General features: G+C 40.0%; 2 protein-coding genes across 7 annotated transcripts; one reads left to right on the top strand and one right to left on the bottom strand.

Annotated features, from left to right (window-relative positions):
* Positions 1 to 25915: 25915 nt before the first annotated feature.
* Positions 25916 to 97016, top strand: IL12RB2 (interleukin 12 receptor subunit beta 2; the record flags this gene model as incomplete). 3 transcript variants are annotated; one of them, XM_079697580.1, is made up of 15 exons in its annotated part: positions 25916 to 25991; positions 27721 to 28008; positions 34938 to 35052; positions 35961 to 36145; positions 37358 to 37500; positions 38628 to 38778; positions 47734 to 47813; positions 61743 to 61962; positions 76300 to 76500; positions 82222 to 82320; positions 82411 to 82569; positions 86603 to 86740; positions 89518 to 89608; positions 91996 to 92095; positions 96477 to 97016. In XM_079697580.1, the coding sequence occupies 15 exons, from the start codon at positions 25916 to 25918 to the stop codon at positions 97014 to 97016; spliced, it is 2586 nt and encodes an 861-aa protein (XP_079553706.1). The 3 variants fall into 3 exon arrangements, with proteins under 3 accessions (XP_079553706.1, XP_079553707.1, XP_079553708.1); XM_079697581.1 differs by having other exon boundaries at positions 96480 to 97016; XM_079697582.1 differs by lacking the exons at positions 82222 to 82320; positions 82411 to 82569.
* A 12745-nt stretch (positions 97017 to 109761) lies between these two features.
* SERBP1 (SERPINE1 mRNA binding protein 1) lies at positions 109762 to 123896 on the bottom strand. 4 transcript variants are annotated; one of them, XM_079698345.1, is made up of 8 exons: positions 123503 to 123896; positions 119551 to 119701; positions 118920 to 119060; positions 118718 to 118789; positions 118008 to 118127; positions 115333 to 115510; positions 111785 to 111958; positions 109762 to 110158 (listed from the first exon to the last, which is right to left on the bottom strand). In XM_079698345.1, exons 1-8 carry the CDS (start codon positions 123813 to 123815, stop codon positions 110102 to 110104), a joined length of 1206 nt encoding a protein of 401 aa, XP_079554471.1. In that variant the 5' UTR covers positions 123816 to 123896; the 3' UTR covers positions 109762 to 110101. The 4 variants fall into 4 exon arrangements, with proteins under 4 accessions (XP_079554471.1, XP_079554470.1, XP_079554473.1 ...); XM_079698344.1 differs by having other exon boundaries at positions 118718 to 118807; XM_079698347.1 differs by having other exon boundaries at positions 118008 to 118082; positions 123503 to 123895.
* Positions 123897 to 144179: the final 20283 nt, after the last annotated feature.

A 144179-nucleotide genomic window follows, 5' to 3' on the forward strand; every position in this document is an offset into this window, starting at 1 on the left:
AAAAAGAATAAAATACTTGGGAATAAATTTAACCAAGGAGGTGAAAGACCTGTATACTGAAAACTATAAGACATTGATGAAAGAAGCTGAAGAAGTCACAAATTGAAATATAGTCCATGCTCATAGATTGGAAGAATTAATATTGTTAAAATGTCTATACTACCCAAAGAATCTACAGAGTCAATGCAATTGCTATCAAAATTCCAATGGCATTCTTTCACAAAAATAGAACATACAATACTAAAATTTGTATGGAACCACAAAAGACCCTTAATACCCAAACAATCTTGAGAAAGAATAAAAAGCTAGAGCCATCATGCATCCTGATTTCAAAGTATATTACAAAGCTATCATAATCAAAGAGTATGATATTGGCATAAAAACAGACACAGATCAACGGAACGGAATAGATAGCCCAGAAATAAGCCCACACATATGCAGGTTTATGACAAAGAAGCCGAGAATATACAAGGGGGAAAAAGCAGTCTCTCTGATAAATAGTGCAGGAAAAACTGAACAGACACAAGCAAAGAATGAAACTAGACCACTCTCTTACACCTTACACAAAAATTAACTTAAAACAGATTAAAGCTTGAACATCAGACCTGAAACCATAAAACTCCTAAAAGAAAATATAGGCAGTAAACTTTTGACATTGGTCTTGGCAATGATTTTTTAGCTTTGACACCAAAAGCAAAGGCAACAAAAGCAAAAGTAAACAGGTGGGACTATGTCAAACTAAAAAACTTCCGCACAGCAAAGGAAACTGTCAACAAAATGAAAAGGCAACCTACTGAATGGGAGAAAAAATGTGCAAGTCATATATCGGAAAGGGGTTAATATCCAAAATATATAAAGAACCCATACAACTCAATAGCAAAAAAGCAAACAACTCAATTAAAAAAATGGACAGAAGTTCTGAATAGGCATTTTTCCAGAGATAATATAGAGATGGCCAACAAGCACATGAAAAGGTGCTCCATATCACTAATTAAAAGGGAAATGCAAATCAAAACCATAATGAGATATCACCTCACATCTGTTACAGTACTATCATAACAAGTGTTGGAGAGGATGCGGAGAAAAGGGAACCCTTGTGCACTGTTGGCGAAAATGTAAATTGGTGCAGTAACTATGGAAAACAGTATGGAGCCTCTTCAAAAAAATTAAAACTAGAGCTACCATATGATCCAGCAATTCTACTTCAGGGAAGAAAACAAAGACAATGATTTGAAAAGGTATCCACACCCCCAAATTCATTGCAGCACTATTTATAATAGCCAAGATATGGAAACACACTAAATGTCCATTGATGGACAAATGGATCAGTTGTGAGATATATATGTATATATATGATGGAATACTATTCAGCCATAAAAATGAAGGAATTACTGCCATTTGCAGCAACATGTATGGACCTTGAGGGCATTATGCTAAGTAAAATAAGTCAGATAGGGAAAAACAATGCTGTATGATCTCACTTATACATGGAATCTAAAAAGCAAGCAAACAAACACCAAACTGATGAATACAGAGAACAGATGGGTGTTTGTTGAAGGCAGAGGATGGAGAGTGGGTGAAATTGGTGAAGGTGGTCAAAAGGTACAAACTTCCAGTTATAAAATAAAATAAATAAGTCCTGGGGATGTATACAGCATGGTGACTATAGTTAATAATACTGTATTACATATTCAAAAGTTGCTAAGAAAATCTTAATAGTTCTCATCACAAGGAATAAAATCGTAACTCTGTGGAATGATGGACATTAATTAGACACTGTGATGATTATTTCACAATATACACATATATCAAATAATTATGTTGTACACCTGAAACAAATATAATGTTATATGTCAATTATATCTCAATAAATATTGTAAACATGCACTTTTTCTGATGCTTAAATTCTACTTCCAAAATTTATCCCACGAAATAGCCACAAATGTTCAGAAATGAGTATATAAACTATGTAAAGTATGTTTCTTGCAATATCATGTGTGACAATGGAAAATTACAAATAAAAATGTCCATTAAAATGAAACTAGTTCATGAATTGTGGCCTATTTGTGTTATAGATGTGATGAAGTTGTTTAAGAAAAAAATGAGATAGGCTTACACACTTTGAAATGGAAAGAACTCAAAGATGAACAATGATAGAAAAGACCAATATGTATACCATGGTCCCAAATGTACCCACACAAAGAAAGGCATATGTTTGTGAATACAATGAATAGAAAGTGGGTGTAGAGGTTAGAAACTGTTAACACTAGACCCAGCTAAAAGTTGTGTTTGCTTGGGATTTTGCATAAATTCAAACAACAGAAAGTGTCACTATCAAAGTATGGTGTGGATGGACTGATACATATTATAAGAGGACCAAAATCTCTCTAAACTAAATTTGATAGTTGTTGAGTTTGTGATGAGGGTGGGGAACAAAGGGCATTGTTTATTTTGCTCTCCACTCTTATTTTCTCGACTGTTGCCTAATTTAAAAAAAAATGTACTGATGTATTAACTGCAAAAAAAGAAAGAAAGAAAGAAGAAAGGCAGGGGTGGGGTAGGATTTTAAAAGACAACTGCATGCTGTGTACTCCATGTACTCACAGTTATACTCAACACGATTCTATACATCTAGGGCAAGGTTAGCAAATTTATTTTCTGTATAGGACCAGGTAACAAATATTTTAGCCTCTATAGATCCTGTAACATTTACAATATCTAGGATTCAGTAAAAAATTACTACATGGGCAAAGAAGCACAATTAATGTGACTCATAAGCAGGCAATAGAAATAAAATCAGAAATAACAAAGATGAAATAAATAACAGACAAGGACTTTACTACAACTATTATAAATACACTCAAGGATTAAAAGGAAAAACTGGTAACAAGTGAAAAGGAAACTACTAAAAAATAAGCAAATGGAACTTCTAAAGATGATAAACATTTTAAAATCTTATGTAAAACTAACTGGATAGGGGGTTTCCCTAGTGGTGCAGCGGTTAAGAATCGACCTGCCAATGCAGGGGACATGGGTTCGAGACCTGACCCAGGGAGATCCCAGATGCCACAAAGCAACTAGGCCTGTGTGCCACAACTACTAAGCCTGCGCTCTAGAGCCTGCGAGCCACAACTACTGAGCCCGCACACCGCAACTATTGAAGCCTGCGTGCCTAGAGCCCATGCTCTGCAACAAGAGAACCCACGACGATGAGAAGCCCGTGCACCGCAACAAAGAGTAGCCCCTGCTCGCCGCAACTAGAGAAAGCCTGCACACAGCAATGAAGATCCAATGCAGCCAAAAATAAATAAATAAATAAATAAAACTGGATAGATTTGACACTGCAGCAGAAAGAGCAATAAACTTGAAGACACAGCAATAGAAACTATCCAAGCTGAAGCAAAAAGAGAAAAAAAAAAACTGAAAAAGAAAAGATTTACAAGAACAATGTCTGAATATTTTTCCAGTTTGGGCAAAAACAAAAAAACCCCACAGATCTACCAAGTTCAACAAACACTAAGCAGAATAAACACCAAGGAAATCACACCAAAGCACATCATAATATAATATGAGTATCAGTGATAAGGAGAAAAATCTTGAAGACATCAAGGGGGAAAACCGGACATTACATATAGGAGAACAAGATAAGAAATCCACTGACTCTCATCAGAAACAAGCAACCCCAAAGACCATGGAATAATATCTTTAATATGCTATGGAGAAAAAAACCTGTCACTTTATATACAACACGAAAAATACTCCAAAATGAAGGTGAAATAGACATTTTTAGACAAATAAAAGCTGAGAAAATTTGTCACTAGCACACCTGCACTATAGGAAATGTTAAAGGAATTTCTTTAGACAGAAGTGAAATGATACCCAGTGGAAACTTTGATCTCTACAAAGGAATAAAGGGTGCTGGCAATGAAAAATATGTGGGAAATACAGAAATTTTTGTCTTCTTTTTTAAAATTTCTTTAAAAGATAGTTAAAGCAAAAGTAGTAATAATGTATTGTGTGGCTTGTAATATGTATGAAGGTAAAATGTGCAATGGAATAGCACAGAAGATATGAAGATAGAAGCCTACTGTTGTAAAGTTCGTGCATTATACATTATTTGAAGGTAGGCTGAGATAAATTAATAATACTTATTTGTAAAAACTATCAGACATATGAAAAGATGATCGTAGTCAAGGATATATAGTTTAAAGCAATGAGATACCATTTCTCACCTGTTATATTGATAAAAATTACAGAAGATGGATAGCATTCATTGTTAGTGATGATGTGGTATGCTAGTAAGAGTGTGAATTACTACAGTTTGGATAATAATCCGGCATAATACATTAAAGTGAAAAAGCTCAAACCTTCTGATTCAACAAGCTACATGTGAGATTCTACTACACACTATACATTTGTATATGTTTATGTTTAAGAATATTTTTCTTTTGGTGAGTATGTTATATTTTTGTTTGGAGGAAAATAGGACAAAAACTGAAGACCTATAAGTAAGAGAAGGGTCAACTAAATCTTAGTGTATACATAGTATAGAATACTTGTAGCTATTGAAAAAATGAATTAGATCTATTTTGTATGTTGTGGAATGAAGTTTATGCCAAGTGGTAAAGAAAAACAAAAGATAGATAGATAGATAGAATGACTCAATTTTTGTTTAAAGCAGAAAAAATAAAACCCTATCATGCTTTTATACCTCTATAAAGGCATGAAGAAAAATGTGGAAAGATTCTCACAAAACTATTACTTTAGGGGCTTCCCTGGTGGCGCAGTGGTTGAGAGTCCACCTGCCGATGCAGGGGACACGGGTTCGTGCCCTGGTCCGGGAAGATCCCACATGCCACAGAGTGGCTAGGCCCGTGAGCCGTGGCCGCTGAGCCTGCGCGTCCGGAGCCTGTGCTCCGGAACGGGAGAGGCCACAACAGTGAGAGGCCCGCGTACCGCAAAACAAACAAACAAACAAAAACTATTACTTTGGAGGGAGGGACTAGAAAGAAAGGCCAAATTATTAATTTACCCTATTATTACTCTGTTGTGTTTGACTTGTAGCAAAGGATACTTAATTGAGATTCTTTCTGTCTCAGTTTTAACAGAGGTCCTGTAGACTAAAATCAAAAACACTAATACATCACCCAGCAGATAGCAGTGCTTCAGACCAATGACTTCTGGTGTCTCACATTTTTCTCCCTTCCGAAGGGGAGCATTCATTGTTCTTGTTCCACCACTTTACATCATGGGTGAGGGAGTGGGGTGCAGGTAATGTGTTTCTGGGGGTTATAGGCAGTGGACCAGAGGAGTCATAGCCCACTAGGCAGCCACTGCTGCTCACTACCCAGAAAGCTTGGCTCTAAGCTGGATACACTGACGGGACAGGATTAGAGGTTATCTCACTACAGAAATCAGAGAGTATTTTTTTTTAACATCTTTATTGGAGTATAATTGCTTTACAATGGTGTGTTAGTTTCTGCTGTATAACAAAGTGAATCAGCTATACATATACATACATCCCCATTTCTCCTCCCTCTTGCGTCTCCCTGCCACCCTCCCTACCCCACTCCTCTAGGTGGTCACAAAGCTCCAAGATGATCTCCCTGTGCTATGCAGCTGCTTCCCACTAGCTATCTATTTTACATTTGGTAGTGTATATATGTCCATGCCACTCTCTCACTTCGTCCCAGTTTACCCTTCCCCCTCCCTGTGTCCTCAAGTCCATTCCAGAGAATATTTTTTTATGTATGGAAAGCATGGAGCAAAGAGATATTTGGGGCCTAAAAGACTGATACATAGAAAAGAATGTTAATGCTCACCAAGCATCTATGTTCCAGAGTGCCCTTCATTAGATTTTCATTGAGCAAATCTATAACTAACTAATTAAATAAATAAATAAGAATCTACTGTGTGATTTTATGTAGGAATGTTTGTGAGGAATTTGTCTTTTATGTGAACCACTCTCCTCTTTAGAAGAACCTAAGAACTTTCTCTTGGGCCACCGCAAGTTCTGCTTCTGATGCCCAGGTTACAAGCCATTATATGATGGGATCTGTGAATCCTGTATGTCATATGTCTCTTAGATTTAGCTGTTGAGAAGAGCCAAGCAAGACTGCAAATCAAACTTATGTTGTGCGGGGCCTGTGGCTGTCAGTGTTTTAAATTTGCCTCCTGTCTCATTTTACTCTTTAAGCTTTACTTTCATTTAATAAGGCTTCTGGCAACCTAAAAACTCTTGTCAATGCATTGTTCCTATCTAAGACACGTCATTTTCCATGTGGTTTGTTCATCTATAAACAACATCTGCGCTTGCTGAATGTCAGTTGTGGAAAAGTTACAATTCTGCATTTTAAGAATCTTTGGGGATCACAAATAATCTAAGAGTCTTGCACTACAATATTTTATATTTTCAACATATGATACTACAAGTATATTTAGGAGTTACATTGGTGTCCTATCAGTGTAACACTTTGGACAGATGAGTAAAATTGATAATTAAGCAAAACCTTTCAGAAATGGAACTTTTGCAAAGTGAAGCAGTAAGAATGAATAATTAATCTTAGATTCTAATCTTATTAAAGTAAAAGGTTAAAATGTATGTCAAAACTTCTTACCAAGCTTAACTGGTGCCAGCATTTGTCTGATGCACTAAATCACTATGTTGGAAACCATCTCTTAATATTTATTCTGACAAATGACACTCAGTTGTTCATAGCACAGTATGATTAAGTATTTTCAGGACTTCTGGTATCAACAATGAACCAAAATAGACATTTAAAGGAATGGAAAAATACCAGAAATGGAAACTGAACTAGTATTTCCTAGAAAAGTCTTTGTCACTGTCACTGTGGTTATTCACTTAATTGAGCTTTTCATTTGCAGGTGCTATAGCTACACAGATGACCATCTCATATCCATAGACTTAAAAATAATCATCCTAACCATCATAGGTTGATAGTTTGGTTTGTGTGTTAGGCTCTTGCTTCACCAGCCTTTCTCAACTGTCTAGGGCTTGTTCTCAGAAAATACAGAAGCAAGATTTTTTTTCTCTAACTAGAGAGGTAACCACTGACAACCACCATGTATCTACTAGGGAAACTCCCCAGATATTCAAAGAAGAGGAGGAAGGAAAGGAAGAGAAAGGAAAAAAGAAAACAGAAAGACCTCTACAGATGGTTAAATTCCATATGGAAGGGTCATTGACATGCTAAGCAAAACTATATATAATTTTCCAACTATTCTTTTTTAACTCTGTTGAAAGTTTGAAGATTCAATACCACTTATAACTTTGGTTGACCAGAGAGAATGAGATCTCTCCAGAGCAAGTCAATTCAACTCAACAAGTATTTGTTGAGCCCCTGTTCTGTGCCACTCACTGTGCCAGGTGCTGGAGCTAAGGGGGCAAACAAGACAGGACTCCTTGCAATCCTGGAGCTTACAATAACAGGAAGGATGCAGGGAGGATGGGAGAACCCCTGTTATCAATAACTATTAGGACAAGCTTTCCCTCAATATTTAACCCTAAACTGAATGATCTACAGATGAACTTAGAAGAAGATAATTTCTCTAATAATGCTTATGGAAGATTAGTCATCTTCTGATTTATTTGCATGCAGGGAAAAGAAGAGAATAATGAAGGCTGTCATTGTTGCCTGCATCTTATAGCTTTCTCATAATTTGTTTTGCTTGCTTAACTGATTCAAGTCCTTTCTCCAATACCTCTCATCTGTTCCCCTACAGAAAATGGCTCAGATGTACTGGAATACCATCTTGTGTCTGATTTAGCAATTTTATAACATGCTGCAGTTAGAAGTTAACAGACTAGTGGTTTTTAAACATTTTAGATTGTGCATGCCTTAAGAAAAAAGGGACTTAAGAATACATCCCCAATATGTTGTCAGCTTTTTAAAAAATTTACTTAGAATTTTTATATATACATAAGTATATATTTTAAATATAAATTTCCAACAAATATATTGTGAAATGTACACAAAAATAGAAATTAATTTTAAAATGAGAGTAAAATTCATTTTTTGAATAATTTATTAACAAAATAAGAAGCCTTTCTTCTCACTAAAAATTATAGAAAAATAAACTAATCTATGAATTATATAAGCTTATTATTAACATTTGGTTACATAATTTTATTACTCCTGATATTGATTAGTCGTCCTTTCAAACTGAGCAGAAGCTGCTGCATTTTCATATTTTTTAATATATGGGTTGAAAATTCACTCAATTACTCAACTGAAAGACTGAAAAAGATAGTAAATTGTTTCCAAGTTTTTTAAGCATTTTTTGTAGGTGACAAAGTTACATATTTTAGGGGAAAAAAAAGCCCACAATAGTGGTAACGTTTTGAAATATTTGTTTTCAAATGTTCTCTTTATAGCACTTTCTCACTCAGTGTTGAAATGTTATCTTTACTTGAAGGGATAAACAAGCCTTGTTTTTTATTTTTTTCCAAAAAAACTATTAGGTAACATACTACTAAGAGACACATCATTACAGGAAAAGATCAGTGAGTTTAAAATATTTGCCTTCTTTGGTAAAAAAAAAAAAAATAGCTCACTTTTAACTAGATTCTTTTAACTTTGTTGCAAATAATTTTCACAGTCACTCACCAGCTCACTAGGCATGATGTTAAGATTCTATACTTTAAGGATTTGTTTTTATCAAATTATTCACGTAGATAAATTGCTGAAGTATGTAAACTACAACATGTCACAGACTCATAAAAGCAATCCACTGTACTTTGTCATGTCTAAGACATACATTTTTCATATTTAACATCTTCAAAACTGGGAGATGTCTCTATATAATGATCAAGGGATCAATCCAAGAAGAAGATATAACAATTATAAGTGTTTATGCACCCAGCATAGGAGCACCTCAATACATAAGGCAAATGCTAACAACCATGAAAGGAGAAACCGACAGTAACACAATAATAGTAAGGGACTTTAACACCCCACTTACACCAATGGACAGACATCCAAACAGAAAATAGATAAGTAAACAAAAGCTTTAAATGACACAATAGACCAGATAGATTTAATTGATATTTATAGAACCTTCCACCCAAAAGTGGAAGAATACCCTTTCTTCTCAAGTGTACACAGAACATTCTCCAGGATAGATCACATCTTGCATCACAAATCAAGCCTCAGAAAATTTAAGAAAACTGAAATCATATCAAGCATCTTTTCTGACCATAACGCTATGAGATTGGAAATCAATTACAGGAAAAAAAACTGTAAAAGGCACAAATACATGGAGGCTAAATAGTGTGCTACTAAATAACCAAGAGATCACTGAAGAAATCAAAAAAGAAAAAAATATATACACAGAAACAAATGACAACAAAAACACAATGACCCAAAACCTATGGGACACAGCAAAAGCAGTTCTAAAGAGGGAAGTTTATAGCAATTCAATCTCACCTCAAGAAACAAGAAAAATCTCAAATAAACAATCTAACCCTACACTTAAAACAACTAGAGAAAGAAAAAGAAAGAAAACCCAAAGTCAGTAGAAGGAAAGAAATCATAAGGATCAGAGCTGAAATAAATGAAATAGAAATGAAGAAAACAATAGCAAAGATCAATAAAACTAAAAGCTGGTTCTTTGAGAAGATAAGCAAAATTGATAAACCCTTAGCCAGACTCATCAAGAAAAAAAAAAGGGAGAGGACGCAAATCAATAAAATTTAAAATGAAAAAGGAGAAATCACAACTGACACCGCAGAAATACACAGGATTATAAGAGACTACTACAAACAACTATATGCCAATAAAATAGACAACCACAAAGAAATGGGCAAATTCTTGGGAAGGTACAATTTTCTAAGACTGAGCCAGGAAGAATTAGAAAATATAAACAGACCTATTAAAGTAATGAAATTGAAACTGTAATTAAAAATCTGCCAACAAACAACAGTCCAGGACCAGATGGTTTCACAGGCGAATTCTATCAAACATTTAGAGAAGAGCTAACATGGATCCATCTCAAACTCTTCCAAAAAATTGTAGAGGGAGAAACACTTCCAAATTCATTCTATGAAGCCACCATCACCCTGATACCAAAATCAGAAAAAGATATCACAAAAAAAGAAAATTATAGAATATCACTGATAAACATAGATGCAAAAATCCTGAACAAAATACTAGCGAACAGAATCCAACAGCATATTAAAAGGATCATACACCATGATCAAGTGGGATTTATCCCAGGGATGCCAGGATTCTTCAATATATGCAAATCAATCAATGTGATACATCACATTAACAAATTAAGGAATAAAAACCATATGATCATCTCAATAGATGCAGAAAAAGCTTTTGACAAAATTCAACACCGATTTATGATAAAACCCCTCCAGAAAATGGAGTGGCATAGAGGGGACCTACCTCAACATAATAAAGGCCATATATGACAAACCAACAGCAAGCATCATACTCAATGGTGAAAAACTGAAAGCATTTCCACTAAGATCAGGAACAAGACAAGGATATCCACTCTCGCCACTCTTATTCAACATAGTTTTGGAAGTCCTAGCCATGTCAATCAGAGAAGAAAAAGAAATAGAAGGAATACAAATTGGAAAACAAGAAGTGAACCTGTCACTGTTTGCAGATGACATGATACTATACATAGAGAATCCTAAAGATGCCACCAGAAAACTACTAGAACTAATCAATGAATTTGGTAAGGTTGCAGGATACAAAATTAATGCATAGAAATCTCTGGCATTCCTATACACCAACAACAAAAAATCAGAAAGAGAAATTAAGGAAACAATCCCATTTACCATCGCAACAAAAAGAATGAAATACCTAGGAATAAACCTGCCTAAGGAGGAGAAAGGCTTGTACTCAGAAAACTATAAAACACTCATGAAAGAAATCAAAGATGTCATAAACAGATGGAGAAATACACCATGTTCCTGGATTGGAAGAATCAATATTGTGAAAATGACTCTACTACCCAAAGCAATCTACAGATTCAATGCAATCCCTCTCAAACTACCAATGGCATTCTTCACTGAATTAGAACAAAAAATTGTGCAATTCGTTTGGAAACACAAAAGGCCCCGAAAGCCAAAGCAATCTTGAGAAAGAAAAATGGAGCTGGAAGAATCAGGCTCCCTGACTTCAAACTATACCACAAAGCTACAGTAATCAAGACAGTATGGTACTGGCACAAAAACAGAAATATAGATCAATGGTACAGGATAGAATGCCCAGAGATAAACCCATGCACATATGGTCACCTAATTTATGACAAAGGAGGCAAGAATATACAACAGAGAAAAGACACTTCTTCAATAAGTGGTGCTGGAAAAACTGGACAGCTACATGTAAAAGAATGAAATTAGAACACTACCTAACACCATACACAAAAATAAACTCAAAATGGATTAAAGACCTAAATGTAAGACTAGACACTATAAAACTCTTAGAGGAAAACACAGGAAAAACATCTTTGACATAAACCACAGCAAGATCTGTTTTGACCCACCTCCTAGAGTAACAGAAATAAAAACAAAAATAAACAAATGGGACTTAAAAGCTGTTGCATGGCAAAAACCATAAACAAGATGAAAAGAGAACGCTCACAATGGGAGAAACTATTTGCAAATGAAACAACGGACAAAGGATTAATCTCCAAAATATACAAACAGCTCATGGAGCTCAATATCAAAAAACAAACAATCCAATTAAAAAATGGGCAGAAAACCTAAATAGACACTTTACCAAGGAAGACATACAGATGGCCAAGAGGCACATGAAAAGATGCTCAACATGACTAATTATTAGGGAAATGCAAATCAAAACTACAATGAGGCATCACTTCACGCCAGTCAGAATGGCCATTATAAAAAAATCTAGAATCAATAAATGTTGGAAAGGGTGTTGTGAAAAGGGAACCCTCCTGCACTGTTGGTGCAAATGTAAATTGATACAACCACTATGGAAAACAGTATGGAGGTTCCTTAAAAAACAAAAAGTAGAACTACCATATGACCCAGTAATCCCACTACTGGGTATATACCCTGAGAAAACCACAATCCAAAAAGAGACATGTACCACAATGTTCACTGCAGCACTATTTACAATAGCCAGGATATGGAAGCAACCTAAGTGTCCATCGACAGATGAATGGATAAAGAAGATGTGGCACATACATACAATGGAATATTACTCAGCCATAAAAAGAAACAAAATTGAGTTATTTGTAGTGAGGTGGATGGACCTGGAGTCTGTCATGCAGAGTGAAGTAAGTCAGAAAGAGAAAAACAAATACCATTTGCTAACGCATATATATGGAATCTAAAAAAAAATTGTACTAATGAACCTAGTTGCAGGGGAGGAATAAAGATGTAGACACAGAGAATGGACTTGAGGACATGGGGTGGGAATGGGAAGCCTTGGCAAAATGAGAGTAGCATGGACATATATACACTACCAAATGTAAAATAGTTAGCTAGTGGGAAGCGGCAGCATAGCACAGGGAGATCAGCTCCGTGCTTTGAGATGACCTAGAAGGTGGGATAGGGAGGATGGGAGGGAGGCTCAAGAGGGAGGGGATATGGGGACATACGTATAGATATGGCTGATTCACTTTGGTGTACAATAGAAACTAACACAGTATTGTGAAGCAATTATACTCCAATAACGATCTATTAAAAAAAAATTGGGAGGTGTCTTATGCTTACTGCCCAAACAGTATGGTGATGGAGTTGGCTCTGCACATACTCAGCAAGCCTGGACTGGTTTCAGTGGAAGGGAAGAACATCCCAGAGGTAACAGTGGGACATTCTTTTAAGAAATGTGGCTTTATTAATACTCATATCACTGAAGATGATATTGAGTGAAACAAAAAAGTGATCAGGAATGTTGCAGAGTGAACGCGAATGTATCTAAAGAATATTTTAACCAAATTTATTTTGCTTCTATTTTCCTTTTTCTTTTCGAATAAACAAGACTGATAGTAAACACATATGTCTAATAAATCTAAAAGGGATATTTTTTAAAACATAAAAATTTTAGGGGCTTCCCTGGTGGTGCAGTGGTTAAGAATCTGCCTGCCAGTGCAGGGAACATGGGTTCGAGCCCTGGTCCGGGAAGATCCCACATGCCGTGGAGTAGCTGGGCCCATGCGCCACAACTACTGAGCCTGTGCTCTAGAGCCTGTGGGCCACAACTACTGAAGCTCATGTGCCACAACCACTGAAGCCCGCGTGCCTAGAGCCGGTGCTCCTCAACAAGAGAAGCTACCGCAATGTTAAGCCCACGCACCGCAACGAAGAGTAGCCCCCGCTCGCGGCAACCAGAGAAAAGCCTTCACGCAGCTACGAATACCCAACGCAGCCAAAATAAATAAATAAAATAAAATAATAAAATAAATAAATAAATTTTAGAAAAATAAATAAAAATTTCAATTAAAAATATTCTAAGTGACAAGAAAGCATTATGTCATAAGTTTATAAGACAGCTCTTTTTATTTCTCACTAGTGTATAAAAAATAGTACGGGGCTTCCCTGGTGGCGCAGTGGTTGAGAGTCCACCTGCCGATGCAGGGGATGCGGGTTCGTGCCCCGGTCCGGGAAGATCCCACATGCTGCGGAGTGGCTGGGCCCGTGAGCCATGGCCACTGGGCCTGCGCGTCCGGAGCCTGTGCTCTGCAACGGGAGACGCCACAACAGTGAGAGGCCCGCGTACCGCAAAAAAAAAAAAAAAAAAAAAAAAAAAAATAGTACGTCTTAGAGTTGAATTCCTAGCGTCAATGAAATATTGTCATAAGTAAAAGCACCGCTGTCATCCCCTCTGCATTTTGGACAGTTTTCCCTCTTCCCTCAGAATCCCACTTATAACACATGGAACATGGGACCATTTAGAGTCAGGGTCATGCCACCTATTAAATGTGAATTCTTTCTTACTTTTAGTTACAAACACAAATGAAAGTTCTAGTATTTTCTTCTCACACCCAGTCTTACACACAGCCCGCTTTGGTGACCGCAGCACTAGGGTGTGGTAAGTGCTGGGCAAGCACAGAGGAAGAACATCTCTGAGGAAATTTCTCTACAGAGTGTCAACGAAGTGCCGCTTCCCCGTGGCCGTGAAAGGCGAGAACATGATTCGGCCGTGCTTTTCATACCCTGGTGCTTAATTCACCTCACCACCCTGGCTGAGGAGCGAGGCTTTCCTACCCGCCTTGTATAGAAGGGGAACCCGACGGGTGCCGCGGTAATTACCTTGCTCCGGGCGGCACGGGCACAGCCCGCCAGCGGCGGAACCGGACCCTGGCCGGCCCGCTTCGACAGCTGACAGTGCAGCCGCTTTCCCTCCGCCGACGGCCACGGCCACGACTACCTCCTCGGCCCGGGCGCCGCCCGACGCACGTCCGCGCGCGCCCCGGCGCCGCCGGAGCGCCCACCACGGGGCCACCGGCGGGGCGGGCACGAGCACCGGGACGCCCGGAGCGCACACTGCCTGCGCGGCACGTGCGTCCCGCAGCGCCCGGTCCATCGGCTCCGCGCCGCCCCGCAGCGGGCCTGCGGGCTGGAGACGCGCGGTGAGTGGCCAGGGGATAGGTGGGGCGCGGACGCTTGGGACCCCCGGCTTTCGTGCCTTGCTTCTCCCGGGGAGGGGGGTTTAGGGGCGGCCTCTGCTCATCTGGGCCCTCACTGTGGGCGGGACGTTCGCTTGAGGCTGCCGGGTCGCGCTTGGCCAGATGGAGCGGAGGGGCGCTCGGACTGAGCTTCCAAGGCGCTCGCAGAACGGTGGGAACGTGAGGAGGGGAGGGCTGGCGTCTGGAAACGGCAGCGGGCACCCATCAGGGGCCAGCCTGGGTCCAGGCCCACGGGCGTGACTCGCGGCTCGGAAGTGGATCTTTTGTGAATAAGATATGGAGGAGTCTTACTTAGTCTTGCATGGGGGTGAATTGTCCCTTTCTCCGCAGCACTTTCCTGGGGCCTCTGTAAACGCAGAGTCCCCACCTATCTAGTCACTGGCAGAATGTTCTGGGGCGAGCCGCCTGGCCAGTCTCTCTTCTCATCTGTGAAATGTCTCTTTAGAGAGGCTCTTTTCATCTGGTTGAGGGGCAGTAAATACAAACATTGGAGGAGATTAAGTATCCCTGCGATTAGATCCAGGTTTTACGAATAGCAATCCAAATGCATACAAAAAGTTTTTTCCTGGTATCTCTAAAGAACAAGGCAAAACTCCGAATGTCTGTTACAATCCCCTACGAGTATATCCTGTGTGGATAAAAGTCTTCGTTGAGCACCTACTATGGACTTGGCCCTTGGGTATCACTGTTATCCTCTATAATTCTTTAAAAACCCAGTGAACTGGTTATAAGTATTCCCGTTTTACAGATGTGGAAACTTTCACACTTTCACAGAGATAGTGAGTTACAGGTTTTTGGCTCCAGACTCTGTGCTCCTTGCCTTTGCACCTCTGACTCAAAACATTATATCCACCTCCACTTGGGCAAACAAACATTAGATTCTGGTTCCCATTAACAAGGAATGGTACAGTGCCCTGTTTCTCTGTCCAGCATATAACTGAAAGGACCTTAGTGGCTGAGAGCTGATACTCTTTCCCTCCATTTTAATGTGAAATTCTCAATGCATTACTGTCACTTTCTTGGGCACAAAAGGCTCTAAAAGAGTTTGCAGCATTCTTTTATCATATTTCATGTTTCTTGACTGTCATGATGTTTACATAAATTCCCTAATTTTGGCAAGCTTTGAATCTTTCTTACATTAGAATGAGTTCTAGTGTGGAAAAAATTCTAAAGCAGATGTGAGATTTTTATGGGAGAAGAATCCTATAAGTACAGTAGATGTTGTACATCATTTTTTTTTAAATTATTTTTATTTATTTATTTATTTATTTATTGGCTGTGTTGGGTCTTCATTTCTGTGCGAGGGCTTTCTCCAGTTGCGGTGAGCGGGGCCCACTCTTCATCGCGGTGCGCGGGCCTCTCACTGTCACGGCCTCTCATGTTGCGGAGCACAGGCTCCAGATGCGCAGGCTCAGTAGTTGTGGCTCACGGGCTTAGTTGCTCCGCGGCATGTGGGATCTTCCCAGACCAGGGCTCGAACCCGTGTCCCCTGCATTGGCAGGCAGATTCTTAACCACTGCGCCACCAGGGAAGCCCCTGTACGTCATTTCTTAATTGTGGACTTTTTTTTTAAATTGTACCTGCTTTGTTCTTTGGCCAATTATTTGTCATCTTTGCAATTACACTCACAGCACTGCTCTCAACTTCTGCATGTACATTTGTGCAGGCTAATCTGGAAAGAAAGCCAAATCCCAAAGAAGCTTTGTCCAATTTCCTTTGTTCTTGGAACATTGTGGTGCTCTTTGCTAATGGTAACAATGTGTTTTTAAAGTATAAATATGTATTGAACATCTGTTATGTTCAAGACATTGTGCTGGTCATTGCAATATAAAGAAACGTAAGTCTCAGTTCCTGTCCTCAAAAAAGTTAAAACTGTTTAGGGAGACAATAATTATGAGAACACTTAGTATGTCATAAATTATAAGCGGCATGAAGTCACCTTTTATGAAGGAGGTATGGGATCTAGTTTTAATCAAATTAATTCTTCAATGATGAGTCAGATGAATGGGCCAAGAGAGAGGTCAAAAAGCAAGGCTGTCTAGCTTAATTCTAACAATGTCCTTGATAAGTAAATGATATTATCTTTTTTCTTTTAATAATAATAATGGATGATAGTATTTATTGAGCTCTTTCTATATACCAGGCACTTTGCTAAGAGCTTCTCATTTAACTCCCACAATAATCCCGTGAGTTTGGTGCTATTTTTATTTTTATTTTACAGTTGAGGAAACTCAAGCATGGAAGGTAGTTCTAATTTATCTAATTCTGAATTTGCTTCTGGTTTTTCTGTATTATCGTGATCAACTTGCAGATCTCTCCACCTGCAGAATAGAGATACCAATAGTTACTTTATTTAGTAGAAGACCAAATGTTAACAACTCAGTCAACATGCTCTGCATTGTGATAAATTGCTAAGTAAATGCCTATAAAAGATTATTAAGATTAGAATCTTAATTTACATCCCTTTTGCAGTAATATGCAGAAGAAAAGGAAAATATTAAGTAAAACATCAGGCAGAGGTGCTGAGACATGGGATTATTAGTGTCGAGATTTCAGTTGAATTTTTAGTTTATAGAAGAAACCTTGAGGAATATTGTAACATGGTGATCACTAGTCTTTGTCCGCCCCCCTAGACCAAGGGTGCCTCCATTTATATTAAGATAGCTGTGAAATTCCGAGAAAACTCTTAAAACAAAGTAATTGTAATGTGCTTTAATATTTTTAATGCCTTATAGCACTAAGAAAAGACTCAGGGGTTGAAGCTACAAAACTTGCCAGGATTTTACAATACTCAAGACTCAAGGATAAACCTGCCACTCCCATGCCATTGTCCACAAATAGAGACTTCAAGGTTAAATGTGTCAAAGGAGAGACCTTTCCAATAAACTAAGGAAGAAAAGTTAGTGAAAGAGATCTAATTTTCTCAATAAATCTGGATTGCCATTTTTTTTTTTTTTTTTTTTTTTTTTTTTTGCAGTACGCGGGCCTCTCATTGTTGTGGCCTCTCCCGTTGCGGAGCACAGGCTCCGGATGCGCAGGCTCAGCGGCCATGGCTCATGGGCCCAGCCGCTCCGCGGCATGTGGGATCTTCCCAGACCAGGGCATGAACCCGTGTCCCCTGCATCAGCAGGCGGACTCTCAACCACTGTGCCACCAGGGAAGCCCTGGGTTGCCATTTTTCAGAGTTACTTGTGATGATGACACAGGTAGAAGTGGAGAAACCAGGATGACACCTGGCCCCAGGATGATCCTCTGGCCCTAAATACCAGGCTCTTTCCAGTATATCATCCTTTTCAGTAAAAGATGGCTTATTTTATTTATAGCTATTGAAGGATACAGAGAGTGAAAATAGAGAAGATTGGATTGTTGAAACTTAATTGAACAAGTGCCATGAAAATTGTAGCCTTGCGAAGGTAATCGAAGAAAGAAAAGACATAGCAAATAACACCAACTGATCTGAAAGTACCTTGTTTCTTCAAGACTCCATCCACATCTTATTTCTTCTTTCTTTATTTCCTGTTTATTGCTCTATTGTAGGAATGCTTGTTCAATTTATAAGACAGTTCACAGTACACATGATTCTGGGGTTGGGGCCTGATAAGATTCCCTAATGCATTTTAAATGTAATTTGTTTACACACAACATTTCAGGAGCCCGTATATTATGTCCAGGGTGATATATCTGAATTGGAAATAGAGACGAATAGGTCTGACAGAACATTCCAGAAAAACAGGAAAGAAGGGGAAAAAGCATAAGGGGATCTTTGTTAAGAAAAATGATAAAGAAGTCATAAAGCGGGAAAGGAGAAAACACCCTAAAATTAAAAAAAAGAGAGAGAGGGACCCAAACTTCAGAAGTCTCCTGAATTCAAGCAAGAGAAGAAAGTTCCTGTAAATGGGTAAAATTAGGACTACAAATGCTAACCAGTGAGATGAGACAAGGTTCAAGAGAGCCTCAGCAGCTGCATAAGAAAGGAAAACAGGTGCGTCCAATTCAGCTTATGTAATGGGGGTTGGAACTGTTGGCTAGAAAGAAGAAAAAGCAGAAGGGGTTGATGTGATTACTTTCCTTCCCCTTTAAGCCATCTGACATGACATTATGAAGGGGGTGATTTAATGATCTGAGGCTGGCAGGCCAGGGTTTGTCCATGTTATGGCTTGTTAGATTTTTCAAAAAATGGTAGACTCAGAAGTAAAAAGGAGATGATGCTTTGGTCAGGAAACTCTTCTTTTTCATGACATAGCCCATGGAAAGGTATAGGGAAGAGAAGGTTGGCTCCAGTGGCTGAGTTGCAAGTTAGCTACTTGGTGGACTTGATTTTCCTCTTCCATCCTCAGAGTGGAATAGATCATTAGAGATGGTTACATATTGTATGTACACTGGGTTTTATTGTTTGACCTTCTTTTGAGGGAGGTGGGTGATTCAACCTTCTGAAAACTAAAGCATTAGTCATTGTAAGTGCTTTACTAGATGGGTATCATAAAGATTGTATGTAATGTACATCAAACATAATAAAAGATCAACAAACTGTAGCATTAGTATTAAGGTGTTAATATTAGCGTTATTTCTAGTTTTATGCTGCTACTGTTGCAACTGATCAGAAGCAATCCTACCTGCTAGAAGTAATCTTGGATTAGAAATTGGGACACCTCCATTCTGATCTGGATTCTGCTATTAATGTGACCTTTGGACCTTTGGCAAGTCCCTTGTTTTCTCTAGGGCTCAGTTTGTCTATAAAATGAGGAATGTAGAATACATGACCTCCAAAGTGTTGTGTCTATACTGATCTGCCACCAGTAAGATATGTCTGTCAGTAGCTTTGCTGGCAGAAGAGAATGATTTTGTACCCTGCCTCATTGAGTCAACTGGGTAATTAACAGCATGTATTTATAAGGCAGACAGCCTTAATGCACATTCAGAACAATCACTTGGTTGTTCTCTGGTGGCCCAGACTCAAATGTCAGCTTTTGGGAGGGGAAAGGAGCAATAGGGCATGGTAATTATTGGCTAACCTTTGAGGTTCCTTCCTCCTCTGAGTTATTAAATTCTTTGATAGCCAGGGTTAAGACTGCCTAACATATGACATTTTACCTAGTCTAACAAAACATACAATTCCAATATTTTGAAAGTCGTAAACGATTTAGAAAAGAGATACAAAAGCTGGACCCAGAAGGGAAAATGGGAGCTAGCCTCAGTGGAGTGCCTACCCTGTGCTAGGTATTCTCATGGGTCCATGACACTGGCATATTCATCCTCCCAGTAACTTTGTCTAGGTAGGTATTCCTGTACTCATTGCATGAATGAGGGAACGGCACCCTGACTGTTAACAGCACACAGTAGAACTGAGATTCACTAGCCTTTTTCTTTTCCACAATACCATGCTGCCCCTTGAGCTTACTATGGTGCTACAGAAGAAAAGTGATGTGGAAGTAGGAAGAGTTCTAGCCTACATGAAATTACCACCTGTGGTAAGGGTTTTTCCTAGCCTAGTCAAATATGATTTTAGCTGCTTATTTTGTGCTTCTTGGAGCAGTGGGGAAAGAGAGGCTCACTGAGGGGGAATTGTCTCTGCCCTCCTGCCAGTTGCTTTATTTCTGGCTGGTCCCCGCCCCCCTCATTGAGATGTTGTTTTCACTGCCTGGAAATTGTCACCACTTGAGTGATGAGTCAGTGACATAGCACACTCTTTGATTTTCTGATTCAAGACAGAGTTGTAGTTTTAATATTGACCCTCCAGGCAGGCTGTATGAAGGATGTTTACAGTTGATAGGAGGTTTCATTTTATTGGAAGATACCTCATTTACTTGAAGGTCTTTGGAGTTCTGAGTTTCTTATAAATGAAGCAGCTATTTTACCTGGTCATTCAGAGAAACTGAGCATGTTTGTGTTTGAATCAATGTACTATATAAACTCAAATTTATCCTCTATTTTGTCTATTTCATATATAGGTGTGTGTATATATATCTATCATATATACATATTTCACATATATACATTTTTTAATTCTTATAATAACCAAGTAATGTTTTACTATTGAATATGTTACTATTTGGAGAATGTTATCACTTCATAAGTTGCAAGGCACATTGAAAGGTACCCCGTAGATACCCTTTGCAGTTAAGAAGCAGAAACCTATTTAATCCCTATATATCTGTTCATTCAGTTATCTTCTAATTCAATCCATAATTTCCTTTATGCCAGAATATTCCAAGGCTTAATGAAAACTAATGAATTTTAAACTAAACTAAGATAGCTACAATTAAAAAAAGACTTATTAATGATGTGGAACACCATGTAGCAGAATGAGATTTAATGTACTTTTAATGTAGTGTAGTTATATTAAACTAAACCAGAAGTAAAAAACAGAAAAAACATTTAAGTTTCATTCAGTTCAGCACATGCCTTTTATGTGCCACAGATTGTGGCCTCTGCCTATGAGGTACTTGCAGGCTAATGGAGGAGACAAGCAGGTACCGAAAGAAATTAGTCCTATTTAATACAGCAGGTGCTAAGATAGGAGGATGCCAGGATGCTATGAAGATACTAGTAGGAGGCTTCAATCTACCTGAAGACATCAAATAGGCTAAGATCTGGCTACTTCTTTCCACCTCTACTGCTATCACTGTGGTCCACATCACCATCATTTCCTACCTGGGCCTCCCCAGTTGCTTCCTAACTGGTCTGCTTGCTTCTACTCCAGCCTCCGTACACAGAACCAAGACTAGTTTTTCTGTTTGTTTGCTTTTGTATTTGTGTGTGTGTTTAATGTAATTCATATCTTGTGATACCCTAGTTAAAACCCAGTTAAATAAATAAATAAAACCTCTAATGATATACCAATGGCTTCCCATAGATTGGAGAGTAAAATCCAGGCTCCCTTCCATGGCAAACAAGCCCATGGTAGATCTGGCTCCTACCTTCTTCTCAAATTTCATTTCATACCATTCTCCCCAGAGTGACTTTCCCCAGCTACCCTGACCTTATTTCTATGCCTCAACCACAGCAAGCTTTTTCCTTTGCCTCCAGGCTTTGCACTCAACATTTATTCTATCAAGAAAAGTCTTTTTGAGTCTTCGTCTGGCCTGTGCCAATCTCAGCTCAAGTTTCACCTCCTAGAAACACCTTTATTGACTGGCTTCTCTCCTCCCCGGGTTCTCTCTCCCCTTAGCCTCTCTTATTCTTTCGTCATTATCTGAAGGTATCTGTTTGTTATTTATTTGTCTTTTGTCTACCTTCTCCAGAATGTTGGTTCCATGAGACCTAAAACCTTGTCTGTCTTTTTCTCCACTCTCTCCCAAGTCCTTGGCACATAGCAATGGCTAAATACATATTTGTTGAATAAATGACTGAATAGAAGGTGCCTGAGCTGAGTTGGGATGGATGAGTAAGACTTAGCCAATCTGGGGCTTCCCTGGTGGCACAGTGGTTAAGAATCCACCTGCCAGTTCAGGGGACACGGGTTCAAGCCCTGGTCCGGGAAGATCCCACATGCCACGGAGCAACTAAGCCTGTGCGCCACAACTACTGAGCCTGCGCTCTAGAGCCCGCGTACCTAGAGCCCGTGCTCTGCAGAAGGAGAAGCCACCGCAGTGAGAAGCCCGCGCACCAGAGCAAAGAGTAGTCCCTGCTCGCCTCAACTAGAGAAAAGCCCAGGTGCAGCAACAAAGACCCAACACAGCCAAAAATAAATTAAAAAAAAAAAAATTCACTTAAAAAAAAAAAAAAAAGACTTAGCCTGTCTAAGAACAGTGGAAAGGTAAGAGAATAGCATGAACAAAGACACAGAAGCATGTACTGACATGGGATGTGCAGCTCAGTGTTACTAGACAATAGTGTCAACAGTGGTGGATGTGGCTGGTAATGAAGACAGGAATTAGCTCACAGAAGCCATTGTGTGCCATGACCTGGGCCTTCATGATTTAGAGAGAGCGAAACTGTCGGATTTCTATTTAGATCACTGTTTCTCAAGCATTTTAAACCAAGACCTAGAGAATACATTTTACAATATCTGTGAGCTGAGGATCATCTCCAGATTTCAGAGGCACCACATTTTTTAGCCCATAACCCCCTCCCTCCATCTTAAAAGGCAGCAGCACAGTCCTCGCTCTACAGCTGTCTGACCGACCCTTCTGCCTCCCTCACCCACTTTTAGGGACTCGCATAATTAGATCGGGCCCATCTGGGTGTCCAGGATAATCGCCTCTCCTCAAGGTCCCTAAATTTAGTCACATCTCCAAAGTCCCTTTGTCGTGCAACATAATATATTCACAGGTTCTGGGGATTAGGGCATGGACATCTTTGGTGGGCCATCATGCTGCCTACCACAGGGATGTTTATAGGGAATTTTCTATAGCCCCTCCATCCCTCCTTCCCTTCTCTCGTTCAATAAAGACTTATTGAGTACTCTTTCCCAATGCCAAGTGCTCGCATACGGCAGTGAGCAAGACAGTCAATGTTTCTGCTCTCATGGTGGCTTAAATTCTAGCACAAAGATAGATGACAAATAAGACAATCAAATAAGTAAACAAGATAGTTACAGATTGTATCGTGAAGTAAATAAGGTGATGAGTAGAAAGGAGATGGCCAAGACCACTTTGGCTGAGTGGTCAGGGAGGGGCTCTCTGAGGAAGTGACACATGATCTGAGGTCTGAAAGATGTAAGCTAGTCAGCCACTAAGAGCCAGGGGAAGAGGATTCTAGCAGAGGAAATGAAAAGCGCAGAGTCCCCGGAGCAGCAAGGGGCATGTCTTGTTCAAGGAACAGTCTGAAGGCCAGTGTGAATGAAGCAGAGCTGGCAAGGCAAAAACGTAGAGCAAATGATGGTGGCAAGATAGGAGACATGAAGCCATGCAGTGGCTGAGAGATTCATGTATGGTAAGGACTTGGGATTTTTTTTCTAACAGCAATGGGGACCTGTTGATGGGTTTTAAACAGAGGTGATATGAAGCAGGTAACATAATCCGATTTATGTTTTGTTTTTGGGTTTTTTTGTGGTACACGGGCCTCTCACTGTTGTGGCCTCTCCCGTTGTGGAGCACAGGCTCCGGACGCGCAGGCTCAGTGGCCATGGCTCATGGGCTCAGCCGCCCCACGGCATGTGGGATCTTCCCGGACCGGGGCATGAACCCGTGTCCCCTGCATCGGCAGGCGGACTCTCAACCACTGCGCCACCAGGGAAGCCCTGATTTATGTTTTTAAAAGGTAGTCAGCTATGTGAAAATGACTTAGAAAGGGGCAAAGATGGATGGAGAGGCACATTAAGGAGCTACTGCAGTCATCTAGGGGAGAGAGGACAGTGGTTTGGACTGGGGTGAGGATGGTAGAAATGGAGAGAAGGGGACTGATCTGTGATGTATTCAGGAGATAAAATTGACAGGACTTAGTGATGGTTTGGCTGTGGGGCATGAGAGAGAGGGTGGAATCGAGGATGACGTCTAGGTTTTTGAGCAATTTTTAGCAAAAATGTTATTCACAGAGGTAGAAAAGGCTGGAGGAAGAACCAGTTTGGAGAAGGGAGACCAAAAATTCAACTTGAACATGTTACTATTGAGCATCCTCTTAGATGTCCAAGAAGTGATGCCAAGGAGACATACGTAGGAGACTAGAGCTCAGAGCAATGTCTGAGTTGAAGATAAGCATCGGAGAGTCTTTAGCATACAGATGGCATCTAGAGCCAGGTGACCAGAGAAGATCCCTCGGGAGAGAGTAGAAATAGAGACAAAAACGTCTTGAGTACGCTGAGGTCCTCTAAGACTTAACAGTCAGGAGGAGGAGGAAGAGCCACCAGCAAAGACTATTGAAAAGATGCTGATATTATCTGGGGGCTTCCCTGAGTGATGATTGGGTTAGAGCAGAGGAGTCAAAAGAGCAAGTGGGGCTTCCCTGGTGGCGCAGTGGTTGAGCGTCCGCCTGCCGATGCAGGGGACACGGGTTCCTGCCCCGGTCCGGGAAGATCCCACATGCCATGGAGTGGCTGGGCCCGTGAGCCATGGCCGCTGAGCCTGCGCGTCCGGAGCCTGGGCTCCGCAACGGGAGAGGCCACAACAGTGAGAGGCCCGCGTACCGCAAAAAAAAAAAAAAAAAAGAGCAAGTGGACACTTTCTAGAAGCCCACTAGGGCAGGACTGTTGTATCTCTAGCACTTAACACGGTGCCTGGCAGATGAAAGGTAGCCATCACTGTTGAATGAATAAGTGATTTTTTCTGAGGCTCTCCAGCATGTTCTGGCCCATTTCTAGGTATGGGAATACGAGGTGAACATTTGCATTGGCTGGTTGCCAGTGGCCCAACATCACACAGCTTTTCAGCCTGCTTCATGAATTTCTGGCCCACCTTTAATAGAATTTAGGGATTTGCTAAAGCCATTCCTTAAGTTTAAACTTGGAAACAAACAGAAATCACCAGCTTGTATTTTTCAAATCATTCAAGATAAAAATACTCAGTAAAATAAATAAATAATGAATAAACAAGCAAACAAACCAAATTGAACTTCTATAGGAAACCCAAACAGCCCCTTAAGAACCCTTGGAATTCTTTTCTTACTGCCAAAGAGATCAATCTTTTACTAAATTCTTGGTGTGGGGGGGCGGGGTGTGTGTGGTTATGAGCCACTTCTTAATCTCCTGTTACTTCCAGAAGCACATAACTAGATCAGAAATTCTCACTACTGGCGCTTCCCTGGCGGCCCAGTGGCTAAGACTTCGCCTTCCAAAGCAGGGGGTGTGGGTTCCATCTCTGGTCAGGGAGCTAAGATCTCACATGCCTTGCGGCCAAGAAACCAAAACATAAAACAGAAGCAATATTGTAACAAATTCAGTAAAAGACTTTAAATTTTAAAAATTAAAAAGAAAGAAAGAAATTCTCACTACTCTTGGAATTTAATACTACTGCGTTTGACTATGATGATGCAGCCCTGTTTGGAAGAAAAAAGTTTTGTGTGAGACTGAAGCTCAGAAGGTTAAGTAACTTGCCCAATAGTCTCAAAGTATTTAAACCAGTTCTAAAGGACTCCAGAGGCCAGATCTCTTCCCCCACCCTTTGCTGACCCCAAGAAGCTTAAATGACACGGGGGTTAGAGGTGGCTAAGATTTTCAGTTTACTAGTTTTAAAGGTAAACTTCATTTAAAAAAAAAATCTTAACAATGTGAAGAAAATTAAAAGGGCATTTTAAGCCCTCTGAATAGTATTGGTTCTGGTATTTTCTGAATGTATTTAACATGAATGAATTTGTCTTCTTTTACAAGGAAAAATACAGAGGTGTATTCCAGAGTTGACTGTTCATGGCACATACAGTTAACGGGTGCTCATTGGCACTTATTTTTATGATCATGTGGCTGTTAGTTAAAGCAAAAATAGGTAAGATATTTCTGCAATCTAATCTGTGGAGGGATGTTTGGTTTAAATTCTCAGTTATAGATGAAATATGCCTTTGTGGTAAATGTTCTGGTAGTTGGTCTTTTGTAGTCAATCTTCTGTCAAGTTTAAGTGGATAAGTCTGGTTCTATGTCTGTTACTAATATGTATTTTATTTCATTAATACTAATGATTAAGGGTCCAATGATATCTTTTCCTCTTAACAAAATGACTAGGTATCAAGCTAGGCATCATGAATGAATGTTTTACATTATAGTGCATTTTAACAGAGGGTATTCATGGATGGATTCAGCTCTGCTAAAAAAATAATGGCTGGCATTTTCTTCTCTGTTTTTATTGGCATCTTATTTTTTACTTTATGGCCCATTAGGATCAAAGAAACAGAAAACAAAAATATAAGTAAGATAAGAGAGAGAAAGAGACTTAGTTCTGAAAATAAAAATGGAAACTTTTCAGAATTCAGTATTTCCTTTATTTGATTTGAATAACTTTTTTACCAATTTGTTTATGGTAGTTGATCCAAGCAATCTGATAATTACCAAAAAAGGCTTTCAGTGGAGGCTTTATATCACATCTAAAAATTCAAGGTGAGTCTATAATTCTGAGGTTTTTTTTTTTTCATCAGCAGTACTGAGTACTACCCAAAACTGCTAATTTCTGATTAGTTGTCGTATTTACATATACAAAACCTCCTGGAGAGTAAGAGTGACCTCTCTTTAAGAGTTTATTGTGGGACCTGGCATATAGAAAATAATATGGAGAACTCTTTTTAAAAGAAGAACACATTCATGTGATTTTGTATTAGCTGTATTGGACAATGGTTCATGCTACCTAGGGTCTTACATCTTGAAGGAATATCATGGTAAGACCTAATTTCCATCCTTGATGCAAACTACACATACAGAGCCTCTAAATATTTTCTCTTTGTTATAAAATAATAGATTACACATACTTTATACCTCTAATATAGCAAGAGAGGGAATTATTCCCAAATCTGCCCTTTAACATTTGTAATAGCCTTTTAAACATTTCTAATAGCTTGTTAATCATTTTGGTATGAGTATTGAAGTAAGTGTTATAAATCATAAATGGGGATGGAAACAAATGTGATTTATTCTGGGAAGTAATTTTTAGTAGTCTGGTGAATAATTTGCATATAAGAGAGATTGGTTTTTCCTAGAACTGTGGTCCTGAATGTTCTTCCAACACTATTTTCTCACCACTTTCCTATTTATAGTTCTGGTTATAGTATTACTGTTTTGAGAAGGATTTTTTTTTGTTTTTTATTTTTTGTTTTTGCAGTACGCGGGCCTCTCACTGTTGTGGCCTCTCCCGTTGCGGAGCACAGGCTCCGGATGCACAGGCTCAGCGGCCATGGTTCACGGGCCCAGCCGCTCCGCAGCATGTGAGATCCTCCCGGACCGGGGCATGAACCTGTGTCCCCTGCATCGGCAGGCAGACTCTCAACCACTGCGCCACCAGGGAAGCCCAAGGATGTATATTTTAATTCAAATACAGTTAGACTTTAATACGGTTGCCTTCTCTCCTCATTGTGCTTCACCAATACAGCCAGAGCAATGAAACTTAGGTATATTTCCATCATTTGACAGGGTTAGTTTTATCCAGCTTTGGGGAATTACACAAACCCTCCATCTTGCAGTGGGTTTCTTATATGCCATCTTATGTCTTTTGCATTTGTGTCTTATTGCAGATGTGTGCAAGAGAGGGGATGTGACTGTGCAGCCTTCCCATGTAATTTCACTTGGGTCAGCTGTCAACATTTCGTGCTCTTTGAAGACCAAACAAGGCTGCTTGCAATTCTCCAGTTTTAACAAGTTAATCCTCTACAAGTTTGACAGAAGAATCTATTTTCAGCATGGTCACTCCCTCAGCTCGCAAGTCACAGGTCTTCCCCTGGGTACAACCCTGTTTGTCTGCAAACTGGCCTGTAGCAGTAATGACGAGATTCGAATATGTGGGGCAGAGATCTCCGTTGGTGGTGAGCATTCCATCCTGAGTTCCTAAAAATTGGTGATCTTCTGGTATTTGTCATGATTAAGCAGAAATCCTAGTAGAAGACAGTGTTCTTTCTTCTCCCACCACAAGGATATATTTAATCTTTTTTTAATATAAATGTATTTATTTATGGCTGCATTGGGTCTTTGTTGCTGCGTGCAGGTTTTGTCTAGTTGTGGCGAGCGGGGGCTACTCTTTGTTGTGATGTGTGAGCTTCTCATTGCGGTGGCTACTCTTGTTGTGGAGCACAGGCTCTAGGCACGTGGGCTTCAGTAATTGTGGCACATGGGCTCAGTAGTTGTGGCACACGGGCTTAGTTGCTCCACGGCATGTGGGATCTTCCCGGACCAGGGCTCAAAACTGTGTCCCCTGCATTGGCAGGCAGATTCTTAACCACTGTGCCACCAGGGAAGTCCCAGATATGTTTAATCTTGATAGTAACATGAGCACCTCAATGTAAGAAGTCCAGAAATCAATAGAACTGGAATCACATTTAGTAAGTCTCCTCTTCCTTCTCCTCTTTTCCACCCCTCTCCTCCCCTCTCTCTTTCTCTCCTCTTTTTGGCCATTAAGACCATTTACCTATTGCCCTTGGGCTCCAATGGCAGGAAAATGGCTCTCCACAGCTGAGTCTTCATGCCTCCTTACTTATGAGAATTGTTCAAAGCCACTGCCCCCTAAAAAGAAGAGAGATGTCTCTTTTGACTTATGCAGCCCAGACTGATACCCAAGGCTGAGCACTTTTCCTCTCTCTGACTTAATGCACAAAAAATCGTTCTTCCATCCACCTCACTCCTGACCACTGGTTATCAGACTTAGCAGAAGTTAAGAGAGAACTATCATCATACTTAGTATCTTTTCCTGGGTTTTCTAGAAAACTGCCTGAGACAAAACTGACGTGCTAAGACTTCATGGGGGGAGAGGAGTTGTACAGTTCTAGAGAAGCAAGAGTGAGGGAGTGAACTAGGAAAGGAGCAGCGCAAACACGAGGTGGTTAAGTTACTGAGCTGGCCTTGGCATCAACAGAAGATACAGCTGGTTTCTTGGTCACTAGCGACATCCCCAGAAAGAACCTATAGAAATAGAGTGACACGTGAAAGAATTAGCAGTCTGCCATCGGTCAAAGTTCACCCACAGAGCACCAACTCCCCCCACCCCCACTGCTGGCTTGCACTGTGGGTCCCTCCACGCAGCCATGGGGAGTAAGAACTAAGTGTCAGAGTTGGCGTCTGCAGCCTGAGCCACAGTGCACAGGGTGAGCCAACAGCACACCTTCCTGCAGCCTGCAGCCTGCAGCCTTAAAGGCCCAGCCCAACAAGCCAGTGAGCATACATAGGCCCTGAGCGATCCCACGGCACTCTGTGCCTCTGTGGATGCAGGGAAGCTCCGAAGGGGTGGGTGGGAGGCATAAGAAGAGTGGGAGGAATTGCTGCAGTAGGCTGACTGACCAAGATGCAAGGACAGGGTCCCTCTCATAAAAAGAGTGATATAGAGCTCAATGAGACTCTTCAGGATAGAAAGAGTCTCTTTCCCTCTTCTAGGGAAGAGGCTTCCATCCTCTTCTCTGTGACCTATAAGGAGGTGGTCGGTACCAGGAGGTCTTCCTGGAGGTCAACCACAAGCATTGAGCAGGACACCAAGCAAACGTCAAAACAAATCAGCTGTGGGTACGGAGGCATAAACTAGGTCCTGTGCTCCTCTTCCAGATCAGGGGCTCCTGTTCACACCACTTATGGGTCATGTACTCTCAGCTCTGATAGCTTGTGGTGTAGGAAAAGATGCCTGGGCTTTGAGTCTCAACACTGCCACTAGCAGTGGACTCTTAGACATTTTCAATTCTCTGATCCTCAGTTTCTCCATCTGTGTGATGAAGATACTAACACCTACCTCATAAGATGGTTGTAGTGATTAGATGACACCTTGTATGCAAAGTGCTTAATCTAGTACCGGTCACATAGGAGGCACTTAAGTGATAAGCGCTAGGGTTGCAGTTCCATTGGTTTTACTCTTTTCTTCGTGTGTGCAGCATGCTGAGTGCTGAGCATGTTTCGCTTGAAAGGAAGTATAAGCATTGGTTATAGACAAAATGAAATTTTTTTCTTAAAACACCATTAGTCCTCACCTCCCTTGTCCTCAGAACACCTGAATATTTCATCCAGGTAATTCACCATCTTACAGACCAACATACCATATTGGTATCAGACATTCTCAGCCCTGTGATGTCAGTTCCAGGTGTCCACAGTGCTGCAGGTGTTTTCTTCTTTTTTAGGGGGCTAACAATGGCCTTGAAAGTCAGTATCTTTGCAGATGTCCTTAAGCCATTCCATTCCATTTCCTATCTTTGCTCAGGTGCATGAGAGTGATGCAACCCCTTTTCATCTGTTTACTTTTCCATCCAGAGGTTGTGGATGCATCTGTGACAGTTTGCAGCATCAGGAGATCTAGGGAGATGGTGAGGAGTATCTGCCCCAGTGCAGCTCAGTTGGGCAACGCTGCTGGAATGTTGCTTGTGCAACGTGCTCAGGTGGTAACCACACTATCAAATGGCTGCTCTTTGAACAAGTTTAGCACCTTTGAGGTGAAGAACTGACTGGAAGTAACACCTTTTTCTGAGTATGGCTAGTCATTCCAAGAAAAGATACAATGAATGTTGGTTACACCCAGTGTAGTAAGCTTAAACCTATCTAGTGAGGGAGTGAGCAGCCCATTTTCTTTTTTGTGATAAGCAGTAGCCCATAGTGCCATTACATACTCTGAGTGGGCCTGTCATAAAGTTGACTGGTTCTTCAGAACTGGGAATGGGTAAATGGCCTTTAAGCCTTCTCTTTCTGGCCCCTTCCTAGGCTTGTGCTGCTCTGCTGCCCGGAGCTCATCCAAATTGTGCGGCAACTAAACAACCAGTGCTCTACCTAACCTCAGAGGATTGGGCCACAAACTATTTGGACAATCAAGGAAATAAATGAAAGACAATAGATCCTTGCTTAGTTGTTTTCAATATATGTTTAGCTGTTGATATTTCTGAAAGCTGTTTTTCTAAGACCTTTTATTTCACATAGTAAGTAGGGCTTTTAAAAATAATAAGCATAATATGCATAACAATTCATTACATGGTAAACCATTTTAATTTTCAGAGACTTTGATTTCTGACCTTTCCTTAGCATCGGCTATTATATATTTGTATTGAAGAGAATCACTTCTGGTTTCTCCTGGGACAGACAGTCTCTGCCCAAACCAAGTCCTGGGCTGAAGTAGACACCTTGATTTCATGGTCCAGGGAACTCACACGGAGAAAGTTGACTTGATTTGTGGGTAAGAGCTGTGGTCTTTAAAGTGAGATGCTCTGCAAACTTTTAGGAGTAAAGGTGAGGGTGAGTAACTTTTTCATTAAGCAAAAGTGCCAGGTACTTTATCTCATTTGGTCATCAAAAGACTGTATGAAGGTTAGGGTAATGATGCTGGTTTGAACACATGCATTTACTTTCATTCCTTGTGAAATAAAGCCAAAATGCAGTAAAAAAAAAAAAAAAAAGTTTTCTAGAGGCACAAACCCTAAAGGACAAAAGAAATGGGAGGGGAGACACAGCAACAAAGTTTTGGAAGCTGGAAAACAGGTGGGCCAGTGATAACTGGCTTAGCCTACAGCTGGCAGTGAGAAACTTCAAGATGCAACCTGATTTAATGCAGAAGCTCCCACCCCAGACAGACAGAAATTGGTGATACCATATACTGCTGGGAGTGAGGGTAGCAGTGGGGATAAAAATGGGAGACTTTAATTGAAAAATCTATTTAAAAAACAGATTCTCAGATTCCCTTCCCAATTTCATGTACCCAGTTACTTGCTGCTTTTCTACACTGGCATAGCCCTGGAGGCCTGGTATCAGAGGGCCACTGAGCTAGTTTCAGCCCATTCAGTTGAGATTGGTAGTACACGCTGAAAAACAGAAGGATGAAAAGGACGTTGGCATATAGCTCCCTTCAGACCTGTACCCTCCTCCTGGCAGATTAGAAAATCCTTTTCTGGAAATCAGACCAGGCTAAGAGGAAATGTCTAAAATTATTTGCAATAGAGGTTCCTAAGAAACCCTAGTCAGATCACCCTGGAGTGACACCCAGAGTCAACAAATGTCCCTCAACTGACATACCCGCAGAGCTCCAATCTATAATGTAGCGTTCCCCCTCCTATATATGAGTAAAAATACAAGGATCTGGGAATTCCCTGGTGGCCCAGTGGTTAGGACTCAGCGCTTTCACTGCCAAGGGCCTGGGTTCAGTCCCTGGTTGGGGAACTAAGATCCCACAAGCCACACAGGGTGGCCAAAAAAAAAAAAAAAAAAAAAGTAAAACAAAACAAAACAAAAACAAGAATCTGAGGAAAATGCCTAACATGGAGAACAGAAACCAAAACAAACGTGGAACAAAGCATCGAAGCAAAGTGGAAGAAACAGATGTATTCAGGGAGAAGAAATGTTAAGAAACAAAATCTAACCTTGATACACTTAGGAATTAACAGCAAATATTGCATGTAGAACAAAAATAGGATGCTATAAAAAGGAAATATTCAGAGAATAAAAAACATCCCCCCCCAAAAAATAAGTGCAAATGAAAAACTCAATAGGAGGGAAGAAATGTAAACTGAGGAGGTTTTTTTCCTCATATTAGAGCAAAAGGATCAAGAGTTTTAAAATATAGGAGATAAAATACAAAATTAGAGAAGAAAGTCCAACCTATGAAACTAGGGATTTTTAGACAGAAAAAACGGATAAGAATTATCAGAGAAATAATTCTAAAATGTTTCCCAAAATAAAAACTACAAGTTCCCAGAAGTTATGAACTCTTTGAGAATCCATAAGAATGAAAGAAAAGAGACCCCATTAAGCACAGACTATACTCAGCCAAAGTATCAGTCAAGTGTGAGGGTAGAATAATGACATTTTTAGCCATGTTCAAAGTATTTCCTCTCCTGCAACCTTTCCCAGGGAACTACTGGAGGATATACTCCACCAACACAAGTAATTAAATCAAGAAAGAAGAAAGCATTGGATCTAAGAAACAGGAGATCCAACACAGGGAAAAAAAGAGAAGGAATTTCCAGGACACTGAGAGCTGGAAGTTCCACAAAGATAGCTGTGTACAGGCATAGAGGCAAACCCATCTTACTGGAAAGTTCACAAGGCTCCAGGAAACTGGTCTCCAAGCAGATGAAACTAGTAGAATTCTCAGTGCTTCTGAGTATGTTGAACAGTGATTCAGATAATTGACTTGAAAGTTTGGAATTATATTAATAATAAGGAAACTAAACAAATGGAAAAACAAGAAAATGACTACCTCCAAGATAAACAAGAAGTTGTACATAAAATGAAAAGTTAACACAGGGGCTTCCCTGATGGCGCAGTGGTTGAGAGTCCACCTGCCGATGCAGGGGACACGGGTTCGTGACCCGGTCCGGGAAGATCCCACATGCCGTGGAGCGGCTGGGCCCATGAGCCATGGCTGCTGAGCCTGCGCGTCCGGAGCCTGTGCTCTGCAACGGGAGAGGCCACAACAGTGAGAGGCCCGCGTACCGCAAAAAAAAAAAAAAAGAAAAGTTAACATAGCATTAGTCATAAGTGGTCGTATATACAGATGTATAAAGTATACATATAAATGTATACATGTATATATGTATATATATATACACATATGAGTCTATTATCCGAGGAAAAGAAAGAGTTTATTATTCCATTAAACAAAACTCTATGAGCTACATATTGTTATACTCACTTTATAGATGAAGAAACTGAAGCTCTGAGAAGCTCATCTGGGCAAGATCACACAGTGGGTAGTTACTGTCCCCAGATCTATGGTGTGTGCTAAGGACAAAAAAAGCTTTTATTCCATCAATTACAGCTTTTTTTTTTTCTGAGCAGACAGTGTCTAGGGCTTTGGTGGTACCCTTGTTTTATCTCACCCAAAGGAAGCCTCTGTCTACATCTGGGTCTCAGTATTAGGGTAGAATGAGATGACCCAGTAACAGAGTATTTTCTCTTATCTCCATTAAATCTGAGAAACTCCTAGCTTTGAGTTCTGTCTTTGACTATAAAATGGCTTCATTTAAAAATACACACCTTATGATAGAAGGGACCATGCCTGCCTTGTTCACCTTTGCATTTCCACAGCTAACACTGCCTAGCCCATGGAAGGTTCTCAATGTCTGTGTACATAAAGAATTAATTTATACATGTTCATTAAGTGCTCCAAATGATGCTGCAGAAATTAGATTTATGTGGTACAGCCCAGGAAGACATGACTAAGGGCCAGTGGGTAAAAGTGCCTTGGCAACAAATCTCAGGTCGATGGAGAAAGAAAGCCCCTCAGTTTTAAACGTTTCTAATATTTGAATGGGCTTCATTCTAAAAAAGTAAACTCATCATCACCTGGGGTAATGGAGCTAGCACTGGATGTTCACCTGTCAGGGTGAACAGTAAAATATGGTGGTGAAAGGCTTGGATTCAAGTCAGCCACTCCTGGGCTGGAGACCTGATTCTGCCACTTCATCGTTTTGTAATCTTGGGCAAGATACTTCATCTCTAAGTCTTAGTTTCTTCTTTGATAAAATGAGGATAATAATAGTAGGTACTTGATGTAGCTGCTATGATTTCCAATTGAGAAAAACCACACGTAAAACACTGAGCATAGGACTTGGCATATAATAATTGTTTGATCCATATTCACTATTATTGCCATTGTTATTAGAAGAAATTCATGCCTAGGAGGCAAATTTGAACTTCATGGGATCTGAAATAGCTCCCAGCTCCTCTGGGTATAGGAGACATAGGGGAAGTATTGTTATCTTGTTGGCAAATAATAACAATGTAACTGAAGTATCACCTGTGTGCTATTTAAAATAGGTTGTTTTGTTATTTATTTTTAAAGTTGTTCCAGAACAGCCTCAAAACTTATCTTGTATACAGAAGGGAGAACGTGGGACCGTCGGCTGCACCTGGGATAGAGGACAAGACACCCACCTGTATACTGCCTATACTTTACAGTGAGTGAGACTTTATTTTTGCAGCTTTTTTGGTAGGTCTTCGTTTAGATGACGTTTGGAAGTATCGAACAGTTCTAGTTTCACCAGAGAGAAGAAGCAATAAACACCTCTAGATAATCAGATACTTTAAAAAAAATTCTAATGTTCATCAAGTAAAACTGGTTTATTCATCTAAAGTGTGACTAACTCAGAATTCTCTTCAGGGCATCCAAGGCCCACGTTGTAGACGTTCTTCCCTGCTCTATAGGATTAAACTGGCTGCATTATATCCCTTCCCTTTTCTGCAGTTGTGGACTCTTAGGGTCATGGTATAGACTCTTAGAGTCTATAAATAGATGCTTTTTTTTGTGGTAGCTTTCCATTAGCCTTGGAGGAGTTTCTTTTTAAAGCACCTTTACCTGACCTGAGAGTTCACAAAAAGAAAGAGTCTGGGAGATTCTTTTCCTTGGAGTTGATTCTGTAATCCTCTCCAAAGATCCTGCTCATAGCACTATGCCTAAGTGAGTAGTAGATAAGGAAAAGGCAGTGGGGCTCAGGGTTCTGGTCTGTACTAGCATCTGGCATTTCTGTGCAGTAAATGCCAATGTGGCCATGGATCCTTTGGATGATTGGATCTGTCCTAAGGAGCTAAGGTGTCAGCCAGGGTTTTGGGAATTCAGAGAGTGTGGAGATGATTACTCATCCATACGAATGTCAAAAAGTCTCAGTCCTACCAAAAAAAGAGAGGGGTGAAGTATGTTCCTATTTATGACCACAGAATACAAATATTCCCATTGTGTATCCCCTAGTAGTAAAACTGACCTTAAAAATCTGAGGAATTTTAAATATATGAACATTTTGTTGCTTTGTGCTAAGAAGGCAACAGCACATAAAGTATCTTGCTAAACACAATCGTCTTTCATTTACAGGTTAAATGGACCAAAAAATTTAACTTGGCAGAAACAATGTAATGATCCCTATTGTGATCATTTGGACCTTGGAATTAACCTACCCCCTGAATCACCTGAATCTAGTTACACAGCCAAGGTTACTGCTATCAATAGTCTTGGGAGTGCTTCTTCATTTCCATCCTCATTCACATTGTTGGACATAGGTATATATTATTTCACTTTTTGTAGGTGTCGATCTTTAGCACGTGAATATTATTTTTAAAATCACTTGAATGTTCTATGTGTGATTGTTTCAAAAGGGACAGTGGTTCATCGAAAGTGGCCAGTAGGCATAGGCAAAGGATAGATGTTTCTTTGATGCAAGCAAAAGGATGTATGTCTCTAGAGCTATAGAGAGATGTTCAAAATGGGATGTTGAACATTATTCTCTCTGTTGGAGAAATAAGAGCCCCCTGGCCTCAAATCCCATGAAGGCACTGGCTGCCAGTGATATCATCTGACTGAGGCAAGGGTCATGTGAGGTTATTCAGGTGTCTTTTCACCCCCATGGCTACTCCATTGTTCTGAGATAGGCTGCATGTGGGCCTGCAGGGCTAGAGCAGCCAGGTGCCACCTATAAAGAAAGTGTATCATTGTACCAATCCATCTTCCTCAGAGAATACCTACCTCCACCCCTTTCATCAGCTTGGGAGCTGGAGTGAGCCAGTCCCAGCACATTTCTGAGCAAATGTAATTGGCTGGCCCAGTTGAATCAGAGGCCAATCCCAGGCATTCCCAAGGTCTGAACATCCCATGTAGGACTGGGCTTCAGGCCTGAAGTCCTATGTGTCTCTCTTCTCTCTTCCCAAAGCACCTCTTTGCACACATACTGCTAACTGTGAGTCTGAACTTCGGTATCTACTCTACATTTTCCTATCAAAGTTCTGCCCGTTCTACCTTCCATCTCTTTACATTGATCATCTCTAGCCACCTTCTTTCCCTCTTATTCTTCTCTTCTATTCCTCTGTTGCTCTCTTTCCTATGGCTTTTCCTACCAATATTTCTTCTCCTTCTGAGGTGATCACCACTAACCACACCTCTACCTTCTCAGCCACTGGAACTCCTGGGTTTTGGCACATTGGTTTTCTTTAAATCATTGAATTAAATGGAATCAAAATTATTACTGATGTTCATCATAGTTTATCTAGTAAAAATGAGGGTAGATTAAAGGGAATTACTTTAATGATTTAGAAATGAATCCAACTTTTTCTTCTTTCTAAAAGCCAGGGGCTACTCTCTTGTCTATTTCACCAAGTTTAGTGGCCATGCATCTTAGAAATGAGATTTGTTCAACTCTTTATAAGCCCATGTCAATACATAAGACAATTTCCAATTATGGAGCCTGAATCACACTTTTTTTTTGTCCTGGTTACCAGTGAGGCCTCTTCCTCCGTGGGACATCAGAATCAAATTTGTAAACGCTTCCGTGAGCAGGTGTACCCTTCAGTGGAGAGATGAGGGGCTGGTGCTGCTTAATCGACTCAGATATCGGCCCGTTAACAGCAGGTCCTGGAATATGGTAATGGTCTCTAGAGTGAAGGGGAAACCAGGGAGGGGTTCTTAGTAACAATGCCCAGATCTCTCTTTTCATACCAGCAAAATATGGAGTTTAAGAATATTTAGCCCAAAAGTACACATACTCATTTGAGACATGCCAGTCACTTACACTTCTGTTTATTAAGAAATATCTTAAAATTTGATCACTGATTCCGAAATTTTTTAAGCCACAGGCTTCTGTAAATCCACATTAATTTTCTACAATTTATTTCTAGTGAGTCATTTTCCTTGTTATTTTACCCCCTACCCCATTATTACTTCCATTATTACTTTTTAGTAATTTTTTTAACATATTGGAAAGAGAAATATTAGGGAATGTTCAAAGAGGGGCTTATCTGAATTGAATATTCCAAAGAAAAAGCTTCACACTTTGGTGTAATAGTAAACATTATTATTATTATTTATTTATTTATTTTTTGCCATGCCACATGGCTTGTGGGATCTTAGTTCCCCCACCAGGGATTAAGCCCAGGCCCTCAGCAGTGAAAGCACAGAGCCCTAACCACTGAACCACCAGGAATTTCCCTAAACATTAAATTTTTTACAATAAAAAATGTAAGATTATAATTCCTTCCAGTATTTTTGTAAAATATAATGGCTTATAATAATAACAAAGGATCAGTTCCACATGCAGAGAGGTATAATAATTAAATTTTTCACCTATAATTTTTCCTATATAATTTTCTTATATAATTAAATTTTTCTGTTTGGAACCAGTTTTATGTCTATGTTAAAACATTCATCACATCCTAGTTGTAACCAAATAAAGAATAATCTCTAGTGTAGAAACAAGCTTCTTCAAGGCCCTTTTGAAAACTGGTAGTTTTCAATCTTGTTTTTCAGCTGGTTTCAGGATCCCCCTTGGAATCCATATAGATGATTCTTCGACCCAGGAGTTTTTTGTTTTATTAATGAGAAGGTATTGTTTCAGATTAACATCACGTGTATTCAGTAACCCAGTCATTGATATTTCTTCTTATTGAATGACAGATTTGAAAAGTAAAAAGCGTTATCTGGTCTGATTTTCCTACCTTTATTTAAATTAATTTAATATTAACAGGCACTTTTAAAAATCTTGTTGGATTCAAGGTTAATGCCACAAATGCCAAAGGAAGACATGATTTGCTGGATCTGAAACCCTTTACAGAATATGAATTTCAGATTTCCTCTAAGTTACATCTTTATAAAGGTAGTTGGAGTGACTGGAGTGAATCATTGAGAGCACAAACACCAGAAGAAGGTATGTGTCTAAAAAAAAAATGGAGGGGAGGGAGGTGGATAGAGCAGAGGAAAGACAGGAGAGAGAGAGGAAGATATAATGATTTCCTTGGAATAGAATCTCTAAAGTACTGATACTGAATCAAAAAGTATGAGTGCATTAATTAACAAGCTCATTTTGACATTGACTTAAGTATTGAAGCTGTCCAGGGAGATATGTTTATATTGCTAAAAAATTTTTAACATTAGGTAAGTCCTACTCCTGTTTGCCACACGTTATCATGCTGGTTACAAGTTTATGCCTCAGTAATGTTTGATTATATCTCTTATTTCTATTTCACTTACTTTCTCAGTTACTTTCTCTTATTCCACAAAGCTGCAACCAGTAATTAATTTCATTCCTTTATCATTAAACCTTGATACATTTTACCCTTTGGATTCTGTGAAAATTAATATGGCTTTATAAGCCATACTAAAAGCTTGAAAAAAAGTAGACTCTGGAGACAACATTTTAAAATAAAGTTTAACATCTGGCAATCTTCTCTCCTCCAAATGTTCCAGCACTGCACTTCTTCAAACCTTTGATACTCACGGCTCACATGAGTACCACTAGACTGCCCATAGCTATAAAGAGGAGATCAAATATATTTTTAAGTCTGATGGACTTTTCTTTTTGGTAATTATTGGGAAGACAATTTTATTGAAGTATAATCGAAAAAGCAAAAATGCTTATATGAACTTTATGACAATACTAAATCTTTGGAGACATAAGAAATAGCCATCTGAATATTAGTTTTCAAAAGCACTCAGTTAGTGATACAGTATACAGCTTCATAATTTATGAAAATTTGTTTCAGAGGAAAAATAATTGACATATAATCCGTTGCTTTATTATCTGGAGATTTTGAAGCATTAATGTCAGAAAAGCTAAATCCTTATTTGTGAAACGTATAGATAAGTGTGCATGTAAACTAACCTAATGATTAAGTTACATTCATTTTCTGTGAGCTACTAGTTATTTTTGGTAGCTGATGACACTTATCAGTGATACTCCAGTGACTTTCAAGGATGTAAACTATTAATAAAATAAATAATATATAAATTGTAGAATAATTGTATACTCCTCCTTTCTTCTGACAATAATTGCATTTCACTATTTAAAAAAATATTTTTAAATGAATTCATTCAGCAAATTATAATTTATTCCTCTCATTTTATGATAAAAATCTCTTAAATTAATGTTGAACCACTTTTTCTCATTTAAATGTGTGTCATTTTTATAATCCGGAGCTTACTCTTATTATCCTTTTATTACAATGTCAAAGTAATGCATTTAAAAAATACCTCATGGATTTTTAGACTTTATTTATACATAGTACAGATAAAATTCTTGGAAATGGGCCATATTTTATGTCCAAGTCCAAGGTAGTAAATAGGCTGAAAATTTTTAAGTTATATCGCATTAAGCTAAAGTATAAACTAGGGAAACTCTGGGCTTGTAAATTCTTGTCATTTTTACTCACACTTGATAATGACCCATTTAGAGATGTGTGAAAAGGTTTTTCTTTCTTTCTTTTTTTTTTTCAAGTGTTTATCTGTTGCATTAAAAACCCATCAAGGCAGGATGGTAGCTTTCTCATATCCTATAAAATAAACCACTATCATAACAATGAGTGCAGCAACTTGTTACGGTTATGAACTTGTAGATGGTTATGAATTGAACCAAGGAAGCTGGCTTATTCAGAGTAATTGCAAACATTCATAAAGAGAGAAACCCATTCTCTGAGATACACCACGCTACCAAGCTCTGCTGGTTTCCTTTCAGTGTCTGAATCTCCCTTTTTTGTGTTTGATCTTTCTGCGGTTGTTGTAGGATCTCTTTTCTCTTACTCTAAGCTTCACGGTTTCACCTCTTACCGCTGTTCCTGTCATCAGTTTCTGTATGAAACACCAACTGATGTAAACCTAAAAGGTGTGAATTTTTTTTAACACTTCTTCCTTTTAACCCCTGAGATGTGTACGCATATATAACTTGGCATTTAAAAAAAAATACTAGTAAGCTTTTTTCTTTTTTTTTTTTAGTTACTGTCTAAAACTGAATGATCTTATGATAGAGCTTTTTCTTTGCAGCCTTGGCTACTCAAAACAGAGCAATATGTTATCTCCTGGTGGATTGGGCACAGTTATTTATAGCACTCCAGCAGAGAATGAGGGTATTATTCACTCCATATGGCCCTTTCCCATGTCATTAAATTCGACTCTTTTCATGGTCCTCCATGAAAAACATTTTTAAAATGACCACTAAGTAAGGGGTGGTAGGAAAGAGATAATTTTCTTATGTTTAGGAGGACAGTCCAGCAATCAGTAACCATCAGTGGGCCTGATACTGGGAAACAAGCAATCATATTTTACTTCTAGTGGGAAAACAGTCTGAATTTGGGCTGCATTGTGTCCAAACTTGCCTGAGAATATGCCCAGATGTTGGGGGAAAGGCACTCCCTCATCATTTTGAATGCCCAGGAGGAGACTCCAAAATAAAGATGAATGAGCCATTCCTTAGAGCTGCATTATCTATCAATTAGGTGTTTCTGTCTGTTCATTCACCATTTTTCAGTCTTATTTATATGTTTGGTCTTGCTAAATGTGACTGTGGACAATTAATAAAGGAAGTGTTAAATGCTCATACTAGTGCCAGAGCAGCAAAGGAGGAGCCCTCCCCCACTGTGGTGATGGCATAGGTGATTGGTGAGAGATCCCAAAGAGGGAGAAAATGCAAGGCTACCAGCTGCAGCCACCCATGTTCACGTTAAGAAGCTAGACAATTCATTCATTTGTGATTTTGAACTATTGCTAGGATAGATTAGGTGTGAACAATTAAATACTAGAGGTTATTTTACCATCTTAATTAGCAAACAAGATGATAAGTCTAGCTTAGGAGTCAGCAAACTTTTGCTATAAAGGTCCATATAGTAAATATTTTCAGCTTTGCAGACCATATGACTTTTGTCACAACTACTAAAATCTACTGTTATCACAGGCAAGCAGCCATTGACAGTATACAAATACATAGACAAAGCTGTGTCCAAAATTTTATTTCTGCACACTGAAAATTGAATTTTATAAAATTTTCATGTCACTAAAAATGATTCTTCTTTTGACTTATTTTCAACCATTTAAAAATGTGAAAACCATTATTATTAGTTCACTGGCTATACCAAAACAGGGAATAAGGAATCAGCCAGATTTAGTCCATGGGCCATAGTTTGCTGACTCCTAAACTAGCTAAACTTGAAACTATTATACTTGCATCTTTTTGCCTAAGGCTTCAGGAAATGAGAATGAATAATTCTTTACCTTCTTAAAGGGATTTACCTACAAACATTTTCATTAGAGGGAAAATGTTATGTTTTAGATCCAGTGAGTGTCCCTACCCTTTTTTCTTCTTCTTGTGGTCTCTTCTAAGCCCAACACGTATCCTGGAAGAAGTAAATGCCTGAGCTTAACTATTTGACAAGGTAGTGATCACCCAAATGGGAAGAAATGTTTTCCATGAAGCCCTCCAAAAGAAGCCACTGGGGAGAAAAAATACTTCTCTGGATGATCTGTGAGGAATGTATGTATATCAGGAACTATGCCAGGTGCTCAGACATAATGATAACCAGTCAGATCCTCAGACTCAAGAGCTTATAGTCTATCTTGGAACATCAGGGAAAGATTCCTGGAAGAGATGACACCAAGAAAAACCTGCAAAGTCCAAAGGGAATCTTGTGACCTTCCTCCATCTGGAACATGTGGTCTCCGAGGTTATTGCAGTAGAAGAAAAGAGCTATTTCCTCCTGGAAGTACTTGATTCTCTTGAATTCTGTGAAATCCCTTGTTCCTGGTTTTTACTCTACCATGTTGGTTAGTTCTTCTTTGTCTCTTTTGCTGGCCTTCTTTCTCTTTTTAATCTCAATCTGTAGGGCTTTATATTGGACCCCCTTCTTTTCCCAGCTGACCTCATTCAGTCTCATGGCTCTAAAACGAGATAGGTAGGTAAAGAGAGAGAGAGAAAGACAGAATATAGTTTCTGTCCTGGACTCTTTCCGGAACTTCAGGTGTGTGTTCCAATCACCTATTCCATATCTTCACTTAGATGTCAGCAGACATTCTAAACCTCACATAGCCTAAACAGACACTTTTATTTTTTTCTCCAAAGCAAAATGTTTCCAAAATGCCTCTGTTTCAATCTTTCCTGTCATGGTAATTGACACTACCATCTTCCTAGCTACTCAAGTCAAAAATGCAGAAATCATCCTTAACTTCTCCTTTTCTCCTATCCCCTCATACCAGCAGTCGACTCTTCTAAAACATATTCAAAATGCATTCATTCTTTCCATTGCTACTCTGACTATCCTAGTTTAAGCTACTTTCTCATTACAAAGCATAACAATAAAATGAACACTTAGAAACCCACCATTCAGCTTAAATGCTATAAAATTACCAATATATTCTTACCGTGTCATGCTTCACTATATGTAACCACTATTCTGGACTGTGTGTTTATATCATCCTCATACTTTTTCTCATAGCTTTCAGAACTGTATGTATTTCTAAACAGTGATTCGTTTTGCTTATTTTTGAGCTTAAAAAAAATTATATGTGTATGTAATCTTTTGCAACTCACTTATTTTCCCTTGGCACTCTAACATGAGGCCTCCATTGACTTTAGTATGGATGAAACATTTCTGCTTCTATTAAGAAACAAGCTCTTCACTTGTGATCTGGATGTTGAAAGGTTATGTTTCTTTTAAAAAAAAAAAAAAAGATGGTGGAGTATTCAGCTATGTCAAATGCTGCCAATAAATCCAATGAAATGAAAATAGAGAGGTGATCATTAGATTTGGCAAAATAGCATTCATTGCCGACCAGGAGCAGCATCAGTAGTGTGATGGGGACAGAATAAATTGGCATTTCTTGAGAGTGAATGTTAGGTGAGGGAATAAAGACAGTGACCATTCACAACTCTTCAAGAAGTTCTGTGAAGGAGAGCGGAGAAGTTGGGCAGTAGCTGGAGCAGGATGTGGTATTAAGAAATTCCCTATTTGTTTTTGCTTTTAGGATCAGAGATAATACAATACATTTGCAAGGTGATGATAAGGGCCCAGCAGAGAGGGAGAAATTAGTGATACAGGAAGTAGGATAATGGTGGGAGAGAGTTCCTTGATGAAGCAAGAGGATGGGATCCAGAACTCAAGATGTTGGTCTTTGATGGAAGTGGGGATGCTTCATCCACAGTAAAATCAGTAGGGGTGCTGTGTTAGGGAATTGATGGGGAAGTTCGAAAGTTTCCAGGGTGGAAAGATTAGGGAATCCCTGTCTGATTGCTTCCTTTTGCTCAGTGAAGAAGTTGAGAGAATCAAATCATTGGAAGTGAGCAGGTGGAGGGAGGGACAGTACCAGCCATTGGGAAGGAACACCAGGGTGGATGATGAACCAGCAAAACTAGTGACAGAAAGGAGTGGAAAGAGAGAGTGAACCAAGTGTTGAAAGTTATCAAAGAGGAGGAAGGGTGGGGGCATCTGTGTAGGGCTTCCCATGGAGACATAGCAGGTGGTAACGTAAAAAGGCAAGAGTATACCACTAAAAAATTGTTTAAGCAAATGGGTGTTTGTAAATCTGTTTGAGTTATTTGAAACTAGATTTTAGAGAAACGTATCACAGCCCAAAGAGTGGACATGGAGGAACCAAGATGGCAAATGACTTATCTCTATCTTGTCCTGCTTGGAGCATGGTTTGGACCAAAATATTCTCATGGGTTCAATTTAGCCCACTACTTGAACTCTCCCAAGATATTCCTTTTTCGTATTTACTTTGTGTTAAATTCTCCATTTTCACTGCTCTTAGAGATCTTTCTACTCCACTCCACTGCCTGCTAAAATCTCTGTGGAGGGATTGCTTTCCACTTGCAATTCAATTGCTCTTGTTCACACCCTTGCACTTGCCTTGGCTTCAGAGACGGATGCTAACCTCAGAAGCAGCACATGGCTTGGCCCTGATTTATTTACCACATGTACTGTTTCATAGAATCCTAGAATCTTGGGATTTAGAGTTGAAAGAACCCTCGAGGTCAGTTAGGTCAGTTAAGCTGATCTTCTGCTTAATTTAGGATGTCCTCTTTTTTCATATTGGTGATTCCCTCCTCTTTAACCCAATGGTTTTTTCCTTTACCTTGAAGGTACATTCATCTCAGGAGAACTGACTTCCATTTCTCAATATTCATATTTTTAATCATTTGTACCCATCTTTTTTTGTCATTTGGACATATGGGCCTTTGACTTTCCTTTTCTCATCTACCCATAATAGTTTTATCTGTCTTTTGTTAGATAACACTGAGGTTAGGACTTTAAGTGATTTTATGACAGTTGAATGTCAAAGATTGTCTCTAATATTATCCCTTAAGTTGCTCTAAGCAGCAATGGTTTGACATTCCTGGTCATGAAATTTTACACTTGACACTCATACAGAGTTGGCTAGTGATTTCTCTCCCATAGAGGCTTACGCTGCAAGTGGGCACCATTAAAATTTCAGCTTCACTTGCAATTTATCCTTTGAACAAAATATGACTCTAGAATTTGATTCTTAGCTCTGTAATAATCTGGTAGGTTGTAGAGGCAATGAGTGACAATGAGAGGCAATGAGTGTTCCCTTTAAATTTCTTACCAATATGTAATTTACTGAAGACATTTAGCACCATGGAACACGTCCACTGGCTTTGACACGGAGCACACCCAAGTTTCCAAATCCTGATTATGTAGTCAATGTCTGGATTATCTAGTTTGTGGAGTGTTCAGATCTTTTCTCAACACGGTGGACTGTAATGGACGAGCGGGGTCTTTGGAGACAGTGAGACCTGGGCTCGGCTCTTAGCTTTGCCATTACCAGCTCCACGGTTTTTGTAAATCACTTAGCATTTGTCAACTTCCTTGTCCTCAGCTGCAAAACAGGTATAATCACATGTACCCTCTGCCTTGTGTGAGGATTAAGTGAGATCGTGTATATAAAGTGTCCAAAGATTACCTGGCACACGGTAGGTGGTTAATAAATGTCAGGCCCCCTTTCCTTCTGTTGCCTGTGCTTTTTTCCTTTTATGCACCTGGACTAGCAAAAAAAATGTTCTGAGCTTGACTCCTGGGTCCCTGTAATCCTGAACGATTGAGAGCACTTTCAGAATGTCTTCTGTACTCATTTCTTACTTCTAATTCCTGGCTGCGAGGGTAAATACTAGCACTGGTGGGAAGAGAATGGGAAGAAAAGAAGTGAATGTTTAGAAATAAAAAAAGGAGACAGGAAGAGGAAGTGACAAAGGAAGAGAATAGAAAGGTGTACCTGATGGAGGATGTAAGTTTTATAGAGAAATCATAACCCTTCACAGAGCCAGGCAACCACATGATGCAGAGCAAAGAGCACAGGCTACGTGACAAAACAGAGCTGTGTTCAAAGCCTGGCTTCTCCGATGATTACTTCTGGAACCTTGATCAAGTTCCTTAACTTCTCAGTACTTCAGTTCTCAAAGGAAGAAAACACAGCAGCAAAATTTACTGAGTATTTACCATGTGTCAGCACTCTTCCGTTAATTTACATTCTCACAACAGCCCCATCTGATGTGTAGAATTAATGTCCTCATTTGACAGATGAGGAACTTGGCTTGAGGACATGGTAAACATTTGCTCAAGATCACAGAGCTGGGATTTGCCCATAGATGGTCTGGCTCTGGAGCTCACACTTTAACCACTGCACTGAAGCTAGTGCATCACAGGGCTGAGGAGGACGGGAGATGTAATTGAATGGGCCCACAAAGGGCCTGCCCATAGTATGTGCTGGGACATGTGCTCCCTCCCTGTCCTTCTTTCTCTTCTCCCCTCTCTGGCTGTTTGTCTTCTGCTTTCCAGATGGGACTTAGTTTCTGGAAATTTCCATCTGGTTAAATGGAACTTGCTGCTCCAAAAGGAACCCCAAGATAGCCTCACCCTAATATACTCTGAATGTCACTGTTACACAAGTAAGGTTGGTGCAATTGAAGCCTGTTTTCAGGGATTGCTTCTGCTGATTCCACCCCTGGCTGTAAATCAAAACAAATCTGACAGTGGGAGAAATAAAACTACTTCACCCATTCATACATGCACACACACACACACACACACACACACACACACACACACTCTTAGACACAGGAGTTGATTATTCAGTTTCTTTTCAAGTATGTTTGATTGACTTTCTCAAATTAAATAAGGTAATATTTGACCATCGTCTTATGGATTGGTGGTTATTTCTTCTATGAGTTCAGCCTGTGTTTCAGCATCAAGTAGATAATATTGCCTGGTTTGTTTATTTGCTTATTCATCATTTAACAAAGAGTAACTGGGAGTCTGTTACATTCTAAGCACTGTGCTAAGTATGAGGAGTATTAATATGAATGAGATAGGCTTCCTTACAAATAGATTATTGTCTAATGATCATAAAACCAAATAATTATACTCCAGCATAAGTTCAGGAACGGAGATGAACACAAAGTTCATCATTTGTATCTTGTATTTTTACAGGATCAAAAAAATGTTTCCCTTATGATTTATGTTTATTTTTCTGTTGAGACTTCTTTCTGCATTCCAATAAAAAAGAATTAACCACACGTACTTTCTTTGAGTTGTTTTACTAATACACATTTTAAGAGTAAGTTAAGAAGCTAATTTCCTCGTCATTTTTTAAAATTTGCCTTCAAGTTAACCTTGTTTTTTCTGACTTCTGTAGTCAAAGATATATACATGTTCATTGTGTAACAACAGAAAAAGGAAGATACTGGGACACAAAGAAAATTGAAATTATCCTATAATCCTACTCCCCCTGAATTATTTAATGAATAACCAATTGACTTCCAAAGTATTCATATTGTATAGATATATATGTATATATGAAACTGTTTTTTTCCCCTTCCAAACAGAGCCTACTGGAACATTAGATGTCTGGTACATGAGACAGCACATTGACTGCAATAGACAACAGATTTCTCTTTTCTGGAAGGTAAGTTTGCAGTGTCCACTTAAAATTCAGGAGAATTATAGATTTGGGTGTTTTGTTTTGTTTTTATTGAGATATAATTGACATATGAAGAGAATTACATATTTGAATGATAAGTTTCAAGGCCAGAAAAAGACTTTCTGTTTCCATAGTGGCTTTGGTATGAGCCTTCAGAGTCTGTATTGGAGCTCATTTTCTCAGCCACGTCCTCATGGTACTTGATTCTGTGTCATTTATTTTTCCCAAACAAGGGTGAAAACTCTGACTTCCTGCCTCCACACAATTACATCTTTCCCTCACCCACTTCCAGTCGGATCAGTGTTCCCTCCCATCCCCGAGCATGTCCACCCTTTGACCCCACTCACTACACCTTCTCTTCTGATTCATACAATATGCCCAACAGTGACCATGCAACCTCACTTATTCATTTGGGGGGAAATTAAAGCTGTGGATGTTTAAGAATATGGTTTCTTGCAAATCAAAACTACAATGAGGTATCACCTCACACCAGTCAGAATGGCCATCATCAAAAAATCTACAAACAATAAATGCTGGAGAGGGTGTGGAAAAAAGGGAACAATCTTGCACTGTTGGTGGGAATGTAAATTAATACAGCCACTATGGAGAACAGTATGGAGGTTCCTTAAAAAACTAAAAATAGAACTACCATATGACCCAGCAATCCCACTACTGTGCATATACCCTGAGAAAACCATAATTCAAAAGAGTCATGTACCATAATGTTCATTGCAGCTCTATTTACAATAGCCAGGACATGGAAGCAACCTAAGTGTCCATTGACAGATGAATGGATAAAGAAGATGTGGTACATATATATAATGGAATATTACTCAGCCATAAAAAGAAATGAAATTGAGTTATTTGTAGTGAGGTGGATGGACCTAGAGTCTGTCATACAGAGTGAAGTAAGTCAGAAAGAGAAAAACAAATACCGTATGCTAACACATATATATGGAATCTAAAAAAAAAGTTCTGAAGAACCTAGTGGCAGGACAGGAATAAAGACGCAGATGTAGAGAATGGACTTGAGGACACGAGGAGAGGGAAGGGTAAGCTGGGATGAAGTGAGAAAGTGGCATGGACATATATACACTACCAAATGTAAAACAGATAGCTAGTGGGAAGCAGCCGCATAGCACAAGGAGATCAGCTCGGTGCTTTGTGACCGCCTAGAGAGGTGGGATAGGGAGGGTGGGGGGGGAGATGCAAGAGGGAGGAGATATGGGGATATATGTATATGTATAGCTGATTCCCTTTGTTATGAAGCAGAAACTAACACACCATTGTAAAGAATTATACTCCAATAACGATGTTAAAAAAATATCAAATGGAAAACAGTATGTTTTCTATGGTCATTGAAAAGGGAAAGGATGGAAAAAAAGCTGCTCTACTTCAGGAATACTAATAATAGTAGAAAATAATAGGAATAGTCAAAGAAAGCAGCCCTTACGAATAGTAGTAAAACAGTAGTAAACTGAACAACCTTCCAGAAAACAATGAGGCCTAATGTTATTACAAAATGTAAAAGTTTTACAGAGTACTGAAAGCTGGCATTATCATTTCACTTAATCCTTACAAAAACTCTAAGAGGTACATACTAGTATCCCCACTAACACATGAAAAAACTGAGAGTCAAAGAAAGGAGGTTCTTCTCAAAGTCACCCACCTACTAAGTGCAGAGCTGGGACTGAAACCCATCCAGAGCCCTTTCTGCTACAGCATGACTCATCTTTGTCCAAAAAAATACTATTTGAATTGAGCTACTGATTGGCATGTTCGTAAGAAGAGGTTTTATTTCCCAAAACTTACATCCCTTTTACGACAGTTCTTCTAGTTAAGGGTAAATAAACAGTTTTGGAATTATGAAGCTGATGAGCAGGAAACCAGAAGTCAGAGTAATAAAGACTTCTGATGGGGTTAGCTTGATAGATTTTGATAATTGCAATCTTCTTCAGTTTTAAGAAATGAGCTCTTTCTCCCTCCTTCCCTTTCTTTCTCTCTCTCACACACACACACAAAATGTCTGGCATAAGAGGAGTCTACTATAAATAGCTTGGTGAGTCATAATCAAGTTCTTCACTTTGAAACTAAAACTGCAGCTTAAAATTTATCTTAAAATAAAGCATTGTTCAAATAAAGCAAGATTATTCCTAAAGCAAGGCATTTAGAGCAGCCATAATTTGTAAATAGTATAGAAGAACCCAGCTCAATTCCTGGCTATTGGTTTTCGTTTTCAGAAGTAAGCAACTGGTTAAAATGAATATTCTTCCTCCCATAAAGATCCCTCGTCCCAAAATGTACTTTACAGTTACCTGAAAAGATACTCTATTCTGGTCCCGTTTCACTCCTCTCTACTCTAGGGTTTCTCTCGGTAGAATGAGGGTAATGATCCTGGTACCTGCAGAGCTGACAAGGCCATCGTAGGGCCCAGTAAATGAGAAGACACAAACGCAGAAAAATCACGGGGGCCACCAAGGAAAAATTAAATGATACTGCATCATGATTTTTATCCTAACAGGGTAAGCAACATGCCTGGTGCTGTATCTGTGTGTACTGTCACAAAGAGAATTTAGAACAGGCATGAGCAGAGTGCCCTGAAACCAATGTCAGAGCAAAGTCAAAATAACTATTTGTTAGCCAACAGATAATGCTTAGCAAGCTTGCATATGCAAATTCCTCTCTGCTGCGCATCTTGATCCTGTCCCTATTCCTCACGAAGTTTAGATTCTAAAATGAAGTCTTGAAATTCAAAGAGGCTTTAAAGCTCTTCTAGCCCACCCTTTCTCTCATAAACATTGCTCCCAGCCCAGCCAGGACAGACAGATATCTGGGACCTTCTGGGACAGGGAGAATCGCTTTGGAGGAAGCCCATGCCTTGATGGCATCTCTTATAGATAAGTTAGAAAATCTTTCCTTTAGTGGATCCAGAAATGTGAGCCCAAGAAGGATGCTTTGGACTGGAATCGATTTTGAATAAGAAACCAGAAATGTAAATACTAGAAGCTTCTATAACCTTGTGCCAGATGGTAGTCGTGACGGGACCTTCAAAACCTTCAGTGATTGCCCAGCCTGAGAAAGGAAAGTTGGACTCAGTCTTCAGTTTTATAGGGTCATTACAGGATTTAGTCCTTCTCTGTCGAATCCTGGGCATCTTCAGTTGCCTCTCCACCCACCTGGGAGAGGCAATTAAACCCCGACTGGAGTTGCTGAGATGAGCAGTCCTGCTCTGGACCCCAGAACCACGAATCCCAGACCTCTAGAGCCAAAGGGCATTTAAGCAGCATGCAGTTCCAACACTGGTTTTACAAACACGGAAACTGAGGTCTAGGGAGGGGAAGTGATTTCCCATGAGAGGATTCCATGATGTGATGCTTGTGCTGGAAGCCTTTCCTGGGCGGAAGTACTGCCCTCTGGAACCACCCCTCTCCCACTCATCCGCCTGGGGATTCCTCTTGCCCCCCTTAGGCAGGCTTGGGAGTCTCACGCACAGGACTGTGCTGTGACACAAGGAACTCATCTAAACCTCAGGCTAGAAAGAAACACTGTAGCCGTATCAAGTGGTGGGGCCTCAGTCAGACCACGCTGGGGAAAGGAAGCAGACGTGTGTGGTGGCTGATTTTTCTTTTTTCACTTTGATCAATACTGGGAAATGAGATAAGGGGGACACCCCGCCACTGCAAAGGGGAATTTGGGGCTTTGGCACCAAAGGAAGCCCCAGGTAAGACCCCATCAGCCTGTGAACACAGAGAACACGTTTCTCTTGCAGATAGGGAAAAGTGAGACCTTTCGTTTTTGTAGGATGTTTACACTAGGGGAGAACAGCTTGGTGCTGAATGGGTACAGCCCCGGTGTGTGTGGGGGAAGTTGAGGATGTGTGAATGTGCGTGTCTGGAGTGGTGTGTGTGCATGTGTGTTGTATATGTGAGTGAGTGCACGTGTGTGAATGCGTGTGAGTTTTGTATGCGTGGGAGGGATGTGAGTGTGTGGGTGTGTATATGTGAGTACGTGTGTGAGTGCGCGGGCATGTATGTTGTGCATGTATGTGTCTTAGTATAATAAAATACCATAGACTAGGGGCTTATAAATAGCAGAGATCAATTTCTCACAGTTCTGGAGGCTGGAAGTCTGAGATCCAGCTGCCAGCATGGTTGGGTGAGGGCCCTCTTCTGTGTCGCAGACTTCTGTTGTATCCTCATGTGGTGGAAGGGGCTAGACGGCATTCTAGGGTCTCTTAGAGAGTGCTAATCCCACCCATGGGGGCTCCACCCTCAGGACCTAATCAACTTGCAGAGGCCCCACCTCCTGACACCATCACATTAGGTGTTAAATTCCAACATGTGAATCACCCTCTGTTGTGAGTGAGTGTGAAGGTGTGAGTGTGTGGGATACATGTGGGTATGAGTGTGGGTGTATATGTATGAGTGTGTGAGTGTGAATGTGTATGAATGTATCTATATGCGTGTGTATTTATGCAGGTGGGTGTGCGAATATGTTGAGGGTAAAGGAGATCTTTGATGTTCTGGTTCCCACGTAGTTACTCGTTTTCCCACACCTTGGTTTCTCCAAAAAACTCCATTTCCTCAAAAATATCCTGTACTATTTTTTGCCATAGTTTCTTTTTAACAATTTTTTATTTTTAAATTTTTGGCCATACCATGTAGCTTGCAGGATCTTAGTTCCCCAACCAGGGATCAAACCCATGCCCGTGGCAGTGCAAGCCAGAGTCCTAACCACTGGACCACCAGGGAGGTCCCCATAGTTGCTTTTAAGAGAAAAAATACTTTCTATGTTGAAGCCAAAAAGTAGAACCTAATCTATGAATCAAGCAAAAACACCTGGGTGTTTTTAAAACAGTAAATGCAATAACAGGTAGAAACTGTTGCTGTGTTACCAACAGCCCCAGTGTTGGGTTAGAGCCCTTTAAGGGGGGGGGAGGAGTGTCACCGATTCTTTCCCTCAGATTCCCTCTATCATCTCCTTCTGCACAAACTTTCATACCGTTTCCTTTGCTTTGACAAAGCATTTCAATCCATGATTCCAGCACACTTTTCCTTCAGTTAAAACAGCTTCTATCCTTTAAGAAGAAAGTCATCTCGAATATATATGGGGATGATGTATGTAAAGATATGATGATGGGTTAAAGCCACATTAACCTTTCCAATTTCCTCTGTAAATTTCTTCAGTGTCCTCTCACTGTCTCGATCATAGCAAGTCACAAACTTTCTGAAATGGTGGTTTGGGCCATGGGTCTGGAAGAGAAATACCTGTGTGCAGATGGAGCTGAATTCACTCCTTCATTCACTCACTCATTCATTTATTCATTCAAGCAAACAAATACATGAAAACCCCTCTTTAGGCCTAGAGCCCATGCTGCATGTGGGGATATGGAAGTGAACAAGCCAGGTCCAGGCTCCATGTTCTTGAGCTCACAGTCCAGCAGGAGGACAGAAATAGCAAGGAGATGGTGAGGGCCCTCAGGTGTTAAGGAGGGGTTCAAGGTTCGGCTGGGGGGATGATGGCCAGGCAGGGGAACGGGTGAGGAGTCAGAGAGACCTTTCAGAATGTAATACTGCAGATTTCAGCATCTTCCATTCTCTATGCAGCTGACAAACTTTGTGAACCATAGAACAAAGTGGAGCTCAGGCAACGTGCAAGTCACTGCAGTTAAGACACGGAGCATCAGGGCTTCCCTGGTGGCGCAGTGGTTGAGAGTCTGCCTGCCGATGCAGGGGACACGGGTTCGTGCCCCGATCCGGGAATATCCCACGTGCCGCGGGGCGGCTGGGCCCGTGAGCCATGACCGCTGAGCCTGCGCGTCCAGAGCCTGCGCTCCGCAACAGAAGAGGCCACAACAGTGAGAGGCCCGCGTACCGCAAAAAAATAAAAAAAAAAGGAGATGGAGCATCAGAAGGACAAAGGCATAAGAGAGTCTACACATCGAAAGATAGGCCTGGCAGTCAGAATCCCACATGAGTTTCTGCTTTTTAGTTTCTTTATTGGTTGGAAGGATTTCGAGGTGTGGGTAAAGGGAATCCACAGTCGAGTTGCTGAGGGTTAAATAGGGTGAAGTTTTTGTTTGTTTGCTTGTTTGTTTAAACTGAATTTTAAGGATAAAATGTTTTGGAATATTTTAAATCTTTAGAAAATATCATGTATAAACTTCCCCTTAAATTGTTAGTATTGATTCTGTCCAGGTGTTATTAAAGTTTTCTGACCCTAAAAAAAAAAAAAAAGAAGAAGTTAATACTGGAGCTCCCCAGAAGAACAAGTTAGTCAGGACAAGGGTGAGAGAACATTTGACAGGAGACCCCCTGGGGACACGACTTTGGCTTGAAGGATCACGTTAGTGAAGTGCTATCCCATAGAAATATAAAGCAGGCCATGGATGCAAGCCACATGCGTACCTTAAAACTTTCTTGTAGCAACATTTTAGAAAATAAAAAGAAACAGGTGGACAATTTTTTTTTTTACATCTTTATTGGAGTATAATTGCTGTACAATGGTGTGTTAGTTTCTGCTTTATAACAAAGTGAATCAGTTATACATATACATATGTTCCCATATCTCTTCCCTCTTGCGTCTCCCTCCCTCCCACCCTCCCTATCCCACCCTCTAGGTGGTCACAAAGCACCGAGCTGATCTCCCTGTGCTATGCGGCTGCTTCCTACTAGCTATCTATTTTACGTTTGGTAGTGTATATACGTCCATGCCTCTCTCTCACTTTGTCACAGCTTACCATTCCCCCTCCCCATATCCTCAAGTCCATGCTCTAGTAGGTCTGTGTCTTTATTCCTGTCTTACCCCTAGGTTCTTCATGACATTTTTTTTTCTTAAATTCCATATATATGTTAGCATATGGTATTTGTCTTTCTCTTTCTGACTTACTTCACTCTGTATGACAGACTCTACATCCATCCACCTCATTACAAATAGCTCAATTTCATTTCTTTTTATGGCTGAGTAATATTCCATTGTATATATGTGCCACATCTTCTTTATCCATTCATCCGATGATGGACACTTAGGTTGTTTCCAGCTCCTGGCTATTGTAAATAGAGCTGCAATGAACATTTTGGTACATGACTCTTTTTGAATTATGGTTTTCTCAGGGTATATGCACAGTAGTGGGATTGCTGGGTCATATGGTAGCTCTATTTGTAGTTTTTTAAGGAACCTCCATACTGTTCTCCATAGTGGCTGTACCAATTCACATTCCCACCAGCAGTGCAAGAGTGTTCCCTTTTCTCCACACCCTCTCCAGCATTTATTGTTTCTAGATTTTTTGATGATGGCCATTCTGACTGGTGTGAGATGATATCTCATTGTAGTTTTGATTTGCATTTCTCTAATGATTAATGATGTTGAGCATTCTTTCATGTGTTTGTTGGCAATCTGTTTATCTTCTTTGGAGAAATGTCTATTTAGGTCTTCTGCCCATTTTTGGATTGGGTTGTTCATTTTTTTTGTTATTGAGCTGCATGAGCTGCTTGTATATTTTGGAGATTAATCCTTTGTCAGTTGCTTCATTTGCAAATATTTTCTCCCATTCTGAGGGTTGTCTTTTGGTCTTGTTTATAGGTGGACAATTTTAATAATACATTTTACTTACAGATATATTTGGAATGTTATCATTTCAACATGTAATTGATTTAAAAAATATTAATGAGCTATTTTACATTCTTTTTTTCCTACTATGTCTTTGACAACTGGTGTGTCTACTAAGTGCCAGTATGGCACAGTGGCCAGGGGCTCACCCTCCAGATAGCAGCCCATCTCGGGTCAGGAGAGCCCCATTTTGAAGGCTGCAGAGCTCCCTCCTGCAGTGGACGACAACCAGTCTCCTGAGCCTTAACAAGCAAGACAGAAGAGAGCTAGGGAATCTTTTGGTTCCAAAGGTGGGGAAAAGACTGGGTGTTTTATATTCACTTGTTCAATGAAGTAATTCATTTGGATAAACAGCTACCCTCAAACCATAGAAGTCAAGAAGAAAGAGAAAAGAGCCAGCCCCATACACCAGTTTACAGCACAGCCTCAGACTGTTGAGACCAGGAGCGGCTTATTCAGTATATTCACTTGGTCTCTTTCTCCCTGTCTTTGTCTTTGGTGAAAGAAGAATATTGCAACCTGTATCACATTGCACTGAAGGGCTGAATTCTTTGGCCTCCTCATATGAAAGGGATTCAGTAAAAGTAGAAAGTATTATTTGTAACCTGGTTTATATTGATGGAGGACAAAGGTCTATTGTAAATCCCCAGGGAAGATTGGCTGCCAGGAGCCTGAGGCCCTTATATAATTATAGGAGGTATCCAACCTCAGAATCAATGTTTAAATACAAAAGCAGCAGATGGGAAGATTAGTTTTGCTGCAGTATTCAACTCTCTCTCCTTCCCTTTCCCAACCCTGTCTCATCACAGGCTGGCACAGCATTTCTGGGGATATTTTCAGACAGAACAGGTTGCTTTCCCTTGCTTACTAGTCACACGTACTGTACCAGATGCAATGCAGGGAATTTGGGTTGGATAGCAGAATGTGGTCAGTGACGAAGATAAGAGTAAGTAGCAGAGAATTAACAGAAGATAGAAAACAGAGATGGAAGGGGAGTTAAAGCTTTGCTCTTAAAAAGTTTCCATTATTTTGCTGTTTTCTAGCTGTAAAACAAGATAGACATCATTATGCCCGGGTAACGACCAGGAGGTATGACTATCAATTAAATCAGTCCAGAGTAGCAGAACACCTGGGGAATGCCTACTAAGTGCCAGCATGACAGCAGTTAAGACTTCATCCTCCAGATAGAGCAGCTGTGCTAGCTGGGTTCAAGTTCCAGCTTTACCACTTACTTTGTGTTCTTGAGCAAGGTGCTTAAACTCTCTGTGCCTTACTTGCCTCATGAGTACAGTGCAGATAATAAAAGCATATATAACATGATGTTGGTATGAAAATGAGAATTGTGAAAAGTGTTTGCCAGGTCATTCTTAGGAGGCAAACACTGGTCATGACACTGAGGATGCAAAGATGAACTGACAGGCTAGTGGGGAGATAGATCCACAGATGGAAATTTCCAGTACAATGATTTTTAAAACTTCCAGGTGAGGATTGTCTTCACTTTGGACCGGGGTTGCTGAAGGCAGTCATAAGTTCTGAAGTCAAGGTACCCAGACTTAAACCCACAAATTGCATATACTTTGTAATCAACTGTATGACATTGGTGAAACTTCCATAGAAAACTGTGGTATAAGCCAGGTCAAGATTAATAGAAGAGCCATATAAGTATGATGGGAAAAGTGCCAATTCTGATGATTTTTATATTAGAGTTAAGTGAGAGAAGAGTACCCACCAAGTGTCTTCATATCTGTCATGCACCAAACACTCTTGAAACAGTTTACTTCCCTTAGCTCATTGAATCCTCCAATAAGCCTATGCTGCCTATAGAATTATCCTCATTTTACAGATGAGGAAATTGAGGCTCAGAGAGGTGAAATAACTTGCCCAAGGTCATGTGGCTGCTAGGTGGTGGAGCAGAAAAGCAAAAGATCTTCCCGAATAACAAGAACCAAGTCAGCAGTGTTCCAAAACCAAAACAAAAAACAAAAAAATCTTCACAGATAAAGCTGTGACTAATAAGTGTTCAAACTGCCCAGCTTTCCAAGGGGTGTTGATTACAGACTCTCTTCTCTGATACAGGCTAAGCTCTAACAGTTTTTTAAAAGTTATTATTTGCATCAGGGGAAGTTCAGAAGTAAAATATTACTTTATTATAAGTACAGTAGTTTTTTTGAAGTCTTAAGAGGAAATGATTTATCAATTCACAGAAACACCTTTCCTATAATATACTTCAAAACACAAACGGGGCACGCATTCACAAATGCATCAGACTCTGTCCTTTCTTGGATTACATTCACCAAGTTATTTTTGATGCTGAAAGCCTTTTCAGGCAGCAGAATTCTTATAATGGTTTATGAGGGAGCTGTTCACTCTTTGCTTCTCAGACAAAGCGAAGTCAGAAAGGCCACGTTCATTAAGTTTAGATCATTTTCCACAGGACAGAGCAGAAAGAAGACCAAAGGGAGAGAGGCAGTGGACAGCTTTTCCTTTTTAGTGTATTCTTACCAGTAGGAGAGGGTGACAACAACAGTAGGACCACTGGCTTGAAACCCACTCTCAGCACTGCCCAAGAAGGGACAAGAAGTACCCTGTCTTTGAGATGCTCCCAGGGACCCGAGACTCCGTCTGGATATCACCCTCCTCTCTCATATCCACCAAGGGGAGCACTAAAATCTCACATTACTTTTCTGTAGGGACTTTTTTTTTTAATTTATATTTTTTAACATCTTTATTGGAGTATAATTGCTTTACAATGGTGTGTTAGTTTCTGCTTTATAACAAAGTGAATCAGCTATACATATGTTCCCATATCTCTTCCCTCTTGCATCTCCCTCCCTCCCACCCTCCCTATCCTACCCCTCTAGGTGGTCACAAAGCATGGAGCTGATCTCCCTGTGCTATGCGGCTGCTTCCCACTAGCTATCTATTTTATGTTTGGTAGTGTATATATGTCCATGCCACTCTCTCACTTCGTCCCAGCTTACTGTTCCCCTCTCCGTGTCCTCAAGTCCATTCTCTAAGTCAGCGTCTTTTTTTTTTTTTAATTTTTTTGCTGTGTTGGGTCTTCGTTTCTGTGCGAGAGCTTTCTCTAGTTGTGGCACGTGGGGGCCACTCTTCATCGCGGTGCACGGGCCTCTCACTATCACGGCCTCTCTTGTTGCGGAGTGCAGGCTCAGTAGTTGTGGCTAACGGGCCTAGTTGCTCCGCGGCATGTGGACCTCCCAGACCAGGGCTCGAACCCGTGTCCCCTGCATTAGCAGGCAGATTCTCAACCACTGCGCCACCAGGGAAGCCCTAAGTCTGCGTCTTTATTCCTGTCCTGCCCCTAGGTTCTTCAGGACCTTTTTTTTTTTTTTTTTAATTTGTAGGGACTTCTTGAGTCAGTTTCTTAACCTCTCTAAGCATTAGCACCCTCATCAGAATGGGGAGTTATAAGGAATAAATATGACAATAGATGTAGAGCTTCTGACTCATGGTATGGCCCAATAAATGATAGATTCCCCCTTCTCACCCACCCAAATAAACAAACACTAGAGTAAAAATAAATTTATCCAAGAAGACCCAGCTGGCTCCTCAGGCCAAGGTTTTTCTCAGTTCAGAGCTTCTCTCCTTCTGACTCAGGGCTCGTTGGCTCTGGAAAAAAAGAATTCTGGATCTCCACTCTCCCCAAATTGCTGACCTCATGCCCACTGTTGATGTTCCAGGTGCCTTGCAACTCTGGGCCAGAAGGGTGAATGGGGATCCAACTATGCAACATGGCACTTGTACTCACCAGTTCATTGTCTCAGGCTTGCCGATAGAGGGAGCAGTGAGTCAGAGTGGAGGGGTCATGAATCCAGAAGTCAGGAGCCCTGGATTCCACTCTCAGCCCCTCTATCTGTCCCTTGAGTGGCCTTAAGCAAGTCATCTCTTGTCCCCAGGGCTTAGTTTCCCCATTGATAAAATGAAACACTGAATTAATTGTTAATCTGTAGAATCCCTTCTGTTCTGTTGTTCTGGGATGATATTCCATTCCGTCAGGGCCAGGTGTCATCGAGGGGTAATGCATTGTATACATGATTTGCAAATTTGATGTTACTGGTTTTTTTTAACCAACCTAATCACACTCTTTTTAGTTGCTTCAGGAGACTGAGTGCCCCTCCAGCTAAATACCTGTTTTCCCACTGGCTCATTGAACTCATTGAATCTTTTATTCTATGGACCCTGCTGGACAAGTTAGACCCATTTTCCAGTTTGGTTAAAGAGACCAGTTATCTGAGAGATGTTAACCTTTATCGCCAAACTGGAGCTTGACATTTTATACAAGCATAAGTCAAGAGGTACCATATTTATTTGTCTAACTCGGCCCCATCCTCACCTTCTCACTGATATTTGCAACTCAACAATAATGCAAGGTGGGTCCAAGCCCTTCCCTGCCCTCTGGGAACATTTACTCATCTTTCCAACCCACACCTCTGTTTACTAGATCACTGGGATCAGCTGGATTTCCACAGCAGTCTCTAGGTAGGTTCATTGGATCCAAGAGGACTTGACGTTTCCTCCCTTCTGTCAGCACTCTACCATTGGATTGCATGAGGTTGCTGAGGTGTCTGTGAAGGACAATGAGCGTGTGGTAATACAGGCTGTTTCCCTATTGCCCCTTGGGTTCCTGGCAAGAATGGGGAGCTTTGTGAGCCCAGTTAACTCTTGGGGAGTGCCTTTGGGTGGGGTGCCTGGGATGGGCACCAGTCCTCCCTCTGGAGCTGCACAGGGGACAGGGAGGGAAGAATGGAGTGAGAGAGAGCTGAGGGAATGGTCTTCCCTAGCTAGCTTTTGCTTTAATTTATCTTGTTTTTTCTCCTATGACAAAGAGCATGTTTATTAATAACAGTTCAGAACATCACAATGTCAAAAGCACTCACTTGTTTTAATCCACACAATGGGCCTATGAGATCAGCTGTGATGGACATTTGCAGTGCTAACTTTCTTGGTTCTTGCCAGGACACAGGATGTCTTCTAGGGAATGGCTGAACGTGCACCCAAAAATGCCCCCAACAACATGGCATTCACCCAGTGTGTTGACCATGGTTTATGATCCAGGCTTGGGTCTTGTGGATCCAGAAGGGTACCTAGGACATGATTTGCATTATTCAAGCCCCTAGAGCCTGAAATATAAAAAGATGGATGTTCATGCATTAATTTATACTGAGAATTGCAGCTGTTGGGCCAACCAGAAGGCTTGAGTCAGCAGATAGGAACATCTTCTCCCAGCATGCTAATTATTTCAGAAGCCAAATTATAATCAGAAGGCCAATTTTTTCACTTTAGGTGAAAGATACAAATTTTAAGTGAACCAGATGTTCATGTTAGCCCAGCCTCTCCTGACAGATAAATGACGATAAATGACATAGGAAACCAAATTATTAAAAGATTGCTTAGGGAGCTGGGAACCAGAGAAAGGGGCATTTGCCAATCCTAAGGTGTGTCTTTCAGCGGCTTGAGGCCACCCCACACCCCATGGAAGGAAGAGCCTTGTCAAGAAAACTGTGATGCTTAAGTCTGGTGAGCAATGCCTTTCTCTCCCTGCACTAGGCATGGACAGGCACTGCCAACACAGGCCTTGGCAACTCCCCATTTCCAATGCTTCTGTTTCCCATGGTCCTTGTCCAAACAGGGTTACAGTACAAATAATTAGTTTTCTGCTTACTTTCTGGGATTGTTCCCAAGCCATCTCAATTGGAATTCTTGCAGTTCCAAAACTTGTTAGTCACACATTTATAAACAGTGTCTTAGTTTCCTAGCACAGATGGCTAATCCAATTCACTAAGTATGGATTTTACTAGTTTAGCTCTTAAAAAGCTTGTTTTTGATTTCAGGAGCAGCATTGCACTTTCTATATAAAAATATATACGTGTGTGTGTTTCACAAATTTGGAAATGGAGACTCAGAGGGTCTGAATGCCTTGCCCAGGGTCACACAGCTGGTGATTGGTAGAGCTGGAACTCAAACCCAGATCTTCTGAGTTCAGATCCCTCACTTGTTCCATTGAATGTAATTGAGTTTTCTCCTATTAGGAAGTGTCACTTTGAAGCAAGAAAGGAAAATCAATATGTTTTTAAGAATTAGCTTTAAGAAATGTTAACTGATTTTTTTTTCTAAGTGGCGGGGCTGGGTGGAGACATGAAAGTGTGCAGTGGAGGAGATGAGAAGATGTAAATAAAAAGGTCACTCCAACGTAGCCACCTGCTGCTGGCAGTCATGAGGTCCTAGCATAGAGCATCCAGTGACCTTGTCTGAGAGTACATAGTAAGTAGATGTGTTTTGTTGCAGAATCTGAGTCTATCAGAGGCAAAAGGAAAAATCCTCCACTATCGAGTGACCTTGCAGGAGGTAGCTGGAGGGAAAGCCACACTACAGAACATCACAGAACACACCTCCTGGACCTGGGTCATTCCCAGAACTGGGAACTGGGCTGTGTCCGTGTCTGCAGCTAACTCGAAAGGCAGTTCCTTGCCCACTCATATTAACATAACGGACCTGTGTGGGGAAGGTAAGTACCAAATTTTCTTTAATATTACTTGTAGGAAATTGTTTTACTAATCTCTTATCTCCCTCAGGTCCAGCTCAGGGCCTGGTATAAGTAACACAGGAGTTTAGAATTTGGAGTCAACAGCCTTCAGAGGCCATCTGAAATTTCCATTTAGCCAGTGAGTGTCCTTTGACAAGTGAATTAACACCTCTGAGCTTCAATTTCCCCCTCTCTAAACTAGGGGTTTTATTACCTGAATTACAGGTCATTGTGAGATTAAATACAGAGACTAATACATAGCAGGTGCTTAATAAATACTAGTTAAGGAAATATTCATTACATTAAATTGAACGCTAATATCTGGCTAATTTTTCCAGAAGCAAGAATAATATGTGTTGTCAAGTTCTAGAAAAAGCATACCTATAGTCAAAATATGTTTTAAAACCAATTGTATTAAAATGAAATTCTGGCTGTTATGGAACTATGGTACAATTTTGCTATAATACAGCTCTTTATTACACAAATTTAGATATGTATCCAATTATCTACACTGAAAACCTCCCAACTAGCTATACACATTTTATAGTTGCATCCCCTGAAAACTAACTTAGGATGTAAGCCCGTAATTCATCAAAGAAAAAAAAGATATTAAATCTATTTCTCAAGATCTGTATAATAAAAGTATTTCAAGTCAAGATCGTTGGCCTAACTTTTTCAAAAAATGCCTGATAGAATAAAACTCTATAATTAGATCCTTCCTTAAAGTTCAGTGTAACAGTTTATCCACATGGGGGTCTAGCAATTATCATTTTGAAGAAGCTTCCACCAAAAATGATTATCTTATAGACACTGTCGAACCTTGGTTATATGTCATTTCAGCCATACATCTGTAAATGTAGAGGTAATATAGTAGATAAAAATACAAATAAATATTGATATAACCTTGGGTTGGCATATGAGTTAGGAATCACTCTTAGGAGTAAGAGTTGCTCTTACCAAAGGCCTGACTACAGTGACTTATTTATTCTCTTGTATAAAAGAAATTTGGAGGTGGACAGCCCAGGGCTAGTGTGACAGCTTCATAACATTGTGAGGACTCCAGGCTCCTTCCTTCTGTACCCACTGCCAAGTTGACTTCCATCCACAAGATGGAAGTGGTCCAGGATGGCTGCTGGAGCTCTAGCTGTTTCCTTCTAGGCAACAGAAAAGAAGAAGGGAGAAGCCTCAACTCTCACTCTTGAGGAGTTTTGCCCCAGGTCACACAACAACCCTTGCAGTCATTGACCCTAACTGGTCACCTGATCACACCCAACTGCAAAGGAGGCTCAGAAATACACTGTTCCTTTGCTAAAGAAGATGAGGAGAGGGTATTTGGTAGGTAACTGGTAATCTCTGCCTCATCTGGGGAAGGCATGAAACCTGAAGGAAAAGATGGATTAACTATGGGGAAAAAAAACACGTAAATTTTATGCATAGTAAAGTAAAAAATTTAAAAACACCATAAATAAGGCTTTAAGATGCAAAGAGCAATTTAAGAAAAATGTATGCTCCATTTTTGGCAAAAAGAGGATTGGGACTTCCCTGGTGGCGCAGTGGTTGAGAGTCTGCCTGCCGATGTAGGGGACACGGGTTCGTGCCCCGGTCCGGGAAGATCCCACATGCCATGGAGTGGCTAGGCCTGTGAGCCATGGCCGCTGAGCCTGTGCGTCCGGAGCCTGTGCTCCGCAACGGGAGAGGCCACAACAGTGAGAGGCCCGCGTACCGCAAAAAAAAAAGAGTATTGATTATCTATATATATAAGTTTTCAAATAATAAGAGATCATGGAATATGAACAGGCTACTCAAAACATAAATATAAAATAAAAGTAATAATAAAGATGAAAATGTTTAGCCTAGTTAGCAATCAATGAGATGCAAATTTTGAAAAAACATGAGAAATCAAACCAGACGGAGAAAGAGTAAGTAGAATTAGCATCACCTATATTGGTGAGAGTGTGGGGAAAAGATACCCTTGTATACTGCTGGCAGGTGTGTAAATTGGTACAACTTTCTTAAGAGAAAGTTGGCAATTGGTAACACTAACAAACTTTAAATATGAACATATCTTTTGATCAAGAAATTTTGCCATTAGAAATGTGTCCTCGGGACTTCCCTGGTGGCACAGTGGTTAAGAATCCACCCGCCAATGCAGGGGACACGGGTTTGAGCCCTGGTCCAGCAAGATCCCACATGCTGTGGAGCAACCAAGCCTGTGCACCACAACTACTGAGCCTGAGTTCTAGAGCCCTTGAGCCACAACTACTGAGCCTGCGTGCCACAACTACTGAAGCCCACGTGCCTAGAGCCTGTGCTCTGCAACAAGAGAAGCCACCGCAATGAGAAGACCGCGCACATCAATGAAGAGTAGCCCCCGCTCAATGCAACTAGAGAAAGCCCGTGCACAGCAACAAAAACCCAATACAACAACAACAATAAAAAAGAAATGTATCCTAGCAAATAATAAGGCATGAGCTTAAAAAAAATGTAAGCACAAAAATGTTCGTTGAAATGTTTTTGAGATAATTAAATACCTCAATAATGAAACACCTCAAAGCCTAAATATTTAATAGTAGAGGATGGATTGGTTAAATATATCATGACCCTCACCCACCTTAATCCCACTCCAGTATTAAAGTGATATTGTAGCTATGTTTTTATTAGCATGGAAAGATGCACATAATAAGTGAAAAAGTAAGCTTTCAAAAGTATACATAATATGATGTCATTTAAAAATATATATTTACACAAATACACATTTTAGCATAGTAAAAAAAAACTAGAAGAATGTACATGGAAATATTAACAGAAATCATATCTACAATATGGTATTACAGGTGATTTTTATATTTAAAATTTTTTTCTTCAATGAATAAGTACTATGTATATAAGTTTTAAAGGGAATTCTGTTGGGGGGAAATTGAGATCTTACCACTGTTTAGTATCCTGCTCTTGTTAAGATGTAGTATGTCAAAATACATTACTTCTTTAAACCTCACTGCAGATGGGTCTTGAGGATATAAGCCTCTTGAATTTTCTGGGCCCATTCCAGCTTCTTTATTTAGATTTCGAAACAGCTTCTCAAAATGACACATTCATTATTTTAGAGTTGGCCTCTACATTATTGATTCAACAAAAATTTATTGAGATTACTATATAAGGTAACTGGAATTCAGCAAGAGGTAAAAACTACAGTCAAGGTCCTACAGTTATATTTTGTCCAGTGGGAGGGGTAGACATTTAAACAAATAAACTGCAGTACATGATAAGTGTAATATTAGAGGTGTGCACAGGGCACTCTAGGAGCAGAGAAAAGCTGAAGCATGGGCTTGGAGAGGAGGCTACATGTGAACAGAAATGGAGAGACAAGATGGTGTTAGCCAGGCAAAGTAGTGCAGGTGTGAGAGCATGAGGGTTTGCTTTAAAGTGAGATCTGAGCCGGCATATAAGTTGGAAAGGAGAAGTGGGGTGGGAAAGAGTTGAAGGGAAAGGGGAAAGGGGATCATTAATGGAATGAAGTTGCTGGGGAGCTGAAAGATGATGGGATCCAACAGCAAAAAATATGTAAGAGACACACTTCTTCCTCTCATAATGGAAGGTGTTAAATAAGGGTGAGGCTCAATAAGGAGGAACGTGGAGGGGTGGTAAGGTAGGATATTGAAACAGTTCTCTAGAACCGAGCTGTGGCTAAGAGGGTCCTACTCCCAGAAATCTCAAGAGCCTATTGTCTCTCCTAATGCCACACCTAAACCTTCCAATAAGAGTAGTTGTGCACCCCAGCGAGACCTGGAGGACAGATTTGCAAACCACATGGTCCCGTCCTGGAGCCCTCTTGTCTTATGCAAATTCTGCATGATCTGTAAGAATAGCATACCATGATTTTTGTCTCTCTCTCTTTCAATATATGTTCACACTACTCACATAAATGGCTTTCCTTCTAGGAAGAGAAAAATAATGCCCCAAGAGGCAGAATTATGTTGATTTTGAGAAAGTAGGGACAACTTTGTTGTAAAAGGTATATGCCACAGCATTGCATATCAAGAAGCACCAGAATGATTTTGTTGGTTTATGATGAAAATTGAATGTGTGCTAAACCCACCAGTCAACAAGTAAAACATATTTAATATTTCATACCAGTCCTGTGCTCAAGAATTCTTGAAACTATGGCAAGAAACAGAAAGCAGTACAGCCATAAATAGAGGCCCACACAGATATCAGAGGCTGAGGCCCCAGGAGGTGACACAACTTGGCCAAGATCATATACACAATTAGTGGCAGAGCTGGACTGAAAAACCAAGCCACCTGTCTCTTAGATGGGCACTTTTTTCCAAATACCTTATGACTTCATAACTCTATTTATAAGTTCTCAGTGAAAATGGAGATGGGAAGTCGAATGATAGAGGCTAAAGGAATAATTTTGAAGGGTGTCAGAGAGGTGAGTTGTTAGCAGAGTTCTAAAGGAGAGAGCATGCCCTGGCAAACATGATGGGGAGGAAATTCAGGCTGGTTCCTGGCAAGTGTGGTGACTCAGAGGCTGGGCAATGCCAGGTTGATTTACTTAGCTAACTGAAAAGAGAGCAGTGGTTAGAAAGGCTCTTTGGCTATTTTAGCCCATCATCTGGCAAAAGCTAGGTACTCAATACATATTACTGAATGAACACATTTTATTCTCCAAAACAAAAGCAAACTTGTGACATAGCCAGAAAATAAGATACCAAGGCAAATGAAGATAAAGAACCAGGGCTGGGGAATTCCAGTTCCTGGCAAGGTAGCCAACACACAGGTTCCAGGCTCTCACCACCAAACCTGCCCTGAAGTTACCACAGGAGAGACAGAACAGGATGGCTGAGTGCCTGTGGATGGGTAATAGTGATGAAGGGGGAGGGCTCAGGTAGCACTTGCTAGTTGCACTCCTTTTTCTTCCCCTTGTTGCCCTGAGATGTCCATCGCCTGGGCATTTTTACTATGGGCAGGAAAGTCTGGAGGGCAGGGCAGAGTAACTTCAAGGAAGCCCTGGAACCTGGCAAAGAGTGCCTGAGATTTTCTTCTGCCACCCACCCCATGGCCTGGCAATTATAAAAAGAGAATAACAGCCCCACTCCCCCATGAAGAGCAGTGCCATCCACAGAGACATGGGTAGGTTCTGGAGCTGCCAGCTACACCTACAGGGAACAAGAGACAGGCAGAACTTAGAGTGAATCACTACAAGCTCCCTGGCTTTCCTCTCTGAAAAGCTCCTCCACCCCACCTAAACTTACCTGGAGGAGCATGAGCTCTGGCTAAACTTTCACTCCTCCCCCCACAGAAAAATAAAGGCCAAGGTTGCTGATCAATCCAAGAAAATAAAACATGATCCCAAAGGAGAAAATTAGTAGAAATCTGAGGGGCACAAATTCTGAGAAAGAAAGGCAGCAAATGGGACTACCTGTATGGTAGGAAGTATAACCAGCACAACAGAAAGAGCAAGAGTTTAGAATAAGCATAATAAGTATCCTTAGAAAGATAAGAGAGGATGTTAGGAACATAAATCAGAAATAGGTGGTTGTGGAAAAGGCCCAAATAAAGAGATTCAATATGGAAAGTTCAGTTGTTGAAATAATGAACTCACTCAATGGGTTGGATTGCAGAAAGGACTCATCTGAAGATTGAAAGAGTACATGGAAGATTGGATGAGAAACTCTTTGAAAAGTCATCAAAAGGGGAAAAGAATTTGAAAAATGAGAAGACTTAAAACACTGAAAGAATAAAAAGAGAAGTAATGACAACCACCTAAAAGGAGTCCCAATAAGAGAAAAAAAGTAAATGAAAGGGAAAAAGTACTCTAAAATATTTATCAGGAATCTTATAGAATGTACTACTCTGATGCAAGATGTCAATAGTGGGGGAGGCTATGTGTGTATGGGGGCAGGGGTGTGTGGAAAATCTCTGTGCCTCCCACTCAATTTTGCCATGAACTTAAAACAGCTTTAAAAAATAAAGTCTATTAAAAAAGAAAGAAAGAAGAAAAGAAAAGAATATGAGTGCAGAATGATCAAGCAGGTGTTGCTCCCAAAAATACAAAGATGGATCAGTATCAGAAAAATGCATCATTGTAATTCATTACTTTAACACTGAAAGAGAAAAAAAAGGATATTTTCTTAACAGATGTAGAAAAGTATTCAGTAAAACAAAGTTTGTAGTAAATAAATAGTTTGTTTTTGTTTTTGTTTTTGTTTTTTTGCGGTACGCGGGCCTCTCACTGTTGTGGCCTCTCCCATTGCAGAGCACAGGCTCCGGACGTGCAGGCTCAGCGGCCATGGCTCACGGGCCTAGCCGCTCCACGGCATGTGGGATCTTCCCGGACCGGGGCATGAACCCGTGTCCCCTGCATACGCAGGTGGACTCTCAACCACTGCACCACCAGGGAAGCCCAAATAAATAGTATTTTATAAAAATAAAATCTATTTGAAAGCTATGAATAAAAGAAAACATTTTAGCTTTGCTAAGACTTTCTACCAAAAACATGCAGCAAGCATCATCGTAATAAAGATATGTAGGAACATTCTCTTTAAAATTACAAGATAAAAGCAAGAAAAAAAAAGGCATAAGATTTAATTCAAAGATTGAAAAGAGAAGATATTTTAAGTGTACAGCTAGTAAGATTATTACATGGAAATTTTAACAAGGGCAATAGACAAATTATTAGAACTAATTAGAGAGTTTAGCAGGTCTGCCAGAATAAGAATAACACACACAAATTAATACTGGAAAAAGCAGTAGAAAATAAGATGCCATTTAAATTGCAAACTAATAGTATAAAGTATCTAGGAATTAACCTAAAAAAGAATGCATTAAAACTTTAAGGAGGAATTTTTGAAACTCCATTAAAAGATATAAAAGGAGACCTAAATAATTTCAAATAGACAGCATCTTTATAAATGGGACAATTTAACATTGTCTAAATTGAGCTATAAATTTAATATAATTCCAATAAAAGTACTAGCTGAAATTTTTGAGGACTCTGATAAACTGATTCTAAAAGCTATATGGAAGAATAAAGTTTCTCGAATACCCAAGACCACTTTGAAAAAAGAAGAGCAAAATGAGGAGGGACTTTAACCACCAAATAGTCAGGTGTCACAGAGCCTCGTAATGTAACCAGTGTGTTCTGGTGATGAAGCTGACCTAGACACAAACCCATGAATGTGTGGAACTTGGTGTGGGACAGGGATGAAACCACATTTGGAAAAATTGACTCACTGTGTAGAAAAAATAATAAAGTTTATTCCCTTAAAAAATATGCTTTAGCTAGATTTGGATCAAAAACCTAAATGTGAAAGGTAAAACCAAAAGCCAATGGGTGGAAATGTAGTTTAGTATCTTTGTGACCCCAGAATGGAAGGATTTCATAAACAAGACTCAAAATACACAAACTGTGGATAAATTTACCCACATCAAAGTATGTTTGTGCAACAAACACATCATAAAGTTTTCAGAGATTGAAAGACTGGAATGAGGTATATTTGGTGTTGAAAACTAACAAGTGATTAATATCTAAAATATAAAAGCTATTTCTGCAAGTCAGGAAGAAGATGGGAAACACAACAGAAAAAATGAGTGAAGTATGAGAAGGGGAAAATCACACAGCTAGTAATATGGGAAGAGAAGCTCAGCCTCATAAGAAATCAGAAAATGAAAATAAAACTACAATTAAATACCACCTTACATGTACCAGATTGGCAAAATGAGAAAGTCAGAAAATACCAAGTGCTGGTGGGGAAATGAGAACTTCTTATGCTTTTCTTGTTGGAGTGTCAACTGACTGACTATTTTAGAGATCAACCTGGCTGTATTTAGGGAAATAGGTGAATTTAGTCTATAATCAAGAAATTCAGTGCATTTAGAGAGAGAGAGAGAGTCACTCTTTTTTTTTTTTTTTAATTGGAGTATAAAACAAATGCAGAGGAAATAGGCAAACTACCTGAAAAAGAATTCAGAGTAATGATAGTAAAGATGATCCAAAGTCTTGGAAATATAATAGAGAAAATACAAGAAACATTTAACAAGGACCTAGAAGAACTAAAGAGCAAACAAACAGTAATAAACAACACAATAACTGAAATTAAAAATACTCTAGAAGGAATCAATAGCAGAATAACTGAGAAGAACGGATAAGTGAGCTGGAAGATAGAATGGTGGAAATAACTGCCACAGAGTAGAATAAAGAAAAAACAATGAAAAGAACGGAGGACAGTCACAGAGACCTCTGGGGAAATACTAAGCACACCAATATTCAAATTATAGGCATCCCAGAAGGCAAAGGAAAAAAGAAAAGGTCTGAGGAAATACTTGAAGAGATTATAGTTGAAAACTTCCCCAACATGGGAAAGGAAGTAGTCCATCAAGTCCAGGAAGCACAGAGAGTCCCATACAGGATAAACCCGGGGAGAAACATGCCAAGACACATAATCAAACTAACAAAAATTAAACACAAGGAAAAAATATTAAAAGCAGCAAGGGAAAAGCAACAAATAACATACAAGGGAATCCCCATAAGGTTAAGAGCTGATCTTTCAACAGAAGTTCTACAGGCCAGAAGAGAGTGGCAAAATATGTTTAAAGTGATGAAAGGGAAAAACCTACAACCAAGATTACTCTACCCAGCAAGGATGTCATTCAGATTCGACAGAGAAATCAAAAGCTTTACAGACAAGCAAAAGTTAAGAGAATTCAGCACCACCAAACCAACTTTACAACAAATGCTAAAAGAACTTCTCTAGGCAGGAAACACAAGAAAAGGAAAAGACTTGCAAAAACAAACCCAGAACAAGAAAATGGTAATAGTAACATACATATCAATAGTTACCTTAAGTGTAAATGGATTAAATGCCACAAACAAAAGATACAGACTGGCTGAATGGATACAAAAACAAGACCCGTATATGTGCTGTCTACAAGAGACCCACTTCAGACCTAGGGACACATACAGACTGAAAGTGAGGGGATGGAAAAAGATATTCCATGCAAATGGAAATCAAAAGAAAGCTGGAGTAGCAATTCTCATACCAGACAAAATAGACTTTAAAATAAAGACTATTACAAGAGACAAGGAAGGACAATATATAATGATCAACGGATCAATCCAAGACAAAGATATAATTGTAAATACCTATGCATCCAACATAGGAGCACCTCAATATATAAGGCAAATGCTAACAGCCATAAAAGGGGAAATCAACAGTAACACAATCATAGTAGGGGACTTTAACACCCCACTTGCACCAATGGACAGATGATCCAAGTAGAAATAAATAAGGAAACACAAGCTTTAAATGATGCATTATACCAGATGGACTTAATTGATATTTACAGGACATTCCACTCAAAAACAACAGAATACACTTTCTTCTCAAGTGCACACAGAGCATTCTGCAGGATAGATCACATCTTGTGTCACAAATCAAACCTTGGTAAATTTAAGAAAATTGAAATTGTATCAAGCATCGTTTCCAACCACAACGCTATGAGACTAGATATCAATTACAGGAATAAAAACTTTAAAAATGCACACACATGGAGGCTAAACAATACGCTACTAAACAACCAAGAGATCACTGAAGAAATCAAAGAGGAAATCAAACAATACTGAGAACCAAGTGTCAACGAAAACACGACGACACAAAACCTATGGAATGCAGCAAAAGTAGTACTAAGAGGGAACTTTATAGCAATACAATCCTACCTAAAGAAACAAGAAAAATCTCAAATAAACAACCTAACCTTATACCTAAAGCAATTAGAGAAAGATGAACAACAACAAAATACCCCCAAAATTAGTAGAAGGAAAGAAATCATAAAGATCAGATCAGAAATAAATGAAAAACAAATGAAGGAAACAATAGCAAAGGTCAATAAAACTAAAAGCTGGTTCTTTGAGAAGATGAACAAAATTGATAAGCCATTAGCCAGACTCATTAAGAGAAAAAGGGAAAAGACTCAAATCGACAGAATTAGAAATGAAAAAGGAGAAGTAACAACTGACACTGCAGAAGTACAAAGGATCATGAGAGATTACTACAAACAAGTAAATGCCAATAAAATGGACAACCTAGAAGAAATGGACAAATTCTTAGAAAACCACAACCTTCTGAGACCAAACCAGGAAGAAATAGAAAATATAAACAGACCAATCACAAGCACTGAAATTGAAACTGTGATTAAAAATCTTCCAACAAACAAAAGCCCAGGACCAGATGGCTTCACAGGCGAATTCTATCAAACATTTAGAGAAGAGCTAACACCTATCCTTCTCAAACTCTTCCAAAATATAGCAGAGGGAGGAACACTCCCAAACTCATTCTACGAGGCCACCATCACCTTGATACCAAAACCAGACAAAGATGTCACAAATAAAGAAAACTACAGGCCAATATCACTGATGAACATAGATGCAAAAATCCTCAACAAAATACTAGCAAACAGAATCCAAGAGCACATTAAAAGGGTCATACACCATGATCAAGTGGGGTTTATTCCAGGAATGCAAGAATTCTTCAGTATCACAACAATGTGATACACCATATTAACAAACTGAAGGATAGAAACCATATGATAATCTCAATAGATGCAGAAAAAGCTTTTCACAAAATTCAACAGCCATTTATGATAAAAACTCTCCAGAAAGTGGGCATAGAGGGAACTTACCTCAACATAATAAAGGCCATATATGACAAACCCACAGCCAACATCGTCCTCAATGGTGAAATACTGAAACCACTTCCACTAAGATCAGGAACAAGACAAGCTTGCCCACTCTCACCACTATTATTCAACATAGTTTTGGAAGTCCTAGCCACAGCAATCAGAAAAGAAAAAGAAATAAAAGGAATCCAAATCAGAAAAGAAGAAGTAAAGCTGTCACTGTTTGCAGATGACATGATACTATACATAGAGAACCCTAAAGATGCTACCAGAAAACTTCTAGAGCTAATCGATGAATTTGGTAAAGTAGCAGGATACAAAGTTAATGCACAGAAATCTCTTGCATTCTTATACACTAATGATGAAAAATCTTAAAGAGAAGTTAAGGAAACACTCCCATTGACCATTGCAACAAAATGAATAAAATACCTAGGAATAAACCTACCTAAGGAGACAAAAGGCCTGTTTGCAGAAAACTATAAGACACTGATGAAAGAAATTAAAGATGATAGAAACAGATGGGGAGATATACCATGTTCTTGGATTGGAAAAATCAACATTGTGAAAATGACTCTACAACCCAAAGCAATCTACAGATTCAATGCAATCCCTATAAAACTACCAGTGGCATTTTTCACAGAACTAGAACAAAAACGTTTCACAATTTGTATGAAAACACAAAAGACCCCGAATAGACAAAGCAATCTTGAGGAAGAAAAACGGAGCTGGAGGAAGCAGGCTCCGGGACTTCAGACTCTACTACAATGCTACAGTAATCAAGACAGTATGGTACTGGCACAAAAACAGAAATATAGATCAATGGAACAGGATAGAGAGCCCAGAGATAAACCCACGCACTTATGGTCACCTTATTTTTGACAAAGGAGGCAAGAATATACAATGGAGAAAAGACAGCCTCTTCAATAAGTGGAGCTGGGAAAACTGGACAGCTACATGTTAAAGAATGAAATTAGAACACTCCCTAACACCATACACAAAAATAAACTCAAAATAGATTAAAGACCTAAATGTAAGGCCAGACACTATAAAACTCTTCGAGGAAAACATAGGCAGAACACTCTTTGACATAAATCACAGCAAGATATTTTTGACCCACCTCCTAGGGTAATGGAAATAAAATGAAAAATAAACAAGTGGGACCTAATGAAACTTAAAAGCTTTTGCACAGCAAAGGAAACCATAAACAAGACGAAAAGACAACCCTCAGAATGGGAGAAAATATTTGCAAACGAAGCAACTGACAAAGGATTAATCTCCGAAATATACAAGCAGCTCATGCAGCTCAATATCAAAGCAACAAACAACCCAATCTAAAAATGGACAGAAGACCTAAATAGATGTTTCTCCAAAGAAGACATACAGATTGCCAACCAACACGTGAAAAGATGCTCAACATCACTAATCATTAGAGAAATGCAAATCAAAACCACAATGAGGTATCACCTCATACCAGTCAGAATGGCCATCATCAAAAAATCTACAAACAATAAATGCTGGAGAGGGTGTAGAGAAAAGGGAACCCTCCTGCACTGTTGGTGAGAATATAAATTGATACAGCCACTATGGAGAACAGTAGGGATGTTCCTTAAAAAACTAAAAATAGAACTATTATATGACCCAGCAATCCCACTACTGGGCATATACCCTGAGAAAACCATAATTCAAAAAGAGTCATGTACCACAATGTTCATTGCAGCACTATTTACAATAACAAGGACTTGGAAGCAACCTAAGTGTCCATCAACAGATGAATGGATAAAGAACATGTGGCACATATGTACAATGGAATATTACTCAGCCATAAAAAGAAACGAAATTGAGTTATTTGTAGTGAGGTGGATGGACCTAGAGTCTGTCATACAGAGTGAAGTCAGAAAGAGAAAAACAAATACCGTACGCTAACGCACATATATGGAATCTAAAAAAATGGTACTGATGAACCTAGTGGCAGGGCAGGAATAAAGACGCAGACATAGAGAACGGACTTGAGGACACGGGGGGGAAGGGGAAGGTGGGACGAAGTGAGAGAATAGCACTGACATCTATACTCTACCAAATGTAAAATGGATAGCTAGTGGGAAGCTGCTGCATAGCACAGGGAGATCAGCTCAATGCTTTGTGACGACCTAGAGGGGTGGGATAGGGAGCATGGGAGGGAGGCTTAAGAGGGAGGGGATATGGGGATATATGTATACTTATAGCTGATTCACTTTGTTGTACAACAGAAACTAATGCAACATTGTAAAGCAATTATACTCCAATAAAGGTATTTAAAAAATTTTTTAATAAATTGGAGTATAGTTGCTTTACAATATTGTGTTAGTTTCTGCTGTACAGCAAAGTGAATCAGTTATACATATACATATATGCACTCTTTTTTAGATTTCCTTCCCGTTTACGTCACCACAGAGCACTGAGTAGAGGTCCCTGTGCTATACAGCAGATTCTCATTAGTTATCTGTTTTATATATAGTAGTGTATATATGTCAATCCCAATCTTCCTGTTCATCCCACCCACCCCTTCCCTCCTTGATAACCATAAGTTTGTTTTCTAATCTGTGACTCAGTTTTTGCCTTGCAGATAAATTCATCTGAACCATTTTTCTAGATTCCATATATAAATGATAAATGACGTTTGTCTTTCTCTTTCTGACTTACTTCACTCTATATGACAATCTCTAGGTCCATCCATGTTGCTGCAAATGGCATTATTTCATTCCTCTTTATGGCTGAGTAATATTCCATTGTATGAATATATATGTACCACATCTTCTTTATCCATTCCTCTGTCGATGGACATTTAGGTTGCTTCCATGTCCTAGCTATTGTAAACAGTGCTGCAATGAATTTCGGGGTGCATGCATCCTTGCAAATCATGGTTTTCTCTGGATATAGGCCCAGGAGTGGAATTGCTGGGTCATATGATAGCTCTATTTTTAGTTTGTTAACGAACCTACATACTGTTCTCCATAGTGGCTTTATCAATTTACATTCCCACCAACAGTGTAGGAGGGTGAGAGAGACACTTTTGCACAGGCACACACGAGGACATGCTAGAGAATGTTAATTGCATCCTTGTTTGTGTTGGCAAAAAGTTGGAAGGAAGCTACTGCTTGTCACTTGGAGACTGGACAAAGACAGGGTTGAGGCAGCCGTCTGAAGGAACGAGCTGGATTTTCACATAGCAGCAGGATGGATGTATCCTGGAAACATAATGTTGAGTGAAATAAAAAGTTAGGAAATGCATCAGATTTACTCCAAAATGTTTCATGAAAATCCAACACACCAGCATAAAGCAATACTAATTCTCAAGGACACATATATATGTAAATAAACATATGGGTGGTGGATTAGAAGGATGCATATTATATTCACTAGAGCAGGTACCTTTGGGGACACAGAAATGGGAAGTGAAATGGAAGGTGAAAGGGAAAATAATTTCATAAATAACACTACATAGGGTCCTGGCACTGATCTGAGAAGCTGGATGAACAAAATCTGTGAACCTGAAGTTCTTTAAAAGAAATCGTTTCTTGCTACAACTTTGCTGGGTTGAGTTGGTTTTTATGTCTTTATCCACCGTGATTTTATTTTTATCCCTCCCCCTCTTTCCCCATAAAGGGTTGTTGGCTCCTCAACAGGTCTCAGCAAACTCAGAGGGCATGGACAACCTCGTGGTGACATGGACACCTCCGGGGAAAGCTGCCACTGCTGTGCAGGAGTATGTGGTGGAATGGAGGGAACTCCATCCAGGGGCCAGCATGCAGCCCCCTCTAGGCTGGTTGTGGAGTCCCCCCTACAACCTGTCTGCTCTGATTTCAGGTACTTAATTATTCACCTTCCTTCTAGAGGGTTTGTAAGTTCACGTTTTTTGATGAAATTGCAGGTGGGAACCCAGAGTCATGCCTGCAGTTACAGGCAGCTGCATGAGAAGAAGGATAGTGATGACCTAGAGTCCATCAGGATGCACCACTGCAGCCATAGAAGACTCACTGATTAACTAAAAACTCTAGAATTTATGGAAAACTCATGTGCCTGATACAGTGCCATATAAGATGACTGAATAATGAACCCAACAAGCATGGCTGAGAGCTAAGTAGTAGCCAGTCAGTGTGATGGACACCTTGCATTTGGGAGTTCATTTAATTTTGAGAACAGTCATGTGCAGCAAGACTTATTATACCCATTGTACAGATGAGGAAACCAGAAGATCTTTCATTTCCAATTCTGCTACTTACTAGTTGTGTGATAACAAATCCAGAATTATCTATATGATAATTGGTGTCTCTAGTCCTCAAATTCTGAATCTGTCAGTGGTTAAAATCAAGTGATAGAAAGTGTCTGAAAATATATTCAAATAACTGGACAGAAGTTAATCAATGTCTTTTCTTTTTTTTTTTATAATCTCATTTTACCCTTGGAGCACATCCTAAATTTCTGTATCATACAATACGAATTTAAACTAAAAAGAAATCTCACAAATAGTCAACCATTCAATCCTGAGCATAAACAACACTGGACAATTGGAAAACAAGGTAGCCAAAGGCTCATTTAATCATTTTTATAAATGATTGCTGTGGTGCACATCTTCCTCCCATGAGAGTCTGACACTTGCCCTTTAGCTTTCATCATAGCAATCCCTAAATGGAGCTTGCCATTCCTGACCAGTGAAAAGAATCCTTAACCTCTTCTCTCAGAGGAGAGATCTAGTCCTAGTCACACTGCAGGCAGTTGACATTTGCCAAAGAAGCATTAAAGGGCAAGGTCTCAGCTTTTTTTTTTTCAAAGTTCTTAATTCACAAACTCTGAAGTCTTACTCTGTCTGTTAGCCACAGCCAGCTTCTTCTTTTTTTTTTTTAATTTTTTTAATTTTTATTTTTGGCTGTGTTGGGTCTTTGTTGCTGCACGCAGTCTTTCTCTAGTTGCGGCGAGTGGGGGCTACTCTTCGTTGCGGTGCGTGGGCTCCTCATTGTGGTGGCTTCTTTTGTTGCGGAGCACGGGCTCTAGGCATGTGGGCTTCAGTAGTTGCAGCAGTGGGGCTCAGTAGTTGTGACTCGTGAGCTCTAGAGTGCAGGCTCAGTAGTTGTGGCGCACAGGCTTAGTTGCTCTGTGGCATGTGGGATCTTCCCGGACCAGGGCTCGAACCCGTGTCCCCTGCATTGACAGGCGGATTCTTAACCACTGCACCACCAGGGAAGCCCCACAGGCAGCTTCTAAGATTGTTTTGTGTTTAAAGTACTCAGAGGCCTCCCTTACTTACCGATGAATATGTTACCAAAAACCTATTAGTGAAATTCTTCTTATTTTAATCTTCCCAAAGAGAAATGGTATTATTTGCATATCAAAGTTAGGTTAGTTAGGGCTTCCCTGGTGGCACAGTGGTTGAGAGTCCGCCTGCCAATGCAGGGGACACGGGTTTGTGCCCCGGTCCGGGAAGATCCCACATGCCGCGGAGCGGCTGGGCCCGTGAGCCATGGCCGCTGAGCCTGCACGTCCGGAGCCTGTGCTCCGCAACAGGAGAGGCCACAACAGTGAGAGGCCCGTGTACCGCAGGAAAAAAAAAAAAAGTTAGGTTAGTTAGATGGTCAGTTGCTTGAAAATCTTCTTCCAGGATGAATTTCAATGAACAAGGCATGTGACGTGTGTGCATGTGTGTGTGTGTGCTGAACCATTCAGAACATTCAGAAGCCGAAACTACAGTATTGTGCTCCTATTTTTCTCCTAATTGTTGTTCTATAATAATTCAAAATCATCATAAGATAATTAACGCTAATCAGCAGTATCACCCCAAATTAAAATGTTGATAAATGTATCTTCTGTATGGCAATGGATGTGTTAATTTAATGTGTTAAAAATGTCAATGTGATTTTTAAAGTATAAGTTCAGCATAGAGTTTAAAAGTTTTGCCTCCAGACTATCTGGGTTTGAGTCCTGGCTCTGTCACTTACTAAACTGTATGATCCAGGGCAAATTGCTGAACCTCTCTGTGCCTTGGTTTCCTAATCTGTAAAATGGGGGTAGTATCACCTACCTCCCTGGCTTATTGTGAAGACTAACTGAAAGAGGAAACGTTTTGAACAGTACCTAGCAAATTTTAAGTGCTTAATAATTTAGCTATCATCATCATTATTATTATATGTGATGGAGCTATGATTTTAATAGGTTTTCAAGGTCTAAATCCCATATTTTCATTACACCATGACAGCTATTACACCTGACCAGAGGATACACACACCCTGCCTAAGGAGACAAGACTTCCACAAATGAAATAAACAGAGAGCACTGCATGATAATACACGAGCCAGTCCTTAACTGTGTGCCTCTTTTAGAGTCTAGCTACTCAGACTTCTAGTGGGTTGTATTCAGTTTTAATCACTGTACTTAAAAAGAGTGCTGCCTGGATAATCCAGTGAACATCAGAGGAAAGTGAGTAAGCCATTAGGGGTCTGGAACTTTTAATGTGGAAACCACTTAGCCCATAGAAGAGAATTCTGGATTGGGGTAGTGGGGGGTGGTTGATGGCTGTTACTGGCTTTGACATGTATGTAAGAAAGAGTATGTGTCCTTTGCTGTTTTGGAGAGCATAACGAAGGCCCTCTGCATAAAAATTATAAGAAGACAGATGTCAGCTCAATTTTGAGAAAGAACTTTCTTTATACTTGATGGTCTCTAATAGGACAGTTGATTGCCCCTCAAGGCAGTGTGTTCTCTGTCCCTAGAGTTGTTGCAGTAGAACCATTTTTCCTTTAGGGCTGTTATGCCCATCAAATCAGATGAAACAGTGGATAGAAAAGGCATTTACTGAACTCTAAACTGCTATATAATTGTAAACGCTTATTATAAACTGTATTAGGATTTAGCCCTTTGGGATACTTTGAACTATATAGTCCCTACAGTTCTTTCCTTTTAGAAATTCTATATTCTACACACAATGCATAAAACAGGTGACAAGAGAGAATGTTTTCCATACTTAGGAAGTTAAAATGTTTCCTAAGTATGACATATTCATTTGAATAAAATGAATAATACTGGGTAAGATAACTATTAATTCAAGTTGTTCTCCCACTTGAAAACACTTGATCAACTATGAGTCTGTGTTGATGTTATGTTCTGGAAATAAACAGTTAAAACTTAACTCATACTTATCATGAATTCAAAGTAACCCTCTCCAATAAGTAAGATGACTCATTGTCATTTGATCCTTACCAGTCTTTTCCCAGCATCTGGCTGGGGCCAAGTTGGGTGTTTTGGAGCGGACTACAATAAAGTCCACCTCCTGGATTATAAGTTGGTGTGGCCTAGGCTAGAAACTGTCAGTCCTGTCTTGTCTTGCTGAAAACAGTTCTGACCCTATAGAGATACTCCTTTTACAAATATGTAGACATCACAGTGTCTAGAAAACCTTCCCTGATGCCTAGCTATTTGGGCCCCTCTTCCGTATGGTCCCATCATACTTCCTCTGTGATTACTCCTCATTGCTGATCATTTAATATTTGCCTTCTCCCAGACTTAATAGGTGAATTTAGCTTTCTGCAGAAAAACCACCTAAGAGGTGGTTTATAAATGTGAAGACAGAGCCTTTGCCCAAGGGTGCCAGGTCTATGTGTATGCATGGGGGTTTCAAGATATAAGCCTGGAAGTTGGGGCCAGACTGTAGAAAGAAATGAAAATGTTAAGAGTATGGGCTTCAGGCCTCCCTGGTGGCGCAGTGGTCGAGAGTCCGCCTGCTGATGCAGGGGACACGGGTTCGTGCCCCGGTCCGGGAAGATCCCACATGCCGCAGACTGGCTGGGCCCGTGAGCCATGGCCGCTGAGCCTGCGCGTCCGGAGCCTGTGCTCCACAACGGGAGAGGCCACAACAGTGAGAGGCCTGTGTACTGCAAAAACAAAAACAAACAAACAAAAAGAGTATGGGCTTCATCCACCAGCAGCAAAGGCTAAGGAATTTTTGAGGTAGGGAGCAGACAATGATTAGGGGGTGTTCATGTAAGAATTAGTCAGTAAAACAGGAGTTCTTAAGGTCAGAACTGGGGAACAAGCTTGCTAGGGCTCTGCTCTTCATAGAAAGGAAAATGTCAGCTAAGTTATGGAGCCACATTTTCCTCCCTCCTCCACTAAGGGTAGGCTGTTCATAAGAAGGAACCCACAGCTTCTGATGCAGCAGTTCCCCAAGGCCTCTGCCCTGAACTCACACTTTGCATGGCAAAATGCAACGAAACCATTTGCCTAATGAGCTCATCTGGAACTCCCACATGGCATGGTGGTTGGTGGGTCCCTTCCAGAACTAGCGACAGAGCAGCCAGGCACCAGCCCCTCCCAAATGAAATGATTCCATATTCCGTGTTGCCCTCTGAGCTTCTGGGTCTGGAGGCTACCCACAAAGTATCTTTGGATTACAGGACTAAGCTGATTGCAGCCTCGCTCCATTTCACTCGGTTCATGAATACAAGTTGGAACTCACCCATGGCGTGAGTTCTGATTTCTTCATGGTCCCTTCTGACAGCACTGGTTGCACGTCTTGAGCTTCATATACTACCTACTTGCTGGAATATTTAAGGGACAATGGATTTTTATATAACACACACACTAGTAAATTATTTTGTGATGTAAAATTCTTCTTCCCAAAAAAGAAAATGTTAAACCCTAATCAATTGTCAGTGTAGGGGACCAGAGTTACCTATGGCAGGGCATTGAACAATCTGGGAGAGTGTCCTTACCCTGACCACATGAGACTACAGTTAGGTACCTAACAGAAATAATCTTTTTCCTTTAAACTTTCATTGGGAGTTTAAAGATATGTCATGGGCAATATCTATGAGAGGGGGCTTTTCTTTACAGGAAGTAGAAATCTGAGATTCATGGAAATAGGGAGTTTGGGTAGGGAAGAGTGACTTGCCAATAAACTTCATGACTGACAGAAAACTGCCAAGTGTGGCACTTTAAAAGCTAGGAAAGAGGGCTTCCCTGGTGGCGCAGTGGTTGAGAGTCCGCCTGCCGATGCAGCGGACACGGGTTCATGCCATGGTCCGGGAAGATCCCACATGCTGCGGAGCGGCTGGGCCCATGAGCCATGGCCGCTGAGCCTGCGCTTCCGGAGCCTGTGCTCCGCAACGGGTGAGGCCACAACAGTGAGAAGCCTGCGTACCGCAAAAAAAAAAAAAAAAAAGCTAGGAAGGAGTATTAACATTCCCAGGTATCTTCCTAATCTTCCAAGCTGTGAAGCAACTGAGATCTGAGTGGAACATGGTGCGAGGAGGTGGGGAACAAGGGGGTAGATTGCACTGAGCGCCCCTGATTAGTCACGCCTGAATGTGTCATCCCATGCTGCCCTGTCAGAGCCTGATAAGCATCTAGGGAATTAGAAGAGCCGTTCAGGTGCTATGCCTGCAAAACACCACCCTTACTTTTCTGTAAACAGCAAATAATTTATTTGTAAAAGTCAAAGTTTTTCCTTGAAGGTGAGTTTTGTTTCAAAAGCTGTCTGTGTGGTTTTCTTTAAATCCTTGTTTCACCCGGAGTAGTGTCTGTCTTTATGTCTTGCAGAAAACATAAAACCCTACATCTGTTATGAAATCCGCGTGCATGCACTTTCAGGGGACCAGGGAGGATGCAGCTCCATCCGGGGTAACTCTAAGCACAAAGGTAAGTCTTGGGACCTTTTGCCCAATTTTGCTGTAGTTTAATGGTTTGGATTTGGAGGGTGACAAAAGCCTCCTGTGTTCTACTTCACAGCACCACTGAGTGGCCCCCACATTAATGCCATCTCAGAGGAAAAAGGGAGCATTTTAATTTCATGGAATGAAATTCCAGCCCAGGAGCAAATGGGCTGCATCCTCCATTACAGGATATATTGGAAAGAACGGGACTCCGATTCCCAGCCTCAGCTTTGTGGTATGTGTGAGAAACAAAGGCAGCAGGGTCTTTCTTGTTTAGATGTTGGGAAAACACAAGCGTGTCCAAGTGCTAGCACCATACCTGGCACTTAGTAGGTGCTCCATAAATATATGTGAAATTAATTGAATGAAGAAAAATAGACATCTAAACACACACACACACTCACAAACACAAAGTTACTGAATATGTGTTACGTGCCAAGCAAATTGAAGAAATGAAGTTAATGGACGAGGCTCTCAAGGAGTTTACTCATATGGGGAGACAGCATTTCAAAAAGCAATAAGCGTACTTTGATACTATTATATAGACCCTTGAGGCTTGCAGGAAATGCATTTGGAGAATCTTCGAATCACCACACTTGCAAATACCATCATAGCATATTATTTTCTCCTTAAATGGATAAAATACAATTTAAGTAACTCCTTATGACCCGTAATTATGCTGTTAAGACTAAAGCAATTAAATTCTGGCTGGAGCATTATCTCAAATGATTTCATCACTCGTTCACCGAGCAGTTCCAAGTCACTTGCCAGATTTAATGTTCTAATCTTTTGATTTACTCAGTTTTGTTTTGTTTTTCCTGGCTTGAGCTTCCCTTTAGTATTTCATAGGCAGCTGGCTTTCTTTCAGGAGCATTTATCATAAAGAAGCAACCATTTTATTCCTTCATGAGAACTATTAGGTCCAAGAAGAATGTAACAAAGCCAGCCTGAGATGTAGGTGTCAGAGGGCTGCCTGCAGAGTGATTTTTACCTGGGAAACTTGAGGAATTGGTCCTCTCTCTTGACCTTAGATCTGCAGTACTGCTTTTCTAAAAGTTATGACTTTTAAAGCTAATTAATTTCTTATTATATAAATAATATTTGTATATAGTAAAAGCATTCAAATAGTTCAAAAAGATATAAAGTGGAAATTATCCCTTCCTCCATACTTAGGCTGTTAGCAGTTCTTCGTGTGTTCGTCCAGAAAAAAACTTAATGCATACACTAGCATACATTTGGGATAACCATCTATATTCTGATCTGCACCTTACTTTTTCCTCTCAATAATACATACTGAGATCTTTCCATATCAATCTATGTGCACTTGTCTCATTCTTTTTTTAACAGCTTTATAGTATTCCACTGTAAGATCTTAAAATAATCAGCTTAATAATCCACCATTGTTAAATACAGCGGATCACTGAACAGAACCGCTCCCCACTGTCGGGGTAAGGCAGTTCTGAAATGCACCCCCAAAGGTGATGAATCAATTGATCTCATCATGAGCCATTTGGAATACTTCATATGAAATTTACTCCCCCCCAACTTTTTCATTTTGATAGAATTTAAACCAAGATGCTTATTTACAACAAGATCAACATGGTTAGATGGTTCTTAAATCTGCTCTTGTAGATGTTGTAGAAATTACCTACATTTTTTGCACCAAATCTGATGAATCTAAAGTCTGTGTAAGGGTATTTTAAAATACGTTTAAAGGGGAGAAGGCGCAGATTCAAAGCCCTGTTTTGTACCAGTTTAGATGGTTTCCCTTTTAGCACTTATAGATGAACAAAGACCTGTTCCCTATCTTCAGAGAGCTCACAGTGCACCCACGGAGACGGAAAAGTACACAAAAGTGATATGTAAGTGCTATAATCAAGGACTGACACCTACTATTGCATTGGGCAACCAGAAATCATTGGCAAATCCACAAGTGCCATTTCTAGAGAGTGGTAGAGGGCAGTAGGTTGAGGAGGAGGGAAAAAGAAAGCAGAGAGGCTCCACATCAGCAAAAGGAGGATGGAGTTCCGAGACGTCTTCTGTCACGGCCCCTAACAGCACAAGCAGGGTGCAGTAGGAACACTTTGCCTGCCTGGGCAGGCGAACGGGGTAGCCCTGGGGCGGGGCATCTGCGTTCCCCAGGTGATTTGGGTATACAGCCACTCCTCTGGAAGTTTGTTGATACTGCCATGTGCACTGCTCTACGGGCACACACATTCTACTTATCACTTGGCTGTTTTTGCCAACATGAGGGCAGAAGCCATGGCAGTTAGCTCACCATTGTCTCCCCCTTACCTATAATACAGCCAAGCACCCAGTAGGTGCTTAATAAAAATAGTATTTTTTGAATAACAAATGGGTGAATACTGCCCTGGGCTTTGTCAAACCAATGCAGATGTTTAGATAAAAGCTGATTTCCAGGAGCCATGCAGCTGTTTTGCTTGGTACCACTTGACCTTCTTACTGGTGACCTTTCAGATGATTGGCAACCATCACATCTCCCTAAACTGGTGCCTTTGTCATTAAACCACCTTAAACCTAAAGTTTCAGATCCAAGAACTGAATGGCCTCCTTTATCTCTGCCAGAGATCACAGCCCAGACAAGGCAGCAGAACCAGTATTTCCTGCATGACTTCTTTCTTCCTTTACTCAACTCAACCTATTTGCCAACCAAACTGCTGACACTATCACCCTCCTCTTGGCTTCCCCCATAGTTTCTATTTTTATTCTTCACATATACACATGTGCATGTATCTGTGTTTGCGTGTAAACTTTTTTGGCCCAGCAAATCATTCAAACTCCTTCCCTTGTGTTCCAACGGCTCATTCACTCCTGGAGTTAAGGATGCCCTAACACAGTTGGATGACTGACTCCCTGATGCTCGCCTATGCTTTGCTGCAGCAAGATGAGCAGAAAGTCTCTCCCAAATTATTTTTTTAGTCCCCTGCCTTGGGAATAAGAGACATTTTAGTGTAATCATATAGCTGAAGTCTGTGCAAGCAATTTCATCAGGTTAAAGTAGGCTTGGGAATTTTCCACATGGTACTTTTTCTCAAAAGGATGTAAAATATAGAAATTGCTCTGATAGTCACAGCTGTTAAATGATCTGCTCAGGCCTCAGCTCCTTTGGGTGGAGTGGATGCAATAATACAGGGTTCCATCTTGCTGGTCACACATAGTAAGTAGGGGTGAGTGAGTGTAAGGGGTCTGTTTTCCCTACTAGATGGTGAAGTCTTTGAGGCAGATTCTGTGCCTTGGTGCCTTGTCCAGGGCAGACACTCAATAAATATGTGTGACTGTTGAAATAAATTCAGCAAACAGGGTCAAAATCTGACTTGCCCTGGGGTTTGTGAGACAGTAAATAATGTTGAGGCACAAAGTGCTGAGTTCTTCTAGTTTCCACTTTGATCACCAGCACACACACAAGTCTGCTGAGCAAACCAGTAGGCTACACCTGTCAAAGTTCTTGCCTCGATTTTACAGCCCCCCTCAGTTTTTGAGAGGTCACTCCAAAACTCACACCCAGCAGATCCCTGGAGGAGGAGACTGCCTATTTACTAAAGGCTACCGATATTCATGTCTCTTGGAGGAAAAAAACAGCATAAACACATTGCTCAAAAACCAAAATCTTACTTGCTGAGAACCTGCAGGGGTGTTAAAGCATAAAGAACTGACAGTCTAGCCTTAAACTACCAAAATAAATCTAAGTACCATTGCTCTTATTTTTTAGATTTTATGTCAAATTGAAGCAGATCAATGATTAAACTCACTAAGACCAGTACCCAGAACTTACCAAAAAATAAAAGAGGAAGTCAGGTTTAATAAATGTTATTAAATGTCTATTTCATTAATTGCTAAACTTAGCTTGCTTAAAAATTCCATTGAAAATAATTTGTACATTTAATTTCCTCCCCAGGAGTTCTCAAATATACCTGATAAATGTTGGAAACATTATAGTCATAGGAAATAAAAGAGGTTACTACAGCTAAATAGTTTCAAAAGCAAAATAATAAAAATTCTTTGAAAAGATTTTACCACAGAAAAAAATGTAATTCTTCTGATATGCTGTGAAGTGGTGCCTTCATAAATGACAGTGCCTAGGGCCTTTTAAAGTATTAGGTATTAATGAATTAGGACTACTTCAAAGCAGAAATGTGCTTTTCTCTTTCAAATTAAATGAAGCATTAACAAGTAAAAATGAGTAAGAGCCCACATTCAGATATTTCCTTTAATTTGTGCCTTAACCTTTATATTTATCTTCCTTTCAGAAATTCCCTATAGGGTCTCCCCAAATTCTCATCCCATAGACAGCCTGCGGCCCAGAGTGACATACATTCTATGGATGACAGCTCTGACAGCTTCTGGTGAAAGCCCCCAAGGAAATGAAAGAGAATTTTGTCTTCAAGGTAAGAACCACCCTTAGAGAGGGCAAGTCCACTGTGAATTCCTATATAGGAGTATACTCCCACTACTTGATATGGAGATTATCAGATTTTCTGTAATTCACTAATTACTTTCTTGCTGCTATACCTTTGCACTTGCTATTTCCTCTAACCAGAGTGCCCTACCATTACATTGTCTGCTTGGAGACAGTGTCTACTCATTTTTCTAAACTCAGCAAAAATGTTGCCCCCTCCAGAAAGCCTTCCCAAATGCACATCCATATTTCCTTCATAATGCGCTATACTTGACCCCTATTCAAAACTCTGAATCCAATAGGCAGGGACTAGTATCTGTTTAATCTCTATCATCAAGGTCTAGAATGGCACCCAGCACATAGTACTTGTTAAATAAATACCTGTTCAATGAATGATGAGAATAATCCCCAAAATAATACAGCTACTGCATATCAGATAGTTATGTGCCAGGCACTGTGTTAAGCTCTTTGAATACTGTATTAGTTTGGTGGGGCTCTTGTAACGAAGTACCACAAACTGAGTGACTTAAACAACAGAAATTCATTTCCTCGCAGTTCTGGAAGCTGGAAGTCTGAGATCAAGGTGTCAACAGAGTTGGCTTCCTCCAAGGGCTGTGAGAGAATCTGTTCCACGCCTCTCACCTCGCGACTGGGGGCAATCTTTGGCATTCCTTGGTTTCTAGATCTCTACCTTCATCTCACTTAGAGTTTTCCTTGTGTGTTTCTCTTTGTTCAAAATTCCCCTTTTTACAAGGATACCAGTCATATCAGACTAGGGACCACCCTACTCCAGCCTAACCTGTCTTAACTAATTACCTCTGCAATGACCCTATTTACAAATAAGGTCACTTTCTGAGGTACTGGAAGTTAGAACTTCAATATATGAATTTTGGGGGTGGGAGGACACAATTCAACACATGTAACACATACGTTTACTCGTTTAATCCTGACCACAACCATGTAATGTGCCTGCTTTACACGCCTGTACCTGGCCATACTACCAGGCACTCAATATGAAATGAATAAAAGAATGAGAGATTATGATGCCTTTTTACAGGTGTGAGGTACAAAAAGATTACCCAAGGTCTTAGAGGTGGCAAGTGGCAGAACTACAAATCAGACACAGATTTGAGTTTCTTAAGTTAAATTTGAGTATGTGAAGAAGTGACCCAGTTAACATGGGTTTCTCTCCACTGGCTAAATTATGCTGTTCTCTCTGGCAGCGCCCGTTTGCATCTGCTCTAAGCATAAAACAAGCTGTTCTTGCTTTGTGACATGGAGTATCAAGTTAATCATTCAGGACTTTGTTGTTCTATGCCAGATACTCCTCCACTGGGAAAAGTGACAAGCCCTCTTCTCAAGCACTCCCATGAAAGTTAACTTGTGAGCAATTAATTGGACTAAGGACTCAGCATCTTTCTACTCCTGGTACTCCAGACTTGTCCCATCTGCCCAGAAAGAAAGGCAGATGCTAACGAAATGTCAGATTGTGCCGATTGTGTGGGGTGGTAACAAGGTTTCCTGCATTAACTCCCCTGTTCAGCCCTGGGAAAAGCCCCTCTCACAGGGGCTAGCAGGTCTCTGGCCGCTAGTGGCCCCTGGTCACCCTCCCTCCTACCCTGTTCTTCACTCTATCAGAAGAAGAATCTTTCTACAAGATCCCTGTTGCTGACATTCTACCTCCTGTTGCAACCCATCAGTGGTTCCCCACTGGCTGTCAAGATAGAATTTAAACTGCTTTGTTACCAAGCCCTGCACGACCTGGTCCTGTTCATCCATCTAGCTTTGTTGTCTGCCGCAAACTCATCATTCATACTGGAAAGCAAGACCAGGCTATTTGTGGTTGCTGAAGCACTCGCTCTTTCCTCCGTCCATGCTTGCTGTCTGTCTAGTCTGCACTTCCCTAACTTGTCCACTTAGCCAACTCCTAGCCATCCGACTCCAAACTTTTGACATCCTGCCTTTTGGGAAACCTTCCTGAGCTGTTCGTGAAGCCATTTCCCATGCTGTTCTCTGCGACACTGCTTTGTACATACTGTTTTTACATGTACCCCGTGGCATCATGGTTTACTGTTTACATGTTTACACATCTGTCTCCTGGACTATCTTCAGAGCCCATGTCCCATTCATCTGTGTATTACAGCACCTAACCTGGCCTGTTCCATGGTTTACACTCAATAAATGTTGGATGAATTAATGAAAAATTCCAACACATAGTGAAATATTTACATGTCTATAGGAAGGAATCATAACAATTTCAAAGACCCTAGGTAGACAGAGGGCTTATCCAATGGTTTGGTAAAATTAATAGCTACCATTTCTTGAGGCCTCCTCTGTTCAGATACATGGCTGTGCCCTTTAAATACACCATCTCTAATGTTCACAACAACCTGCAAGGTAGATGTCATCGTTCACCTTTTATAGATCAAGAATCTGAGGTCCACACATCAGTCAGTGGCAGAGATAGGACTAGAATCCAGGGCTCCCAGTTCACAACCAGTGCTTTGTATACCACACTCCCTTTCTTTCTGCATCTATTAGAGGAAGAATCCCTTGTAGGGCTGGAGCTCCTTCCTTGGAACCGTAGTATTGGCCCCTTTGGGCCCTGTCTTCCTTCCTTGATGGGCAAAAGAGAGTTGGCCTTGTTCCTGAGTCTAGCTATCCAGGAGCTGTGGGTAAAGCCCAGCGGGTTCACACAACAGTCAGCATTTAGAAATGTTCATTGATGATAACTCAGTCACAGGGTTTGCTAACTTTTCGTTTCAGGTAAAGCCAATTGGAGCACATTTGTGGCACCAAGCATTTGCATGGGTGTCATCATGGTGGGCGTTCTCTCAGTGCGTTGCTTCCGGCAAAAGTAAGTTCATTACGCCTGCCAACTTTGGTAAAATTTTTTTTTTCATATAATAGCTGTTGCTGCTATGGGTCAAAAAAATGGTTACTCTCCTACATCATTGGTAGCACACTAAATATATTCACCTTTTTGGGGTGACAGTGTATGTTTAGTTTTTTAAAATATTAAACATTTCACCTAGCAATTCCCATCTAAGTACATCATAGGTATACACAGATATTTAGTGGCAACTATGTTCACTGAAGTGTCGTTCATAGAAGGAAAACAATTTGAAGCAACCTAAATGCCTAACGATGTGGGATTGGTTAAATAAATCACAGTATATTTCATGCTATACAGCATACTATGCATTCATTAAAGATGTAGAAGAAAATTAAATGGTATGAATATTTGCTATATTACATTTTAAAAAGCAGGTTGCAAAACATGTACATTCATTTTTTAAAAATAGTGCATACACACGTGCCCACAGACACACAAGATATATTAGTTAGCATTAAATTTGGTTGTGTGTAACATAAAAATAATATGACAAATGAGCTAAGTTTCTCACCCAGGTAAAGTAAGTAAACTCAGGTAGTGGCTGGTGTAGGAGGTCCCCAGTCATCAGAGACCTAGGCTCCTTCTTTTTCTGCTTCACTGTCCCGACATTGGCTTTCATCATCAAGTTCACCTCATGGTCCAATGGCTGCAGGAACTATGGCCATCACGCCTGCATTCTACAACTACAGGGAGAAGGGAGGTGCCCACACCCACCTTTTCAAGACACATGAAGAAGTCACACATGGCACTTTAGGTTACCTCTCATTGGCCAGAATTTGGTGAGGCAAGGGAGGCTTAAAACTGTGGCCTTTTAGCTGGGCTCATTGTTGTCCCAGTAAATCAGTGTCCCCTTTCTAAGAAAGAGGGGAAAATGGGTATTGGACGGCAGTTAATACTCTCTGCTCCAAGGACATACACTAAAATATTAATGGTGGTTATGACAGGGGATAGAATCATAGCGCTTTTAGTTCTATTTAACTGTATTTCCTAAAACTTCTTTAAACATGTATTATTTGGTAATGAGAATTTTTTAAATGAGTTAGTTATTCAATAGTTTTCTTCAGATGTTGTGTAATGTAGGAGAAGAGGTCAAAATAAAACTAGCTCAAAGTCATTCTACTAGTCATTGAAACTGTCTGAAAGGTTTTCCATTTATTGAAGCTCTCCCATATGTGATAGATACTTCAAAGCAGAGCTCTCTTTAGGTAGACTTAGAAAAAGTTGAACTCAAAGAGTCAACTAGGATCACATGCATCCTCTCTTCAGGGAAATAGTATCAGTTAGGGTGGAGGCTTCTGCTGTTAAAGAAAAAAAAAGAGCCCCCAAATATAGTGGCTTTAACAAAATAGCTCATTCTTCTCCCATATAATAGCTCTAAGGTGTGTCATCCAGATTGGTTGGCAGCTCTGCTCCACACTGTCATTTAGGGATCCAATTGTCTTCCACTTTATTGGCCCACCATCCCTTGGGTACTTTCCTCATCTGCATGATCTATACTAGGTCACAGGTACCTCTGCTCACATTTCTTTGGAAAAAACCTAGTCACATGGCCTCATCTCTTGTTTCAAAGGTTTGAACATGTCCCAGAAGCTTACTTTTCTTATTAAACAAAGTGTGTTAAAGCCAAGTCTTTAAAAATGCTTCATATTGGTCTTGAATTTTTTTAAAAAATAGTCAAAATAGTTAAGTCATATGCATATGAGAAACATTTTTAGGATTTTTTCTTCCACATAAACTCATTTTAAAATATTTTCAAAAACCCAGAGGTGTGGTAAGAAGAAATAAAAAGACCCTCTGATCACCGAATACAACTACTTTAATAGTTTAGATATTTCCATATTGGTATTTTTTCCTTGGCTTTTTTTTTTTTACTTGGTTATGTCCAAGCTGCTTATACCACCTGTATCCCATTTTACTCTGTTTTCATTACAAGCTCTTTATAAACATTCTAATTTACTAAATATAAATAGTAATCTCCCCAAGGGTATTGACCATGTCCTCTTGTTTGCTGTTTTATCCCCAGCATGTGGCACTGTGCTGGTCATACATTAAGGATTCAATCAACATTTGTTGAGTACTTGGCTGCTTAGTGATAGCTAAACATTACACCGAGCAAAAGTTCCATAGTTTATTTAGCAAACCCTACATGGTTGCACCATGAGTCTTTACCATCTATCCAAACTTCACAGAAAACTAGTCCAGACTTGGATGATACATCATCTTTCTCCTGCAGTGTTTACATTTTACTCATTTGCATACCCCTACACTGAAGTCACTGCACTAAGAACCTGTGCTTCCATGCCACTGTGTGCCCACTTAACCAATGTCACTGTTTTCTTTACCTGCAGGGTATTTGTTCTTCTTTTGGCCCTCAGACCTCAGTGGTGTAGCAAAGAAATTCCAGACCCAGCGAATAGCACTTGGGCCAAGAAATATCCCATTGTGGAGGTAAGGTATAAAGCCTTAGTGGTCAGTTGATGGGGTTCTGGTGATCAGTACATCTAAATCTTTCATTGTAGTTACAGGGAAACCTCGGTGTTTAGATCCTATGGATAAGCTGCTTATCACGAGTGCTAGGTTACCATCTGAGTCATCACTCCCATGCACAGAAATTTTCTGAAGCTTGTGACCAAGACTAAAAGACCCCTAAGTAACTTTTCATTCCTCTCTATGCCTTCTGTTCCTCTCCTCACCTCAGCTCACTTCAAAAGAAATTTAAAAAGCAAATATATTTGCCAAGCACTAGCCTGAGCATTGGCTCATCCAAATTCAAGAGCACTGAAGCTTTACTGTGATGTTCCCCGTCCTGTGTGAGCACAGAACAGACAAATAGAGCCCAGACTATTTTGGCCTTGGCAGGAAGCCAGTAAGTCATTCCGTTGTGTAAGGAAAAGGTTTTAAGGCAGGAGAGGTTGCTCAGCTGGCAGATGAGAGTGCTGGGAGTAAAGGACACGCAGGGAGCGGCTGCCACACAGTCCTAGGAGGGAAGAGCAGCTCACAGCGGGCAGCAGGGTCTGTCTCTGATGGAGGGTCTTGAAGTTGAAGGCATCTGAACGTGGAGCAAGACTGTGCACTGAAGGGGAGCAAAGGGGAGGAGAGGGGTGCCCACATTCTTCCCATCACCCGGTGCCTCGGCAGCCCCGCACTCTCATGTCATATAGCCCTCCTCCTCCAAGATTCTTCTCTTCAGCCACCCCTGCATCATCCAGAAGCCAGTGGTACCAGCCGCCTCTCAGAGAAAGAGCTGGTCCCAGCCATGTCTGCCTCCATAGGAAGTTAAGTCACCGCAGTTTAATGCCTTTGAAATAAGGCCACCTCTGCCACTTACTATGTCAATGACCCTTGAGCGCTTGCCCGATGACATGAGCCTTAGTTTCATCCTCCGTAAAATAGGAATTGACAATCTCTCTCATATATATTGTTGTGAAGACTAAGTAAGATGCCATGTAAAGCACATGGGTCATACAAGGCAAAGATCATTCATTTTCTTCCCAGGAAGATTTATACTTGAAGTCTCCTCTCTCTATTGAGGAGTTTTGTCACTGTTAAGTTACAGTAGCAAGAACAGTATAATAATAACAGTATATGTATGTGCGTGTGTATGTCATATATATGATAGACGTTTGATATATATTTGATTATACATGACATATAATTATGATATACAACAGTATTACGTAATAATATATTTATGTTTATATATACACATAACATACCTTACTTTCTATATGCCAGGCACTTTAAAAATTTTTTTCATGCATTAACACCTAATCTGTACAACAGCTTTATGAGATTGTAATATTATTATCCCCATTTTTCAGGTGAGGAAAGTGAGGGACAGAGGACTCAGTAACTTGCCCAATGTTAGTCAGCTAGTAGGTAGACCCTGGGTCTACATACAAGCAGGATGTGCTGTCCTCCATTATACTATACGTTCTAAAAGACCTTAAGCACGGGGTGAGGGGGGTATTTCCAGCAGTCAAAACCTCTGAGCTGAACAGACTAACTCAAGAGGTGTTCACACACTGGGCCCTCACTTGGTGGCAATATTGTGATGACCTATGGGAAGGCACTCAATAAGGATGCCACCGCTAGTATTAGAGGGGATTCAGGTACCAGGAATTGAATCCACTGAGCTCTAAGATCTCTCTCTTCCAATGCTGAGATTCCACAGTCCCATGTCCTAAAAGCCTGAAATAGCACAGTGAGAAGCAGCTCTGGGTCAGTCGTGGACACCTGGCTCCCAAGCTGGTAGCTGTGGCATCATGGCCTCTATTTGCCACTGCCTGGGCATGAGGGGATACAGAGGCATGCAGAGCCACTGAAGAGCTCATAAAAGCCTAGAAGAGATGCTGAGAAAGACAAAGAGTTAGAGAAAGTAACACATGGAAAAAATAACAGAAATTGCCATACACATGCCTAAAGTTGTACAGTATGAGTATGTTCATTGCAGCATTATAAATAGAAGCCATAACGCGTAACCTGCCACCAGGGGGCTAGGTTAAACATTTGGGTATACCTGTACAACAGGATGTTATGCAACTACTAAAAAAATATGAGATCTATATGTGTCTAACATCTCTAATATATTTAAAAGTGAAAGAAAGCAAAGTTTGTACTAATTGTCTAAAGTGGGTTCTCATTTGTATAAAAAGATTATTTTATACACACACACACAGTCTCCAACATGTGCACAGGATATTTCTGGAAGCCTAAATATGAAACTGATAATGGTGGTTGCCTTTGGGGAGGCAGCTGTAGGCAATGAAGCCCACTTAATTTTTATTACAAATTCCCTTTGAACTTAAAAAATTTTTTTTACAAAACTATGTGCATATATTTCTTTTGCAAAAATAACCAGTAAATTAGAAAATTTAAAAAAATTAAACATGTCATCTATGATGGCCTTGTGGCAGCCTCAGAACCCCATGTCATTTGACCCTTGAAGGGGTAGACTGTTTTTAAAGACCCAAACTTCTCTCCTGGTGACAGGCTGGGGCAGACATCAGAAACACAATAGTCTTTCACCTCCAACAAAATGTGCTTTAAGTTCTCAGACTTTACATCCCCCTACCATTTCTTAAAATGTGGCTAAAAAGCCATGGGTCTTAAAGCTCTAGAGGAAAAGGCCCAATCATAAAGGGGATCACTGGGATGTTACCTATTTTGAGCTTGTAAAAGCTTAAAATAGTTTCCATGATGTACCTGAGTTATTAGTGGTCCAAGACGCCTTGCCCCAGGGCTTGTCAGCCAGGGGCGCTGCTTTGTAAAAGCTCTGAGGAACAGCCTCTATTGATACGGCCAGAGCTTTCAAGAAGGCAGAGCCTCGCACTGTGAAAACAACAAGGTGATCCTCATCCAGTGAGATCTCTTCCATAGCAGTGGTCTCAGCACTTTGGCAGCTGCCAGTCACGTTCCAAGCCAGACCAATGTGCCAGGGCCATTTTGCATAGCGATAGGAAAAGAGCAGGCTCCCGAAAGAAAAGTACACATGTACCCTTTTGGCTGCACAGGGCCCTTTGCAGAAGTCTACCCTAAGACAGCATCGTCATTCACTTTGGGGACAATTGCCATGCTCAAGGCAAGGGTGGGGACATCAGAGGCCAGTCCAGACCAAACCATTCTTGCACAACTTGGCATCTGACAGATGAGGGATCCAAAGGCCAGACAGGTAGACTGAGTTTTCCCAAGACGTAGAGTCTCAGAGTTGGGACTAGTCCTCAGGGTTTGCCCTGTCCTAATGCTATTTTTTGTTATCCTCCTTCTCCCTTAAGGCATGGTCCCTACTTGCAGATAGCTTACAGACATGTTAAAAAAAAAAAAAAAAAGTGACAGCATAAAGCTTCTTGTGCTAAGAACCTAACAGGTGGCTTCTTTGCTGCTGTAGGAATCCAGTGGAGGGAACAGTCACTAGGGGCTTCATGAAAGCAGGCTTTGGAGATCTGCTTCAGAAAGATCAAGCAGTCAGCATAAAACATAGTTTCAAGGACGTAAAGAGAGCCCAATAAAGCCTGTAAAAAGAAATGTTAATAAAGTGCTTGAACTTGACTCAGGAATCAGTAATAAGTCTGGAAAGGAAAGATATGACACTGAAGAGCTGGTAACCAATTAGATGTTGAGAAACACAAAGCAAGAAAAGTAACAACTGAAATTAGCTGTAGGGAAGAAAGGATGAACATCATTTCCAAAAAAGTTATTCCAGAGGGGTCTTTCTTAAGAGCATAACTGACAAGGATATTACCCTGCCAAAAAACCTTTAGTAGTTGTATCAAAGCCCAAACTCTTTAGCATCCCATAAAAGTCCCTTCAACATGTGACCTCCTTCTATTTCTGAAGCCTCAGTGTGCCTGTCCTAGGAAAGAACTAGCAGGTTCCAGAATAGACCAATTCTCCTTGCCCACCACCTCCTTACCTGGAAAATACTATACATCTCTCAGGATTCAGCTCTAGTGTGACCCTTTTAAAGTCTTCTGTGCCTCATCCCCAGACAGATGCAAGCTCAGCCCTTCCTTTGCAACCCCCGTACCCTCTCTGCTAGAGGAAAAGCAGCTGGTGCAGTTTGACTCACCAGAAACAAGTCTAGTTGAAGGTTGAGCAGGGTAGCGAATCGCTCACTGGCTGGGGTTGAGAGGAGTCCACGGCTCCTGCCTGTCTGCCTCCCCAGCAATGTTAACTGCTTCTCTTACCTCACAAAGTAAAGGCCCACAGTGTTTCGCCTCGAGCTGACTAGGCAGTGCAGGCTGCCAGGCCTTTTGGAACCCTGCAGCAGTCGGTCGTCACGGCTACTTACTCAACATAGCCACATGAGCTTCTTCCTCCCCTTTCTCAGGAGAATACGCAGCTGACCTTGGATAGGCTCCTGACAGACGGGTCCACTCCCGAGGAACCTGAGCCCCTGGTCATCAAGAAAGTCCTTCACCAAGTGACCCCAACCTTCAGACGTTCCCATCACCCCAACTGGCCAGAAAAGGGACAAGGAGTCCAAGGTCACTATACCTCTGAGGAAGACACAGGATACAGTGCCTCGAGCCCCCCACCTCCGAGAGCTCTCACAGCAGAGACAGGACAAGGGGTGGATCTGTACAAGGTGCTGGGGAGCAAGGGCCCCGACTCAACGCCGGGAAACCCAGCCAGCCCCTCGACAGTCCTCCCAGTGGACTACCTTCCTGCCCATGAGGGCTACTTACCCTCCAACATAGATTATCTCCCTTCACATGAGCCTCCCATAACTGACCCTCAGGAAGAACTGCCTCAGCACATCTCTCTTTCCATTTTCCCCTCGAGTTCCCTTCACCCACTCACCTTCTCCTGTGGTAAGAAGTTGACTCTGGATCAGTTAAAGATGGGGTGTGGCTCCCTCATGCTCTGAGTGGCAAAGCTTGAAGTTTGGAAAGTCGATGTGCCTCCAAGTGGCACAGCGTGCCCCATCTCCCCAGCCACCTGCTCCAGTGGTCGTTACGTCTGGGTGCTACCATCAGGTCTGGTTGCAGCTAGAGGGCAGGCAAGCCAACTCAGGGTGAATCTCATCTCAAGATACCTCATCTTGCCTTCTCCAGAGCCTTAAGATCACATCCTCTGCTGTGTGGACCTAGAGACTCCAATCTGGGTTCCTGCAACTTTCTTGGCTATGTTGGCCAGAAAGGAGAAAGGCAAGAGTGGAAACCAAAACTCTTACTAGCAATGGCAGACAGTCCAGAGGACCATTCATTCAACAACTATTTACTGTTGACCCTGAATAATATGTGTTTGAGCTGCATGGGTCCACCTATATGCAGATTTTTTAAAAATAATAAATTCTACAGTACTACATGATCCATTGCCGGATGAGCCCATGGATGCAGAACCACAGATGAGGAAGGCCAGCTAAAAGTTATATGCAGATTCTCAACTGCATGGGGGAGTCGGCACCCCAACCCCCACATTGTTTAAGGGTCAACTTATAAAGCAGCTAGTACAAACCAGGTCTTATGTCTAAATCAGTACCGTCCAATAGGCCTGAGATAGAAATGTTCTATGTATAGCTGCCCTGTTTGATCCAACAGATACTAACCACATTGGCCATTGATTACTTAGGGATGTATCTCTAGTATGACTGAGGAACTGACTTTTTACTGTAATTAAAATAGTCACATATGACACTTGGCCACTGTATTGGAGAGCACAACCCTAAATAATGGACATATTAGTGACAATTACTGGGTACCTTCAAAACAGATCGACCTAGTTTTACATATGCAGGCATAAAAGACCCCAGTGAACACCAATATAAAAGGGCTCCCAAGATGGTCATGGTTGTCCTTATTTGTAGAAGCCTAAGAATGTACCTTTTCCTTAGTTTTGCTTATTTGTTTTCTTTTGCCTTCACCCTTTTTCAGTGAAAGCAGCTTGACGGTGGAAAGCTACTGCTAAACCCACTGTAGAACCCTGGGCAAGCAGCCTCCCCTCTCTGAAATCCAATGTCTTGTAAAAGAGTGGGCCAAAGCTTCTCTGACCCCTTGTGTTTCCTCTTCTTTCTGCTGCAGCTGATACTGCCTTTAGGACCAGGGCTACCTCAGGGTCTAAGACCAAACTGCCTAGATTGCACTCATAAGTTGTCCCTTCTGAAGGCATCCTGCTTTCCTTCCTCAGGAAAAGTCTTGAGCTGGTCCTCAGACAGTTCAAGTTGAGCACGGAAGATAATTCTCTTTTCCCCAGCATGAACTTGGAAAACTTTAAAGATGTGCCCTCTGGCTTATCATCCTCCCTTCACCCATCACTGCCTCTATCCCTTAACTATAGGCATTTCTGCTAAGCTGATAGAGAAGAATCTTTGTCTAAATGCTAATAGTACTCTTTGCAAACGAATGGGATTGAAAGGTCCAGGAACCTTTTTCTTAAATCCCTGTCAAGCCTGGGTCCTACACCCTACCACCATCCCACCCAAACACTGGAGCTGAGGTGGCTTTGGTTTACCAGATGTCCCTCAGAGCTCTAGAAATTGAAATGAGCATTTGCTCTGTTTGTTCATGTTTAACACTTCATCCATACCTCCTGCTATTCCAGACTAACACGTTTAGTTCTTCCAGGCTTTATTTGAAAAGCTTAAGCTTCTTCCTTACATCTCCATTCTACTCTATTTAGCTGCTGTGTAGCACCCCCATACCATGGTTCCCTGCATCTCAGCAGCTTCAGTACTGGCTTGTCTGCACCCAGTATGGGGAGCCCCTTGACTGTTTGCAATGGGCCATGACAAATCTGCCACCTCAGAAGCAGGCCAACGGATCACCTCTTGACAAAAAGAGCTAACTTTTCTTTCTTGCAATACCTGCTTTTCCTATATTTACTTTCCTTTTGATTACCTGATAGCCATCTTAGTCACTCTTCCCCTACCCCGGGGGTCCCCAACCCCCAGGCCATGGACCGCTACCGGCCCATGGCCTCTTAGGAACCGGGTCGCACAGCAGGAGGTGAGCAGTGGGCGAGCGAGCAAAGCTTCATCTGTATTTACAGCCGCTCCCCATCGCTGGCATTACCGCCAGAGCTCCGCCTCCTGTTAGATCAGTGGCGGCATTAGATTCTCATTGGAGCGCAAATCCTACTGTGAACTGAGCGTGCGAGAGATCTAGGTTGCGCGCTCCTTATGAGAATCTAATGCCTGATGATCTGAGGTGGAGCTGAGGCAGTGATGCTAGCTCTGGGGAGCGTCTGCAAATACAGATTATCATTAGCAGAGAGATTTGACTGCACAGAGACCATAATAAATCAACTGCTTGCAGACTCATATCAAAACCCCATCAGTGAGCGGCAAGTGAAAACAAGCTCAGGGCTCCCACTGATTCTGCATTATGGTGAGTTGTATAATTATTTCATTATATATCACAATGTAATAATCATGGAAATAAAGTGCACAATAAATGTAATGCGCTTCAATCATCCCGAAACCATCCCCCCTCCCCCCACCCTACCCCCGTCCATGGAAAAACTGTCTTCCACGAAACCAGTCCCTGGTGCCAAAAAGGTTGGGGACCGCTGCCCCACCCTTTTGGCCTCAACACACAGGTCCCAGTCTCCCTTTTACCCTCCACACCTTTTCCCCTCCCTTAAAGCTCCAGGTGGTACTGCAGTCACTTGCTTTCCTAAAAGGTGAAAAAAAATTCTTTTTAAAGGGAGAGTTCCTTGACCCCTAAAGGCTCCAAGGATGCAGAGGCCTCCTCAGTGCTCCCCTAGCATGATGCACTTACTTCCTCTAGTGGACTGTAAATAGCTGGAAAGCAGGAACCATGGCAATCTCCAGCACCATGCCTGGTCCATAGCAGGCTATCAATAAAAAGTAAAAGATGTCTTCTGCCACCACTTCCACCTTGTTTCTTCTATTCAGAAGCCAGTCCAGCTGTGCCTGCTTCCTCTTTACTGAGACAATGCATTTGCTTGTAATCTCTTCATTCCCAACCCCCATTCTATCCTACCGTTTATTGACAGCACTACTGTAATACATGTAGCAGTTTCTTATATTAAAAACATATTTGAACATGCCTTTGGCTGCTCACTCTGCCAGATAAAATGTCCTCTTTCTGTGAATGACAGGATAGATAACCTCATTCTGCCCTTGCCCCAAAGAGTTTTTATAATCTCCCTTCCTGCCCACACACAGTCAAAATCCCAAATCAGATTGCCTAGTTTACCAGGACTAGGTAGAGCTCACTAATATTCATATAGCCAGGTTTCATTCCTCTGGAAAATTAGCAACTCTTTAAATCCACTCTCCTTATATCCAGAAGCCAACCCAGAAATCTCTGCTCTATTGAAAAACATCAAATTCCTTAATTCTCTGGGACCTAAATACTACTAATAGAGTCCAAGTTCATTCTCAATGAATTCACGGGAATCTCTACCAATTCCTGTGTACAGATCATTACCCTGAATTAACAGGGCCCTCTTTTCCAGAAGCCAGAAATTCTATTTCCTGGGCCTCTGTTTTCCTTATAGGCAATAGGAAAGCCAAACTGGTGTCATCTAGTTCTTTCCCTTTAGCGCCTTTTCCCCTCCACCCTGTCCCAATTTCTCAGTTTCCATTAATAGCCTACAGCTGCAACTCTCCAATTCCCAGAGGCCAGTGAAAGAAATGCCAAACTAGGCACATTCTATTCTAGTCAATACCCCCTGTTTGATTCTTGGTTTTCTCCATCAAGCTCTTTTTCTTTCACCTGACATAGTTGTCATCTGTCCCAGTATCACTGCTCAGGCCCTCCAAAGGAGCCCTGTTTTTCTCTTCCTAGCCTGCAGGACACAAAGACATTCACATTATCCACCCTTATGAAAGGCTAATAGGCGAACCCTCAAATTAATCACTCTCTAGAATAAAGGAAATCAGAAAGGCCTCTTCTTCACCCTAAAAGAAAAAAAAAAAAAAAAGATAAGCAATTTAATCAATTGGCCAACTGATGATGGAAAGAAACAAGTCATATTTTTACATCACAGCCTACATGGGAATAAATTTCCAATTAAAACTTTGCAAAACACACACACCAAGTTAGATAAAAGTATTTGCAAGATATGCCAAGATAATTTACTTAATAAGGCACTCTTACGGATCGATATGAAAAAAGCCAACACTTCAAAAAAAAATGGAATGAGCAACTCATAAAATACATATAAAATGTATTAAGCATGAAATAAGCATGAAAAAAAACCCAGCTGTAATCAAAGAAATAAAAATTGAGTACCATTTTTCCCTTACCAAATTAGCAACAGTAATGAAAAAATTAGCCACTATTAATTAGAGAACTGCGGTTGGCTACAGGAATGTTAGTTGGCTCTTTTCTGGAGGCACCTGGGCAATATTCAATAAAATTTGACTAGCAATGTAGACTAAAGAACAGTACAAATATCATAAAGTCTATAAAAGATTTATCACAGCATTGATTATAATGGGGAGAGGAACATAAATGCCCTTCAGTAGGGTCCTGGTTAAATCACGCATACAATGAAACACTGAATTTCATGGAGTCTAAGACGCCACCAATTTTAGGGGACACCTCATTACTTTGCTATGAATGGGGAAAAAATGCAAATTAAACTGTAATATGCCATTGATTGCTATGGTGCACACTTCCCCGCCCCCTCCACATAATTTTAACATGCCTGAAATTGGGATGCATCTTAGAATTGATGCAAAGCATACTATGCAGCCTTTAAAAAAACATAACGTTTGACATGGAAGTGGTTAAAACGGCTGAATACAATCATCTTTTATAAAGCAATACAAAAAAAATCTAAATATACACCAAAATGCTAAGTGACTACATCCAGCCACAGGTTTTTAAATTACACTTTTGCATTCCTTTCATCACAAGGGCTCATTACTCTTAGAAGTGGAGAGTCAATGAAATATAAAATATTACCAATTTCTTTCCAAAGACCTGAGACAGTGGGTCCTAAAGTCAGACACTAACCGCTTTCTTTTATGGCCCATGTCTTTCATCCTCCACCTCCTCTGTCTGGCACTTCCACCCTTAATACTCCTGTCAGAGGGTAGAAAAGACAAAGCAGCTTCCACACTAGGTGGGGGGGTGGGGGGTGGGGATGTTAGAGTAATAACTGAAGCAATGGATCAAAGTTTATGTAAAAAGCCAAATTTTGCCTTATTCCCATTCTAACAGCAATTGTTAATAATGATCAATGACCTCTAACACAGTACTTAATACATGCAGTTTTTAAGGGGTGTAAGGCGGTTCTCACCATGACTGGTTTAAGGTAGGTGTTATCTCCACTTTAGAGATGAGGAAACTGTGATACAAGTAACTTAACCAAAGTCACACAATTAGTCCCTGATACCAGTCTGGTTTTAGAGCATAATTTTCAACTACTTTAATTCTTTTCTGTGCGACTGCACAACAAATTTATATCAATTGGGGTTCCGACTGTAGTTGATTGTAACTGTGATTCCATAAAAATCTTTGAAGCTATTATTACTAGGTAACCAAAAACTGGCATCTCTGTACTTCTAAAGTTCTAGAGCCTTCTTGGTTGAGAAATCTACCCAAAAAGCATGACACCAGGACAAATCTGGCACTCCTGAATTTGTTATCTACCCAGCTAATCTAAATCCTACAAGGCACACTGTGTAGGCCACAGAAGGGAAATAACACTCCAGAGAAAGTCCATTATTTTAAGGAAATTGGTAAGTATTTAAAACTATGAATAAAAACATTATGCCTTTCAAACAGAAAATTAACCAGAGCAGTGTGTTCTCTCTTTAATTAAAATAACTATAACCCCATCCAACTTACCTGATTTTTTCCAAACATGGCTATTTCTTAAGTAAAAAGTAGGGCTGCATTTGACTCAATTGTGTTGCTTGTATGAACTGTTGAAACATAAACGCCTTTCCTTCATTCTAGGGTAATTAGCTCCACATTTTGTTAATCGTCCTTTCTTTTATTTACAAGTGGCAAAACCATTCTTAATTTGGCTCCGAGATTTCAATCGTATCTCCAAGAAACATACAAACCTATTATGTGCTACCTTGGGGTTCCTTTACATCAATTCTGGCCACTTTTCAATTTCCACAACTGTAAGGAATTATTCCACAGGAGACCTGGGCCTTGCCTAGGCAAGAGAATGTCAGGTGAGGCCCATAATACCTTTCCTTTTCCAATTTCAGATACTTTGCTACCCATAGGTAATTGGACCCAATGAAATACTATAAAAGCTGTTATGAGATTCTCAGGGACTAAGTTGTTTTCAAAGGCTCTGGGTTTTCACCAGAAAGGTAGAACACCCACAAGCCGAAAACATTTTCACAAGTTCAGAAAACTGCAAAAACATTCTTCTGAAATTGGATAAAAATTATTAGTAACAAAATACACTTGTTCCTTTAGGAAACAAAATCTAATTCACTTACTAAAACGTCAACTATGTATCTCCCTGCACATTAGCTGAGAATGTAGCCTGTGTTAACTTAGAGGGTTTTTCCTGTGCTGTCCAAAGCAAAGAGCCTGGAGACCCTCATCCCTAGCCAAAAAAAATCTCTCAAGGTGAAAACAGGATGTCACGAGAGTTCACTTAGAAGCAGAAATCTTACTTTACCCCATCACAAAGGGGGTTAAAAGACCATTTGCCTTTTCACAATACTGTAGAAAATACTGGTTTTCTAAGTTTTCTCTCCTTTCACTTCAACAACTGCATATGACTGGATTCCTTTGCATACCCATGAACACTCCCTTTAGACTCCCTCTGGTCTATGGCAGGATAGCTTTCAGAGCAGTTGTATAGATGGTTTTTAAAAGAAAAAAAAAACCCACTTTTGACATGCTTAAAATAGATAAAATAACTAGAAAGGATAATTAAGTCAGTAATTTCTCCAGCTACAGATACTCTTCAAACTTTTTCCTCTAAAAATCTGCAGTTATTTTTAAAGTTTAGTAACCCTTAAGTAGAAAGAAATTGATGATCCTGAAAAAAAGGTGGGGGGAACATCCATGCTTTGCTGTAATGAAGGTGCTGGTTATTGAAGTTCTTCAAGCAAATATTTTCACCTGGTATTATACAGCCTCCAAAGCACTTCTCTATTTCTGTCAACGTGACATCCAGCTCTACCATTTGACTCAAAATGCGGGGCTGAGTGGGGGTGGGCCAATCCAACTGTTCAATGTTAAACACTTTCATCTACTGGATTTTGTCGATACAGTGACAAAGTGCCACTCAGTCTTCAAGGGATACTGTTATGAACAAAACACAGTGGTCTGAAGCACACGCAATATACGTGGCTGGGTATGCCGATTTTCTTCGTATGATTAGTGACCAATGAACACCTGCATGAAAAGTAGTTTTATCCAATCCAGTCTTCCATGGCATATTTAAGAAGCTACTACAACTGTAGCACCTACGTGAAGCCTTGATAAACAAGTATACAAGATCAAGCTGAAACCAAATTATCTGTAGTTTTTAGGAAAAAGGTCTTCCTCTTTTACTGGGGAAAAAAATGTGGAAGCTTCACTGGAAATTCAGAATTTCCAGAGAAAAGACAAACCACTGTATCTCTAAACAGAAAGGTTTTCTGTGTTTAGTTCATTTCGCCAGTCATGTAAGCCTACACATTTTCAGCTATGAAATAGTGTTGGGGGGTGGGGAGGAATCTACCATCTTCGTTGATGTGTTTAGTCAACCCCTGGCAGCCTGAGCACTTTGACAAAATGTCTAAACATGTGCTCATCTAACTTTTGTCAGTATGGTTGCCAAACAAAGGAACATTTCACTATAGATTATTACACCCAAGGTGTGAAACAACGAATTCAACATGTAAAAGTTCCCATAATTTCTGACATTATTCATCAGCTAATAAAAAACTTGAGATCCAATCTGACAAAATTCTGGGCAATGTCAAGAACCAAGTTCAACTGCATCACTTTACACAAAATCTCCATTCTAGGTAGATGAAAACCTGTGCCATTTCTTCAAATTGAAGCTCTTTCTAGGTCTTAAAATCTGTAAGAGAAATCAACTACAATTGCAATTAAGGTGACAGTGTAAACTAGATACAGTGTATATTATACTATGTATTGTATATAGTGTAAATACTGTCCAAACTACTTCCCAAATAACTTCTCAGTTCTCCAAATAACAAAATCCTAAATATTCACTAGCCCTTTGCTTTTCACATTTCCATACCAGTAACACTAAAGCAGCTATTTAAGGAATAAAGCCACAGCAAGATCAGTTCAGAGCAATTCTCATCACTTTAGGTACTGTCTGTAAATAGTTTTTAAAAATCCATAATGAACCAGAATTGTCAGATTAGTTATCAGCAAGTATCTTTTATGTTTTCCAAGCACAAGACTTAGAATACACATTCAAGTGCCAGAATACACATTCAAGTGCAACAGAACTGTCATACCCTCCCCAATGGGCAACAAAAGGGACAAATGTTACTGATTTAACACTACCTATGTAATTAACATCTCCAATAAAAATATAATTTGGTAAATTATTTTCTAACTTGAACAGGCCGTTTCTCACCTTTTCTTTCCTTCCATTTCAAAGCAAACAACGGACTTCCAGTTATTTTGTAAGACAGAAGCGAACAACTGACTCCGTTATTTAAGACAGAAGTAGTGGCACAAAAGCTAGATTCTGCCCAGATAACCTCCTGATTAAGCTGAGAAATGCAGTCCTCAGAAGCCATTAATTCCCGCCCCAGTCAACCTATGGAGTTAGAGACATTGGTTTTCTTACCCATACAAAATATTCATAATTCTCATCTTATGGAAAAGTCAAAATTAGCACAACACAAGGATCTTAGCACTAAGTGGTAAGTGCCACTAAATGTGAAAAACTATAATCAGGTACTAAATATACTATTTTAGCAAATTTATACTTTCCTAACAGCTTTCAGAATTTGCAAGCTAAACAATTTTTTAAATAACAAGATCTTCTTTACTAAGAAGCTATCAAGTATCTTGCCCTTATTCTGATTAGAGGTAAGGGGTAAAAAAAATTTTTTTTTAATACTTCTAATTTCACAACTTCCCAGGAGGTAGGGTGATTTAATCTGTACCTGGAAGCAAACTTTTTTTTTTTTAAGAACTTATATGTTGACCTGAGAGTGATGGCTTAGATCAGGGGTCAGCAAACATTTTCTGTAAAGGACCAGATGTTTTAAGCTTTGTGGGCTACACACATCTTTATAGAATAAATTTTAATCCTTTTAAAATGTAGAAGCCATTCTTAGCTCAGGAGCCATACAAAAACAGGCCACAGGCTGAAATCTGTTGACCCCTGGCTTAGACATAGCACTTATTTAAATGATACTCATTTCCAATGTTAGTAATGATTTCAATAATTTATATCCTAATCACTTTCTGAAATTAAGCTTATCCTTTAGGTTACAACCTTTCCCTATATTACTGATCTAATGAATTTCTCTCAGCTTGACTTATTTCAATCACTTCTCCGTATTTGTCTAACTTAGATCAAGTAAGATTCTGAAGCTGAGAGAACATGTCATAGGTAAACCCAGGCTGAGCAAAAAATCACTGAGCCCAAATTTCTGGAAGCTGCTACTTAACATACAGCTCAATGTTAAAACCTGATAGTTTCACAATGTTTATAGATTATCTCACTAATTACTAGATCTGAAATTTTGACTAGGGATTTTACTGCCTTGTTACTACTGTAAAGCATTCTAGTCAGCACGTTCTGGGCTTTCTCCAGTGAACCTGGAGATGTGGCTTGTAAGTGTTCCGACTCCCTGAACATTTATTTACACGTTAATCTCAGCAGAATTACAAATGCCTGCGTTAGAATCTATTTTCTAAGCATTTATTTATTTTCTTTACAAAGTAGAACTACAGTCATCTGAGAGCCTGAGAATTTGCTTTACCGATTACTTCAACGTTGGGATACAGATGTCCATTAGTATACCTGATATGATCTTAAAGTCAAAATCATTCCAGTTCTAGTAGCTCCACATTTCTAAGTTTTTTTTTAGCCCTTTACTATTTGTTGGTTCTTTCCATATAATGCTAGTGCTCTTAAAAATATATTTTAAAAATCCAATATACCGTATTCAGACTTTCTATGCAACTCCCTAACGGCATAACAAAATTTTTCTATTTCAGGACAACCATCTATAGCAATTCGAAAAATAACACAATCAAAATGAATACTTAATATTCTCCCTCCACACCCACACCAACAAACCCCAAATGTATTTACAACTCGAGATATGTCCTGCCTCCACTTTTTAAATAAAACTGAGTAAACTTAGACGTATAGTGCCTAGCGACACACTTTAAAATCTTTCACAACTCCGCACAGGTCTCAAAACATTTAATTATAAAAAAAAGAGACCTTATCCCAATCATCAATGCAAACTGGAAACACGTTAATAAAAAATATAAGCTCTGGCATTATTTCCATTTAAAAGCATCAAGATAAAAGTTCATTAGAACATTCTATCAGCCACCAAAAAACAAACGACCCCCCGACATTCAGTATGGTTAACCTTCACACTCAAATTCACACTCAAAAACATGGTTTGCTAAAAAGAAATGCCAATTGTCTTGTCAGTCCTTGAAATTCATTTTACAAGAACTTTCTTTTTATAATAATTAAAATAGGTATCCCTCCCAAATGTTGACAGCCTAGTTTAATAAACACCCCACATAAACAAAACCTAAGTTTAAGGAGAAAAAAAGAAATATGAGCATTACCCTTGGGGGTGCACACATAGGTCAGAAAACACATGACGATAAATGGGCTCCTATTTGATTGTTTTTATGACTTTTAAGAAGTGAGCATGAAAATAAAATCTTTATTTTCAGTTATTACCCACCAATAAGAGAAAGTTAGGTTCACAGTTTTAGCTCTTGACACAAAGTGAACTAGGAGGCAAATTTACATCCATCAGATACAACTAATGGACCAACTTTTAAAATCCAGGCTATCTTGAAAGCTTGCAACATACCAGATATTGCTGTGTATTCTCTAGTGACAGAATGCCAGCAATGGCTGACAATGAGTAGAACTTGTGATGGGTTTTTAATAGCAGTGTTTTTTTATATGTTGCTAGAAATCAGGAGGTTTATAACACATTCATGTCCAGAAATGAGTTAAGATACTTCTAAGTCTAAACACACTTATGAGTGTGTTTAGGAGTGTGTATGTTGCAATCTCAAGAGGGGTAATAGTCCATAAGGACTAAATTAATACTTGCCTCTGGGTAGCAGGTATGTTTGTAAATATAAAATTATGTTAAACATTAGCACCAGTGCAGAACATGCTCAGCATCATAAGATCCAAAACACCAGCACAAGTTTATCCATCATTAAAAAAAACCAATTACCTCCTTCCTAAGATGTCAAACTAGTAGGTAACTAGGTTAATAAATCTAATCCCAATGAACAACTCTTGTACTGTACAATTTCTCATTTAGAAGTATAGGGGAGAACTAATCAGCTAAACAGACATTTTATGATTTAAAGTCTTAAATCATAAAGTATTTTAAAAACTGGACATTACCATACATAGATAGAAAATTACTAATAATAGTGATAAAAAGACCTTCAAAACTGTAAATAAAACCCCTTTCCTGTTTATCAATAAATGTTGCAGAAGACTTAAAAAAAAAGATCCTAGAAAGCCTGTTTATTGATTATTCTCTCCATGTACGTTTTAGTCAGTGGTGATGCTCTCGATCAAGAAATCCATTATTAACCTAATTTTCTAATGGAGGAAGAGGTAAAAGATACTTATCACTTTCTGTGGAATCTATCAACTTAAGACCAAAATGAATAGCAATATAGGAAATTCTGAAACAGTAAAATTTTTGGCTTGTATTTCATGGATGGTGCTGCTGTTCCAACCTTATAAAGTAAAGCTGTCTGCTTTCCAAATTCCAAAAATTAACATACCCCCCCCTTACCATACTAACCAGTGCCCTTTGGTTTCTTTAGAACAAGGGTTGAAGGGTTGATTATGGATGTACAATTTTGATTTGGGACCTTTCACACATACAAATCATACTGAGCGGCCACTTACTTTACAGAGCAGTTTAAATATTACGCATTAGCCAAATTAACTTCTTCCACCCACCCTACTGGAGGAGGAAAAACTCAACACCCATAAAACTACTTCACTTGACAGTATGTGTCTATCAACAATAAGTAGCTTAAACAACTTTCACCAGTAAGGTGTCTAGATTGGTTTTTAAAACAGGAAAGTGACATATTTAAAAAGTAAATGTAATTGAAATTGTGAATCAATTATAAATTGAACCTAATGAACCATGCAGGAGCAAGGGTTAATAAACCAATGTGCTTTGAATTTGTTCAAGTACTGATATTTCTGTATATAAAGATTTAGCATATATAACAGCTATCATGAGAAGTGAAAAAAGACCTTATCCCCAGAAATGAAAATATTAAAACTAAGTTAAAATACATAAAGTAGTTAGTATTCCACAGAGCATAAAATTTGACAATCAAAGTTTACATGTCCCAGTTGACCATGTGTGAAAATGCAAAGCAGGTATTAAAACTGCTATTATGTCCAATATTTAAAACCAGTTTGTAATAGGGGGAACATCTAAATCCTTAATTAAAAAACACAAATGAAGTGAAAGCTTTAAACTGGTACACACTGTTCACACCTATATTTCAAGTTTGGAAATGCATATTTGCAAGCAGCAATACAAAAGTATTCATGAAGAATGCATAATCTCTGAAAATTATGAAAACATCCCCGCTACCAATACATTTCCTAAATACAAAACTGACTACCATATTGTTACTTCTGTGTAGCAGGAGAAGTTCATTTTCAAAACAGATAAAATTCAGTCTTTAGGTGTGAATGGTATGAATGACAGTCTTTTTTTTTTTTTTTTTTTTTAAATTTCTTAGTCGTTTGGGATCCTTAAGCATGCAAGCCTCAAAGAGGAGGGTCCACAAGGAACCAGGGTTGTCTTATGGCATCCAGTTAAGCCAGAGCTGGGAATGCCTCTGGGTCATCCACATCAGGAGCAGAAGCACTTGACTGAAAAAGAAACAGAAGCAAAATTAAAGATTTTCAAATCTTATTAATATATTTCCAGTGTCTACATTTAGACACAGAATTCTAAAAAAAACTTAGTTTTATTACAATGAGTAAAATATGTCAAAGCTTTTACTTTTGAAAGGCAAAATTATGGATCAGAATAGGACTACAGTGGGGGAGAGATTGGGATTGACATATATACACTACTATATATAAAATAGATAACTAATAAGGACCTACTGTATAGCACAGGAAACTCTACTCAATACTCTGTAATGACCTATATGGGAAAAGAATCTACAAATGAGTGGATATATGTATAACTGATTCACTTTGCTGTACACCAGAAACTAACACAACACTGTAAACCAACTATACTCCAGTTAAAAAAAAAAAAAAAGAATAGGACTACAAATATTTGCAATGAGCCTTGTCCTGAATTTCTATCAAGATCTCAGAAAATTCCCTAGTAACAGCATGGGTTATTTTTCTAATAAATCACACAAGTAGATTCACACAAGGTATGTATGTGGATTCTTACTCTGTTGTTCAGTATCCTTTTATTTTCCCCACTTGCTAAGTAAGAATGGCATCAATGTGAAAGCAGGCTAAGAAACCAATTACAGTTATTTAAGCAGCACATTCATGGCTATTTACAGTCAAAATACAAATTTTTACAAAACAAGAGTATTAAAAAGATCCATATACACAATGCCTTTAAAAAGAACCCATGTCACAGAGAAAGAAATAAAAACAAAATATCACTACATTGTTATGGGTGACCATAAAATCTAGGATATTAAGTTACCACTATAATCAAACATTGGCAGACTCAATCAAGCAGATGGGTCCCCCAATTTGCATATCAGGTGTTGAGAATTCAGGAGGACATTATGGTTGTTTCCTAGGTAGACCACAAGAGACGATAAACTAACCCAAGTTATCTCTAATACTTTAGTAATATCTAGTCATTAAAACCATGGACTTTGGCATCTGACAGGTCATTTCAAATCTACCAATTACTAGGGCTTCTATCAAAATATTTCAGAAGAATTTGTTTTTTGTCACACTTAGTGCAAGGCAATGGAGATTACAGAAAATAGGACACAAATGAATCCCAACTTACAGAACAGCTCTCATGAACAAAAAACAATCAGTCAATGCCACAAAATTATACAAAGGACACAAAGGTTTTATTAAGCTGAGCCCTAAAAAGCAGTGAAGATTTGTCAAGGCAAAGTAAGTATTTGGCATTTCAGGCAGACCTTACCAAAGGCCAAGAATTACCTTGGTTCCCTTCACCTGAATTTCATCTTCTGTAAAATGGTGGGGTTTTTGTTTGTTTTTGTTTGGTGGGGTTTTTGTTTGTTTTTGTTTTTTTTAGCACAGTACCATAACTGGCACCAGGTAAGTACTCGATGAAGGGTGGTAGACTTAACTACTGGCAGCACTATTCAGTCATGTAAGTGCTTTAAACAAAAAATATCACCTAAAATGCAGTTTCTTAAAGGCATGCATGTCAACCTTTTTCTTCTTCGACTTATGTCCCCAAAAGGACCTAGGGCAGTGATTTATGGAAAGAGGTCCTCGAATTACTTAAAAGGGTAAAAGAAGCCTTAAAATTACCTTGTCAGTCCTGATGCCACGGTTTGGACGTCCACCACGCCCACGGCCACCTCGTCCTCCCCTGCCACCACGTCCTGGGCGGCCAAGGTCTCCAAAATTGATCTCCAGCTGAGACGTTATATCATTTGCTGGCTTCCGGAAATGATGATCCATAACCGAGTCTTCAGCATGAGCCTAAAAATTTAAGTGAAGGCCACTTAAATTAATAGGGTGATTAATAGGAAAGTAATGTTGCACACTTCTAAATAATGAGTTTTCTCCTAAAAAGACCAAAAATCTAACCTGCGCTTTGTGTGAAAAAATATAGAAACCTCTACAGATAATAAGTAAGCTTTGGGATCAGCTACAGTAATCTAGGAGGAATAATTCCTTTCACTTTTCTCTATTTCATATTCCCTTAACTTTAAATTATAGATGATATTAGCAAGTCTTGATTAGAGATATAATCACAACTATTCAAGTGGCTGGGCCCCATCTCAAACCTATTGAATCATCATCTTTAGCAGTGAAGTATGAATAAGTACATTTAAAATATGCCCTTCAGATTAGCATTCCAATGTGAACCTCTGAGGAAGACTTGGATAGATGGTATATATCTCTATTAGAGATATTACTGAATATATAAGTTTTAAAGAGAACTTTTGCTCTATACTCTTCCAACTATGACTTGGGAAAGAAATTATATATAAACTTCTCAAAATGCTTTTCTGTCCATATTTAACTATGTGTTCTTCCATATAAATTGGAGAACTACAAATTCAAGTGAAACACAACGTTACATAAGAAAGGAACCTTGAAAAACTGTGCACAAATAAAACCATGCCTTCAATTTACCACAGGAACCTTCTTAAAAATAAAATCATCATATTTGTGAAACCCAGATCCTAAGCTACATAATGGACTCTGCAAAAAAAGGCCAGAGAATTTTACACTGCTTAATGTCTGATCTCTTTTGTATGCTTGGGGGTGAATGGGTTTTAATCTTCTAGTTACAAACTTCTCATACTAATTTAAAGTATGTTTTAATTTTTCTAAATACACATATAATCCTCTTTTCTGAAGGGATATTTCACTCTTTCTAAATAGCTTGTAATATTACAACTGTTAATAATTACCTATTAAGTACAAATAAATTTTGTATTTGTACACAGATTTTCATTCCTTTAATCGTCGAATACCCAAATTAAATGTCATCCCTTTATGTCTTCCTTTAGGTTAATTTAAAGGCAATAGAAGATTCTTTTTAAAATATTAATTATAAAAAAAAAAAAAAAAAATATTAATTATAAAGGAGCATAAAACACAAATGCAAAACCACAAAATCACTAGCAAATTAAAGTCAATGATATATACTAAGTCTCTGATTTTAAACGTTAGTTATTGCAATGATATCAATTTATCAATTAAAAGCATTTATAGATTTCCAGAGCACAGAAGCAAAACAACTTAAGTTGATATACTACTGAAAACATCTTGAAGGTTTTACTATAATAATAAAGAGGAAGTCTGGATGTTCAGGTTACATCCCCAACCTTCAAGTTAACTAGCAGGATAAATTTACAAAGTTTTTTTTTCTAGAGCACTGTATGACAATGAGGAAATAAGAGCTCTGGTCTCAGCTGTCAATAATTCAGTTCTCCATTTCTCAAAGTTTCTTTCTTTCCCTAACTACTTCATATTTGTTGTGAAGATGAAGATAAGTAAAAGAGAAAGAGTACTTAAAGCATTGTATACAACAAACTTGAAGACCTATCATACCGATCTTCCTCAAATTACAATGGTGTTGCATCCTGATAAAGCCTGAATGTCTTTAAGTCCAAAATACATTTAATACACCTAACTTACCAAACATCACAGCTTGGCCTAGCCTACCTTAAGTGTGCTCAGGACATTTACATTAGCCTATAGTTGAGCAAAATCATCTAACACAAAACCACAAAGCCTATTTTATAATAAATGGTTAAATATCTCACATAATTTATTAAATGCAGTATTGAAAGTGAAAAACAGAATCGTTTTAAGTGGATCAGTTGTTTACCCTCATGATCAGGAGGCTGACTGGGAACTGCAGCTCGCTGCCGCTGCCCAGCATCACAAAAGAGTAGCGAGTACTGCATATTCAGCCTGGGAGATCAAAATTCAAAATTTGAACTATGGTTTCTACTGTATGTGTATTGTTTTCACACCATTTTAAAATCAAAAAACCAAAAAGTTCTAAGTTGGGGGTCAATCTATATTCAAATGATGAGGCCATATATGCCAGTAAGGCTGGATTTCATGTACATACATCACAAAGGCATCATAACTATAAGGGTCCAAACATACAAAAGTGGCTTGATAATGAAAATGTCCTGATTTCAAGGTTATTCATCACCAATTTCACATAATTTTCTAAACTTTCTAATTATATACATCACCTTGTGTAATAGTTATTTCTTAAAAGCTCAATGTAAAATAATACTTAAAGCTGGGACACCTAACCTGATGTCTAAAAAAATGCATGAAGAGGCTTCAGGGTATTAATGATAATAATGATACAATATATCAGAACATTTTATATCTATGTGTCCTATTCTGGAGAAAAGTTCCATCGGGACCCCAAAAGGTCATGAATAATTGTCTCCAAGGTGCCAAAGTAAATCTCTTTGACATTAACCTAAACAATTTATTAGTTCAAATGAACAATCTCCCCAAAGTGAACTTTCATGGTTCTTTAAATAAAGAATTCTCTTTGTTTTACACAGATAAAACAACTTTGTCTGCAAGAACTACAAAAAAAAAACCCAAAAGCATTCTAATGAAGGAAGATGTTTTTTCTTCCCTACACTTAATATCCTCATTTATACTACCTTCATGAAGTCAATGTTGAAAAAATCATCTCCAAACCTCTATTTTATTTAAAAATATTTCCAAGTTTGTTTCAGAGCTATTTTTTTGTTTAGAAAATTAAAATGTGGATTTTATTGAATCTTTTTTATTACAGGTTGCCTTCATAACATTTCCATTTAACTTTGTGACTAAAATCTCATACTTACACAAACCCTAAAAGGATGCAGCAGTGGGATTTTCCTCTAAGAATGTGCCCCAAGGCTTAAATAGAAGCTACCAAATCAAAAGTCACACACGTTTTTCTCAAATATTTTCATTAGTTTCGTAAGGAAAGGAAACTCATAAATTGATTCTCTGGTCTTTACATCACTCCTCAGTAAAGAAGGATAATACCATTTTACTAAAGATTCCTGGATATTATATATGGCATACACAGTTTCCCAAATAAAAATGCCAACCGCCTAACCTAATACAAGTCTTAATGACTCCCAGTTAGGTGAGATTTTTTAAAATATTACACAAATTTGAAAGAATAATTTCTTAGACTATATGATAATGCAGTTTATTTTCCTCTTGGGGCAATTTATCTGCCTCAAATAATCCTATGTAAAACTTTTCTTTTTTATAAACAGATTACCCACGTGAAATTTTAACACAAAAATTGTAAATGCAATTCAAGACATCTGAACATTTTCAAACATCACAAAACTTCATTTTACCTCTTCACTCTTTGACTTATGAAGAACAAATCCCTTCTTCCACTGCCCATCAGCACCTTCATTTGGTTTTCGGATATTAAATTCTACTTTTGCCCGGTCCTTATTTTGAATAGCCTTCCACTCATCCAAAGTCATTTCTTTTGGGCCTTCTTCCTTTACTTCTTCAACTTCATTCTCCCTGTGTGAAAATGTTTTAAGTCTTACATGTGGTAAGGGGGCTTATAAAATCATATAACTTACAATTATAAGTAAGGAAGTTAACCTTGGCTGGTTGGTAATCTTCTACATTACCCAAGGACAGGAGAATCACAGTTTTCTTTGTAACCCAGTGGCTAACATGTGACTTGGCAGAGACCAGGAATCCAATGTTTGTTGAATTAGTAAAAGCGTGGATAACTAAGGAACATACAATTCATCTTCATAAACTCTTAAATGATCATCTATCAGTAACACAATCTTGAATTGGCTGTATCAAACCTAGAACACATTTTTTAAAACCATACTACTGTTTTTAAAACTTACACTATGTGATTAAAATTGTTGACCTAACTTCTCCTAAAACACATTTTTTAATTTCCATAATTTTCCACAATACATAACTTATAACATATATGAAGGTAATCATCTAGGATATCCATGAGCAACAAGTTTCATATTCTAGAATATAAAAGAACTGTTCCCCTATCCTTTATTTAACACTTAAGGCAAATCTTTAATTTCTACAAATCCTAACTTTATATACTCCAACTTTCAAACCAATCCGTGTATGAAAAGGAGACTACAGTTTCACTAATAATAGAAGTTTCTACAAAATACTGGTTTCAATGCTTAACACCAAATTAGTTATTTCTAAATATAATTCTCAGGCTATAACTATTACATATTATCCCTTTCCCTTTTTACAGAAACAAAGCATGGGCCTAGGAATCCACTATTTAATCTCAATTTCCAATTGTCACCAAACAAGTTGTTTGCTATTTTGGGAGCACTGCTTTCCAAAGATAGCAGGTGATGCAGTTAGCCTTGCTCAAATATCTCCTGTCTGTGCTACTCTTTACTGTTTGACAAATCCCATCTTAAAACTTCCCACACCAAGCTTACACTGAATTGATGGGATCTAGACTGTAAAGTCCAACCCTGTCAGTTTACAGATCAGAAACTAAAGACTGAAAAAAGGTCCTAGGCTACGTGTAAGTTGTACCACAGCCAAGAAAAGAACTCGGCATACCTTTATCATATCATGAAACCATGACACCTACCGTCAAGGGTTGTTGTAAGGATCAAATGAGACAAAACAGAAGCTCTAGAACTATACATAAGGAAGCTAATCAAATTCAGCCAAAGCTGTTTCTTAAATTTACACGTGCACATGCAAGACATAATACTATGTTCAGATTCTCCCCTATTCTGTAGTAAGACTAGAGGCTGCTCTAATGTCATCATGGTCTTTAGACCCAATACCCCCAATTTTAGTCCTGGGAACTGAGCTAAGGATTTGCTTCCAATACCCTATCAATAACATCCTTTCCTTCTGGTAAACAGTTATAATCTTGTCAGATTACTCTTAAAGTGAGTTAAACATGAACTCTTCATTAAGGGAACATTTATGTTGAGCTTTGTAAAGTACTTAATGTTACGTAAGGTTCATCTATCTCACCTATCACAATTTCATTGTTTACCACACAAAATTAAGACTCCATAGTTTTGTATAAATGAATTTATATTACCAAGTTCTACACATCACTTAACACCATGTATTTTTATCTACTCTCTCCAATAGTAAATTGATTATTATTCCTTATTCAAACAAATCCACAATATTCAAACAAATCCACAAAATATGATTTTCCAATCATTAATAGTGGTTCACTGTAAGAACAATTCTTTCTGGAGAAAAAGAAAAGTTTAGAAAAGCATCGCCTCCCTAAATGATTTGATTATGCCCTGATTAAGAATTACTGACCTAGATAATCTGTAATGCAAGGCTTTAAACCACATACTGAAAGACATGCCTGGCATATAACTTCTGCTTGTATTGATGGAAACCAGAGGAAGGCATTAAATTATTTCTACTAGCATAACTTGAGTCTTTAAAACTCTCCCACACCCTTGAACAATTTCAAAACCGTCTTCTAGTGAACTGACAACATATTCTGGTGCTTGCTCTCCTCACACATTTTAAAACAAGCCAATAAATAATGCTATGTTCCAAATCCTATGTTGATGGAAAAAAAAAACTTCAAGGAGATGGAGGAACTAATTTTAAAATGGCCATGTTTTCTTGTTTTAAACTGTATTAGAATAAAATCTGTATAGTTACATAGAGTCCAAAGTACTTTGAACTATGAGTTCCAAGTATTTCTCAGGTTAAAATGGCTATTTTTGTGCTTAGGGTTAACAGGATGTACTAAAATACGTATCTTCCGTATCTTTTTAAGATGACAATGGTAACTTCAAATAGAAATAACCACTTCTATTTGTCAAACCATTAGAGCCCAACATATACATTTGTAAACCACCCCTCTAAACACTATTTGAGGGAATGGAGTACAATAAAGTCTCTCCTTTTAAAAAGCAAATAAATAACAGCATTAAGCCTACAGGTTGTTTTCTTGTTAAACCCCAAACATTTCAATGCTCGAGCATTACCGCTACCATACACACAAATCACTTACTTATTTTCAGTGTCCGCAACTGGATGTTCTTCACCTTCAGGTGTTTCCTCAGTCACATTTGATTGCTCCAAGTCACTGCAATTATAAGATATTGGTTTCTGAATGTATTTGGGAGACTCTCTAAGGAAAGAAAGAAAAAAAAGGCATCTAGGTCCATTTACATGTAGCTGAAAGTCTTCACATAAATATTTTAAAATTCTCACGTTCCCAATGTCTTTTCCTACTAAATTTACTCCCCAGCAGACCACTAAGAGAAAATAATTTAAAAATGTATACTGATCCAAGTTATAGCTCAAGTACTTTACTCAAAAAGTAGTATGACAGCAGTTAGTTCTAAAATAAAGCCTTACTGGCTTTTCAAATTTCTGTCATCACCAAAGGGGTCAATAGCTAGAATAAGAACTATTAAATAAGAAACATACAATAACATAATATCCAAATAACCTCAAAATAGGATTTCAATAAAAGCTATGTATCCATATGAAAAGAAAAATACCACATATTTTTGAAACGTAGAAAAACTGGTCATTTGACACATTATAATCCAAACATATCCAAAAAAGTATTCATTATCTTGTAAGGAAGTAGCTCTGAGATAAGAGCATCCATCCTTGTCCCAGGGACAAGTAAAAATTTAATGGGCAAACCTCTAGTAAGGTATAAGATCAATTTTATTAGAAGTATTTATTTAAAAAAACCAGAATACCAACGTTAATTCATCTTTGACAGTTCCCCAGTTGTGAGATCCGCTACCTCCACGCTTGTCCTCATGCTTCAGGCCACTGTAATGTGAAAAAGAACTAACAAAACTGAGTTAACATAATACTCTTTAGTTCTAGAAATTCAAATTTTGTTTTATTAAAGAAGTAGCTTCAAATATAAAAGTATAATAAAAACCAATATAAGACTTACGATCTATCACTTCCACTATGCCTATCAAATTCACGTTTGCCACGAGAATCAAAGCCATCTCCCCGGCCCATTCCTCGTCCACGACCTCCTCGACCTCTTCCAAGACCACCACGGCCTCGGATAGGCCGGTCAATAATCGGTCTGTAACAAATAAAAAAATATATACTTTAAGGTTTCTGGTAAAAGGAAGAAGGGAAATTCAAAGGCTCAAAGATGCAGGAACATATTTACTGGCTCATATCCCAAAGGAAATCAAAACTAGGAAACTCCCCAACGTAAGAAAATTACTTTGACATTCTCTAAAACTTTACTACTAATGCATATACTTCTTCATTGTTACTCATTTCACATTATAATCTAGTAAAACTGCTATTCACCAATATACATAAAAATTAAAATAAACACATGTAACCTTCATAACTGAAGTGTTTCATTACGAGAAATCTAAGTTTCAATACTAAAAGCCGTTACCAAAATGTCCTAAGAATAACACACATACTTAGACATTTCGCTAGAAAAACTGATAAAATTAACTAGCACACTGCTTCCTCGCAATTATGCTCAATTTATCTGTGTTAAGATGTGACTCTATAAACTGACAAAACATGAAGAGATTAAGAAACAATCTTGCCTATCAACTGAAAATTCTCCTCCTTCACCCTTTTCTTCAAGTGGCTTTTCAAATCGTCTTTCACGAGGTGGTCGCCTTTCTGGTCTCCTATCAATTATCTTCCCTTCACCCTGAAGTTGCTGATCAGGTCTTCTTCCAACGCGTCTTATTCCTAAAATGATTTAAAAAACCCCACGAAAGCAAATTATTTTTTGCAACACAAAAAATTAGGCCTAGGCTGTTAAAAGAAAAAAAATTTACTCTTTAAGTCCACTAACTAGCACTTTCCACTGAAAAAAGGCTAACACTGGGCATCTCCAAAGTGTAACAAAGTACTTCAGAAAAATTCCTATTTGAATAAACTTGTTTCAAACTTCCATTCAGTTTGCCAAATCATTTTTTCCCCTAAAGCATTCACTATAACTGACCTGGAAGTCATTTGGGTAGCCATTATTTCTCTCACTTTTCAAGATGCCAGTCTCTTAATTTAAAATTCTAAATTTAAAGAAATTTTAAGCAAATGATACATTTTGGTTTTAAAGATACCAAAGATAACACCATTAGCCATTCATAAATAATAACCAAGCAAACCAACACAATCACCAGGTAAAGACCCTCAAAAAAAACCCAGTGAAGACATTATTTTATTTTACATAATCTGGAGGGGGAAAAAAAGAACAGAGTAAAAAGACTGATGATTCTATGAAATTACAAAACTGAAAGGAAAACAAATGGCATTTAAGATTATATCTCTGGTGGATAACAAGGTCTTACTGTAGAACACGGGGAACTATTGATATATTCAATATCCTGTGATAAACCATAATGGAAAAGAATACATTAGAAAAAAGAATGTATATATGTATAATCGATGAATCATTTCACTGTACAGCAGAAATTGATACAACATTGTGAATCAACTATACTTCAATAAAAAATTAAAAAAAATTTTTCTCTATAGTTGAAAATAGCTATTTAACAGGAAAAAAGTACCATATTCCTCTCCTGTTGCAGTCTACATACATATATATGTATACATATACATACATACCACACCTAACTTTTAAAACATACTGTTATGCAACCAACAGGAAATAGTCCACTTATTTTATTATTATGGAGATTTTTTGGTTTGCCCTTTCAAGTATCTTCCTTTCCAAAGAATCTTTAAAAATCACATACACAAAAGGACCCCTTTTAAGCAAGACACAGAAATAGAAACTTGTGACACTAAGTGATGACTGAAGCATTTACTGATTTCCCCCTTCATTCATTACTTTTTTCCTGTTAGTGTCAGAGACCAAAAAGGCAACCAATATGCATTACTGGTAGCCTTAAAGATAATAAGTAGATTGATGGTTAAATTCATGACTAGTATTTTAGGTATGTTCTAATTCCCAAACCACAATTTCTGACAAAGTCAAAAAGCACCTGAGGAATCGGTTTCACAAGAAATTAAGTTGGTTCACTCTGGTTCTTTCTGAGAAAGTGTAACACCTCCAGGATGCCCCCAATTGTTCAGCTGCTTGTAGCCAAAGTCAAACGGTAAATGTCAAACTCTTCAGTGAAATTTTAAGGTCCATTCCATATACTCTCAGAACAGACCAGAAATCTTAGATCTTACACCAAGGCATTTTAAATAAATTTCATCAGAGGTAGTGTATTAGGGTGGAGCTATGGAACCAGTCCTTATAATATCCAAGCCACACACCCAACTGAACAATGGCTTGCTTCCCCACCCCAATATCCAGTATCGGGCTTACAGAATCTACAACACTTACAAATAAATCCACCCAATGACTGACATTTAAAAATGCAAGCGTCTCTTGATTTTCACTAGATTCCAGGCTTCTAACATTAAAAAAACAAACGAGTAGATGGTGTCAATTCTCAAGTTCCCCAAACCGGCAAAAGACAAACTACAAAATTCAAAGAATATAAACATCAAACACACATCTAAAGCACGTCTAGGATTGTGTCAGGACCTCTATTCAAAGACAAGGAACACATGATCAGGTTAACAATCCATCCCACTACAAGAGGCAGGGACTTTGTTTACAGGTCTATCCTTCCCCAATGCCCAGAATTGACTGCTAAGTAGTAAGGCCTCAAAACGATTTTTTTTCATTCAATATTTTTATAAGCTTGTGTTTTATGCAATTTAAGGTTAAGTGTGCTCTGAAATGCTGACCTAAGGAAAATGTTGATAGCTAATAATGGAAGTTTTCCCAAGGAAAGACTACTGAATGTTGAACTCGGTCCTGGTCATAAATTTATGAAATAAATTTTTAACTTTGTAATTTAAAATACTAGGATCCCGGTAAGAGCTTATTTCAAAAATGGGCTTTATGATCAAAACATATGACGGGTTTAAACCATGCTTTATGTTTCGAACATTCAAAAGGGGTGCACACTTCAGACCCCATTTTTTCATGTACCTTCTTTGGATTAGTGTGATGAAGGAGGTAAACTTGTGCAGTTTAAATAAATACACAAGCCAGTATTCCTTAACATAGAAATTAGATTTATTACATTGTGCTACAGATTGCTATAAAATTTAGCTGAATGAGTATTTAGCCTAAACGATGTATATATATACATGCTTTCTAATACTCCCAACTTGTGCTTCCCTCCCCAACCTGTAATTTTAATACAACTGTTTTATTTACCACCTAGGTTCTTCACCCGAAGCCTCACAAAGCTCTCTCTGTATTTTCTAAAAATTCTAAACCAAAACCTAACACAATTGTTTTGATTTTTTAAATTTAAATTAGTTGAATGTTATCAAATTCGACGAAAGCTAATGAGTACTCTTTTCAGAAGCACGTGGCAAAATTTCAATTTTCAACTCATAAAGGAAACCTTTAAGCTTCAAAGCTTAAGTCCTACACCTACATACTACGGATCACGTACACTTTTTCTAATCCCCCACTGTTTTGCTTTTTCATTCATCACAAAAGACAAACCAGTAACGAGTGAGAGTGCAAAAACCAAGTTCAAGACAATCCTGCGAAGTTTACAGTGACCTGGAAGCAACTACTACCCGCCAATGAAATCCTGACCATGCTTCACGCACATGGGGAGAAAAAGCTGCACTCCAAAGGGCTCTGCAGCGGCTAACGCTGTGACAGCCTCGGCACTCTTTGCACCACGAGGCCCAGGCCAGGCCACGCCACATGAAACACTGCGTGCGGGGGGTCCGGCCAGGGAAAAAGATCGTGACCCGAGGACGAGCTTCAGGATTTCCTGCCATCACCAATCTTCATTCAGAATTCCCGCTTCTGCTCAATCCAGGGTGGCCAAATTTCTCTCCCTCCCAACAGCCTGACGCACTCCAGCAAGTTATTAAGTTTGCAATAGTTGTGCGGGCGAGGGGGTAACGATAAAGCACAGGGGGCACCTAAAAGAGCACCTCGCTCCACAACATCCGATAGGCTCGAACGTACGGGGGGCGTAGGTGGAAACTCCGACCCCCAGCTTTTCTCGGGGGTACCCCACGCCACACTGGCACAAGACGGCAGGGCAGGAACCTAAAAGACACAACCGCACCTCAGAGCAGCGGGCTGAAAGAAAGCTCTGAGCAGGAAGAAGCCGCGGAGGCCCCGCCATCCCGTTAACAACAAACGCTCCGAGAAGGAGCTCCCTTTCCCGAACCTCGGCCCATGCGCTCGCCCGCCAAGGAATCCGGCGGGAAGACAACAGCCTCCCAGGATCCCGACCACGCTCCTCCGCTCAGAACCTGAGGCGGGAAGAGGTGGCTCCAGGATCCTTGCAGGTGGCGGTTTGAACTTGGGGCTACCACGCTCCCAGCACCTTCGCAGGACCTGGCTTTTGCCAAGCGGGGGGAAACGCGAAGAAATCGGCGGCCAAGTCTCCCGCGGACCCTCGGAGCCCCAGAAGCCAGTGGTAGCCGCCAGTCCCCTCGCTCCTTCCCTCCATCCCGGGTCTCCCCCACCTTCCACCACAGCTTTACCTTCTTTCTTAAGCGCCACGGGCGGCTGCGTCTCCTCCTTCTTGTCAACCACGCCGACGTTGGGGGGCAGCGGGTTCTTGCGGTCTTTCTGGGATTCTTTACGCAGCTGTTTGCCCGCCGCGTTGGAGTTTGTCTGGGCTGCGGCCTGAGCTGCGCTCTTGGCCCCAGGGCCCCCAACGCCGCCCCCGCCGGCTTCTTTTTTCTTGTTCTCTGCTGCCTTCAACACCTCGAAGGGGTCCGATTCGTCGTCAAATAACTGGTCGAATCGGTTAGTGACCACGCAGCCGAAGCCCTCCTGTAAGTGCCCAGGCATGATGGTGGCTCGGCGGCGCGTTCCTCCTCGGATTGCAGCGGGCCGCGCCGAGCCAAGAGCGCCTGCTTCAGCTCTTCCCACAAGATGGCCGGGCCGAGAGAGGGGGGCCGCCTTCTCTTCCGGCGCCAGGCACACATCCGGGAGCGGCCAGCGCCGCGCGGCACCATGGGGTGTGTAGGCCGCAGTCGCCTCTCCCGAGGCGGCTCCCAGCGTTAGGACTACAATTCCCAGAACACACGGCGCGACAACTCTTCGCGCGCGCCTCAGAGGCGGGACCTCACCGAGGGAGTGGAGCAGCAAGCAGAGGGAGGAGAAGAGCGGTGGTGGGCGGAGTCCTGCCACCTGCTCTCGCCACCCTTAAACTCTCCGGCTCTCGAGCTGCGCTGAAAACAGGAAAACGTGACGGCGTGTTTTGCTCGGGAAAGTTCTGAGCCTTCGCTTTTACGTCCCGCCTCTGGCCCAGGGCTAACTTTCCCCACCTGTCCGGGAGGTCAAGGTGACTACCAGTCTTACAAGTGGAGACTCACAAACTTCCAGGGCTGGCGGGTTGCTGAGGTGCCGCACTTGCCTCACGAACGCAGGACCCGCTCTGTGTCAAGTCCCTAGCTGATCAGTTGCTGGAGTCGCCCTCCTGCAGCCCCAATAATGAATTGAGGCTCTTCTGTTTAATATGAGGCGGAATACGCTTCCTCTCGCGGGAACTGAACTCGAGCAGCAGAATCAACCCCAAAGACAAGTTGAACTATCATATGTGAGTGTTGCGCTCTTTTCTTGTGTGAGGAATGCCGTGTTGCCACTAGTGCTTTAATTGAAGTAAACTCCTGACACTGCAACACTAGCCAGACGTTGGGCAAGCCTCGAAAAGGCACTGTTTGTAGAAACACTTTCTAGAGTCAATCCAGTTGTCCTTTAGTGTCCGGCAAGCCAAGGATTGGGTGTCAGTAAAAAGTGCTCAAGAAATAACATTTTAGAGCATCTGAATGTGTGGTGTGGTGAGAGGTGCAGTGAGGGGAGGAAAATAATATCAGCGAATTACCTGTCATTACTAAAAGCATTGATATTAATTGAGAATATTAAAGTCCATTAATGTAATAGAGTGTCAATGCGTATTCAGGCATATTTGGTAACGCTGTAAGTGTAAATGTATTACCATAATTTTAAAACCTTTTTCCATTAACACAAAATATAGAAAAATGCATCTCTATGTTCCAGGTGCTATGAATAACCTTAATGTCGACAACAACTTGTTAGGTAAGTGGTTTTCCCATTTCACAGATGAAACCATTTCAGAGGTGAAATGACTTACCACGTTATCTTTGTAAGTGCTAGTGCCAGGAGTTAACCCAGTCTTCTAACTCCACTGTGAGACTCTTGACATCAGCTCTTTAATCCAGACTCTGGTTTCTGATAGAAGTCAGTCAATATAAGTTAATTTACAGTATTTAATAAGATTTAAATATTGTTGCATGTCAGGCAGGGTATGTCACATGGCCAAATGGAATCTTACCGATTTCTGAGCAGAATTTAAATCAGTTCCTTAACAGGGAAAATAAAAGAGTCGTGTTACAAGCATGTGGCAGCAAGCCTAGTGGTTTTCTTACTTCTAAATCCAGCCCCCATTCCTCAAAGTCACCTATTTCTCTGTCGCCTCAGTCCCTGCCACACACACTCCCATCTCACACAGAGACTCCACCTCCTTCCACGAGCTCTGGCTCTTGTAGCTCCTACCAAGACAAAGGACAAGGAGTGTTTGACTATACTCTTCATGCCCCTTTGAAAATAGCGCAAGTGCCATTTGGAAGATCTCCCTGCTTTAACGACCTCTCTCTCTTTACCAAGGGCTGTTAATATCTGCATCTTTGAGACATCTGCTACACCTCCTCCTCTTACCCCTTTCTGACCACTGCCACAACAATGTCAGGAGCTAAAACTTGATATTTTATTAGGTACTTGGTGCACTTTACATGTGTGATCTCATTTAAGCCTCACGTTAACTCTATGAGAAAGGTATTATTACTGCCTTTTTAAAGTGAGGAAAATGAAGCACAAAGGGACTAAGTAACTTACCCACTCCTACCACAGTCTGGGGGGTGGGGCAGGCCTGTCCTTACTTGTTTTTTATCCTATGTACAGGTCTCTGATTTCCTCAGACAGATCTTTATGACCACCAAGCACTCTTACAACAAGAATACTTAAAGATATGCTACTCGTAGGGAAATTCTATGGCTATGAATTTTTGAGTTTCAGTCATGCTCCTCAGGGACTTTATCTATTAATATAACGTAAAAATATGAATAAACGTTTGGGGAAAACGGGAAAAATTTGTAAGCACTTTCAACTTCCTTCTCTCCCTTTTGTCTCTCCTGGAATTTTGGTTAATCCAGGAACGTTTTAAAGCCCTTTTTTTTTTTTTTTTTTTTTTTTTTTTAGATTCCATATATATGTGTTAGCATACGGTATTTGTTTTTCTCTTTCTGACTTACTTCACTCTGTATGACAGACCCTAGGTCCATCCACCTCACTACAAATAACTCAATTTCGTTCCTTTTTATGGCTGAGTAATATTCCATCGTATATATGTGCTACATCTTCTTTATCCATTCATCTGTCGATGGACACTTAGGTTGCTTCCATGTCCTGGCTATTGTAAATAGTGCTGCAATGAACATTGTATCACAGGATATTGAATATAGTTCCCTGTGCTATACCATAGGACCTCATTGTTTATCCATCCTATATGTAATGGTTTGCATCTGCTAACCCCAAACTCTCAATCCATCCCTCCGCCAAGATTTTTTTTTTTTTTTTTTTGCGGTACGTGGGCCTCTCACTGTTGTGGCCTCTCCCGTTGCGGAGCACAGGCTCCGGATGCACAGGCTCAGCGGCCATGGCTCACGGGCCCAGCCGCTCCGCGGCATGTGGTATCTTCCCGGACCGGGTCACGAAGCCGTGTCCCCTGCATCGGCAGGCGGACTCTCAACCACTGCGCCACCAGGGGAGCCCTTAAAGCCCATTTTTAAAGTATACAAATAAAGCTCCAAATGCTAATTCTTTTACATCTCACAATCAATTTTATTTTATATGTAATTATTTTTGCAAATGTTTCCTTTCTTCTGAGAAGTTAAAATAGTCTTTAAAAATATTTAAAAGTTCCTGCTACTCTCAATAGAAAAAATATTGGCCAAATAAACCTCAAGAGAGAAGGAAAAGGAGACTTCTTGCAGACTGTTATTCAAATGAATGGCAGGAGTTGTAAGGTGACAAGGTATAAGATATCACTGCTTAGAAATGTAGCCTAAAATATCAGCTCTCTGTAGCGATGCTTGAATCACATATTGTTCTCTGAAAAATACTTGTGCAACTTCACAGCCTTATCTATAGCAAGCTCTCTAGAGTTTTCTAACAGTAAATGCTGAAAACTATCCAACTACCTTGATTAAATATCCAATATAGTTGCCTAACGTTAATGCAACTGAGAAATGGAATATTATACCTCCTTCCGGCCCTCACTTGTTTTTAGGATGCTAATGCTCAGTTATCAACCACATTACAACGTGTTTTTTACCCATTTCTAAATAATCTCAAGTCTCTGTTACTAACTGTTGCTATATTATAATAGTAATTACTAACAAGGACTGCAGTTTGAGCATTTGCTATGCACTTGACACTGTGCTGAATACCTTGCATGAGTCATTTCCTTTAATTCTCAGAACAACATTATGGAGTAAATAATATTACTCTGCTCCCCTTTTACACATGGGGAAACTGTGGTTAAGTGCCTCTCCCAAATTCACATTGACTAGAAGAGTCCAAACAGTCTGATCCCACAGCCTGTTATACTTGTGGGTGGCATGATAGAACAAAGTCTTTCATGGCTACCACCTGTAGCAAAAGAAAACTATTATTCTATTATAACACTTTGGGGACACTGGATACAGGTATCATATAAATGTAAATAAGAGAATCTGATTTTTAGTATACTCTATATAATGCATTTTTAAAACAAAAGCAATAAAGGTTCTTATGAAGAAGAGGGCAAATCTGCCATGTCTGAGTATGGAATGCTAAATATAATATTCAAGTCTAGGCTCTTGCTAAAGTTAGGATACCAAAGCTAAAAATAGAAATATTACACTCTCTATTTTGTCACCTCAAACTTTCTTTGAAGGTTGATACTCTTGATTTTAAGCTTCCCTTCCTTTTTTCCCTTACATTGTACTCTTAAAAAAAAAAAAACACACACAGCTTTATTGAAACATAATTCACACACCATAGAATTCACCCATCTAAAGAGTACTATTCAAAAGTTTTTAGGATATTCACAGAGTTGTGCAGCTATTACCACTATCTAATTTTAGAACATTTTTATCACCCCCAAAAGAAACCCATACGCATTAACTGTCACTCCCCCATTCCCTCTACCCCCAGCCCTGGGCAACCACTAATCTACTTACTGTCTCATAGATTTGATTATTCTGGACATTTCATAGAAATGGATTCATGTGGTCTTTTGTGACTGGCTTCTTTTCACTTAGCATAATATTTTCTAACTTCATCCATGTTGTTGCATGTATCAGTACTTCATTCCTTTTTGTGAATAAATAATATTCCATTGTATAGATAGACTGCATTTTATTTATACATTCACCGGTTAATAGACATCTGGGTTACTTCTGCTTTTGGGCTATTATGAATAATGCTGTTTTGAATATTTGTTTGCAGAACTTGTATGGACATATGCTTTCATTTCTTTTGGACATATATCTAAGAATGGAATTGCTAGGTCATATGGTAACTCTGTTTAACAGTTTTAGGAGCCAGACTGTTTTCCAAAGAGTGTGCACCATTTTACAATCCCACCAACAATTATGAGGGTTCCAAATTCTCCATATCCTGTGTGTTTGTCTCTTGATTATAGCCATCCTAGTGAGCGTGAAGTGGTATCTCATTGTAGTTTTGATTTGTATTTCCCTAATGGCTAATGATGTTGAGCATCTTTAACATGCTTATTGGCCATTTGTATATCTTCTTTGGAGAATGTCTATTTAGATCTTTGCTATTTTCTAACTAGTATATTTATTTTTTAATTATTGAGTTATAAGAGTTCTTCATATATTCTAGATCAAGGGCCTTATCAGTTATATGATTTACATATTTTGTCCCAGTTCTGTGGGCTGACTTTTCACTTTCTTGGTGGTATCCTTTGCAGCATAAAACCTTTTTAATTTGATGTGGTCTTTTGTGATGAAGTCCAATTTATCTATTTTTCTTTGGTCACTTGTGCTTTTGTTGTCATATCTAACAAGCCTTTGCCTAACCCAAAATCACAAAGATTTACTCCTATGTTTTCTTCTAAAAGTTTTACAGATTTTTAAAATAGTATTGGCTCTTACATTTAGGCCTATAATCCATTTAAAACTAATTTTTTTGTTCCATGTATTCCCCTTCCTTTTAATTTAAATTAATTTTGAATATGTCAAACCCAAAGGAAAATTTTAGAAGAAAAAAAAGGTGGTTATTTTTCATTTACTATTTTAAAAACATTTTATTTTGGACATTACAATAAATAGCAAGTTTTTAGGTTTAAATACATCCAATGAAGTTCCAAATACATCTGTATAAACCCCTTTGAAAACAGAATATATATTATACACTTAATACTATTTATTCATTTTGATAATAAACATTTAATTCAACAGCTATTTATTGAACATCCACCTGTGTGTCAAGCACTGCTCTGAGTCCTAAGGATTCTGTGGTGAACAAAACAGGCAAGGCCCTGGTCTTCGTGGAGTTTACATGCTGGTGGAAAGAAGCAAAGAATAAACAAGTAAATAAATATGTCACTGACATCATTTTCAGAGAATGGTACCTACTATGAGAGCATAATGTGAGGAAGGGACAACTGTTTTGGATTGTATGGTCAGAAAGCCCTCTGAGCTAAGGCCTGAACAATGAGAAGAAACCAGCCTTACAAAGACTTTAAGAAAAAACTGAGGAAACAGCAAGCAAGAGAACGTGAAGTAGGAAGGAGCTTGTAGATTCCAAGACAAAAAGCAAAGGCAAAACCAAAAGTCTCTGAGTGTGTAGCCAGATGAGCATGAGGTTGGAGTGGTGAATTGGAAGACAGATCTTACAGCGAATACAAAGGTAATTTAGTCTGTATGTGCTTTCAAATTGCTTCCAATTTTCTCTGCCAAGAAGAATCCCTTGGGCTTCCCTGGTGGTGAAGTGGTTAAGAATCTGCCTGCCAATGCAGGGGACACAGGTTTGAGCCCTGGTCCGGGAAGATCCCACATGCCGCGGAGCAACTAAGCCCACGCACACAACTACTGAGCCTGAGCTCTAGAGCCTGTAAGCCACAACTACTGAGCCCGCACGCCTAGAGCCTGTGCTCTGCAACAAGAGAAGCAGCCACAATGAGAAGCCTGCGCACCGCAACGAAGAATAGCCCCTGCTCGCCGCAACTGGAGAAAACATGCATGCAGCAACAAAGACCCAACGCAGCCAAAATTAAAAATAAATAAAATAAATAAATTTAAAAAAAGAAGAAGAAACTAACATGGTAATAAAGCTTACAATATAAAATATTCTGGGACTTCCCTGGTGGTCCAGTGGTAAAGAATCCGCCCTACATTGCAGGGGACACGGGTTCCATCCCTGGTCAGGGAACTAAGATCCACATACCGTGGGGCAACTAAGCCCACGTGCCATAACTACTGAGCTCGTGCGCCTCAACTGGAGAGGCTGCGTGCCGCAAACTGCAGAGCCCACGTGCCACAGCTACAGAGCCCACATGCCCTGGAGCCAGTGTGCCACAACTAGAGAAGAGAAAACCCACACTCCACAACTAGAGAGAAGCCCGTGCCGCAACGAAAGATCTTGCGTGCCTCAGCGAAGATCCTGCGTGCAGCAACTTCCTGATGCAGCCAAAAATAAATAAATAAATAATAAATCTTTAAAAAATATTCTGTAATCAAAATTCTCATTTGTTATTCTGAAAGAAGCCAGGTCAACACATTCATGAAGTTTTAACCTGATTCTTTAGGCATTGAGAGGGCAAAGACATTCTTATTGATTCAATAGGAGCTCAAACATTGCTTTTTTTTTCACTAAAAGTTCCCTCTCCATACTCTGACTGTTCTTGGCTTCTGTGAAGTAGGTTAGAGGTAACAGTACCAAACAAAGATTGTTGGCAGATGGTTTCTTCATGGTGATATCATATTATTTACCAAGAGCTACCAAAAAACTGAAATAGTACATGTGCAGGTGGTATCCCTAAAATTGAAAAATCAGAAGAGTTAATTACAAGTGCAATGCTCAGACATAATAAGCACTGAATGAATAGGAGCCGTTATCACAGTAGCTTAAACCAATCTTCAGAGACACTACTCTTTTTTTTTTTTTTTTTTTGCGGTACATGGGCCTCTCACTGTTGTGGCTTCTCCCGTTGCGGAGTACAGGCTCTGGACGCGCAGGCTCAGTGGCCATGGCTCACGGGCCCAGCCGCTCCGTGGCATGTTGGATCTTCCCGGACCGGGGCACGAACCCGTGTCCCCTGCATCGGCAGGCGGACTCTCAACCACTGCACCACCAGGGAAGCCCAGAGACACTACTCTTGATTGCTGGCTGGAATCTCTTAGGTTTCTGCTGCTCCCAGAAGAAACAAATGATGAGGATATAGGAGATGGATCCTTGTGGCTGACATTCACATGTGGAGATTATGTGTAGAAATTTTGGAGCAAGTTGTGTGTGTGCAGAGATCTCAGGTTAGGCAGAGACACAGGAGTGAGGGCTACAAGGCCTTGCTGCCCACTGTCACCACAGGGATTTTCTTCCTCTAGTGCCAACTTTGTAGAGATTGGGTTTGAGTTTGTTAAGGGTATTCCTTTTAAATTTAAGCTGGGGCCTCTGCTTTCCTAGAAATTGCATACAGAATTTTGCATATTCCCAGAATAGACCTTGCTTTCATCAGATCTTTTGAAGAATATAAGAGCAAATATGTAGAAACAGAAAGCAGATTCGTAGTGGCAGCCTACACCCGTGGAGGGGCTTGGGGACGAATGGGCAGTGACTGCTAATGGGTGTGGAGTTTCTCTTAGGGGTGATTGAAATGTTCAAAAATTTGGGAGTTCCCGGGTGGTCTAGTGGTTAGGATTCAACTCTTTCACTGCCATGGCCCAGGTTCAATCCCTGGTCATACAGCTGAGATCCCACAGGACACTCGGTGTGGCCAAAAAAAAAAAAAGTTCTAAAATTAGCTTGTGGTGATGGTTGTACGACTCTGAATATACTAGAAAACATTAAATTGTAAACTTTAAATGGGTAAATTGATGGTATGTGATGGTATCTCAGTAAAGTTTTTTTGTTTTTTAATAAATAGCTAAGACATTCAAAAGACTAAGGACCACTGCTGTCTGGCATGAACCTCTGATTGTGTCTTCTTTTATAATCCCAGAATACAATGATCATGCATACTATGTGCCCGGCACTGTACTAGGTGTTTTACATGCTTATGTTATTATATAACAGACTTTGAGATAGGATTGTTATCTACACTAAACATGAAACCAACAAATGGTAGAGACTAGATTTGAATTCAGTTGCATCCAGCTCCAAAAATTCATGTTCTTTCCATTATGCCACCTGTACTCCTCAAACTTTTCCAACTAAGTACCCATCATAGCTAAAAGGATATTACTTTTGAGGGCAATGTAGGATATTCTGCCCTTCCGTTCTGTTCTAATCAGTCATCACACTCTAACAATTCTTCGTATTATCTCCCAAATATCTCTTCTTCTCCATCCCCATGACCAGCACTGCAATGCAGACCTTCATATCTCTCTAGGAGTATCACTGTGGCCCTGACTTCAAATCTCATCAGGTCTGGATTATCTGATCATATTACTCCGAGACTTGACAGCTTTTCATGGCTCCCTGTTACTTACAGGATAAAGTCCAAAGTCCTCAGCGAAGCCCTGAAGGCCTTTAATAATCTGGTGGTATCTTCTTTCCAGCCTCCTCACCTTCTTCCTGCCTCCGGCCCCATGCACCCAATTCCTTAAGCCAGGTAAAACTACTCTATCCCATGCACGTGCTCCATGCTCTTTATACCCCTTACAATTCACATCCTGTTTTAGTAATATGTGGCAAATTCCTTCTCATCCATCAGGTCTTACCTTCAGTTCACTTCCTGTAAGAAGCCTCCTCTGACCTTCAAATGTCATGCACCCCTACCCCCTCTTATGCTCTAATGTAACTCATTTCTACTCTATTTGCAGTACTTATTACATTGCACTGTCATTATTTGTCTATTTACCTCTTCTAGAATTTTGTAAATATTTGCGGTGGGGGTGTTGTGTTTAGTTGTTATGCCCCCCAATGCCTGGTGCTTAGCACATGAGTGGATCTGTTGACGGAATGTGCCCTATATTTCTCACTAGATTTCAAGTGCTTTTATTTGCAGTGCCTGGCATACTTCTATTTCCTAAGTAGCTGTTCAATGATACTTTGTGCTTATTGAGCATTTACTTGTGCCATGCACAGTACTAAGTATTTAATATAGATTAACTCATTTTAAATTCATAATAATTGTGTGAGGTCAGTGTAATCATTAACCCATTTTACGTAAGAGACCTGAGGCACAGAAAGATTCAGTAACAAGCTGTGTGACCTTGAGCAAGTAAATGGCAAAGCCACAATTCAGACAAAGTAGTCTGGTCCCAATGTCTGCACTCTGACGCTATGCCATACTGCCTGTGTGAGTGTCTGTCAAGTGAAGGAATGAATAAATAGAATCCTTTCCAACCTCTACAGGAGCAAAAGGAGTTGTTAGCCTATTTAAGGAGGGAAGATAGAAAGTCCATTAGAAACTGGAATGCACTTAATTTCTCATGGAAATAATGTCAGATTTCACTGGGACTGGTTGAAATGCTGTGAGAGCTTCAAGCATATTACAGGCAGTATAAGCAATTGTGAGTTGGCCAGTCATGCTGGGAGGTGGCAGAGCCTGGTCTTGATCCTGGGACTGTGTGGAAAAAAGGCCCTCACATCAAACCATCACCTCACTGAACTGGGGCCTGGTTCTTAACCTCTCTAAGCCTCAGGTTTCTTTTCTGTTAAATAGGGATGTAATTGTTAGAGATCTCTTAGGATTGTGAGGATTCAATGAGTTAATACTTGTAAAACACTTAAAACAAAGCAAGGCATGTAGTTAAGCGCTTAAAAAAAAACAGGAGGAAGGGTTTCCCTGGTGGCGCAGTGGTTGAGAGTCTGCCTGCTGATGCAGGGGACATGGGTTCGTTCCCCGGTCCGGGAAGATCCCACATCCCACATCCCACATCCCACATGCCGCAGAGCAGCTGGGTCCGTGAGCCATGGCCGCTGGGCCTGTGCGTCCGGAGCCTGTGCTCCGCGACGGGAGAGGCCACAACAGTGAGAGGCCCGTGTACAGAAAAAAAAAAAAAAAAAAAAAAAAAAAAAAGAGGAGGAAAAAGTTTTTTCTTGGGGAGGTTCACTAAAGCCAAATAATCATTTAAGTGGTTTATGAATAGCTGCTAACACCTTTCTAAATGAGTAGAAGAGGGAAGAGAAAGCATCCAAACTTAAGCCAATTCTACTTTTTATCAAGTTTGGGAATTAAATGTTAGGAAAGAGAAGGTCATTGTAAACATTTGCTAAAGGGAAATGTTGGGGACACAGCACAAATAATCACATTAGAGATTCTCCATAGCTCATTAAGAGGTGCCTGACCATATATTTATACTTATAGAATGCCTCTCTTGTGAGGAATTTAAACAACTTTTTAAATTAGATGGAGCCTTTCTAGCTCAAGGGAATTCTGAATTCTGTTAGTAATTTTAAGGGCTCTGTTTCCTCCATTCCCTCAATCTCCTTTCCCCCCCTTTCCCCTCTAGCTGCAAAATTTCCCTCAGAAACAGCTTTTTAAGATACATTTCCACTAGTAAAATCCCCAAGTTCTTTTTTGTTTATTTTGAGAGGAAATGGTTAAGAATGAAAGTAAAAGAAAACAGAGAAATACTCAGTCCCCTTGGCTGCCTGCCAGGAAAAATGCCAAATGTCAGATGAGAGGCCTTGCTGAAAGCTACCCAGCCACAGCACAAGGGATTGGCCTACCACAAGATAATCCTCCAGGGAAATTTATACCAACAGTCTAAAAATGGGATGGTTTTAGGAACTCTTCTCCAACAAGGTCTCACAACCAGACTTGATAGTAAAATATTAGGGTCTTAAGCTCCCAAATCAGTTGCTAAAAAGAGCCTGAGATCTCAGGTCACATGCAAAGGATTCAAATATGTGAAAGCTTTAATCTGTCTGGGAGGCCATATAACACAATGGTGAAACACAGGCCCTGGGGCTAGAGTGATCTCTGTTTGGATCCTGGGCCACTATTTATCTCATGGATGATTTTGCACAAATTGCTTATTCTCACCAACCTACTGTTCCTTCATCTATAATATCAGAAATAAAACAGTACTCATCTCAGAGGATTGAGTGAGAATTAAATCAAAAGCCCCTAACACATTTAAGTACCCTGCTCAGTAAATGTTAATTACCCACTACTACTAGTAGTAGTTGACAAAAACGTCAGCCCTCAACATTGAAAGGTAGAAACCAGAAACTTCTTTTTTTTTAATTAATTAATTAATTAATTTTATTGATTTATTTTTGTCTGTGTTGGGTCTTTGTTGCTGTGCGCGGGCTTTCTCTATCTGCGGTGAGCGGGGGCTACTCTTCGTTGCAATGCGCGGGCTTCTTATTGTCGTGGCTTCTCTTGTTGGGGAGCACGGGCTCTAGGTGCGTAGGCTTCAGTAGTTGTGGCACTTGGGCTCAGTAGTTGTGGCTCATGGGCTCTAGAGCTCAGGCTCAGTAGTTGTGGCACATGGGCTTAGTTGCTCCGCGGCATGTGGGATCTTCCCGGGCCAGGGCTCGAGCCTGTGTCCCTTGCATTGGCAGGCAGATTCTTAACCAGTGCGCCACCAGGGAAGCCCAAAACCAGCAACTTCTAATACAGAGGCTGCAGGACCATGCTACTCTTAGGGTGTTTTCATTATGTCTACACCAGTAAGTCGCCCCAGAGGATCTAGGTAGGTCTAATAACTCAACCATGAGTTTGGCAAAGGGAACCTAAAAGGTAATAACCTAAATCAAAAACAAGTGATATACTTATTAATAACAGTAACTATGTGTGCAGCTAATATATTATCCTACTTCATCATCACAATAGCCCCTAAGGGAATATCATTAGTCCTACTTTATAAATAAAGAAACTGAAGCTCTCAGTTTTCCCTACCTAATAGGTAGTGGAATTGGGATTTGTCCAAGGATTATCAAACACTACACCTTCTTTTCTTTCATGTCTACTGTAAGGCCTTTTAGTTGAAAGCTGCAAGATTTAGCAATGTAATCTAGAAAAGCTCGTTATTTTTACTCAACGTGAACTGTGGCAAAACCTCAAAAAGTAGTTCCTCCTAGCAGCCCCTACCCCACCTCAAGATCAGAACCCCCCTTAAGCACACCTCTCATCCCCCAAGCACATACTTGGTTTGAAGAGATTTTGAGCAAGTCCCATTTTAATCATATTAGACAGATACCAAAAACCAGGGCAGATACCCCAAAGCTGTCTTGTCTAGCCACACTTGGTCATGAATGCCTGCCAGCAAGGCAGAGTGCATTCAGGGAAGCCTGAAAGAGGCAGAGCACTCAAGGCAAAGCGGTGCGGGGCCCCAGATAGCCCTGTGGCAGAGTGTAGTTTCCAAAGATGAACAAAACAATGTCTCATGCCACGTGCTCTCCTGCCATGTGATCTTCCAACTCCCCATCAAGAGGTGGAGTCCAATGCACTTGCCCTTGTGTCTGGGCTGGTCTTCATGACTTGCTTGACCAACAGAGTGTGTTGCAAGTGATGTTCTGGTTTTTCCAAGGCTGAGTCGCAAGAAGTATTTCAGCTTCTGCCTGGATCTGTTGGACACCTCACTCTTGAGATACTGTCTCTGAGAAATTCAGGCCACGCGGAGAAGTCATGTGTGGGGATTTCAGGTGACAGCCTCAGTGGAGCTCCCAGCCGACAGCCAGCATCAGCTGGCAGCCTTGTGAGTGAGGCATCTGGGATATCCAGTCTAGTCAAGTCTTCAGATGACTGCAGCCTCAGCCAGGACCAGCTCCATAATTTGTAAGGCCCAGTGCAAAATGAAAATTCTGGGCTCCCTGTTCAAAATGTATTTAGAGAATCAAGATGGCAACAACAGGACATTGAACCAAGCATGAGGCCCTTCTAAGAATGGGGTCCTGTGTGACTGCACAGGTCACAGCCATGAAGCCCACCCTGGTGCTAGTAGATTCTGACTGCAACCAGTTGAGAGATGCTAAGTGAGAACTTCCCAGCTGAGCCCAGTCAACCCATAGAACAATGATAAATTGTTATTTCAATTCACTAAGTCTTGGGTTGGTTTGTTATGCAGCAATAGATCATGCGAACATTCCCACAAAATAACTGCAGTTAGCCCTAACCAAAAAATGCTAAAGATAGCAAGTCTGTGAAAGGATCCTCTGCTGAAAAATCACACAGAAGGTTGATTGTATACAATAAAACACATAAATCCCAGATCCAGGAGTAAGGCTTCCCTGGGGTCAGAGAGATTTTTCTCCTTTGGGCAGACTCTGGGAGAAACAGGCAGGCAGTATAGCTGCCTCAGAAACAGCTGAAAGAATTTTATAGCATTACCATTAAAAATAAAAGTCAAAACATGAATAAAGTATACTCTGCGATTAGATTTATTGCAGCAATGGAAAGAAGTTAAAAATGAGGGAGCCAAACCATTTTAGTTATCTCTCTAAGGTATCAGGGAGAATGAAAAATGTTTGGAGGGGATGCATGAATAGTTTGATTTTCTAAAAAAGTGAAAAAGTTGAATTCTGCAAACTACAGCTTAGTTATTAATACTTCAGTGATCATCCTGGGCTAGATTCTGGAATAGCATGTTTAAGGAATAGTTTGTGAATAACTAAAAGAGGAAGAACTGATCACTAGGATCCCATACTGATTCATTAGGAATAAATCATGGTAGACACAGGGCTTTGTTTGGCACATAGCAGGTCATCAAAAACTACTTGGTGTATGAACTAATTTTATTTCTTTTTTTGATGGAGTTACCACACATTTCGTAAAGAATTCAAGGCATTTAGCAAAGCATTTCATGAATTTCTTGAGGGAAAGAGAGAAATGTGGGCCACAGGATAGTGGAGTTAGGTGATTTGTAACTGATTAAACAATCGGCTACAAACGCTTTGTAAAAGACAGAAGGAATAGACTACCTGGCCTATCTAGCATAGTGGAATAAAGCTTGGATTTTAATGTCATTGTTCTCCCCTTTGCTAGTTGTAAGATTTGGCACAAGTTACATAATTCCTCTTGGCCTCAAGTCTCCTTGCCTTCAGAGCGGGAGTAATATCCCACATGGGATAGGCATGGAGTAGTTAAACAGAAAACCCCAGGTCAGTTGGCCCCGGAGAACCAGAGCGGGTGGTTCCCCTGCCAGGGAGACAGTTACAGCAAGAGGCAGGAAACAACCCAGGAGGAAAAGGCTTTTGAGTAAGAGGAGAGTCTTCTGGGCAGCGCTTGGCTCAGAAGGCAGTCTTCTTTTCTTTTTTTTTTTTAAACTTTTCTTTATTTTTCTTAATTAATTAATTGATTTTATTTATTTATTTGGCTGCATTGGGTCTCCGTTGCTGTGCACGGGCTTTCTCTAGTTGTGGCGAGCAGGGGCTGCTCTTCATTGTGGTGCGTGGGCTTCTCATTGCAGTGGCTTCTCTTGTTGCGGAGCTCGGGCTGTAGTCGCACAGGCTTCAGTAGTTGGGGCACGCGGGCTCAGTAGTTGGAGCTCGCGGGCTCTAGAGCACAGGCTCAGTAGTTGGGGCTCATGGACTTAGTTTCTCTGCGGCATGTGGGATCTTCCCGGGCCAGGGTTCAAACCCGTGTCCCCTGCAATGGCAGGCGGATTCTTAACCACTGTGCCACCAGGGAAGCCTGACAGTCTTCTTTTCAACAGACTTTAGACACAGAGGTCCCTAACAGCCTGTCCTTCCACCACAGGTCTGAGAAGAGTCCCTGACATTCCAAAGCCTTCAGAGAGATTTTTTTTTTTTTAAATACAGCAGGTTCTTACTAGTTATCTTTTTATACATATTAGTGTGTATATGTCAATCCCAGTCTCCCAGTTCATCCCACCACCACCCCCCTGCCACTTTCCCCCCTTGGTATCCATACGTTTGTGCTCTACATCTGTGTCTCTTTCTGCCCTGAAAACCGGTTCATCTGTACCATTTCTCTAGGTTCCGCATATATGCGTTAATATACAATATTTGTTTTTCTCTTTCTGACTTACTCTTCGGAGGGATTTTTGACTGGAGGGAGTCATGGCTCCTGATATGTGTGGTTTTCTTCTATCGCTACTGTGTACAGAAACAAAATGTAAGAATAATATAAATTTAGCAATAGAAATACATAATGCAGGGAAACTCCATGCTTGAAAGACCCAACTTTGGGCAGCTTCAGAGACTGAGAGTTCTTTGCAGTTGGCAGATCAGCATTAAAATAGAAGAGCAAACAATCCAGGGACAGTCCAGGAGGCCTGACACAGGGCCTGGGCTCGCGTTCAAAGCCCTCCAGTGTAGACTTTTGATGTTATCTCCAAATGAGGTTATATGTTTGATTGTCCTGGAGGTATATTTACAGAATTGAAAGTGAGTCATGTTCATATGCAATTTTAAACTAGTGTTTCATTGCTGGACCATACCACCTGTAATGTGTAATATTTTTAATAAAATTAATAAACCTAATAAGACAATTCTGTAATTATTTTGTGCATAGCTTTTTATCATACATTAACAAAACTGTTACTAAAAACCATTTAATGTAAACATGACCACAATTTTTATAACTCTATTTTAGCATTTTTAAAAAACATACCAAGATTCTCAAAAACCACACATGGCCTGGGCTTCTCTCAGCCTCTGAGAGAAGGTAGACAAAAGCCAGGTTCAGCATCATGACAGTAAAAGTAGATGATTCATGCCAGGACAGCATAGGTGCCACTCCCTGGCTGAATTTCTCCGGAATCAGAGATAAGACTTGGTGATGCTGACCTGAGCTTTATGAGTTATTGTTTGTGTGTTTGGAGGCTCTTCCTCTGTAAACACTAGTTTTCACCCTTTAAAAGGGGGGAAGTGTTGTACTTAATGCAGGAGGATATCTCAGAGATCATCATGTCCAACATCTAACCCCTTACATAAAAATGTTTTGCAGCTATTAATACCTGGGTGAAGAAAGGTAGTCCTCAATTCCTTATCCAAAACCTTTGCCAGAGGTTTTCAGAATTCAGAATTTTTCAGATATAAGAAAGATAATATATGCATATAAAGTATATTATGTAACACTCTAGTGGGATATACAGCAGACCCGTAATTGTAATCAAACATTATTTCTGCACAAAAACTTATGAATATTCATACTAAGTGGGAAATAAAGACTATAAATAGCCACATAACATATGAGCTTAGTTCAGGTTTTTGCCACTAAATGAGTTCAGATCAGATTATGTCTTGCCAGGAATGAGTTACAAAACTAAACCAAACCAAACTAAACACCACCAACTTTCAGCTTTTAGAACTTCTCTAAAGATTTAAGTTATGCAGTTAACCCCAGTCCCACTCCAAAGGTATGTCTTCATATTAAATGGAATTTATGTATATCTAAATCTGTTTCGGTAATACTTAAACTATAAATCGAGCATGTTAGAATATGCCTTGCCCTTTGCTTTTTCATCACTGATCATTTGTTTGTTTTTTCTTTTATAAGTTCCCAAGGTAAAAGAAATCCTTCAGATATGAAAAAAGAAAGGTAGCTAGTTATTGCATAACTAGTTTTCCATATACAAGGATACCATGCTATTTTTAAACACCAAAACACCAGGGTAGTTGTTGGTATATATTTTTTAAAACCTGAAATTGAATCATTTGTTTTGGGGGATGTATCCAAAGAATTACACAGTGCATTAAAATCCCAAGTCAAACAAAGGTACATGCATTCTGACAACACCACTCCTCTGCTTTAAAAACTCTTCCAAGCATTGTTAGCTTTGTTTTAAATTTCCACTTCCCAGGTTTCCAGAGAGGTTGGCAGCTTTTCTAATGTTTATTAGGCGTTTGTACTTCCCCCAGAGCCTGTTTCTGTCAGAGGGAGTCCTTTCAGAATGCACGGTAGGGAGGGTGAGTGAGTGGTGTGTGGAGGGGGTTTACAGACAGTGTATAGGTGTGGTCCAGGGGATGGGGAGGAGGGGATTAGGAGAGGAAATGGGAAGAAAGTAGAGAGGGGAGTAAAGTGTTAGGTCCAACTCTTGTCCCTGGAGCCTAACCACCTTTTCTTCCTTGGGGCTGCCTTTCCTCAACACTCCTTCCTTCTGTCTTACAGAGTCAGATCCATTTTCTCACCTGACTCTACCATACTCCTAGGATAACTTATTTTAATTGGGATCTTCTTCCTTAGGCATAGGCATCCTCCCAGAAGAGAGTAAAGGCTCAAGGGTAGAGATGCCCAGTCCTAGACCCTGGTCTTTTCCACATGGAAGAACATCTGAGGACCAAGTGTAGAGACAATGAGGACATATCTTAGCCAAGTACAGAGATACCAATCTTGTCATTTTGCTCTAGTGTTGCACCCCCTTCAGTTTTGAGTACTCCTTATACTCAAGAACTGGCATTTGTCACCAATTTCCTAGGAGATCAAATGATATCTAGTAGAAAAATCCCAGTGGGTCTACTCCGGTCTTTGACTGTCTTCACTAATCCAAACAGATAAAGAGCATACTTTGAAGGCAGCCTGAGACACCTTGAAGTATGTATTTAGCCTCCTTGAGTTTTCTCATCTATAAAATGTGGATTTAAAATACCCACTCCCTGTAAATCGGTGTGCAGTAGAGATAAAGAATGTAGTGTGTCTAGGGCAGTGGCAATGCACGTTAAATGTTTAAAATGTTTATTTCATTTTTTCTCCTTATAGGAACTTGTGGCCCCAGCACACTGATGGAGAAGTTATAGAAGGTAGACAAGGGAAAGGAGAAACATGGGGCCCCATATTTATAGGTCATCTTAGCTAGACCCAAAGAGAAAATTGACTGATATATCTTTTTTAGATATGAAAAGTGTTGGAAGGGGAGAAAAGGACAATTTACTAGAATCTAATTATTTTCCCCAGTTTATCTGTCACTTTAGACATATCCCTTGCCTTTATCTCATTTTTATTACCTTCATGACTCTTCTAACAGAAACGTGCCACAGCGAAACAGCAATAAAGTATCATCTTTGTGATCTTCCTTGAAAGCAGTGGGGCATGAGGTCAATGGTTAGTGACCAGTCTAGAATCAGATGGACTTCTTTCCAGTACCAGCTCGGCCATTTATTTTGTGACTATGGACAAATCTCAAAGCCTCTATTTCACCATCAGTAAAATGGTATAATCTTAACTCATAGGGTCACTAATTTGCTAACCAATATTTTTTTGAACAGCTACCTGCCAGGCACTGTATTAGATGTTGAGGATAGACAGTTAACAAAACAAAATCCCATCCTTATACACCTTGCATTCTAATGGGAGACAAGATTATACCAAGAAACTTAATTATGTCAGGTGGTGACTATGGAAAAAACAAAGCCAAGTAACAGTACTGGGGGTGAGGGAGCAGTTTATTCTCATATAGGGTGGTCTGAAAAGACCCCATAAGTAGGTGCCCTTTGAGTAGAGACTAAAGAAAGTGAAAGAGTAAAGTGTATTCTAGGCTGTTGTAAGATTTAAATGAGATAATGCTGATAAAATCTTAGCACAGTATCTGGAATACTCTGGGTGCCATATCAATATTAGCTGTTTAGATTATTAAAGAAGGCATTGCATTACAGGAAAGGTGAAAAGTTTTCTAGTTCTACATAAGACACTCCTGAGGGACTCTTAACCATTGAAAAAGATAGGGGTGATGGCTTTTGGGACTTTTTACACATACATTTTATTGCTAGCAATAAAATGCCAATTCTAAGGACAAAAGTACTTCTGTAGGAGTGGGATGTTTTAAGCCAGCAAAAAAGAGTGTGAGGTAAGATATACTCCATAGAAAAGTGTTCATATTCATATCCTCTGTAACAAATATTCCCTATTCTGCAGTTTGCATGTGTGCTAAACTATTCCCCATCATCATCAACAATAATGGCAATGATGACGTTAATTATGCTGTTTATAGGTTTGTAAAAGCTTTTCTTTTAAAGACCTCAAGTGTCTTATGGACATGACCCAATTCACCCGTACAGCTTCCCCAAAGGAGGTCTAGTCCCACTTAATAGATGAGGAAACTAAGGTTTAAAGAAACTAAGTAACTTCTTCAAGGTCAAACAATTACCTAGGCAACTCTCATCTGGATCCCAGACTTAATTTTCAGGTCAGGTCCCTTTTTGCCTGACTCTTTATCTCTCTGGATCTTGGAGATGACTAGGTGGGTGCAATGAAAGGAAGCCATGATGTCAGATGTCAAAGTGCCCCTCCCCTGCTCATCACATAGTGATCAGTAAATCTTGTTTTGTTTTTTAAACCCTTTAAGAAGGAACTTCTTTATTCTTCCTTCCTTCCTTCCTTTCTTCCTTCCTCTCTCTCTCTCTCTCTCTCTCTCTCTCTTTCTTTCTTTTTTGGCTGTGTTGGGTCTTTGTTGCTGCACGTGGACTTTAGTAGTTGCGGCGTGTGGGCTCAGTAGTTCTGGCTCATGGGCTCTAGAGCACAGGCTCAGTAGTTGTGGCACACAGGCTTAGTTGCTCCACGGCATGTGGGATCTTCCCGGACCAGGGCTTGAACCCGTGTCCCCTGCATTGGCAGGCAGATTCTTAACCACTGCGCCACCAGGGAAGTCCCAAGAAGGGACTTCTTTAATGCTACCAAAATATTAAATATCTAGCACACTTCTCTGCTCTCTGATAACTACCTCATGCTTATATGTCAAGATGGTATCAAGAAATACAAACCTTGGTTGATGAGAGAGGCCTAGTTTGGAAATACCCATTTGCTTTTTTTTTTTTTTTTTTGTGGTACGCGGGCCTCTCACTGCTGTGGCCTCTCCCGTTGTGGAGCACAGGCTCCGGACGCGTAGGCTCAGCAGCCATGGCTCACGGGCCCAGCCGCTCCGCGGCACATGGGATCCTCCCAGACCGGGGCACGAACCCGTATCCCCTGCATCGGCAGGCGGACTCTCAACCACTGCGCCACCAGGGAGGCCCCCCATTTGCTTTTAAATACAGATATTTGGTTTCTCTCTG

This window comes from Hyperoodon ampullatus (assembly GCF_949752795.1).
Source record: "Hyperoodon ampullatus genome assembly, chromosome: 2".
NCBI classification, from domain to species: Eukaryota; Metazoa; Chordata; class Mammalia; order Artiodactyla; family Ziphiidae; genus Hyperoodon; species Hyperoodon ampullatus.

Bases quoted from the DNA above. Each gene is read 5' to 3' on its own strand.
- SERBP1 (XM_079698344.1), bottom strand. From the start codon at position 123,815: ATGCCTGGGCACTTACAGGAGGGCTTCGGCTGCGTGGTCACTAACCGA. The intron at 115,511-118,007 runs GTAAGTGATTTG...ATTTTCACACAG, and splicing joins GTTGCGGACACTGAAAATAA to GGAGAATGAAGTTGAAGAAG. The intron at 110,159-111,784 runs GTAATTTTAAGG...TTTCTTTTTCAG, and splicing joins GTGGCATCAGGACTGACAAG to TCAAGTGCTTCTGCTCCTGA.